The sequence below is a fragment of the Nerophis ophidion genome, linkage group LG02, assembly GCF_033978795.1.
Source record: "Nerophis ophidion isolate RoL-2023_Sa linkage group LG02, RoL_Noph_v1.0, whole genome shotgun sequence".
NCBI lineage: Eukaryota > Metazoa > Chordata > Actinopteri > Syngnathiformes > Syngnathidae > Nerophis > Nerophis ophidion.
The window spans coordinates 63,488,878-63,633,056 of record NC_084612.1 but is presented as its reverse complement, the minus strand read 5'-3'; the positions used below and the strand labels follow the sequence as shown (position 1 = coordinate 63,633,056).

General features: G+C 39.9%; 5 protein-coding genes and 1 long non-coding RNA gene across 10 annotated transcripts in view; 2 read left to right on the top strand and 4 right to left on the bottom strand.

Moving 5' to 3' along the window:
• The window catches only part of akr7a3 (aldo-keto reductase family 7, member A3 (aflatoxin aldehyde reductase)), a 9,235-nt gene extending 2,056 nt beyond the window's left edge, over positions 1-7,179 (top strand). Inside the window, exons 2-7 of the mRNA XM_061888326.1 lie at positions 2,181-2,368; positions 2,434-2,538; positions 4,022-4,118; positions 4,851-4,953; positions 6,664-6,793; positions 6,866-7,179. Coding sequence (XP_061744310.1) covers positions 2,181-2,368; positions 2,434-2,538; positions 4,022-4,118; positions 4,851-4,953; positions 6,664-6,793; positions 6,866-7,027 — 785 coding nt within the window. The 3' untranslated portion in view covers positions 7,028-7,179. The remainder of the gene's footprint in view (positions 1-2,180; positions 2,369-2,433; positions 2,539-4,021; positions 4,119-4,850; positions 4,954-6,663; positions 6,794-6,865) is intronic.
• Positions 7,180-7,556: 377 nt separating this feature from the next.
• mrto4 (MRT4 homolog, ribosome maturation factor) lies at positions 7,557-21,042 on the bottom strand. The gene is made up of 8 exons (XM_061888334.1): positions 20,941-21,042; positions 20,698-20,756; positions 16,908-17,011; positions 14,722-14,803; positions 12,038-12,105; positions 11,187-11,338; positions 11,024-11,100; positions 7,557-8,158 (listed from the first exon to the last, which is right to left on the bottom strand). The coding sequence occupies exons 1-8, from the start codon at positions 20,966-20,968 to the stop codon at positions 8,009-8,011; spliced, it is 720 nt and encodes a 239-aa protein (XP_061744318.1). The 5' UTR covers positions 20,969-21,042; the 3' UTR covers positions 7,557-8,008.
• Positions 21,043-25,760: 4,718 nt separating this feature from the next.
• iffo2b (intermediate filament family orphan 2b) lies at positions 25,761-93,870 on the top strand. Of its 2 annotated transcripts, none has more exons than XM_061888309.1 (8): positions 25,761-26,558; positions 72,956-73,016; positions 79,636-79,731; positions 83,054-83,224; positions 83,384-83,532; positions 86,691-86,856; positions 86,939-87,037; positions 91,450-93,870. In XM_061888309.1, exons 1-8 carry the CDS (start codon positions 26,080-26,082, stop codon positions 91,681-91,683), a joined length of 1,455 nt encoding a protein of 484 aa, XP_061744293.1. In that variant the 5' UTR covers positions 25,761-26,079; the 3' UTR covers positions 91,684-93,870. The 2 variants fall into 2 exon arrangements, with proteins under 2 accessions (XP_061744293.1, XP_061744291.1); XM_061888307.1 differs by having other exon boundaries at positions 86,661-86,856.
• Positions 43,539-83,507, bottom strand: LOC133543634 (uncharacterized). Its single transcript, XR_009804432.1, has 4 exons — positions 83,372-83,507; positions 83,066-83,261; positions 72,928-73,007; positions 43,539-43,627 (listed from the first exon to the last, which is right to left on the bottom strand). It is a non-coding gene; the product is annotated as an uncharacterized LOC133543634 (long non-coding RNA).
• Positions 93,152-110,429, bottom strand: terf2ip (telomeric repeat binding factor 2, interacting protein). The gene is made up of 9 exons (XM_061888294.1): positions 110,343-110,429; positions 106,104-106,325; positions 103,829-103,977; positions 103,286-103,500; positions 103,042-103,152; positions 99,098-99,644; positions 98,929-99,014; positions 96,362-96,709; positions 93,152-94,419 (listed from the first exon to the last, which is right to left on the bottom strand). The coding sequence occupies exons 2-9, from the start codon at positions 106,313-106,315 to the stop codon at positions 94,198-94,200; spliced, it is 1,890 nt and encodes a 629-aa protein (XP_061744278.1). The 5' UTR covers positions 106,316-106,325; positions 110,343-110,429; the 3' UTR covers positions 93,152-94,197.
• A 21,672-nt stretch (positions 110,430-132,101) lies between these two features.
• LOC133543668 (peroxisome proliferator-activated receptor gamma-like) overlaps positions 132,102-144,179 on the bottom strand; it is a 99,525-nt gene continuing 87,447 nt past the window's right edge. For all 4 annotated transcript variants that reach the window (XM_061888363.1, XM_061888354.1, XM_061888379.1 and 1 more), the window contains 4 exons: positions 141,006-141,123; positions 140,775-140,935; positions 140,467-140,710; positions 132,102-137,291 (listed from right to left, as the gene is read on the bottom strand). In XM_061888363.1, coding sequence (XP_061744347.1) covers positions 137,044-137,291; positions 140,467-140,710; positions 140,775-140,935; positions 141,006-141,123 — 771 coding nt within the window. In that variant the 3' untranslated portion in view covers positions 132,102-137,043. The remainder of the gene's footprint in view (positions 137,292-140,466; positions 140,711-140,774; positions 140,936-141,005; positions 141,124-144,179) is intronic.

Sequence of the window (144,179 nt, the reverse complement as noted above, 5' to 3'; positions counted from 1 at the left end):
CTGCAAATGAGGTGTTGTTGTTGAGTGTCGTGCTGTCTAGAGCTCTTCCATATCAGTAGGTGGCAGCCGGTAGCTAATTGCTTTGTAGATGTCGGAAACAGCGGGAGGCAGCATGCAGGTAAAAAGGTTTCTAATGATCAAACCAAAAATAAACAAAAGGTGGGTGCCCCTAAGAAAAGGCATTGAAGCTTAGGGAAGGCTATGCAGAGCCAAACTAAAACTAAACGGGCTACAAAAGTAAACAAATACAGGATGCTGGACGACAGCAAAGACTTACTGTGGAGCAAAGACGGCGTCAACAATGTACATCCGAACATGACATGACAATCAACAATGTCCCCACAAAGAAGGATGAAAAAAACTGAAATATTCTTGATTGCTAAAACAAAGTAAATGCGGGAAATATCGCTTAAAGGAAGACATGAAACTGCTACAGTGAAATACCAAAAAAGAAAGAGAAAAAGCCACCAAAATAAGAGTGCAAGACAAGAAGTAAAACACTACACGCAGGAAAACAGCAAAAAAGTGAAAACAAGTAATGATGTGATGTGTCAGGTGGTGACAGTACACCTACTTTGAGACAAGAGCTATAGGGATGCATCCTTGCTTATGCTTCAAGGTCATATCCAACAATTGCGACAACCACATTTTACTGTTAAATGAGTTTCAATTTTAAATCATTTCTGTTGGTGGTGTGCCTCCGCATTTTTTCAACGCAAAAAATTTGCCTCGGTTCAAAAAAGGTTGAAAAACAATTAAATTGCTATTTAAAAAAAAAAACATTAGCTAAGGATCCTCAAGTGTTTAAAGACCTGCTACTGGTCAAAGATCCTTGATTTGACAGGAGCGCATTGCTGTTTTTAAAGATCTACTGCAAAAACACTATAGTCAAAGATACTTGTTTTTAAAAGATTCACCATAAAAGTAATTTGCTATTAAAAAAACACAAGTTAAAGATTCTTATGTTTTTAAAGATCTATTATTGGTAGAATATCCTCGATTTGACAGGAGCGCATTGCTGTTTTTAAAGATCTACTGCAAAAACACCAGTTAAAGATTCTTATTTTTAAAAGATCAACCCAGAAATGTATTTGCCATTAAAATTTTTTTTTTTAAAGATTTGTATGTTTTTAAAGACCAGCTGTTACTGGTCAAAGATCCTCATTTTGACAGGAGCGCTTTTCTGTTTTTAAAGATCTACAGGGGCGGCATAGCTCGGTTGGTAGAGTGGCCGTGCCAGCAACTTGAGGGTTGCAGGTTCGATTCCCGCTTGTGCCATCCTAGTCACTGCTGTTGTGTCCTTGGCCAAGACACTTTACCCACCTGCTCCCAGTGCCACCCATACTGGTTTAAATGTAACTTAGATATTGGGTGTCACTATGTAAAGCGCTTTGAGTCACTTGAGAAAAGCGCTATATAAATATAATTCACTTCACACAGCAAAAACACTAGTCAAAAACCTTCGATATGACAGGAGTTCTCTACTGTTTTGAGGATACACTGCAAAAACACTTTTCAAAGATCGACTATAAAATTGATTTGCCATTAAAAAAAAAAATCAGTTGAAGATCATGTTTTTAAAGACCTACTACTGGTCAAAGATCCTCAATTTGACAAGAGCGCAATGCTGTTTTTAAAGACCTACTGCAAAAACATTAGTCAAAGGTCCTTATTTTTAAAGATCCACTATATAATTGACCGGCTATTTTTTTTTAACGCCTATTAAAGATCCTATTTTTTCAAAGACCTACTACTGCTCAAAGATTCTGAATTTGACAGGAGTGATCTGTTGTTTTAAAGACCTGCTGCAAAAACACAAATGAAAGATCCTCGATAGGATACATCAAGTACATTTCAATTTTTTTAAATGACAGTTAAATGTCCTGATGTAGATCTACTATTGGTCAAAGATCTTTAATTTGACAAGGGTGCTCTGTTGTTTTTAGGACCTACTGCAAAAACACTAGTCAGAGAATTTTGTTTTAAATATCCACTATAAAAGTGAGAAAGCTATTAAAAAAAAAAAGCCAGTTAAAGATCTCCATGTTTTTAAAGACCAAAAATCACTGGTCAAAGAGCCTGTAGCCTATTTAACAGGAGTGTGCTGCTGTTTTTAGACATCTACTACTGGTTCCAACCCCTAGTCAAAGATCCTCTATATGGCGTATTTGTGCTTGCAGTCAGCATCGCCACCAAAGCAAACCCGTGGGACGGCAAGACGTTAAAACCAGAGAGTGTGCGTTCTCAGCTGGAGACGTCCCTTCAGAGGCTGCAGACCGACTCTGTGGACCTTTTCTACCTGCACGCCCCTGATCACCAGAATCCAATTGTGGATACTCTGCGGGCTTGCCATGAACTCCATAAAGAGGTAAAACGGTAGCAGCTGCCATCTTTTCTCAAGTATTGAACGTACCAATGAAATGTTCCTCTCAGGGTAAATTTAAGGAGTTTGGATTGTCTAACTACTCTTCCTGGGAAGTGGCAGAAATAGTGACCCTCTGCAGACAGCATCACTGGATCACTCCAACTGTATATCAGGTAAAGGACACCTCAATTTGCACCTGTCACAATGTTTAAAGTCATTATTTTTATAACAAAACCCAAACCAAGTGAAGTTGGCATGTTCTGTAAATTGTAAAAAAAAAAACGAAATGCAATGATTTGCAAATACTTTTTAACCTATATTCAATTGAATGGACTGCAAAGACAAGATATGTAATGTTCCAACTGGTAAAATTTGTTATTGTTTGCAAATATTAGCTCAATTGGAATTTGATGCCTGCAACATGTTTAAAAAAAACTGGCGCAAGTGGCAAAAAACACTGAGAAAGTTGAAGAATGCTTATCAAACAATTATTTGGAAGATCCCACTGCTGATTAGGCTAATTGGAAACAGGTGGGTGCCATGATTAGGTATAAAAGTGGCTTCCATGAAATGCTCAGTCATTTACAAAAAAGGATGGGGAGAGGGTCACCACTTTGTGAACAAATGCGTGAGCAAATTGTCCAACAGTTTAAAAACATTTCTCAACGAGCTATTGGAAAGAATTGAGGGATTTCACCATCTACGGTCCGTAATATCATCAAAAGGTTCGGAGAATCTGGAAAAATCACTGCACGTAAGCAATGATATTACGGACCTTTGATCCCTCAGGCGGTACTGTATCAAAAAGCGGCATCAGGAAAGGATCATCACCACACAAGCTCAGGAACACTTCCGAAAAACACGATCAGCAACTACATTTCATGGCTACATCTGTAAGTGCAAGTTAAAACTCTACAATGCAAAGCGAAAGCCGTTTATCAACAACACCCAGAAACGCCGCTGGCTTCGCTGGGCCCGAGCTTATCTAAGATGGACTGATACAAAGTGGAAAAGTGTTCTGTGGTCTTATGAGTCCACATTTCAAATTGTTTTTTGGAAACTGTGGATGTCGTGTCCTCTGGACAAAAGAGGAAAAGAACCATCCGGATTGTTAAAGGTGCAAAGTTCGAAATTCAGCATCTGTGATGGTATGGGGGTGTATTAGTGCCCAAGGCATGGGTAACTTGCACATCTGTGAAGGCAAAATTAATGCCAAAAGGTACATACAGGTTTTGGAACAACAAATGTAATCTTTTCATGGACGCTACAGCTTATTTTAGCAAGACAATGCCAAGTAACAGTGGTAAAAATGCCCCTGTGCCAACTTTTTAGCAATGTGTTGCTGCCATTAAATTTTAAGATAATGATTTGCAAAAAAAAAATTTAGTTGTCCAGGGTGTACACCACCTTCCGCCTGAATGCAGCTGAGATAGGTTACAGCACATCTCGCGACCCTGAACGGGACAAGCGTTAGAAAATGGATGTAGTTCGAACATTAAATATCTTGTCTTTGCAGTCTATTTAATTGAATATAAGTTTAAAAATATTTTTAAACTGATTGTATTGCGTGTTTTATTTACAATTTACACAACATGCCAACGTCACTGGTTTTGGGTTTTGTAAAAATTACTTTTATAAATCACTACTACATGACAGGGGATGTACAACGCCACCACCAGACAAGTCGAGACAGAGTTGCTGCCGTGTCTGAGATACTTTGGGATGAAGTTCTATGCATACAATCCTCTCGCAGGTACCACTTATTACACCAGTTTTTGTCTGCAATACTTATGGATGACATTTTCAAGAGGCAGATTTTGTCCCCTGAAAACTCTTAATTGTCCAAAAATAATGTGATACTTTTAAATGGAGACAAGTCAAACATTTGTGCCAGACGGAAAGCCGCCTCTCAGACTGAAGTTTGTCCCTTGAGACAGCTCACAAGCTCATTGGTTGGCTTTCTGGCGCTATTTTCTTGACAACGTGACACTGATTGACAGCACGCAGTGAAAGAAGTGATTAAAAAAATGTTTGCTCTTAAACTGGAGGTTGAGATCATAAACTTTTTCAAGCTCTACTTTTGTAATATAATTGATGTAGTTTACAGTGCATTATATCAGACCAGGGAGACAGCAGATCATAGGGGTGGACTGGCCTTTTTTTACTTTGCGTGCCCTGCCAGACACACCGGTTATGAATATATTAATGACATTCTGTGTTAAGAGTACGTGATCATTAAGTGCACAGGAGGATATCACGGCTTTAATCCCCGTTGATGCCGGAAAAACCTTAGTTTTGGATAGCCCACAATCGTTTCCTTTGTCAGTGTTTTGCATTAAAAATAATTTCACATATTCTTCATTGTATATCAGGTTTGTGTCAAATAGTATCCACTCTGTTTCACACAAAAAGAGTTTAAAAAAAAAAAAAAGGCATTAAATGGCAATACTGTTCCAGGCGCTAATGTTCAGACTCACTTTGCCAGGTGGCCTTCTGACTGGGAAGTATCACTACGCCGATAAGGATGCTGCGTCGCAGCCTGCAGGGCGCTTCTTTGGCAACAACTGGGCTGCAACGTACAGGGACAGGTGACATTTTTAACTGTTGTACTTTCTTCCTCAAACAATGGCCTCAGCTGTAATGGACGCCACACTCCGGATCATGGTTGTAACTACCATTGACACCAAAGTCATGTCCTCTGTATTTTATTTAGGTGACAAAAGGATGGTGATATGACTGAATATAAATTGTACTTTGTGTAGGACATCATATGCGCTGTACATCACCATGCCTAGGTCATCCTCTCGCAATATGCAGTCTTTGGTCATGCACAGCCCGCTATAATTCCAACAACGTAACGCAAAGCTCACTTTTACTTTAAACAATATCCGATCCGAAATGTGCTGTCAATATAACGTTAACATTAAATCATACTGATGTAACTAATGTTGCTTTCACCAGAATGAGATCGATGTGAAACGTCATGTAAGTCAGGTGCCGCCTCGTCCTAAATGCAGAACACGCGCTCTGCATAGGGCTTCACGATCAGTTCAGTGGCTCCGTGGCGGACGTCGTTAATACTTGAAGTGCGAAGCAAAAGATCTTGGTTTCGAACCCTGGTCATGGTTGAAAGTTTGGCATGTTTTCATTATGTTATAGACTTCAGGATATTAATAAAAAAGTGGACTGTTACAAAATCACACCATAAATCAAATATCTTAGACAAGTGATAGACAGTTATAGCTCAATTAAAGCTTTTGTTATTCTGGAAATTCATTGTTTCTCAAGGTAATATAATTTATATGATACCCATGATTTCAGCTTTTTAAGGTTCCTCTTGGACCACCAATTTTTGACTTCGGTATTCGTCAAATCCTAGTTACGGCCCTGCTCCAGATAGCTGTCAATTGTCATCCACTGGCGTTAATGAAGTTTGTTACGACTACTAACAACATGAGTTGTTGACAAATGTTGCCTGAAACATGTTCATCGTCCCTTGGTTATCGCAGATAATTGGTTACCGACATGACCACGAATAATGAATTTCCCTTAAGTAGGAATCATTAATTATGAATCTAATGAGTGTGAATGTTGTCTGTGTTGGCCCTGCAATGAGGTGGCGACTTGTCCAGGGTGTACCCCGCCTTCCGCCCGATTGTAGCTGAGATAGGCGCCAGCGCCCCCCGCGACCCCAAAAAAGGGAATAAGCGGTAGAAATGGATGGATGGATGTTTTTGTGGCTTGAGCAAAAACAGATTACAATCTACTAAACAGGTTTTTCAACATCATGAGCCATCAAGACAAATAACACTCTTTAGTCACCTTTACATTCTTTTAATCCAGTATAGTAACGGTATCCTAGGCTGAGCCAATCATTGGCCACAATACTGTACAGCATGCTCTGATTGGTTTGGTCTCATCTAGTGGCCATTGCTACTGGGCTATTGATATTTTTAATTTATTTAGCCATGTCTATGCTTGAAAATGCGTCATTTAGTACAAAAAAAAAATAAAAGTATGAATATGCTTTAAAACAAATATTGGCCACGTGGTGAAGCTGCAATGTGGTGACCGACGACTATATGTAAAGCTGACATTTGTAGTTGGGTTTAAAGAAAAAAGTGAGAATTCAGTTCAAAAAGCTGCTTATTAAAATGTTGACCTGAAAATAATTAAATAGGAAAACCAAAGCGCTTGGTATTCTCTGCAGTTGAGTACACTCCTGGCCACTATATGAGGAAATATAGAAGTATTGTTGGTGAGATGCTTATTTTAACAGTATTGTATTTGGTGCTCAGATATTGGAAGGAGAGTCATTTCCATGCTATAGAAGTGGTCCTAAAGGCCTTGGAGGCGGCGTATGGCTCAAACCCACCCACCCTGTTGTCTGCTGCCATACGCTGGATGTACCACCACTCCCAGCTCAAGGTCACGAACACACACATCAAGCTAAGGGTCTGTCAAAATGGTGGATTGTGTCATGACGTCATACCTTTACAGGGTGAGCTTGGCGACGGCGTCATCATCGGCATGTCCGGCGTGGAACAACTGAAACAGAATCTTGCCGCCTGTCAGGAAGGTCCTTTGGATAAGAGGGTGGTGGAGGCCTTCCAAGAAGCCTGGAACCTGGTTGCTCACGAGTGTCCAAATTACTTCCGCTGAACACTCCTTTCCCCAAGCTAAAGATGATGACCTTTACAGAGTTTACTTTTCTTAAATGTATAAAGAATATTAAAAGGCACTTAATTTTTCAACTGAGATTTTTAAGGAAAATTATATAAATTTTTCTCGACATTAAAAAGATCATAGTTCTATTTTTCCACTTCCTTGTGGTCTACATAACATGTAATGGTGTTTTTTGATTTTTTAATAACATTTTTACATGATTGTTCAACAGACAATCTCTTAATACTTACCGGTTTGTGAGCAGTCTTTTACATGCCTCCACTTTGACTGAGTATTCTCCCCGCCAGCCATGATGTAGTTTTTAGTCAGTCTACTGACAGATATGTTAGAACTATCCGCTACTTTAGGTTGGATTATGCATGTACAAGCCAGTTTTTCCCACAACACGAAAGAGGAGAAAAAAGGAAGTTACTGTCTAGAGTGTCAGATTACAATGTCACATGTTTGAAAACATGGAGACACATTTCAAATGGCTTGTTTAGAGCAAGTTTGGAAGAAGGCAAGATTGTTCATAAATATCTCTACTATTCCTCCACGGTTTGGGTTCACATCAAGGTATGGGTAAGAAACGTTTTTTCATAAAAAGTTATCTCTTTAAAACAAAATTTCACATCACAAAACAGATTACAGATTGGTGCATGTAATACTAAGACCTTCCACGTGGTGGTGACATTTCTCAAAAGTAACAAGTATTTCAATTTCCTTTTTTCCTCATCACTCTGCTCTACATACAGCACATGTGAGTGTGTCATCACTTAAAAAGGAGATATTACAGGAACTTTCTTGATTTATGGATTATTTGTGGTCATTGTTAGGCCAGGCGGTTATTAAAACCACCAAAACTTATAGTTTGATAGTCAGTATTTTAGTACAGTGAGGTCACTGTGAAGGACAGAAGTTCATGGTCTGGATTTGGTAAAAAAAAAAAAAATAATACAAATTCCACAAGCCTGGGTTTCACTCTGCATCCCCCTCATCATCCTTGTCGTCTTCATCGTCCTGCATGGGCGCTTCGTTGCCTGCCAAGTTTTCAAACTCGCATGTTTCGGAGCTCCACATGCACTTGATCTGCACCTTGAACTCTGCCATCGCGATGCCAAACAGTTTCTGTCAGCGAGACACAATAGTTATTTCCTGTTTTTGGCAATTAGTCAAACCCCGGTTTTCATCAGTAATTCATTCCAAAAGGACGAAAAACTGATGCAATTTTTTCACAGAAATAATGTAAAATGATTTAATCTGTTCCAGACACCCATGATTTACAACATTTTATAAATTGTTTTACATGGAGAAAATAACAGGGAAGGAGTTTCCCTACATGTAACTGCAAAATAAAAACCTGCACACCTGAAAAAATTGGGTTTGAACTTGAAAACAAATATACATATAAAGTAATAGTGTATGAATAAATTTTATACAGCCTATTTACGCAGTACTGACTAATGATGCACCAAACATTTTTCTGCCAATATCTGATCACTGAAACAGGATGTTGCAATGACATAAGCAAGATGGACGTGATTGTCTTGAGCTGAGGCAGCATGCCCGCGATGTGGACGTACTTTAATATATAAGAATCGTTTTTATTGCCAAGTATATTTACACATACAAGGAATTTGTCTTGGAGTATTGGTGTAAAAACAACTAACATAAGAAATAAGGCCAAGATAGCGTATCTGAGATATTCCTGTAAACAACGATCTACAAAATCCTCAATGAGCAAATATTAAGAGGACAGTGGCGCTCTTTCAAGAAGAGAAAGTGCCACTGGAATGGCAACGCCAAGCAAGTGTGACATCACTGAGTGTTTCGGGGAAGTAGATGCTCCCTGCAGCTCTTGCTGTTCGTCTATCACATCGAGCGACAGAAGTAAATAATATATAAACACGAGAACAGTCTCCAATAACACCAGGAGAAGATGCTAGATTTGTTGATAATAGTTTTCAATTTTAACAAAAGCCGCTAAAAGTATCAGATAACTTTCTACAACTCCTGGAAAAATTATGGAATCACATCACTTGGATGATGTCCAGTTGTTTATTTTGTAAAAATACACACCTGACCAAAATAAATTGTGGTAGTAACAGTTTAATTTTAGATCAAGTTGAGTGTAAAAAAAAAATGGAATCTCCCAATCCATTTGAAATAAATGTGTTCTGTGTTATGTTTTTTTCAACAAAATTTAACAACTGTATGTCCAGAGTGTACATCGCCTTCTGCCCGAATACAGCTGATCGGCAGTTGAAAATGGATGGATGGAAGAACATTCCATAATTTTTTTCCCGGTGACATAGAAAGTTGAAAAGTTTTCTACATAGTGCAGCAACATTTTAAATAAAAATTAAAGCAAAACATTATGTTAATACTAATTACACAAATGTGTTACTAATGTATGTATAACATTTTTCTTAGCCTTTTTAAAGAAAATAAATGCATCACTACTGGTTATACAAATGATATGACTAAATATTGGCACCGTGAAAAAACCCTGCGCGATACATTAAATGATGAAAAAAAAATGGATAAACAAACATTTAACTTTACTCATACATTCGTTAAAGATTCTTGTTGGCAAAGACGGAAAGTAGAGAAGAGGAAGAAAGAGAGACGGATGCCATCTTTGTATTGTGCTTCAAGTCCTTTCTTGAAATGAATAGTGTTTTTCAACTACTTCATCAAAGTGGACACACAACTTTCTTTGGTCCCACGGTGGATTATTTTGCGGTCGTAATTGAGATTAAGGTTTGTGTAGTCTATTGCACATGATGATACGCAGGCAAGCGGACCAGCTTTTTACATGCAGCATTATGCGTTATGATAACTGAGACAATTTGTTTAAATAGTCGACAGATATTTGGAGTTGTCAAAGCCTTACCTGAATAAAATTTAAATGCGCGGTTTATTTTACATCAGAGACATTGTGCAAGAGTAAGAAAGATGGTTGGTGATTACGGAGCAAGAAACGAATAACTGAAAATATAATTACACCCAAACACTCTATAAAAATTTCAATGAAAATAAGCGAGGAATGTCAGTGGCGTGTAAACTTTGCAAAGCCAAATGTATGCCTCATAGCAGCTGGACAGCTATGCACAACACGTTACTATTTTTAAAACGAATACTAGCGGCCAAAGAGGTGATAATTACTTTTGTGTGTAAAATACCAGTCTTTAATTTCACAGATTTTACCAATTTAATTAACATTTCTATACTTTGCAGTAGACAGCAAAGAAAAAAAGTAAAGGATGCAAACGTTTCTACTTTGATAAGGAAAATTTATGATTCCAGTATTAATCCATTTAGAAAATAACATCTAAATAAATGGGTTGTACTTGTATAGCGCTTTTCTACCTTCAAGGTACTCAAAGCGATTTGACACTTATTCCACATTCACCCATTCACACACACTGTCACACAATGATGGAGGGAGCTGCCATGCAAGGCGCTAACCAGCACCCATCAGGAGCAAGGGTGAAGAGTCTTGCTCAGGACACAACGGACGTGACGAGGTTGGTACTAGGTGGTGATTGAACCAGTGACCCTCGGGTTGCGCCCGGCCACTCTACCAGTGCGCCACGCCGTCCCCAATAAAATAATCCCAACCGTACTGAATAAAAATAGATTTCAATAAGATTTTTTGCACTCAAGTCAGTTTTAGGGATATCTTGAACTGCAACTCTGTACTTGTTTTTCCCCTGCAGTTATTTATAAAGTAAAACCATTAGTTCTGAATTTATTAGTTTTTTGTTACAAATTAATATAATAGCTTTAGAAAATGAGTTCAAATTAAGTAAAAATCGAACGTGTACAGCAGATTTTATAAGCAACAATTGTTTGACTAGTCAACAAATAAAAAAAAATAATCACTATTTGAATATTAAAATATTAAATTAATTGCATCACTAACCAACATAATATAAAAAATGTCTAAAACCGAGGTTTGACTGTACGTCCATAAACTGGAGAACTTACTAGAATGCGAGCCTGCTCCGGGGTGAGGACCTCTTCATATTTGCAGACGGTGTGTTCTTTCAGCAGCGTCACCACACCTTGCATACACACAAGACAATCGTTTGTGAAAATAATGTAATAAATCAAAACTGATTGCCAAAAGTCAAACGTATTAGATTCCAACCCTTCTTGAGAGCAGTGGGGAGGCCCAGTTGCCTCAACTGAGGCTCCATCGAGTGAGGAAAGTGCTCCAAGGGGCCCTCTTCGAAGGTTACCTCCATCTGAGCCGGGTTTCCTGCACGTGCATAGTCTGAATCTTTGAAATGATTGAAATACCTATAAAAGGAAAACATTAAAATCAACAACAAATACCTTTTTTCTATTACTACTAAAATTTTGGCATTAAATATCGTAAACATACGAGACAACTTCTCTTTTAACAGTATGTTAGCAAACAAAGGTTCCTGATTTGGCTGCGGAAGTATGCAGTAACATTTTGTCATTTTCCATTATGTCAAAATTATGAGGGACAAGCAGTAGAAAATGGATTATTAATCTACTTGTTCATTAACTGTTGAATCTGGTTACCTTCAGATTTGACATGTTCTATCTATCCATCCATTTTCTACCGCGTGTACCTTTCGGAGTCACGGAAAGGGACAATTCATTAGTAGCTGTATGCCGTACAACCAGACTATGCTGACACACCAGCAGTTGTTATATTATCCTTTCCTGGACTATATTTAATTTACCTACTAATTTCTTAATTACCTAGATGAATTCACACTTACAAAAAGCTCAGGAAATATTTTTATTGTATTAACACTCGTAAGACATGAACTTAAAGTTCTGTTGTTAAAGAAAATGTAAAAAATATGAGCTAATGTTGCACTTTCCTTATGACAACCCAAAAAGCTTGGTGTATACGTCCACCCTAAAAAAAACCCTGCTCTACATCAGGGCCAATTATGCACATTTGACAAAGTCATGTAGCGTTGCCAGTGCAGCCTGGGAGAAACACAAACGCTTACTTACTCTTGCACCTCTGTCTTGGTTTTATTTGTGAATAATACTCCCACTTCTCCTCGAAGATATTTGCTGACCTACATGTGGACAGAGGCAAGGAGCAAAAAAACTATTAAAAATGGAACCATAAACAACTTGTGTGTTGTACATTAAATATTATTCTATTATTGGCTTGGACCTTAATAACTATGACTGCAGGGAACACAATGCGTAGATTATCATGCAAAAACGGTTGCAATCTGGACAAATTTTGTAGTTTAGGATACAATATAGGGGTGCACAGGACGTTTTATTTAGCACGATAAATTTAACCCCAAGAGGCGAATGGGGTTTTTTTGTCCACCCTCACTGGCATTTGAGTGACATATGTTCGCCGATCGAAATTGTTGAGCCTCACGTTTCTTCATCTCTCACGCTCTGCACCGGAGCACGTTTAACATTAGAATTAGGTGAACGCAGTGAACCCTTTTTTAAGTTATTCACAATCTTTTTCTTGGTCGACGGAGAACAGGACCGCTAGCTTTTAATACACACAGGAAGCACGGACAGAGAGCCTCACAATTCGTTAGTGAGGAGTTTGCAAAGTGACAAAAAGGAGGAGAAAAAAATACGGTAACAAAGCCAAATGTCCCATTGTGGGAATATTTCAGCTTCAAACAATATGAGCCCATCATCACGAACGAACAAAGAATAGAATAGAATATATCTTTATTGTCATTGTACATTGTACAATGAAATTGTATGCTAACAAATTTAGTGCAAAAATCATACATAAAAACATAAGAACATAGATAAATAAATAAAAACAAAACAAACAAAAATGCCGAGCTGGGCGATATGGCCTTTTATTAGTATCTCAATATTTTTAGGCCATGTCACGATACATGATATATATCTCGATATTTAGCCTTAGGCCTTGAATGAAGACTTGATGCATATAATCACAGCAGTTTGATGATTCTATGTGTCTACATTATAACATTCTTGTTCATACTCATTAATAAATGCTAATTTTAAACTTTCATGCAGAGAGGGAAATCACAACTAAGTCAATTTATCAAAAATGTATTTATCAAACAGTTATTAAGCAGTGGCACACATTCATGTAATTTCAAAACAGAAAGTGCAAGATTGTCAGAGATATTTTAACACAATGTATTAGTGCACTTTTGTACATGATGTCACTAAGATGACATATCAAAACAACACTAAATTCAAGTGCACTTTTTGTACATAGTGCCACTACAATATTTTAAAACAAATAAAGTGCACTTTTGTGCATGATGTCACAAGGGATATTTAAAAAACTGTAAAATAAAAATTAGCTGCATAATAGGACATGCACCTGGGGATAGGTTGATTGGCAACACTAAATTGGCTGTCGTGTGTGAATGTGAGTGTTAATGTTGTCTGTGTTGGCCCTATGATGAGGTGGTAACTTGTCCAGGGTGTACCCCGCTTACCGCCCAAATGCAGCAGAGGTAGGCTCCAGCACACCCCGCGACCCCGAAAGGGACAAGCGGTAGAAAATGGACGGATGGATAGGAAATCAAACAGTGTATGTCCTTCGCTATGTGGTAGGTTACTGGGGACGTTATCTCTTTCAGTTGACTCTTTTTTGTTGATGTGGAAATGGAAGATGCCAGGCACAATTGGGTTGCTCGTTGCTTCGGCATTTTGTTGGGTGTTTACATGCAGAGTTTCAAGCACTCTTTGCTCTCTAGCGGGTAACTTTTCAATTTATGCTACAAATTAGTAGTGCTGCTACTTTTTGTAGCAACGCTTTTGCCGCATACTTGACATATCACGGTTGTCTGTTCAACACATTCCCGCTTAAAGCCAAACCCCTGCCAGACGATGGACCGTGTGCTGTTTTTCTTGGTAATTATTTCTTCTTCTTCCATTTTTTTTTACCAGATTCACATCTTTCGCTCTCTTGTATTACCACTCGCACGACTCCGCTTGTACCACCTACCACAGCTAACGTTACTCATGCTGCTACCGCTCTGCTCCGCGAGGATGTATGACGTTGCACGCGCGACAGTATGTGAAGTATGCAAGAAATTGCGCTTTTTTTAAGGATCTGTGAGAAGGAGACAAAAAAAGAGTGAGAAAAGCCTGAAGTTTAATGCCGGCAGCTAAAAGCAACTGCGTGAGAACATATACATGAATACTCACGATATGGTCATTTTCTATATTGCACAGAGAAAAACCCGCGATAAATCGAGTATATTCGATATACCACTCAGCCCTACTTTACACTCACCATAGTACCCTGAAGTCTTTCTTTTGACAACGCCTCGCGGTAAAATTGTCCAAGTGCAAACTGAGGTAGTATTTGTGAATGATAAAACTTTCAGCGGACCCAAATTTACGACCAATAAAAACGCGATAAACAGGGACAGAAATTTGACACGGCAAATATAAACAAAACAAACACTGACGAAAAACTATAATCGATCTAAAAATAACAAAAAAAACGAACTGGGCAGTAAAAAAAAATAAAAACATTTGGACTTCTGGAATTGCGCTTTCTTTCTGATTTTAATGCGTAAAAAGACACAAAAATTGTGTTAACGCCAACACCGATATGTACAAAATATAATCGCAATCACATGGTTGGACGCAAGAATCGCGATTAGTTTTTTTTCTCAAACATGTACAGCCCTAATAGCAAGAGCCATAATTCTTACCTTGCACAAATTGTCCTTGTATTCGTCTGTTTCTCCTTTACCAATGGCTACCATCATGACTTTATTTTTGCCAAAGAAAAACCTGTGGGAAAGGGAAAATTATATCACCCGTACAGACATATCACCCTAGATCAGTGGTCCCCAACCCCCGGGCCACGGCCTGGTACCGGTCCGTGGTTCGATTGGTACCGGGCGGAACAAGAAAAAATTATTTTTTTCCGTTTTATTTATTATCTGAGCTCGACCTATCTTTTATTTTGAAAAGTCTTTTATTTTGAATAATGACCGGATTCATCTTGGTCACTTGAGCGCCAAAATTTAACCCAGCTAGCAAAGCGAGAAAAAAACAGACGTCTTTGGAAAGTTTCTTTGTGAAGGAGAAAAGGCACAGTGAAGAGAGAGAAGAACAACCTACGACTTCCAACAAAAGGAAAGCTTTAAACAGACAATTTTAATTTTCCTGAAGGTATCAAAGTACTATCTATCTAATACCAGGAGTCCTACTTGAAATATGGATTTATTGCAACAGGTGATTCGCACACATGAAGTCCGATCTGCATAATATGCGGCGACCTCAAACATTACGGAGGATTTTGTGTGAGACTGAGCCTGCGCCTTCATTTACCAAGCTGGTACACGATCACCTCTCTGTGCTTTTAAAAGTTTGAGCGCTACTTCCCAACTTCAAAGGACCCACGAATGGCCAAGGAATGGATCCGCGACCCATTTGTCAACAAACTGGGTGAATCCAGCCTGTCTGTGCAAGAAGAAGATCAACAGCTGGAGATCACAAATGATGGCAGCCTTAAAAAAGTGGGTTTGAGACAAAAACTCTAACGATGTTCAGGATTAAAGTCATGGCAGAATATCCCGAGATCGCCAACAGAGCACTGAAAACCCTGTTGCCATTTCTGACATCCTATCTGTGTTAAGCGGGATTTTCTGCAGTGACAGCCACCAAAACAAAACGACGACAGAATCTCCTCTCTGGTCAACAAGAGCACCATGAAGATTCTAGCGGGAGCTTTCATTCAACCCTTTTCCGAATGCGCATGCACCTCCTGGTACCCCAGCACCTCCAATACCCTCAAATCTAGACTCCAAACATCCCAGAACAATCTAGTCAGGTTACTTCTAGACCTCCACCCCAAAATCACACCTCACTCCTACCCACTTTTCCAAAGTGGTCTGGCTCAAGGTGGATGACAGAGTAAAACAACTTGCACTGAGCCTAGTCTATAAAATTCGCTACACCTCCCTGATACCGAAGTACATGTCAAACTACTTCCATAACGTAAATGACCGCCATAATCACACCAGGATAGCTCCACAAACCACGTTAAACCCAGATTCTGATCTAACAAAGGTCCTAAGTCATTCTCCTTCTATGCCACATCAATGTGGAATGCACTACCAACAGGTGTAGAACAAAGTGCATCTCTATCCTCCTTCAAAACCGCACTAAAAGAACACCTCCAGTCAACTACAACCCTAGCCTAACCCCATGCCCCCACCACATCCCACCTCCCCGGATTGTTAATAATCAAATGTATGTACTTGTTCTTATGCTTTCTGAGCTCACTATTGTTCACTGCTCGCTGTACATGTCCTACGAAGTCAAACCTACACTATTTCAATGTCCATTGCTCAGATGATATAATTGTTGATGACTGAAGTGCTGATAGCAACCAAACCTAACCCCCCCTACATCTCACCCCCCGATTGTAAATAATTCAATGTGTATACTCTGATGATTTACTTGTGTGATGACTGTATTATGCTGATAGTATATATTTGTACCATGAATTGATTAATGTGGAGCCCGACTTAAAAAAGTTGAAAAACGCATTCGGGTGTTACCATTTAGTGGTCAATTGTACGGAATATGTACTGTACTGTGCAATCTACTAATAAAAAATTCAATCAATCAATCGAAGCAGACTGTACATAAGCAACACACTTTGCGTGTCTTTGTCTCCCATTATCCCAGTTGGGACCGTCTCGTTGCAGAGAAAAAAGCTCAGGGCTCCCATTGATTTAGCGTTGCTGTGAGTTATAATTCTCAAGCACTTTATATTCGCTTTTAATGTAACCTTGTCAAACGTTGGCCGGTACGCAGTTACAAAAAGATCGGGGACCACTGCCCTCGATGATTACCCTTTTTAAAAAGGGAGCCTGCGTGGTACCTGCTGTGTTTCCATGCCGCCCTGAGGTCTTTCAGCTTGTTATTCCTCATGTTGGCCACAGAGAAGATAAACAAGTATTTGTAGGTGTCCACACATTTCCGTAACTAGAAAACAATCAAAAAAGATCAGTTAGAATAATACATAATGTTGGATATAGAAAACATACAAACCCTTGTTTATTGAATCAAAGATACTGAAATCCCACGACATAGTGAATTTGCAAACAGCTAAAATTATACACACAAAGCAAACTATAACCTGCTACTCAAGAGTATATAACAACTGTAGATGAGATAGGCTCCAGCGACCCCCACCACCCCGAAGGGAATAAGCGTTAGAAAATGAATGGATGGATATTCTCAAAATAACAGGAGAAATATTAGAGGAAAATGTAATTGGCCCGAGTGAGTGAATGTGAGTGTGAATGTTGTCTGTCTCGCTGTGTTGGCCCTGCGATGAGGTGGCGACTTGTCCCGGTTGTACCCCGCTTTCCGCCCGAGTGCAGCTGAGATAGGCTCCAGCAACCCCCCGTAACCCCAAAAGAGGGACAAGCGGTAGAAAATGGATGGATGGATGGATGGTAATTTAGAACATTTGTATGCACTTACAACACTTAAGACCTTCGGTAGGGATGTCCGAAAATATCGGACTGCTGATATCATCGGCCGGTAAATGCTTTAAAATGTAATATTGGAAATTGTCAGTATCGGTTTCAAAAAGTAAAATTTATGACTTTTTAAGACACCGCTGAGTACACGGACGTAGTTGGAGAAGTACAGAGCGCCAATAAACCTTAAAGGCACTTCCTTTGCGTGCCATCCCAGTTCCATATTATCTACGGCTATTCACACACACAAGTGAATGCATTGCATACTTGGTCAACAGGCATACAGCTCACACAGAGTGGCCGTATAAACAACTATAACACTGTTACAAATATGCACCACACTGTGAACCCACACACAAAAAAAAGACAAACACATTTTGGGAGAACATCCACACCGTAACACAAAAGAACAAATACCCAGAAACCCTTGCAGCACTAACTCTTCCGGGATGTTACGATATACACCCACACTACCCCCGCCCACCTCAACCTCCTCATGCGCTCTCAGGGAGAGCATGTCCCAAATTCCAAGCTGCCGTTTTGAGGCATGTTAAAAAAAACAATGCCCTTTGTGACTTAAATAATGAATATGGCAGTGCCATCTTGGCATTTTTGTCCATAACTTGAGTTGATTTATTTTGGAAAACCTTGTTACATTGTTTAATGCAGGGGTCTCAAACTCAATTTACCTGGGGGCCACTGGGTGCAGAAACAGGGTGAGGCTGGGCTGCAAGAAAATATTTCCTAAAAAATCTAACATGCACCTTTTAATCAATTCACCTTCTTTGAATGGCTTTCTCGCCCTAGCAACATACTTGCCAACCCTCTCGATTTTTCCGGGAGACTCCCACATTTCAGTGCACGTCCCGACAATCTCCCGGGGCAACCATTCTCCCGAATTTGTCCCGATTTTCGCCCGGCCAACAATATTTAGGGCGTGCCGTGATAGCACTGCCTTTCAATGTCCTCTACAACATGTCATCGCGTCCACCTGTACGTCATACAAACAGCGTGACGGGCGAGCCACATGTTGTATGAGGCTTCTGCAGACACACGTGTGTCTGCAGAATGTGTTTGTCATTCTTGTTTGGTGTGGGTTCACAGTGTGGCGCATATTTGTAACAGTGTTAAAGTTGTTAATAAGGCCACCCTCACGGTGACCTGCATGGCTGTTGACCTAGTATGCCTTGCAGTCACATACGTGTATGTTCAAAAGTCAGATACAACATATGACCTGGCTGGCACGCTGTTTGCACAGGTTGTAGAGGGCGCTAAAGGCAGCCCCATTACGGCACCCTCTGAACGTTGGTGTTTGGCTAAGAGATCAACATACTTGCCAACCTTGAGACCTCCGATTTCGGGAGGTGGGGGGCGTGGTTTGGGGGCGTGGTTAAGAGGAGAGTATATTTACAGCCAATATTTTTATATTGGCTGTAATTATTATATATGTATATATGAAATACTTAACTTTCCGTGAATTCTAGCTATATATATTTATTTTATTATATATAAATAAACAAAAGAAATAGTTGAATTTCAGACGGCACCTATCAAATACACAGTAATAAAAACACTTGTTCTGCCGTTTCTTTTCTTTTCCTCCTACATCCCACTCTACCTTGTGGAGGGGGTCCGGTCCGATCCGGTGGCCATGTACTGCTTGCCTGTGTATCAGCTGGGGACATCTGTGCGCTGCTGATCCGCCTCCGCTTGGGATGGTTTCCTGCTGGCTCCGCTGTGAACGGGACTCTCGCTGCTGTGTTGGATCCGCTTTGGACTGGACTCTCGAGACTGTGTTGGATCCATTATGGATTGAACTTTCACAGTATCATGTTAGACCCGCTCGATATCCATTGCTTTCCTCCTCTCCAAGGTTCTCATAGTCATCATTGTTACCGACGTCCCACTGGGTGTGAGTTTTCCTTGCCCTTATGTGGGCCTACCGAGGATGTCGTAGTGGTTTGTGCAGCCCTTTGAGACACTAGTGATTTAGGGCTATACAAGTAAACATTGATTGATTGATTGATTGAACTGTACTGTGCTTGCTGGGTACAAAAAAAAAACAACACTTACCTTTCACTATTTGAGTAACGTCACTTCCGAGTTTCCAGAAGATGGTGCCAGTATGTGCTTTGCCCTGCCATCTCTCGCTGTCAGCTCTGTTCGTTTTTGTGTTGTTTGCTTCTATTGCCGACGTCCCAGTCAGCTTTTTCACCTGGCCGGATTCCTGCCTTCCTTTCCCGCCTCGTGGCTCCTCTCCCCCGCCACCTGCGGGCTGTGTGTCGGGCCCGACCTGGATTAGCTGCGCCCTTGGATGTGCTGGCCCCCGCCAGGTTCGGTCTTGTGAACGCAAGATCTTTGACAAACAAAAAGTTTATCCTGAAGGATTTCTTCACTTCCCGCGGGCGGTGGACTTGACTTCCTCTGTGTGACGGAAACATGGCTGAGAGCCGGTGAGTCCACCCCTCTTAATGAACTTCTGCCTCTGGAGTGTTCCTACTTTAATTCTCCGCGGTCGTCCGGTCGAAAAGGAGGATTGGCAGTCGTTTTTAAAAATGACTTTAAATGCCGTCAGAGCCGCCTGCAATCCTACTTTTCAAGCTTCGTACTGTGCATGTTTGAGCTGGAGGGGGCGTGGTCTCCAGCTCCAGCTGAATTTCGGGAGGAAATTTCTTCCGGGAGGTTTTTGGGAGAGGCGCTGAATTTCGGGAGTCGAGGGTTGGCAAGTATGGAGATCAACAGAAATTTGAGAGAAAGGATGCCCTGAAAATCGGGAGTCTCCCGGAAAAATCGTGAGGGTTGCCAAGCATGCCGCTGTCAAGCGCAATTAATATAAAACTTGCGGGCCGCACTAACATTAAATTTTCACATCAAGGTGCGGGCCGCAAAATAACATCTCGCGGGCCGCATGTCTGAGACCCTGGTTTAATGCATCCAGCAGGCCATCACAACAACATTAGGCATAATAATGTGTTAATTCCATCATTGTATATATCGGTATCGGTTGCTATCGGAATCGGTAATTAAGAGTTGGACAATATCGGATATCGGCAAAAAAATGCCATTATCGGACATCTCTAGTATGCATACATGTTCGAAATAAACTCAAACCCAAACAGAGAGTAGTTCAAATGCAACATGAAGTAATAGAAGACGACAGTAAATACTTTCCATCTCACTCACCTCTTCTATTAGTTTCTGTTTAGACCCAAGTCCCTTCTTGGCTGTTTTTGTTAAAGAAACTGTAAGAAGGAATTCAGGTTAGTGATTAGCAGACTAGCATGTTAAGAGTCCTTTATGTTCACATTTAGGCTTCAACTACTTCGCTGCCCAAAAAAAATGAACGACGTAACTCACTTAGCTGTAAAGTAAAAGACAGGCCCACGTACTCAAACTATTAACAATAATAAATGTCCATTTGCTTACTTTTCTTGTCTCTCTTTGACTTCGGCATGGTGAACTCACGACGGCAGGCACGTGAAAGTAAAAGGACCCCGAATGTTTCGGTCAAAGTAGAGTCACCATGCGGCGCCTGACTAAAATATATATATTTTTTGTCAATTTTAAGCTATTTGTAATGTATTATTTTTTTATAATTCGTTATTTTTTTTAAATATGTATACATGCTATGTGTTGTAGTGTTATCAAGTTAATTCGAGATTGCTTGTAAGGTTATCAATCAGTTCACGTTACAGTGATTGGACTTTGTTTTTAACGGATACTATTTCGCTTATTTGTCTCGTAATTATTGAAAAGAATATTTTACTATCCCTCCCAAACATGATATATATTCACGTATAAGTGTTAAGGCGACAGGGTGGTGGCGTCATTTGCCTGAGCTGAAAGGATATAAATAGCTGCACTAACTCGACTAACCGCTAGGAGGTAGTCAAATACACATACTGTAAAGCGTTATTATACTGTAATGTGCTTCAAACACAAGAATGTACACTTCATGACGGTACGCAATTATTAACATGTTTTAAATAAACATCTCTTTTTTTAATTTTAAAGCAAAATTATACTGTAATCGTACTGTATTAAAAATGCTGGATACACACCGAAAGAAACCAAATTAGCCGAATGGAAACAATATCCATCCATTTTCTACCGCTTATTCCCTTTTGGGGTCGCTGGCGCCTATCTCAGCTACAATCGGGCACCCTGGACAAGTCGCCACCTCATCGCAGGGCCAACACAGTTAGACAGACAACATTCACACTCACATTCACACACTAGGGCCAATTTAGTGTTGCCAATCAACCTATCCCCAGGTGCATGTCTTTGGAAGTGGGAGGAAGCCGGAGTACCCAGAGGGAACCCACGCATTCATGGGGAAAACATGCAAACTCCACACAGAAAGATCCCAAGCCTGGGACTGAACCCAGGACTGCAGGACCTTCGTATTGTGAGGCAGACGCACCGTGAAGCCCATGTAAACAATAATACATTATAAAATGGGTTGTACTTGTATAGCGCTTTTCTACCTTCAAGGTACTCAAAGCGCTTTGACACTACTTCCACATTTACCCGTTCACACACACATTCACACACTGATGGAGGGAGCTGCCATGCAAGGCCCTAACCAGCACCCATCAGGAGCAAGGGTGGAGTGTCTTGCTCAAAGACACAACGGACGTGACGAAGTTGGTACTAGGTGGGGATTGAACCAGGGACCTTCGGGTTGCGCACGGCCACTCTTCCACTGAGCCACGCCATTAACGATTAAATGACTACCATGAATTTTGTATCCGTATATATTTAGAGAAATATATTTGCAATTAAATTTTTTCTGGGAAGGCTGTCCACAAGGTTGTGGAGTGTGTTTATTAGAATGTTCCACTATTCTCCCAAAAGCGCATTGGTGAGGTCACACTGATGTTGGTCCTGGAGCATTCGAAGTTCCTTTCACTGGAACTAAGGTACCAAGCCCAACCCGGGAAAAACAACCCTGCACCATAATTCCTCCTCCACCAAATTTCACACTCGGCACAATGCAGTCCAAAAATGTAGCGTTCTCCTGGCAACCTCCAAACCCAGAGTCGTCCATCTGATTGCCAGATGGAAAAGTGTGATGCATCACTCCAGAGAACTCGTCTCCACTGCTCTAGAGTCCAGTGGCGACATGCTTTACACCACTATAGGGCTTAGATGCAGCTGCTTGGTCATGGAAACCCAAGTCCATGAAGCTTTCTGCGTACTGTAGGTGGGCTAATTAGAAGGTCACATGAAGTTTGGAGCTCCGTAGCAACGGACTGTGCAGAAAATCGACGACCCCTTTACACTATGCGCTTCAGCATCCGCTGACCCCTCTCTGTTAGTTTATGTGGCCTACCACTTGGTGGCTGAGTTGCTGTTGTTCCCAAACTCTTCCATTTTCTTATAATAAAGCCGAAAGTTGACTTTGGAATATTTAGGAGCGAGGGAAATTTCACGACTGGATTTGTTGCACATGTGGCATCCTATGACAGTTCCACGCTGGAAATCACTGAGCTCCTGAGAGCCGCCCATTTGTAAACAAAAATGTTTGTAGAAACCGTCTCCATGCCTAAGTGCTTGATTTTATACACCTGATTCTCATCATTTGGAAAGGTGGCCAAATACTTTTGGCAATATAGTGTAAATACCGCGTATCACAACTGTGAATCTGTGTCCAAACTTTTTCCACTGAGGGCCACACACAGAAAAATTACAACATGCGGGGGCCGTTTTGATATTTTTCATTTTCCAACCATAAGAAAATATATGGATTCTTTTTTTTTAACCTTTAGGACTCCCAGGGACCGTAGAGGGTCTCCGTCATTAACATGTCAAAAATAAGTCAAATTATTATTTTCATTTTTTAAGTAACGTTTACAGTAAATCTCTATATCAACTTCAGGTTGATAAAAAGTAAAAAAAAAAGGTTTTATGCCTTTTCAGTCAAAGACAACTTAGTTTTTTATATTAAAACTGAAATACCGGTATGCAGTATTTCCCCCATTGCCCAAAACATTCAGAAAGCAATGTTTGATCTGAAGTAATTGGAGCCCTAAAAAGATCAATAACGCAGGACACCATTGATTTAAATGTATTATTATTTCTGAGTAATCACAGTGAAAAAATAAATAAAATCTCACTAAATATCTTTGGGATCCAAAAGGTCCCCCACTCATAAAGTGATACATTGTTATTATTATTTGTTTTACTTGCAACACTTAAGTTACGAGATCAGCTTCAGATATATCTGTCGATTTTACGTTTGAACTATTATTTTGTTGGTTTTATGCTCTTTTTTCCAAGAAAACACTTTTTATATGGCAACCACACAGTATATGCACGTAATATTTTCCACATAAAACATTATAAAGTGAAATATTTGAAGTAATTGGAGCCTTAAAGGCCTACTGAAACCCACTACTACCCACCACACAGTCTGATAGTTTATATATCAATGATGAAATATTAACACTGCAACACATGCCAGTACGGCCTTTTTAGTTTACTAAATTGCAATTTTAAATTTCCTTGGAGTTTTTTCTTGAAAACGTCTCGAAATGACGTGTACGCGTGACTTCACGGGCTGTTAGGAAATATGAGCGCTGCACACACACAGCTAAAAGTTGTCTGCTTTAACCGCATAATTACACAGTATTTTGGACATCTGTGTTGCTGAATCTTTTGCAATTTGTTCAATTAATATTGGAGAAGTCAAAGTACAAAGATGGTGTTGGGAAGCTTTAGCCTTTAGCCACACAAACACACGGTGATTCCTTGTTTAAAGTTCCTGGAGGGGAAACTTTACTATGGATCAGAGCGGTCAAGCGAACATGGATCCCGACCGAATGTCAACCAGCAGGTTTCGGTGAGAAAATTGTGGTAAAAAGTTGCTTCTTACCGGAGATCAGCTGAGCTTGCGCCGTCCATAAAGCTGCCGTCGACTTCCCTGAGACATTGGCGTCAACACACCCGTGGACACTCACCTCCGACTATCAGGTACTGTTAAACTCACTAAAACCCTAGCAACACAATAGAAAGATAAGGGATTTCCCAGAATTATCCTAGTAAATGTGTCTAAAAACCTCTGAATCGATCCCAATGCAATCACGTTTTTTTTTCTTTTCTAGTCCGTCGCTATCAATATCCTCAAACACGAATCTTTCATCCTCCCTCAAATTAATGGGGAAATTGACGTTTTCTCGGTCCGAATAGCTGTTTTTGTTGGAGGCTCCCATTAAAAACAATGTGAATATGTGAGGAGCCATCAACATGTGACGTCATCGTCTGCGACTTCCAGTAAAGGCAGGGCTTTTCTGTTAGCGACCGAAAGTTGCAAATTTTATCGTGGATGTTCTCTACTAAATCCTTTCAGCAAAAATATGGCAATATCGCGAAATGATCAAGTATGACACATAGAATGGACCTGCTATCCCCATTTAAATAAGAAAATCTTATTTCAGTAGGCCTTTAAATAGGTCAATAATCCATCCATCCATCCATTTTTTACCGCTTTTTCCCTTTTTGGGGTCGCTGGCGCCTATCTCAGCTACAATCGGGCGGAAGGCGGGGTACACCCTGGACAAGTCGCCACCGTATTGCAGGGCCAACACAGATAGACAGACAACATTCACACTCACATTCACACATTAGGGCCAATTTAGTTTTTCCAATCAACATATCCCCAGGTGCATGTCTTTGGAAGTGGGAGGAAGCACCCGTAGGGAACCCACGCAGTCACGGGGAGAACATGCAAACTCCACATGGAAAGATCCCAGGACTGCAGGACCTTCGTATTGTGAGGCAGACGCACTAACCCCTCTTCCACCGTGAAGCCCAGGTCAATAATTCATTATTTAAAAAAAAGTAATCTTCTGACTTAATGACCCCTTGGAGTCATTAAGTAAAAAAAAAACAAAAAACTTTTTTTTTTATTTTTAGCATTGGCAATAAGAGCAACATAAAGAAAAACAAAAGAAAAACAAACAGCCTGCATGGCAGCTTTGTGTCAACATTGCAACTTTTCCCCGTTAGATTTCACCTCATTCTACATTTTTTTTAGTGTTTTTTATTTTTGCAAAAGCATTTCCAGAATGTGTGGCGGGCCACTAAACAATTAGCTGCGGGCCGCAAATGGCCCCCGGGCCTCACTTTGGTCTCCCCTGACTTAAAAGATCCTTTCAAAACACTCGATTCGTTTGTGAACGTCACATCGATAGTGGGCGGGGCGTGAATATGGGCGGGGCTACATTGGGTGTCTCTACTTTGAATATTTTTTTTTTTACATGAACCTTGGACACCAGAGGACCAACCGGCGTCTTCGGTCCCGCAGTGGCCGATTTTAGTGTCCGGTACTCGGCTTTGAAGGAGGAGAGGACGGGCTGGGTGGTGTTTGGACGCATCGAGGAAGAGGTGGAGGACATGCGGGCGGCAGGAAGTGCAGCGTGTCTGCGTCAAATATCTTGAATGATGGTGCCTCTTTATTTTTATAAACACAAGCAGAAATGTGAGAGATAAAAGCCACAAAAAAAGAGAGTTTGTGTCGCATTGAGCCCGAGTGAGACCATCCTTTGATTGTGATTCACCGACATGAGCTCGCTCTTTTTCCCCGATGCTCCTCCGCCTCCAGCCCCGACCGGCGGCGGCCAAGCCCCGGCGGGGACCAGCGCCCTGCGGAACGACCTGGGCTCCAACATCCACGTCCTCAAGACCCTCAACCTGCGCTTCCGCTGCTTCCTGGCCAAAGTCCACGAGCTGGAGCGACGGAACCGGCTGCTGGAGAGCCAGCTGCAGCAAGCCCTGCAGAGGCCGCAGTACCGCGGGCTCTACGGCCGGGAGGTGGCCGTGCAGACGGACGGGGGTCAGGAGTCCCGGCTGCCGGGGACCATGTGGACCTTCACCCACGTGCGGCGGCAGGGGGAGCGCCTGGAGACCCTGCGCGGGCCCGGGGTGACGTGGACGCACCCGGACGGGGTGGGGGTCCAGATAGACACCATCACGCCGGAGCTGAGGGCTTTGTACAACGTGCTGGGCAAAGTGAAGCGGGAGAGGGCCGAATATAAGAGAAGGTGAGTGCAGCACTGGGCAATTTATTAGGGACACCTGTCAATCAAAAGCATGTCTGCCTTTAAAAACATATATAATGACTGTGTCTCTAATATTGTGTGTCTCAATTTTAAACCAAACTAGTAAATACGACTGTGGATATTATACTGGGTTAATATACAAAAATTCCCTTTTAAAAAAAGTTTTCACAAGAGAGTGTCATAAAATATCAAATACAGTGCAATAACATAATAAAGTGAAGTAAAATAGTATAATAATAGCACTGTATTACTCCCTACTTTTAAAAGGACATTGCGTGTCTATTTTGTGCGTGCTTGTATGGAAGATGATATATTTAGTCAAATTTAAAAAGTCCATAAAAATCCATAGTTTCAAGCCAAACGAACAGAAAATTTAAAAGCCTACTGAAATGAGATTTTCTTATTGAAACGGGAATAGCAGGTCCATTCTATGTGTCATACTTGATCATTTCGCGATATTGCCATATTTTTGCTGAAAGGATTTAGTAGAGAACATCGACGATAAAGTTCGCAACTTTTGGTCGCTCATAAAAAAGCTTACCCTGTACCGGAAGTAGCAGACGATGTGCGCGTGACGTCACGGGTTGTGGAGCTCCTCACATCTGAACATAGTTTACAATCATGGCCACCAGCAGCGAGAGCGATTCGGACCGAGAAAGCGACAATTTTCCCATTAATTTGAGCGAGGATGAAAGATTCGTGGACGAGGAAAGTGAGAGTGAAGGACTAGGAAAAAAAACAAAAAACTAAACGGCAGAGCGATTCATATGTTATTAGACACATTTACTAGGAAAACTCTGGAAAATCCCTTATCTGCTTATTGTCCACTCCCTGATATCTGCGGCATTTCCCTACTAGTGGAGGCACGGCCATATAGAAATCTGCTTAAAGGGGAACTGCACTTTTTTGGAATTTGGAATATCATTCACAATCCTTAATGTCAGACAGAAACATGTATGTTTTTCTTGTTTTAATGCATTCTAACTCGTAAATGCGTGAGTCAGCTAACAATGGAGATGGGAATCGCTCTGTTAAACCTCTAAAGCGCTCTATAATACATCCCAAAACCTCCATCATTTTGTATAAACGCTATATGTATGTATATATGTATAGCAATAGACACATTCATATTAACATGTAAGATTTGCATATTTTGCTCATTTTTGCACCCTTGTGTGGTGTTCGGGTCTGTGGGACCAGTTTTTTCATTCTTTATTAAAAGAAAAATGATACAATTAATTAATTTTTCAAACCAAGACTCACTGACTTTGGCTCATTTTATGTGAAGAACATATATCAGAATACATATTTAATGACCACACACCCTACACATTTCTATTACATATAAGGTGTCCGGATCCACTGGACCCGGCCGGGGCTAATAGAAGTGTGGAAATTGATGTTCTAAACCCCCCCCCCCCCCCCCCCCCCCCCAAAGACACACACACACACAGCAAATTATCTCCCTGTATTTACGGCGCCTCTAAAAGTAGTTTCTTAACGTTCGCATTTACAATTTTGTTTAGGGCCCCAGAATTTGGTGTTAGGCCCCTGAAGACAAATACTCACAAAACACTTGTCTGGCAGGGACAATTGCTTTTAATACAAAATAACGGGATAAGTGAGCTTTTTGGGTGTTAAAGTTCACTGCTCTGTCCCCATGAATTGATTTACGTGGACCCCGACTTAAAGGGGAACATTATCACAATTTCTGAAGGGTTAAAACCAATAAAAATCAGTTCCCAGTGGCTTATTTTATTTTTCGAAGTTTTTCTCAAAATTTTACCCATCACGCAATATCCCGAAAAACGAATTCAAAGTGCCTGATTTTCACCATCAGTATATCCACCCGTCCATTATCCTGTGACGTCACAGCGTGAAACCACCAGAAACAAATATGGCGGATAGCACAGAATGGTATAGCGATAGTAGCTCGGATTCAGACTCGGATTTCAGCGGCCTAAGCGATTCAACAGATTACTCATGTATTGAAACGGATGGTTGGGGTGTGGAGGCAGGTAGCGAAAATGAAATTGAAGAAGAAACTGAGGCTATTGAGCCATATACCGTATACAAGCGAACCGACAAAAACGACACGACAGACAGCGACACGGGAGGAAGCGAGGACGAATTCGGCAATCGCCTTCTAACCAACGATTGGTATGTGTTTGTTTGGCCTTAAAGGAAACAAACTAACTACTATGAACTAAGTTTACATTCTTTGTAATTTGTTTGCTTCGGTTTTCTGCGCATTTTTGTGGAATGATTTGGTGTTGAAAACTGGGCTCTGGGTGATATCCGCAATGTACGATTATCGGGTTGACTTTATTTTCCATTGTCTCTTATCAAATTCACAGGAGTTCTATATTTTCAATGCGATTCTGATTTACACCACCACATTTTCGGGGGTTATCATTTAGTGGTCAATTGTACGGAATATGTACTGTACTGTGCAATCTACTAATAAAAGTTTCAATCAATCAATCAATCAAACCACATTGGGGAACACCCTCACACATTGTGCCACGTGGTCGACCCCTGACACTAAATTGCCAGATTGCTGTGCGGGATTTACTTATAACGAACCAAAACAATGTTTTTGGACTGAATTGTTAGCTTCCAACTTTGTGGCAACAGTTTGGGGAAGGACGTTTTCTGTCCGTAGCGCACAAAGCGAGTTCTGTAAAGGATTGCTGGGATAGTGTGGAAGCTGCAATAGGAGGTGTCTTTAATTTGTGTAACGGTCAGCTGTCCTAATACTTTAGTCCATGTATTGTAATGTATACAGAGACTTTGCCAGTCTGCATCGGCCAGCAATACGTCTTCTCTGCCGTTACGTCACGGCTTGTTTTGTCCCGTCGCCTAAATCCTCTTTACTGCCAACACGTTTCGGCCTCCGTTCCCAAACGAGCCCCCCCTCCCCCTCTCTGTCTTTGTGCACAGCCATTCCTTCGTCCTTCACTCCCCCCGCCCTCTCGCAGTCCCTCGCCATGCCTTACCCCCATTTATCCCTCGTCATGCAGACTGCTTTGTAAAACACCCTCAATCCCATTCCGGCCCCCACAATCTTCACATGCCCAGCCCTGTGATTTATTAAAGTTTTACTATAGAGGACACCTACATGCACACACACAGGATGATGAATGGCCGACATGCACCATCCCAGACTTGCATTCATGTCGTGAAGTATGAGGTTGTTTACGTTCCGGGCTTTCTGAATGTGAGCTACAGTAGGGGCGGGGTGTGTGAAAAGGTGAGGGACAACAGCCGACAACGTCATTAAGGACACCTGCACAAAACAAAGGGTGACTTCGATTTTTTAAAAATTCAAAATTCAAGAAATGTAATAAGAAACCTTTTTAAAAGACCCGTATTTTCCCGATTACAGGGCGCACCGGATTATAAAGCGCACTGCCGATGGTCTATTTTTGATCTCTTTTCATATGTAAGGCGCATTAGAGGAGTCATATTTTTTTTCTTCTTGATGTAAAACACTTCCTTGTGGTTTACATAACATGTAATGGTGGTTCTTTGGTCAAAATGTTGCATCGATGTTTTACATATCATCTTCAAGCCGCTTTCTGACAGTCGCTTCCGGAATGCGCTGTTTGGTGGGCGGTCTTATTTACGTGGCTCACCTTCTGCATCGTCTTTTCATCGTCATCTTTGTTGTAGCGGTGTAGCGTGCAAGGACGCGAGTGGAAGAAGTGTCAAAAGATGGAGCTAACTGTTTTAGTGACATTCAGACATTACTTCAATCAATATCGGAGCAGCATGTCCTCATCTGCCGGAAATGTGTACTGTGAAAAACCGTCCGACTGAAAATGTCTAATAACTAAAATTCCTTGGGTGAATAATATACACTCACTACACCGGTATGTTTTAGCGCTTTCATGGCGAGTTTACTGACAGATATAAGTAAGAACTTTACACTACTTCGTACTAGAAATGGCAACAGCGGAGGATGAACGTTCCATAACAAGAAGATAGAGAAAAATAAGTCAAAACCGACTACAAAAGTGGACGGGCACAATTTTTCAGGATTTATGCAGTTCCCAAATACAGATCAGCAGGTACCAGAAGGTAAGAAAAGTTGCTTTTGCATAATATTGCGAAAGAAAACACCAAATAATGTCTTACTTAATACACACACCATAATAATACTTGTATTTTGAAGCACAGTAAAATCCATCAAGCGGTGCTGCTTCATAGCTTACCAAAGTCGTACTAAAACATTTTGATGGATTTTTGAGCCCCGTGTGTAATGTTCCATATTTTCAATGGAACATATACAATGTTGGTGTTGTTTACTTGAGTCAGATTGTCATCATAGTGCAGTCTACACTTATCTCTTATGTTTGACTGCCATCGGCCAACATACGGCAATTGAAATGCGGGAATTCTGGAAAAAAACTTGACATTTTGGAAGCGGGAAAATTGTTGGTTGTAATGTTCAGGATGAGAAAAAAATGTCCTAATGAAGAAAATGTCCAAGAAAATGTGGAATTCTGGAAAAATGGGAATTTTGTTAAGAGTAGGAAATGTTAGTGAACGTGTCCTTTGACATATACCATATTTATTTTTCGGAGTATAAATCGCTCCGGAGTATAAATCGCACCTGCCGAAAATGCATAATAAAGAAGGAAAAAACATATATAAGTCGCACTGGAGTATAAGTCGCATTTTGGGGGGAAATTTATTTGATAAAACCCAACACCAAGAATAGACATTTAAAGGCAATTTAAAATAAATAAAGAATAGTGAAGAACAGGCTGAATAAGTGTACATTATATGACGCATAAATAACCAACTGAGAAGGTGCCTAGTATGTTAACGTAACATATTATGGTAAGAGTCATTCAAATAAGTATAACATATAGAACATGCTATACGTTTACCAAACAATCTGTCACTCCTAATCGCTAAATCCCATGAAATCTTGTACGTCTCGTCTCTTACGTGAATGAGCTAAATAATATTATTTGATATTTTACGGTAAAGTGTTAATAATTTCACACATAAGTCGCTCCTGAGTATAAGTCGCACCCCTGGCCAAACTATGAAAAAAACTGTGACGTATAATCCGAAAAATATGGTAATTAAATGTACTTTTCTTAAGTATGTCTGATTCTGATTCTGATTACTGAACTGAACAGCCTCGACTGAGTCGTGCTCTCTGCCATCCCCACTATACTTCTGTGGTGGCATAATAAAATATGGCAAATAAAAAAACAATTCCCTATTAAATGCAAAATCAACTTTTCCTGAGAATAGGCGCCCAAGGTGCAAACCTGCTTAACTTAAGTTGCCATCGACTTTGAAGGTTCTGCTTAAATCGCCGATGTGTTCTTTCGCAGTGGCTGGAGAATTCCGATCCACATGATTGTTCGAGGCTTGACAAGAAAGACAGTGATTTACAGCTGTCATATGCAGTAGTAATGTACACAAACACATTCCAGCTAAAATCATTACGTAATTTCAACTGTCCAAGGATGGGCGTCATAAATCACGCACCTCAGCATTCATTTAATGACGGGCGGGGGGCTGAGGCAGCACCTGCTGAGGGCGTTATATGCCTTCCTCTCGCCGTGACAAACGGAAAGAAGGAGAGCAAGGTTGATGTCAGCTGTGCCTCGGACGATAGCGCTCCGTGCCAGCATCGAGCAATATTGTGAAATGTCGCACTTTGGGTTCAATGAGTTTGTGCCAGTAAGTCGGTGGCAGCAGCACGTGCGCGTGTTTGAAATGCCTAAAGGAGAGAGGATCTGACATCTGAGCATCTCTGTGACATTCAGCAACAACATTGTTTATCAAGTCGACAGTGGCGCCTATAGGGATGGTAATCGAACTTGGTACTCTTATAGGTACCAAGCAAAGGCTGTAGTACCGGTACCAAAATGTATTTCCATACTTTTCTAAATAAAGGAGACCACAAAAAATTGTATATTGGCTTTATATTAACAAAAAATCTTATGGTACATTAAACATATGTTTCTTAGTGCAATTTTGTCCTTAAATAAAATAGTAAACATACTAGACAACTTGTTTCTTAGTTGTAAGTAAACAAAAAAAAGACTCCTAATTTATCTGCTGACATCATTTAGGACTGGGCGATATATCGATATACTCAATATATAGCGGGTTTGTCTCTGTGCGATTTAGAAAATGGCTATATCGTGATATTCACGTTAGGGCTGGGCGATATTACGATATACGCGATATGTCGCGTGTTTGTCTACGTGCGATGTAGGAAATGACTATATCGTAATATTCGAGTATACGTTCTCACACAGTTGTTTTTAGCTGCGGGCATTACACTTCAGGCTCTTCCCACTCCTTTTTGTGTCTCCTTCTCACGGCGTGTAAGCACAGGTTCTTACATACGTCACAAACTGTCATGTCATACGTCACATACGTATACGCCCTCGCCCAGCACCGTGGCTAACGTTAGCCGTGATGCTAGCGGAGTGTTGCGAAGGTGCTAAAGAAGGTGCAAATCTGGTACATGAAGGAAGGAAAAACAGCACGGGTTCCATCGTCTGGCGGTGGTTCGGCTTCAAGTGAGAATATGTCGAATAGACAACTTTAATGCTACATATTAGCATTACTGCTAATATGTAGCATCATTTGAAAAGTCACATGCTAATAACTTTAATAAATACAGTTTTGGTAAATTGACTTAGTTGTGATTTCCTTCTCTGTATGAAAGTTTCAAATGATCATATTTTAATACAGTATGAACAAGAATGTTTTGATGTAGACACATAGAATCATCATCCTGCTGTGATTATATGTATCAAGTGTTCATTCAAGGCTAAGGCAAAATACCGAGATATATATCGTATATCGCGATATTTTTAGGCCATATCGCCCAGCCCTAATTCGAGTATACGTTCTCACGCAGTTGCTTTTAGCTGCGGGCATTACACTGCATGCGTTTCCTACTCTTTCTTGTCTCTCCTTCTCACAGAAACGTAACACAAGCGCACCTTCTTACGTACATCACGTGTGCAACGTCACAGGCTCCCGCGGAGCAGAGAGGTAGCGACATTGACATGGTAACATTAGCTGTGATGCTAACAGTGCGGTGCGGGTGGTAATACGAGAGAGAGAGAAGGTGCGAATCTGGTAACAAATGAAGGAAGAATTAATTCCCAGGAAAAACAGCACGGGGTCCATCGTCTGGCGGTGGTTTGGCTTCAAGCGGGAATATGTTAAACAATTATGAGGCAAAAGAGTTGCTACAAACAGTAGCACCACTGCTAATGTTGCATCATTTGAAAAGTCACCCGCTAGAGAATGAAGATTGCTTGAAACTCCGCATGTCAACATCTCCGTTCGGTGCCACACCAACAAAATGCCGAAGCAACAATTTCCAGATCAACACCGTATGAAAAAAATAGTCAACAACAGAAGGAGATAACGTCCGCAGGAAGTTACCACATAGCGAAGGACATACACTATTTGATTTCCTATTATGCAGCTCATTTTTATTTGACAGTTATTGAAATATCTTGTGTGACATCATGCACAAAAGTGCACTTTATTTTTTTTTTAAACTATTGTATTGGCGTTCTGTACAAAAAGTGCACTTTAATTTAGTGTTGTTTTTATATGTCATCTTCGTGACATCATGCAGAAAAGTGCACTCATAGCTTGTTTTTAAATGTCTCTGACAATCTTGCACTTTCTTGTTTTGGAAATGCTGTGAATGTTTGTGCCACTGCTTAATAAATACAGTTTTCGCAAAATTTACTTAGTTGGGATTTCCCTCTCTGCATGAAAGTTTAAAATGAGCATACATTAATGCAGTATGCACAATAATGTTTTTATGTAGAAACTTAGAATCATCATACTGCTGTGATTATATGCATCAAGTGTTCATTCAAGGCTAAATATTGCGATATATATCGTGACATGGCCCAAAAATATCGAGATATTAAAAAAAAAGGCCATATCGCCCAGCCCAAGCTGTTATTGTTGGAACATAATTAAAAGTCAATTTTTTCAATAGTGGACATTTTAATGACAGCTGACTACAAGCTTGTTTTTGAACAATAAAACTTCCGAAAGCAGGAATCCTATGAGGGTTTAGCTTATTGTACACATGTATAAAACAAAGGAAATAATGTCTAGTGAATCAGAGGCTGTTGGTCGTTAACCTCTTGGGTATTTTCTTCCTGCATGAATAATTAAACAAGTCTGATTTTAGCTGTGTCTGTGAATCAATGGGAGCGGACAATTGAGCGACTTTGATCTCACTTCCTGTGCTCACTTACAAAAGGAGCCATCTTATTTGAAAGAAGACATGGTTACATGGTGAGGTGAAGGCTATTTCCTCATCAAGCTGTACTTCAAGCTCGCCCGTCCCTGATGCCGACCTGCCCCAACCACTAATCCAGAACGCCTTCTATTCAGGAAAGGATTTTTTTTTTAAGCCGTCACCTCGCCACGAGGTTGATACCTCGTTCCCGGGCGGCCTGGAGCAATTCCGGCTTGGCACAAAGCACAAAGCTCAGGCCTCAGCACCCTACATAACTATTGTTCAACCTTCGTTTTCTCTAGCAAGCCGCAGCCTTGCAGTAATTACTGGATTTGAAGACAAAGTGTTTGATAGTTTTGGAGACGTCTGTCCGGCAACACACTTGCAAGTGTCAAAAGGTTAAACCCCCGAAATGAGCTTATCTGTCTAGGCCGCTGACCTGCACTGGACATTACTTTATTAATGCACTGAACTTGGTTTGTGTTCAAACAATTAACCGACGGTGCACAAGTGGAATATATTGCACCTTTCTTCACACTCTTCTTGGACAAGTCACCAATTCATCACAGTTCTTAAAAAAAAAATATGTAAAAACACTTTGAGTGGAATGTCCAAAGCAGTGCAAGAGCGGACTCTTTTTAACTGCCTCAAGGTATTGTTACCATTTTCCATGCCAACAAAGAATGCAAAAAAAGGTTATTATGTCTGATAGAAAAATCACTCAAAAGTATAGAAAGGCTCCACTTTTAAAATGCCTTAGCTTGATGCTAGTTTACATTGGTTTTGCCATAGACATGCTACTTAACATAAGCAATTTTACATGGCAATTTCAACAACTCCAAATTTGGTAATGAAAACTTCTACAAAGACGTACGTTACAATCAAACAGCTGGTGTGTATTGAGTGTAATACTTAAAGTACAAAACCCAAAACCAGTGAAGTTGGCATGTTGTGTAAATCGTGAATAAAAACAAAATACAATGATTTGCAGATCAGCCTATATTCAATTGAATAGACTGCGAAGACAAGATATCTAACATTCGAACTGGTAAACTTAATTTTTTTGCAAATATTAGCTCATTTAGAATTTGATGCTTGCAACATGTTTCAAAAAAAGCTGACACGTGTGAAAAAAGATTAAGAAAGTTGAGGAATGCTCATCAAACGCTTATCTGGAGCATCTCTCAGGTGCACAGGCTAATTGGTAACAGGTGGGTGCCATGATTGGGTATAAAAGCAGCTTCCATGAAATGCTCAGTCATTCACAAACAAGGATGGGGCGAGGGTCACCACTTTGTGAACAAATGCGTGAGCAAAAGTGTCGAACAGTTTAAGAACAACATTTCTCAACGAGCTATTGCAAGGAATTTAGTGATTTCACCATCTACGGTCTGTAATATCATCAAAACGTTCAGATACTCTGGAGAAATCACTGAACGTAAGCAATGATATTACGGACCATCGATCCCTCAGGCGAAACTGCATCAAAAACCGACATCAGTGTGTAAAGGATATCACCACACAGGCTCAGGAACACTTTAGAAAACCACTGTCAGTAACTACATTTGGTCGCTACATCTGTAAGTGGAAGTTAAAACTCTTCTATGCAAAGCGAAAGCAATTTCTCAACAACACCCAGAAACACTACCGGCTTCGCTGGGCCCGAGCTCATCCAAGGTGGACTGATGCAAAGTGGAAAAGTGTTCAGTGGTCTGACGAGTCCACATTTCAAATAGTTTTTTGGAACTGTGGACGTCGCGTTCTCCGGGCAAAAGAGGAAAAGAACCATCAGGATTATTATAGGCACAAAGTTCAAAAGCTAGCGTCTGTGATGGTATGGAGGTGTATTTGTGCCCAAGGCATGGGTAACTTTGTGAAGGCACCATTAATGCCGAAAGGTACATACAGGTTTTGGAGCAACATATGTTGCCATCCAAGCAACGTTATCATGGACGCCCCTGCTTGTTTCAGCAAGACAATGCCAAGGCACGTGTTACATCAGTGTGGCTTCATAGTAAAAGTGTGCGGGTGCTAGACTGGCCTGCCTGTAGTCCAAACTTGTCTCCCATTGAAAATGTGTGGCGCATTATGAAGCCTAAAATACAACAACAGAGACCCCGGACTGTTGAACAACTTAAGCTGTGCATCAAGCAAGAATGGGAAAGAATTCCACCTGAAAAGCTTCAAAAATTGGTCTCCTCAGTTCCCAAACGAGTGTTGTTAAAAGGAAAGGCCTTGTAACACAGTAGTAAAAATCCCCCTGTGACTTTTTTGCAATGTGTTGCTGCCATTAAATTCCAAGTTGATGATTATTTGCAAAAACAAATGAAGTTTTTCAGTTGGAACATTAAATATCTTGTCTTTGCAGTCTTTTCAATTGATTATAAGTTGAAAATGATTTGCAAATCATTGTATTGTTTTTATTTACGATGTACACAACGTGCTATTTTCACTGGTTTTGGGTTTTGTACTACCACTTCCCTGAAATCGTTCTGTAGTTGCATTACAAAAAAGGCTTAAATACGCTGCTGTGACTTTGAGGCATATTTTTTCCAGGTTTTTGTAAACATTCCATGAAAGTAGAAAACAAGGCAGGGAATATTCTGATGACAAAAATGATGCATAATGTAGCAGAATTCAGTTTTGACTTAAAAAAACAATTAGGGAAGATTTGTGTCCATTTTCAGAGTTAATCAAATAGGGAGGACAATGTGGTTTATGGTTTCCTTTCTTTATTTCTGCTGCTGCTGTACTTGATTATTCATGAATATCGATAAAGCTGCGAGGCGGCGCCCTAGGAATGCCCATGTATCATGTCGCTTCCTTTTTTCGTAGCTAAAACAAAACCACTGTTAGCTCCAAACAGCAACCGTTTGTCCCTGAATTCCTCTAAATCCTACGTCCATAATCATTAGACTTAATACTTGGTCATGCCTAACACAGGTTAGCTCTGTCAGGACCTGTTCAGGTGTGAAAGCTGTTGATCCTCTGAGAGGCTGCATGTCTTCATAACTGTTTTATTAGAAAGGCGTGTTATTCTGCAAGTGATGCTGTTTTGCAAGGCGTGAACGTAATTGTGCTTGGCAAGTGTATAATGTGAAAGCAGGGTGGCTTAAGGCTTTCAATGCAATTTTGTAACCAGAGCAGATATTTTTTTCCCCAGAGAACCTTCATGCAGCCAGAGAGATGAAGTGTGTTAACCCTTTTTGTGTTCTAAACAAATTCTCTTAAAAGAAGGAGAAAAAAAGGAGCTGCATGCCACAAACGGCTCCTGGGCTGCACTTTCAACAAGTGTTTCCTCTACATTGATTGTTTTATTTTGTGAATTGTCACAAGATTTGGCACTACTTGTCCCACCTTCGCTCATGAATACGTAACTTACAATTCGAGAATATGACAAAGCTGGAGGCTTCTGTGTTTTAAACTTGGCTATCTATCATTGTCCAATTTGTATGGTGATTGTAATATGTATGTATATATATATATCTATATATATATATCTATATATATATATATATATATATAGATATATATATATAGATATATATATATATAGATGGATAGATACATACATATATACATACATACCGTACATTTATATAGTTTTATATATATACATACATATATACGTATATATAAATATATATATATTTATATACATATATACATTTATTTATTTATTTATTCATATGTTTGTGTATGTATATGTATATACAGTCGCGATCAAAATTTTACACACACTTGTAAAGAACATAATGTCCAATCATTTCTAAAACTCTTATTTTTTTGTGATAGAGTGATTGGCGCACATACTTGTTGGTCACAAAAAACATTCATGAAGTTGGGTTCTTTTATGAATTTATTATGGGTCTACTGAAAATGTGCTGGGTCAAAAGTATACATACAGCAATGTTAATATTCATCCCGGAGGTTGAGTCATGGGCACAGTCGGATGTTCCAACAGGACAATGACCCCAAACACACGTCAATTGTGGTAAAGGAATGGCTAAATCAGGCTAGAATTAAGGTTTTAGAATGGCCTTCCCAAAGTCCTGACTTAAACGTGTGAACAAGGCTAAAGAAACAAGTTAATGTCAGAAAAACAACAATATTAGCTGAACTCCACCAATTTTGTCTAGAACAGTGGTGAAAAATTTGCCAGAAGCTTGTGGATGGCTACCAAAAGCGCTTTATTGCAGTGAAACTTGCCAAAGGACATGTAACCAAATATTAACATTGCTGTATGTATACTTTTGACCCAGCAGATTTGGTCACATTTTCAGTAGACCCATAATAAATTCATAAAAGAACCAAACTTCATGAATGTTTTTTGTGATAAACAAGTATGTGCTCCAATCCCTCTATCACGAACAAATAGGAGTTGTAGAAATGTAGAAATTATTGGAAACTCAAGACAGCCATGACATTATGTTCTTTACAAGTGTATGTAAACGTTTGACCATGACTGTGTGTGTGTGTGTGTGTGTGTGTGTGTGTGTGTGTGTGTGTGTGTGTGTGTGTGTGGGTGTATATATATATATATATATATATATATATATATATATATATATATATATATATATACACACACACATATATATATATATATAAATATTTTTCCTTGCGCACTAATTGATTGAAAATGGATTAGAAAGGACAGATTTTAAAAAATAATAATTACACAAAAAAAAGTTTACATTTTTTTTAACTAGGTACTTCCGGCGGGCCGGATTTTGGACGATGGTGGGCCGTATCCGGGGGAACCCTCTGTTATACATTTATTGTTAATTTTTGTTAGTTATTACATATATTACACTATATATATATATACATACCGTATTTTTTGGTCTATAAGTCGCAGTTTTTTCATAGTTTGGCCGGGGGTGCGACTTTTACTCAGGAGCGACTTATGTGTGAAATTATTAACACATTACCGTAAAATATCAAATAATATTATTTAGCTCATTCACGTAAGAGACTAGACGTATAAGAGTTCATGGGATTTAGCGATTAGGAGTGACAGATTGTTTGCATGTTCTATATGTTATAGTTATTTGAATGACTCTTACCATAATATGTTACGTTAACATACCAGGCACCTTCTCAGTTGGTTATTTATGTGTCATATAACGTACACTTATTCAGCCTGTTGTTCACTATTCTTTATTTATTTTAAATTGCCTTTCAAATGTTTATTCTTGGTGTTGAGTTTTATCAAATACATTTCCCCAAAAAATGCGACTTATACTCCAGTGTGACTTATATAGGTTTTTTTCCTACTTTATTATGCGTTTTCCGCAGGTGCGACTCATACTCCGGAGCGACTAATACTCCGAAAAATACGGTGTGTGTGTGTGTATATGTATATATATATATATATATATATATATATATATATATATATATATATATACTGCATATGACAGTCAAAACTATGAGTTACTGTATGTGATTAATGTTTTTAGTGTATATGTAGTAAGAACACCCTGTACCTCATTCATTGACATAGCTGTGGTCACGAGAAACAAATAGTTCTTGAATGTAGTCGCTGTTTCCATCTGACTTCATCCACAGGTGTGTTTTGTGTGTATGGGTCTCCGCCATGACAAAAGATGTTTGTGTAGTTGGCGGTGTCTCACAACTATGTTATGTCTCACGTTATCTGCCCTGCCCACACCCTTTACTCGGAGGATTTGTGCCGGATGAGAACATCTTCTTTTCTTTTGCGCGACGGGACGCTCCCCGGTGTGGCCCGGGCACGCAAGCCTTCCTGTTTGCACTCTACTGTATTTTAAAAAGGGCCTCGTAAATCCCTGTCATTAACGTGTTGTTAAGAAATCTGCTTCACTCTCGGGTGCGAAAGTGACATTTATGTTGAAGCTTGTGAGCACAGCTAAAGTCTACTGTTTGTTTTATGCACTTGTGACCTTCCTGTGCATTAAGCAAGCGCACATTAAGATGAATTATAGCTTATGTTTAGTGTAAAGAAATCATCATGGTGCATGGGTATGTGCATGTCCCTGCAGAGATGATTCTGGTAACTGTGTGAAGGGTGTGTCATTGACTATGATGTCAACAGATAATTACCTGGACATGTTTTTACAAACTCTTTACTGATTTGACGCAAACTCTCTCTCTTACCGCATCAACCCTCAAGCCAAAAAGAGGTCAGACTTAAGGAGTCCAGCCCACGCACAACGAAAAGAGTTGCTGCTGTTTTTCATCAGGATAGGATACGACTTCATTTATACCGCAATGGGGAAATGATGTGGTTGCAGCGCGGATATTAATCCACAAAATGAAGACCATTACTCACTGTAATGTTTTTTTTTTTTTTTAAATAGGAATGTCACATTTTGTGTCCAGATTAAAGGATGTAATAGTGAAGGTGCATACTGTACAACAAGGGCTAAAGCATTGGTCGGCAACCCAAAATGTTGAAAGAGCCATATTGGACCAAAAATATAAAACAAAAACCTGCCTGGGGCCGCATAAAATTTAAAGTTTTACATAAGTGTTATAATGAAGGCAATGCATGATGTAAGTCTCTATATTAGCTATATTAGCCTACTATCAAAATGACTTTAAAAGTCTTATATAAGTGTTATAATGAAGACAACACATGATGTAAGTGTTTATATTAGCTACATTAGCCTACTATCAAAGACTGACGCAAATCTTTGTTGACAGAAATGTTGTATTTTAATTTATATTCTACACATTTTTGCAACATTGGAAATCATTAGTAAAATGGAGGCTTCTCACAGGATGAGAAGTTCTGGAAATTACTGGCTCAGCATGGCCATTAGTATATATGTGTGTCCAAGTTAGAGGAAACAGCAGGCTGGTTCTAATGGATTTATTACAATCTTTGCGAGTTGAGTAATGTTTGCTGTGGTCTGGAACAACATGGCACACATACAACTATGAGAAATGCAGCCAATATTATCTACAGATAATGTGTCTTGAGTAGAGATATCCAATAAATGCTTTAAAATGTAATATCGGATATTATCGGTATCTGTTTCAAAAAGTGAGGTGGCGACTTGTCCAGGGTGTACCCTGCCTTCCGCCCGATTGTAGCTGAGATAGGCGCCAGCGCCCCCCGCGACCCCGAAAGGGAATAAGCGGTAGAAAATGGATGGATGGATGGATGGATGTTTCAAAAAGTAAAATTCATGACTTTTTAAAATGCCACTGTACGGAGCGGTACATATCCGGTAAAACACAGACGTAGGACATACTTGCCAACCCTCCCGATTTTCCCGAGAGACTCCCGAATTTCAGTGACCCTCTTGAAAATCTCCCGGGGTAACCATTCTCCCGAATTTCTCCCGATTTTCACCTGGACATTAGTATTGGGGGGGTGCCTTAAAGGCACTACCTTTAGCATCTTTTACAACCTGTCGTCACGTCTGCTTTTCCTCCATACAAACAGCGTGCCGGACCAGTCACATAATATATGCGGCTTTTACACCCACATAAGTGAATGCCAGGCATACAGGTCACACTGAGGGTGGCCGTATAAACAACTTTAACACTGTTCCAAATATGTTGTCCGGGTGGAAATTGTGAGAATGGTTGCCCCGGGAGATTTTTCGGGAGGGGCACTGAAATTCGGGAGTCTCCCGGGAAAATCGGGAGGGTTGGCAAGTATGATCAAGAGGGAGCCCCGAATCCGATTGGAATCTGATCCTTTAAAATGGAATTTCTGTCTACAGGCAATGTGACCCAAATATGACTTTTTCGTCATTTTTGGGCGCTGTTGGGGGAAATTGATATTTTATCACAACATCCGGTTTCGGTGAGCAAAGTCTATTTAACCTCTTAAAGCCCAAGCTGTTTTTTACATGCTTTTCATAAGACCCCAATTCACTAATGTACACAATTTTGGAAATAGGAGCTAAAAGGTGCTGTCCACGCATGTGGCCACTAAGCCGTTAGAGGTTTTAAGACGACCACATTTTCAGTATTTTACTTGTCAACAGTGTGCAAATAATAGACTATTGTATGTATGTCCACTATGGCCGGGACTCCCGCTACTGGGTTGGATCCACTGTGGACTGGACTCTCACGGTTGTGTTGGATCCACTATGGATTGAACTTTCACAGTATCATGTTAGAATCGCTTGACATCCATTGCTTTCGGTCCCCTAGGGAGGGGGGGTTGCCCACATATGCGGTCCTCTCCAAGGTTTCTCATAGTCACTGTCACCGATGTCCCACTGGGTGTGAGTTTTCCTTGCCCTTATGTGGGCTCTACCGAGGATGTCGTTGTGGTTTGTGCAGCCCTCTGAGACACTAGTGATTTAGGGCTATACAAATAAACATTGATTGATTGATTGATTGATGTATTGTCACTGACATAGTAGGCCTAGTTGGGCAGTGTCACTTCAAAAAAAAGAGTTGCGTCATTCTCTGCGCCCACTGGTTCGATTGTGACAAAACATAGTGACTCCTACTCGTGATGATCTCAGGGTGTCCGAGATAATGCCGCGTAATCCAGTCTGATCCAACAAAACTTCACGTCATACATTCCTACCAGTTCATGTCTAAAGCCTCGTTCCAAATTCATACGCAGAATCAGGTCATTCTTTATGCATCTGCCGTTCACAAGTCGTAAAAGAAAATCATCTAACTTCTCCATCAAAAAAACACAATGATGGCACAAGTTTGGTTGATGACTAATAATGAATGTCGGTACTCACTGTTTACACATGAGGTGCATTCTACTTTCTACTTTCATACTTTGTGAGTAGGAGGTCTGCTTCTTCACCAAACAGTATTCCTGGAAAAAAGGATGTGGGTGACATTAAATGACACTTCTATTCAAAATGTGTGAATGCTTCCAACCATTCACACATATGGTTTTGTACACCAAAATTAATATATTAAAGTTCTTCAACTTCTTCTCCAGATTTTGGCGCACTCTACCTTCCACATTTTTCACCCGATTCAAAACGTTCCAACTTCAAACTGTTCAACCTACTCGGGAATTGCGGGCTTTCCCTTGACAAAAATCTAAATATTCCCAGATTTCCAGGTTTTCTGGGACATTTTTCCCATTCAAAATGAATTGTCCATTTTTCAAACTTCCACCATTTCCACATTTTTCAACCGAGTCAAACCATTCCAACTTCAACCCATTCAACTATTTTGGAAATTTAAACTACCCTTTTTCCAAGTTGAAAAAAATTCCAGGATTTTCCAGAATTCCTGGTTTTCCAAAACCCTATTTTCAACCTTTTTTTCTGGCGAATATACCTCCCACATTTTTCAACCCACTTCATCTGTTCCACCGTCAAAACCATCCATCCATCCATCATCTTCCACTTATCCGAGGTCGGGTCGCGGGGGCAGCAGCCTAAGCAGGGAAGCCCAGACTTCCCTATCTCCAGCCACTTCGTCTAGCTCTTCCCGGGGGATCCCGAGGCGTTCCCAGGCCAGCCGGGAGACATAGTCTTCCGAACGTGTCCTGGGTCTTCCCCGTGGCCTCCTACCAGCTGGACATGCCCTAAACACATCCCTAGGGAGGCGTTCGGGTGGCATCCTGACCAGATGCCCGAACCACCTCATCTGGCTCCTCTCGATGTGGAGGAGCAGCGTCAAAACATTCCTCTTAATTAGGACAAAAAACAAATCTGTTTTTTTTAACTGGAATAATTCCCTGTTTTAACAAAATTCCGTAACACCATTTCTCAATTCAACATGTTACCACTTCAACATTTCTTGACTGATTTGAAAAATTCCAACACCAACCATTTCAACTAATTCAGACCATTGAAGTTTTTTTTTTTTTACCATTTGGTAAAAATTCCCGCTTTTCCCGAAATTGTCAAATTTGGGGAAAATTCCCATTGAAATCAATGGGACATACTTGAAAAATCCACAACTCCCACATTTTTCATTTGATTCTAATTGTCCCAACTTCAAAATATTCAGCCTGTTTGTGAATTGTGTGCTCTCTACTTCAACAATTCTAAAAATATTTCAGGATTTCAGTTCAACTTCAGCATTGGAGCATTCACACACAATTCCTTCAAGAATTGCCTCCTCAAGTTCCATCCATCCATCCATCCATCATCTTCCGCTTATCCGAGGTCGGGTCGCGGGGGCAGCAGCCTAAGCAGGGAAGCCCAGACTTCCCTATCTCCAGCCACTTCGTCTAGCTCTTCCCGGGGGATCCCGAGGCGTTCCCAGGCCAGCCGGGAGACATAGTCTTCCCAACTCCTCAAGTTTATTATTATTATTAAGTTTAAAAAAATAAAAAAAATACAACCCTGGTAAAACTAACTGTACATTTTGAGCAGATTCAACAATACTGTGATAATGATAACCATAATAATTTTGGTCACAATAACCATTTAGCCATTGTATTTATTGTTTTGGTTGTGTATATTTGAGGGTCCACCACCAACTCCTTATATCAGAGACATAACCTATTTGAGTGCTTTTGGTTGTGATGATTATTCATGTTCAAAATGTTATATATTTGATCTAACTTGAAGATTTAAAAAGTTACATTCCAATTACAATGTTGAAATATCCATGAAACACAAGTTGATTCCATTTGAATACTTGCATTATTATTATGTGTTGTTATTACTTCATCCATCCATCTTCTTCCACTTATCCGGGGTCGGGTCGCGGGGGCAGCAGCTTAAGCAGGGAAGCCCAGACTTTCCTCTCCCCAGCCACTTTGTCCAGCTCTTCCCGGGGGATCTTGAGGGGTTCCCAGGCCAGCCGGGAGACATCATCTTCCCAACGTGTCCTGGGTCTTCCCCGTGGTCTCCTACCGGTAGGACGTGCCCTAAACACCTCCCTAGGCCAGATGCCCGAACCACATCATCTGGCTCCTCTCGATGAGGAGGAGCAGCGGCTTTACTTTGCGCTCCCCCCGGATGGCAGAGCTTCTCACCCTATCTCTAAGGGAGAGCCCCGCTACTCAGCGGAGGAAACTCATTTCGGCCGCTTGTACCCGTGATCTTGTCCTTTCGGTCATAACCCAAAGCTCATGACCATAGGTGAGGATGGGAGCATAGATTGACTGGTAAATTGAGAGCTTTGCCTTCCGGCTCAGCTCCTTATTATTTCATCAGTGGTTAATTTGGTCTCAAAATAATGTTGACAATAATATCGTTTATAGGCAATAATTTGTAGGTCAATATATTGTCATGCAATATACGGTAGAAGCGGTATAGAGCGGTTGGTAGAGTGGCCGTGCCAGCAACTTGAGGGTTCCAGCTTCTGCTATCCTAGTCACTGCCGTTGTGTCCTTGGGCAAGACACTTTACCACCCTGCTCCTAGGGCCACCCACATTGGTTTAAATGTAACTTAGATATTGGGTTTCACTATGTAAAGCGCTTTGAGTCACTAGAGAAAAGCGCAATATAAGAATAATTCACTTCACTAGTCACGGAAAATAGCATTTACCGAATGTCGACCTGCTCATTGTCAGGCTTTTATTGTTCCTGTTACTGTGCTGTTGCAACAGGAAATGTTTTAAGGCGTTTTTAAAATACTGCATCCCGGTGGGGCCCTATAGTTGTTTTATTTGAATACAATACTCCATAAATATCAAGTTGTGTAGTGGGTAAATCTGCATTCCTCTCCTCTTCTGATTTATTTCCAACTACGCCTACTTTGTTATGATTGCTCACACCCGCCGCTCAAAGATGCAGGAGACAAGCCCCCTAAAAGGTTACATGCTAATAGATAGCAACTTTCCAATCCACTAGGGAAGATTTTGGAATATCTCTGAGAGATTGTTTTGGTTCATTTGGAAGGTTAAAGGCAGTGGCGGGCCATGCGTTTCCCAACTAGGCCTTCAGTGACGTCCGACTTCAATGATTACCACTCAAAATACCATAATTGATGTCACCACATGACCATTGCTGGAGAAATACTGTACAGGAACACATTTACGCCCTACTGGGCATTGAATCACCACCAACAGTGTACAAAACGGGTTATTTTCTGGCGCATTTAAAAATCAATAAACCCGTACCAGCAATGAAATTATATCTTATGCGGTACTGTCAAAATTAAAATTGCAAAAAATATATTAAATAGGGATGTCCGATAATATCGGCCGATAAATGCTTTAAAATGTAATATCCGAAATTATCGGTATCGGTTTCAAGAAGTAACATTTATGACTTTTTAAAACGCCATTGTGTACACGGACGTAGGGAGAAGTACAGAGCGCCAATAAACCTTAAAGGCAGTGCCTAATCACATAATATCTATGGCTTTTCACGCACACAAGTGAATGCAAAGCATACTTGGTCAACAGCCATACAGGTCACACTGAGGGTGGCCGTATAAACAATATTAACACTGTTACAAATATGCGCCACACTGTGAACCCACACCAAACAAGAATGACAAACACATTTCGGGAGAATATCCGCACCGTAATACAACCTAAACACAACAGAACACATAACCAGAATCCCTTGCAGCACTGACTCTTCCGGGAAGCTACAATATACACCCCCCGCTACCCCTACAACAACCCCGCGCCTCCAACCCCGCCCACTTCAACCTCCTCAAGCTCTCTCAGGGAGAGCATGTACCAAATTCCAAGCTGCTGTTTTAAAGCATGTTAAAAAAAATTATGCACTTTGTGACTTCAATAATAAATATGGCAGTGCCATTTTGGCATTTTTTTTCCATAACTGGAGTTGATATATTTTGGAAAACCTTGTTACATTGTTTAATGCACCACAACAAAATTAGGCATAGTAATGGGTTAATTCCACGACTGTATATAAATGTATCGGCTGAGATTAAATCGGTAATTAAGAGTTGGACAATATCGGAATATCGGCAAAAAAGCCAGTATCGGACATCTCTGATATTAACTGTATAAAAATTAAGAAATATTTGAACTCACAATTTGTAGCACCCATTCAACGCTGTTATAGCTCCTCGTAGTCAGTTGATTCGAGTGGAAATGGCGGGCATTTCCCTATTTTATAGCTGACATCGTCTCACAAGATGTAGTTTCTCTTTAAATATCCTTCTTAAAATTGGCCTTGCAAATATATATCTGCCACCTAATCAACGTTTTTTTCTCCTTTTTTTTGGGTCAACACTTCTTGCTTCTTGCCAAATTGCAACTTGTGAGTGGATACTCACTTTGGAATGACAAGTGAGTATCCAATCACAATCTCGTTAACATCAGGCTACCTAGAGAGGCTGCTGTTAACAACTTGTGATCTTATTGGCTATCGCAACTGTATCAACTGTATGTGTTCTCAAATTCATTCGCTAACTGTCCCGGTGAGTATCCAATCACAGGACGCGTAAATGTCACCTTCAACGTGAGGCCAGGTAGAAGGCCTTAGTGACAACAACTCGTGATCTGATTGGATCGCAATTATCTATCAACTGTATGTGTCCGTTCGCATACAATGCGCGCACCACCGCAATGTTGATTCTGAAGGCCCGAGCAGATTTCACACAGCATGGCAACATAGGCTAGCTGAATTCTAATTGGATAAAAACTCTTAACCTAAAAACAACAGCACAGGAAGGAGCATAAAATGACATGAAGAGAATATGAATACCTTTATTACATATTTCGGGAACGTAAATACAAAATTACTTTTATCTTTAATTGTGTGAATGCTCTGAAGCATTTTCCTATAGTTTTCTACACCAAAAAAATCCATCTACACCAAAATTAATCTATTTATTAAACTACTTCTTCTTCTCCAGATTTTGCCACGCTCTACCTTTCACATTTTTCATCCGATTTTAATCCGTTCCAACTTCAAAACTGTTCAGCCTATTCGAGAATCGCGGGCTTTCCAAATTCCAAAAATTCCCAGATTTCCGGGACATTTTTCCCATTTAAAAATGAATTGGCTATTTTGCAAACTTTCACCATTTCCACATTTTTCAACCTATTCATACCATTCCACCTTCAACACATTCCACCATCATGGACATTCATATTACCCTATTTCCAAGTTTAAACTCCAGGATTTTCCAATATTCCTGGTTTTTCACCCTTTTTTCTGGCGACTACTCCTCCCATATTTTTCAACCCACTTCAATCCTTCCACCGTCCAAACATTCCTCTTAATAAGGACAAAAAACAAAGTTGTTTTTTGAACTGGAAAAAATTCTGTTTTTCCCGAAATTCCAGGAATTCCGTCATACCATTTCTTAATTCAACATTTCTCGACCGTTTAGAAAAATTCCAACACCAGACATTTCAACTCATTCATACCATTCAATTTTTTTTTTTTACCATTTTCAAATAAATTACGGTGCATAGACGCCTGAATTGTTGATTCTGAAGGCCCTCTGGCAGATTCCGTACAGCATAGCAGCATAAGCCAGCTGAATTCTGATTGGATATAAACTCTAACCCAGGGATAGGGAACCTATGGCTCTAGAGCCAGATGTGGCTCTTTTGATGACTGCATCTGGCTCTCAGATAAATCTTAGCTGACATTGCTTAACACGATAAGTAATGAATAATTCTCACAGTGTTAAAAACAACGTTCAAAATATAAAACATTCCCATGCATTTTAATCCATCCATCCATTTCTACTGCACCTGTTCAAGAAGTCGCATTATTGGTAAGAAGTATTTTATTTATTATTGGTTAGCTGCAGAATAACTATGTTTTTTAAAATAATAAGAGACTTAATGTACTCTAAAAATGTTGTTATTAATTAAAATTGCATGCATTTAGTTGTATTCAGTCTTAAAAAATATTATATGGCTCTCACAGAAATATATTTTAATATATTTGGCTTTCATGGCTCTCTCAGCCAAAAAGGTTCCCGACCCCTGCTCTAACCTAAAAACAACAGCACTAGAAAGAGAATATTATGAAGAGAATATGAATACTTTTAGATATTTTAGGAAAAGTAAATTAAAAATTACTATTTTCTTTAATTATGATCATGAGTTCTGGCTATGTTAGGCCAGCAAAGAAAGCCTTGCTGGCCCTGACGGCCCACCACTGGTTAAAGGTCATGCCGGAATAGAAAACGGTATTCCCCAAACTGCCTCTACCAATTTTACAATTATCTAAGAATACCAAGAATCAACATTGTGCCAAACTCTCTGCGTTCACGTAGCTCCTCCCCCTCGCTCGGTGTAGTTGCGTGTCTAGACTACATTCAAGGCAGCTCCCACTGGGGGTGAAGATAAAGCAGAGTAACGAGATGTGTGCCATGACAGTTTACGGACCTTCCCCTGCACTGTTTATGTGATCGACTGAACGTGGAATGAATGTACATACACATTGGATGCAGGCCAGTGGTCTCCATGGACACCAGACGACCTCACAAGATGTGGACCAATGAGATGGGAGCGAATTGCCACTTTAAGGTCCGTTAAGTAGAAACCCCACCACCGTGCAGCCAGACGTCCAGATGTACTCCAATCCAATTCCCATCGCGGCATGATTAGCACACGTTTTGACGTTAAATCAATGACCCACTTTAGTCGCCCTTCCTGCCCTGGTTTTCTCCCAAGAAAAGGCATGCTGGCGTCATGGAAGACCGAATTTCCACACAAAGGACGAGGAATTCTCCAAAGGAAAGAAACATGAATGAATATGATTGATTATGGCGACTAAATGTTTCAGCGCTATAATGTTTGTCCTGCATGAGGTCAGATGTATTGATCCATGCATGTGGTGTCATATAACAATGCCTGCCCGCCCCATGAGATAATTACCTTGCGACGCCGCCATTAAAATCACTTCATAGAAACACACAGCCTTTCCCAAACTGGAGTCTGTATGTGTTTGACTAAAAACCTGTAAGATATTTGATGCATTTTCTTGGCAAATGGCACAATATTCAATATAACAATGTATAGGTCTCTTTCACGATAAAATATGCAAGCATCAAATATTGATACAGCCCCTATCCACTGAAAATCAAGAATGTCCACTTGTGCACTTTTAATTTAAGTATATAAAAACGATCAATAAAAAAAAAAAAGTTTTATGCACCAACATTTATTTGTTTGTACTAAAATTTCTGTTTATAAAATTCTTAGCTGAGAAACTGTTATGAACATACTAAGATTGTTAAAGTTAATGCATCGGATTAAAGACAAACAATAATCACATTAATTATGTGTATATTTGTATATATATATATATATATATATATATATATATATATATATATATATGTATGTATGTATGTATGTATGTATGTATGTGTATATATATACATACATATGTCAGTACGTATAGATATGTATATACATATTTGTATATATATATACACATACATAGATGTATACATACATGTGTGTATAAATACATATACACATAATAGATGTGTATAGACATCTGTATATATGTATATAGGTATGTGTGTATATACATACATATACACATATAGAAATATGTGTATATATATATACATATATACATGTATATGTATGTGTATATACATACATAGATGTATATATAAATACATATACATGTGTGTATATACTGTACATATAAGTGTATATGTATCTATATATGTATATATGTATGTATATACGTATATATATGTATGTTTACATGTGTATGTATGCATATGTATATAATATTATAATATTAATTTTAATAATATTATATGTCTATCTGTGTTGGCCCAGCAATGGGGTGGCGGCTTGTCCAGGGTGTACCCTGTCTTCCGCCCGAATGCAGCTGATATAGGCTTCAGCCACCCCCGCGATCCAGAGAGGGACAAGCGGTAGAGGATGGATGGATGGATGAATATGCACAAAGATGTAATGTGTGTTTGTGTATAATAATCACTATTCTTGGAAAATGCCCTTTAAGGTAAACTGACAAGTTTCAAGTAGAACTAAAAGAGAAAATCAGGTTTTTATTATGACAATTTGCATGTGAGAGAGAGTGTTTTGACACATATTGTCTGATAAAAACATTCCAACAATAACCAATGTCTCTCAGGACGCGAATAGCGATACTCCCTTCAGTGAGATCTTAAATATTTTTGGATTATGTATTATCATATGTACTGTCAGTAAATATCGTCTGAGGTGCTCACATACATGATGAACTTTTCTAATGAGTTTGCAGTCATTTATCGCATGTTTTTGCTGTTTAAACTGGGAGTTGTCTGTCCAAAAGAGCAATTCCCAACCACACCTACGTGCTCACAATAGCTGGATAACATCAGGATGTTAGATAACAGTTCATTATTTGACCACTAAAGCTATCACCCTGTGAACCGCTCTCCAAGATGTAAACATCCCCCAGGTATTATGGCTAAACTCATGATTGCTATTACAGCAGTGTCAGTAAAAAGCGATGCCGCTAAAAACATCCCGTGTGGTTTTCTGCCCTGTGTATCCTCGGGTGGGAAAACGATTCAGTGCAAACGTTACTCCCAGACATACCACGCATACACACATGGCAGGAGGAGTTTTAGCAGATGGAATGTTGGCCAAATCAAATGTGTCTTTTTCTTGTGAAACACACTTCTTTTTTTAAATTCCTGAAAAATCCAGTGCAGTCTGACATTCATGTTTAATGCTGTTCAGTGTGGTTAATCCTGTCACTCAGTAAAATAATATTGCGGTATACTTTTAACAGATAATTATTTAATTATCCTTTTTTTTTTTACAGTCATAACATAAAGAAATCTACAGTACAGTATATGAACTACTGTTGTCCCGATACCAATATTTTGGTACCATCCATCCATCCATTTTCTACCGCTTATTCCCTTTCGGGGTCGCGGGGGGCGCTGGCGCCTATCTCAGCTACAATCGGGCGGAAGGCAGGGTACACCCTGGACAAGTCGCCACCTCATCGCAGGGCCAACACAGATAGACAGACAACATTCACACTCACATTCACACACTAGGGCCAATTTAGTGTTGCCAATCAACCTATCCCCAGGTGCATGTCTTTGGAAGTGGGAGGAAGCCGGAGTACCCGGAGGGAACCCACGCATTCACGGGGAGAACATGCAAACTCCACACAGAAAGATCCCGAGCCTGGATTTGAACCCAGGACTGCAGGAACTTCGTATTGTGAGGCAGACGCACTAACCCCTCTGCCACCGTGAAGCCCATATTTTTTTTTTAGTACTTTGATACTTTTATTTATAAAGGGGACAACAAAAAATGGCATTATTGGCTTTATTTGAACACCTACGGTACATTTAACATACCGGTATGTTTATTTTTCATATGTTTTCTTTTTTATAAAATAGTGAACATACAAGACAACTTATCTTTTAGAAGTAAATAATCAAACAAAGGCTCCTTATTTGTCGACTGACTTATGCAGTAACATATCGTGTCATTTATCATTCTATTATTTTGTCAAAGTTATAAAGGACAAGTGGTAGAAAATTATTTATTAAATATTATTCATTTACTGCTTACTTTGTCTTTTAACATGTTCTATCTACACTTTTGTTAAAATGTAATAATCAGTTATACTTCCGTTGTTTGATACTTTACATTAGTTTTGGATAATACCACAAATTTGGGTATCAATCCGATACCAAGTTGTTACAGTATCATACATTGGTCATATTCAAAGTCCTCATGTGTCCATGGACATATTTCCTGAGTTTATAAACATAATATGAATCTTAAAAAAAGGAAAGATTTTGTGATGCTAAAAAATATAAATAAACACTAAATACGCTCCTGTACTTGGTATCATTACAGTGGATGTTAGGTGTAGATCCACCCATGGCATTTGTTTACATTGCGTTGACACCGGTGAGCTACGGTGTGTAGTGAAGCATGTTTAGCTATTCCTCGTCCTGCAGAGATGATACTTGTAAGAAACGTACTTTATTTGTCGCCATGAATGCGAGGATTGGTGATTTGTGCGCTACCGGTACTTTTTAGCGGCGGTATTGTACCGAATATGATTCATCAGTATCACAGTACTACACTAATACCGATATACTTTACAATCCTAATATGATCGAAGGGAAATTCACTTGTAAAAACACAATAACATAATAGTGTTATAAAAAATATATATATTTTACATTTTGTTAATGAAAATTATTTTTTAAATTATATCCAATTAAAGTTGAACTAAAATTTAAAGTAATATTTTTAAAGACACAGTGCCACCTCATGTTAAGCGTTAGCACAGCTAAAATATCGGCATAACTTTGTTTTTTCAAATATGTTAAGGAAGAAAGCAGAGTGTGAAGGACAGGACTGAGAGGAAGTGGATGCTATTCATTGATATAAAGAAAGAAAGAAATAATAAAAAAAAAAATGTCTAAGCGTGTCGCCAACTTGGCGAAGCAATTCAAGCGTATCATTGCGAGTCTGCACCATACTGAATGAGTCGCCAATGGTTAAAATAATATCTAAACGGCGTACATTTGTTTAAATGCTTTAAAATGTTATATCGGAAATTATCGGTATCGGTTTCAAAAAGTAAAATTTATGACTTTTTAAAACGCCGCTGTACGGAGTGGTACACAGACGTAGGGAGAGGTACAGAGCGTCAATAAACCTTAAATGAACCGCCTTTGCGTGCCGGCCAAATCACATAATATCCACGACTTTTCACACACACAAGTGAATGCAAGGCCTACTTGGTCAACTGCCATACAGGTCACACTGACGGTGGCCGTATAAACAACATTAACACTGTTACAAATATGTGCCACACCGTGAACCCACACCAAGCAAGAATGACAAACACATTTTCGGGAGAACATCTGCACCGTAACAAAACACAAACACAACACAAAAAATACTCAGAACCCCTTGTGGCACTAACTCTTTCGGGTCGCTACAATATACACCCCCCGCTACCTCCCCACCTCCACCCCGCCGCCCTAACCCCGCCCACCTCAACCTCCTCATGCTCTCTCAGGGAGAGCATGTCCCAAATTCCAAGCTGCTGTTTTGAGGCATGTTAAAAAAAATAATGCACTTTGTGACTTCAATAACAAATATGGCAATGCCCTGTTGGCATTTTTTTTCCATAACTGGAGTTGATTTATTTTGGAAAACCTTGTTACATTGTTTAATGCATCCAGCAGGGCACCACAACAAAATTAGGCATAATAATGTGTTAATTCCACCACTGTATATATCTGTATCAGTTGATATCGGAATCGGTAATTAAGAGTTGGACATTATCGGAATATCGGATATCGGCAAAAAAGCCATTATCGGATATTTTTAATTAGAATATGGACAAGTTGCTGATGGTGTGTTTGACAGAGACACCGTCTGAAGTAGATACGGTAGAAGTCTGCTCCTCTAGGTAAATGCTGCACATTATCATTACATGACTTCATAAAACTACTGTAATTGTTTGCAATACATTATACTGTATTGTTTTTCAACAATAGTTCATATTAAAAGACAGTGCCTGGTAAAATTGATTTTTCAAATATTTTCGCCGGAAGACGTTTTGAGATACACATGTCTGAGGATGATTTCATTCATCCAAGTCATTGTCTTCTTAGGGAATAGGTGTCAAACTCAGGCCCGCGGGCCAAATTTGGCCCGCCGTGTAATTTCACTTGGCCCTTGAGGCAATATCAAATTAACATTAGAGCTGGCCCACCTCTGTAACACCGCATTCACCGCTAACACTCTTACTTGCCAACCCTCTTACTTGCCAACCCTCTCGATTTTCCCGGGAGACTCCCGAAGTTCAGTGCCCCTTCCGAATTTCATCCCGGACAACAATATTTGGGGTGGGCTTTAAAGGGACTGCCTTTGGCGTTCTCTACAACCTGTCTCCACGTCCGCTTTTCCTCTATACAAACAGCGTGCCGGCCCAGTCACATAATATATGCGGATTATACCCACACACACAAGTGAATGCAAGGCATACTTGGTCAACAGCCATACAGGTCAGACTGAGGGTGGCTGTATAAATAACTTCAACACTGTTACAAATATGCGCCACACTGTGAACCCACACCCAACAAGAATGACACATTTCGGGAGAACATCCGCACCGTAACACAACATAAACACAACAGAACAAATACCCAGAACGCCTTGCAGCACTAACTCTTCCGGGACGCTACAATATACACCCCCCGCTATCACCAAACCCTGTCCACCTCAACCCCACCGCCGAAAAGAGGCATTCAATTATTATTTAAATTTTATTTGATATGCCAATAATATTTTTTAATTATTATTATTATTTGAAACTCGATTTTGCATGTCACTATAAAGTTATATAAGCCTTGCTTGTTCAATATTCAATGCAAAATTTGTTTGGGTCCCTATTAAAAGGTTAATTTGTTCAACCTTGGCCCGCGGCTTTGTTCGGTTTTAGATTTTGGCCCACTCTGTATTTGAGTTTGACACCCCTGTCTTAGTGCATCGATCGCTCGCAACTGGACTGTTCAGTTTGCCTTAGAACAGTGGTCCCCAACCACCGGGCCGCGGCTCGATTGGTACCGGGCCGCAGAATAATTTTTTATAAATTTTTAATTTTTTTAATTGAATTTTTTTTAATGTTTTATTAAATCAACAAAAAAAACACAAGATACACTTACAATTAGTGCACCAACCCAAAAAACCTCCCTTTTTCATGAATAAAAAAAATAAAAAAATAAAAATCCGACTCCCCCGCCTTCCCCCCGCCGGGCCGCGGCACAAATGATCAAGCGTTGACCGGTCCGCAGCTAAAAAAAGGTTGGGGACCACTGCCTTAGAAGACGTTTCGCCTCGGCTTCATCAGTTCATGCTCATAGACTTAGATTGGTCAAATCTAGTCTAGCAGCTGGTTGCAAAACCACAATCATTTATATTCCAACACAAGCAGGGTGTGCCTGGGCAAGGATGGTAGTTAAAAAAAAAAAACTGTTCAGATGCAAAAGGGCAACCCTTCTGTCAATGCCAGCAACAGTCCTTAAAGTGGACTTTTCCCTCGCTATCGCTTTGATTTATTTTGTGGCAAAACAATCGCAGTGGAACGACTACTCAGCCCAAAATCAGTCGGAATTACCCACGTTAGCATTCCATTCAGTCGGCACAAAAGGAGCATCTGTGAAGGAAACATTTGTAACTCCTGTTATTTGTTGGAAGCTAAATTGCAGAGTCTTTTAGGAATGGTTGAAAGCACAGTGTTGTATGTGGGAGATAGATGATTTCGCAGACGCCCTATGTTCTTGGATGGTTTTTCCAACCTTGATGTAGATGGCTGCCCTCACTCCTCTATCGAACATTCCGTCCTCCCTGTCCATAGTCTGTACATTTTTGTCCTGAAAGGATTGCTGTTTCTTCTTGAGGTGCAGGTACTGTATACAGCGGAGTTTTGACCGAAAGAGTTTGCCTGTAGATGCTGTGCCATACGTCGGCCTTGTGGGGTTTTTTTCTCCCCCAAATATACACTATATTGCCAAAAGTATTTGACAATATATAAAGCATTCCTAACGAATAGGTTTCAATATAATGTCGGTCCACCTTTTGCAGCTATTACAGCTTCAACTCTTCTGGGAAGGCTGTCCACAAGGTTGCGGAGTGTGTTTATAGGAATTTTTCACCATTCTTCCAAAAGCGCATTGGTGAGGTTGGTTGAGAAGGCCTGGCTCTCAGTCTCCGTTTCAATTCAACCCAAAGGTGTTCTATCGGGTTCAGGTCAGGACTCTGTGCAGGCCAGTCATGTTCATCCACACCGGACTCTGTCATCCATGTCTTTATGGTCCTTGCTCCGTGCAATGGTGCACAGTCATGCTGGAAGAGGAAGTGGCCCGCTCTAAACTGTACCCACTAGGTTGGAAGCATGGAATTGTCCAAAATTTTTTGGTATCCTGGAGCATTCAAAATTTATTTCCCTGGAACTAAGGGGCCAAGCCCAACTCCTGAAAAAAAATCCATACACCATAATTCCTTATCCACCAAATTTCACACTCGGCACAATGCAGTCCGAAATGCACCGTTCTCCTGGCAATCTCCAAACCCAGACTCGTCCATCAGATTGCCAGATGGAAAAGCATGATTTATCACTCCAGAGAACGCATCTCCACTGCTCTAGAGTCCAGTGGCGACGTGCTCTACACCACCGCATCCGACGCTTTGCATTGGACTTGGTGACGTATGCCTTAGATGCAGCTGCTCAGCCATGGAAACCCATCCCATGAAGCTCTCTGCGTACTGTACGTGGGCTAATTGGAAGGTCACATTGAGTTTGGAGCTCTGTAGCAACTGACTGTGCAGAAAGTCGGCGACATCTTTGCACTATGGGCAACCGCGGACCCCTTTCTGTCAGTTTACGTGGCCTACCACTTTGTGGCTGAGTTGCTGTTGTTCCCAAAATCTTCAATTTCTTATAATAAAGCAGACAGTTGACTTTGGAATATTTAGGAGTGAGGAAATTTCACGACTGGATTTGTTGCACAGGTGGCATCCTATGACAGTTCCACACTGGAAATCACTGAGGTCCTGAGAGCGATCCATTATTTCAAAAATGTTTGTAGAAAGTCTCCATGCTTAAGTCCTGGATTTTATACACCTGTGGCCGGGCCAAGTGATTAGGACACCTGATTCTGATCATTTGGATGGGTGGCGAAATACTTTGGCAATATAGTGTAAATGAATCAGTGCATAGATGCATAGGTTTTGAGTTAGGAGCGCAGTCAGAGAAGCAGTTAAGATTGTAAGTTGAGGGATACCGTATAAAATTCACGAGCCAGTTTTGCCACAAGCAAGTCGCTTCATTTGGTCGTTGTAGATTTAATGTTATGCCAGCGAATTAGAAGGCATTGCAATTGATGTGTGGCTTTTATTTTTGACCTGCTCAGCGGAATAGGGGTTAGAGTGTCCGCCCTAAGATCGGTAGGTCGTGAGTTCATACCAAAGACTATAAAAATGGGACCCATTACCTTCCTGCTTGGCATTTAGCATCAAGGGTTGGAATTGGGGGGTAAATCACCAAAAATGATTCCCGGGCGCAGCCCACTGCTCCCCTCACCTCCAAGGGGATGATCAAGGGTGATGGGTCAAATGCAAAGAATAATTTCGCCACACCAAGTGGGTGTGTGACAATCATAGGTACTTTAACTTTAACTTTATTTCTGTGGCTTTAGTAGCTGGGCAGGATAAAGAAGATTAGCACACAGTTGTTGATTTACTGCAAGGCAGAATATGACCTGCGATGGCTCCAAGCAGCCTCCTGTTCTTTGTCCTTGTAAGGAGACTCCAGTAACGCCATCACTGGTGATGTCAGAGGATTAACCATATGTGGTAGAAATGGGTAATCAATCCATCAATCAATGATTATTTATATAGCCCTAAATCACTAGTGTCTCAAAGGGCTGCACAAACCACAACACAAAACCACAACGACATCCACGGTAGGGCCCACATAAGGGGGACCGTATATGTGGGCGGGCACCCCCCCCCCTCTAGGGGACCGAAAGCAATGGATGTCGAGCGGGTCTAACATGATACTGTGAAAGTTCAATCCATAGCGGATCCAACACAACTGTGAGAGTCCAGTCCAAAGTGGATCCAACATAGTAGCGAGAGTCCCGTGCATAGTGGAGCCAACAGGAAACTATCCCAAGCGGAGGCGGATCAGCAGCGCAGAGATGTCCCCAGCCGATATAAGACCGCCTACAAAACAGGGACAGCTCTGTAGCATCGAATCGTCTCCGAGAGTCCATCTTTGCTGAGCCTATCACTGGGCTGAGTGTATCTTTCTGTGGCCAATAACATAACCCGGTCCAAAGGCAAAACCTAGTAACTCACTTCTAGCTGATTTTGAGAAAACAAAGGAAAACCAATCTATCTTGATGCTGTCTTACAAAGATGTACAAAGTCATCAAACGTATAGATGTTTTCTTGAGCTTTCATTTTCTTGCCGATTGAGCCATGGATTGAATTTGCTCTCATGAACGTGTGCCCTTTCTCCAGATATTTTATCACAATCTCGGGTGTACAGCGTCCAGTTTTTATTTTGACCTCCACAGTTATCTGCCCAAAAGAGTATGCAAGGGGAAGAATCCAGAACAATACATTAAATGAAGGTGCTTGCAACGTCCTGGGCCAATTTTCCAAATATCCCCTCGTGCCATAACATCACATAATCAGGTTGACCGTCGGCCCCCATTCGTGCAAATGTCTCATTAAAGACAATAAGGCGACTGACAAAGAAGCTCCGATTGGTCCCTTGAGATACTAGGTTTTTCTGTTGTATCGACGCGGTTATGTGGTAGTTGCTAGGTCCTGCCATGCGCGTAACAGCTTACTTACGGAACAAATTACAATATCGCATACACTAATGTAAAGCATATCACCTAGGAACTCCAAAATTATTATCAGCTCAGTTTTGACCAAAATTGACTTACTGGGTTTTGCCTTTGGACGGGAGATAACCAGGTCCATTTTTCCAAACGGCTATCAAAATCCAAGCTGTATCTTTTGGCCGCCCAATCACAGTGCAATTTTGAACCTATTTTTTTTCCAAACTTATCACTAACCCCCGCGCCAATGCAAGCTTTTTTGGCCCGCCCTTCCAGAGCGATCATTCGTAAATTGAGCTGTTTGCAATTCTCGTCGCGGAAATGCGGGTGCACTTTGTAACCCATAGGCTTACCGTACTTTGCGGACTATAAGGCGCACTTAAAATCTGTTTTTATTTCTCAAAATTGTGGTTTTGCTGACTGACCTCGAAGCAATTTTATTTGGTACATGGTGTAATGATAAGTGTGACCAGTAGATGTCAGTCAAACAAAAGAGATACGTGTAGACCAGAGGTAGGGAACCTATGGCTCTAAAGCCAGATGTGGCTCTTTTGATGACTGCACCTGGCTCTCAGATAAATCTTAGCTGACATTGCTAAACACGGTAAGTAATGAATAATTCCGCCGGTAATCACAGTGTCAAAAATAATGTTAAAAATATAAAAGATTCTCATGCATTTTAATCCATCCATCCGGTTTCTACCGCACCTGTTCAAGAAGTCGCATTAATGGTAAGAAGTATTTTATTTATTGGTGGTTAGCTTCAGAATAACAATGTTATTAAAAAGAATAAGAGACTTATTATACTCTAAAAATGTTGGACTTACTTAAAAATGCATGCATCATCATCATTTATTTGTATTCCTTTCATGAAAATGCATATATAAAAGCCACGTACAATTGACACTTTCATTGTTTTTTTTGTTTCTTATACATTTCTATGATCAGAAAGGAGCAGATGGAAGAATAATATTCTTATATTTATCTGCCCCCTTTTTAACACAAATTATTTATAACTGTTCCCTCCAACAACACCCGAACTCCAACATACTTTCCAATTTTCCTTTAAGCATTTTCACAATGACGCGTCCAATCTAAATCAAAATTCCGTTTGATATAATTCCAGTTTTCTCTTTTTATAACTCTTTTTAAAAACATGGATATTCTTACAGCTTTTTAAGTCTTTGTTTAGAGAATTCCATGCTTTCACACCAACAACAGACAAGCACATTTGTTTCAAATTTGTTGGCACTCTTGGATGTTCGAAGTCATACAGCCTTCTGTGCTTCTCATCTTCAGATGTGAACACAAATAACTTTTGTATGTCCTTCGGAAAAATTTTATTTCTCGCTTTGAACATCATTAATAGAGTATTCAATTCTACAATGTCTTTTAGTTTTAGTAATCCTGGCCTAATGAACAGTGGTTTTGTGTAGTCTCTAAATCGTACTTTAAAAATGATACGAATTGCTCTTTTCTGTGAAAGAAATAAAGGCATTATGTTGCTATGATATGTATTTCCCAATATTTCTGCACAATAATTGAAATAAGGTAGAATAATAGTTGTATTCAGTCTTAAAAAAAATATAATATGTCTCTCACGGAAATACTTTTCAAAATACTTGGCTTGTATGGCTCTCTCAGCTAAAAAGGTTCCCGACCCCTGGTGTAGACTGTAATATGATGGCAATATGACTCAAGTAAACAGCACCAACATGTTATATGTTCCATTGAAAATATAGAACATTACACACGGCGCTCAAATATCTATCAAAATGTTTAAGTTCGACTTTGGTAAGCTATGAAGCCGCACCGCTTGATGGATTGTCGGCGCATTAAACATACAAGTATTAATATGGTGTGTGTGTATAAGGTAAGACATTATCTGCCGTTTTGTTTTCGCAATATTTACTTTTCTTACCTTGTAGTACATGCTGATCAGTATTTGGGATCTGCATAAGTCCTAAAGATTTGCGCGCGTCCGCTTTTGTAATGCGTGCCGACCCCGTAGTCGATAAGCTTCTTCTTTTTCTCTATCTTTTTATTAGGGGACATTCATCCTCCGCTGTTGCCATTTGTAATACAAAGTACTGTAAAGTTCTTACTTATATCTGTCTGTATGGTCTGGAAAATACGGTAATCTTAATTTCACTATTAATAAGTTCTTATTTAGTTATTATGTTCAACACAATATTGCCCATGCATAGTTGTCTGTTTTCATTAATTATGCATATGCATTTTGGATGTATTGTCTGGTTTTAACAAGCATGTGAGCACCCTTTGAGGCCAAAAAAGAGGAACATTTCTACCAACACAAAGTGCTGCCATGCAATCCCCAAAAGAAAAATCGAGTCAACATTTCTTGCAATTGGGTGCATTTCTACACTATATTTTACCTTTTTAGTTATTTTCATCTTTTGGCTGGCTTTTTTTTCCATGTATTGTACCACATAATTTTTTGTTTTTTTAGTAGAGAATTCACTAACATTATTATCATTGAAAATGTAATGTGAAAATTCTATAATATAAATGCTAAGAATCATAATAATACATGACCTCTGTTTACATCTGGTCAAAAATATACTCTTTCTCAGAGGCTACTAATAAAAACTCTAAAACTACAACTGGTTGAGAATTAACGGTGTTCAGATTGTAAATCATCCAAATATGATAAGCAGCAAAGTAGACAGTCGTCAACGTTTTGGCCCGTAGAGCGAACGCAGGCAACAACAAGTAAGCTAACTATGCTAACTCGCGAGCTTGTTTCGAAGGCACCTGATCCTCTCCCCGTCCTGCAATGTTAGGCAAGAGGAACAGCGAGTACATGCGGTTACCGAGTTTATAAGATATATCGATATATTTTTAAACAAGATATGAAGTAAGAAAATATCGTAATATCGATATAATTTCTACTAAACCCCTCCCCTTCCTCCCTCCAAGACATCCATCATTGATTGGTTGATTACTACGATGAGTCACGATTGGTTGAGATTACATCAAAACACAAAGGACAGGCCAATTAGAGACAAGATAGGGCGGGTCATGGAACCAGGAAGGGAAATCACAACAGACATCCCAAATGACGACTAAAAAATTACGATTAAAAAAACTGGTGGAAGATGGCAGAGGGATTCTCTTCTTTAGATTTTTCTTTTAGCGATGTTGACCATGTCCAGGAAACCCACATTTGATCAAATTTGGACAAAAGTATGTGTCTGGATAAAACATTCATTTGAGTTGTTTACCATGTAAGCCCAAATCAAAACTGTTCTCCAGTTGCCAAGCCGGGCATATTTCGCACGAGAAATGCTGCCAAAAATGTATGTCCAATTGAGGAAGATCATAGCCCCACAATTAAGTTGGGTCAAATGTACAAATGAATGGGTAAATGTGGAAGTAGTGTCAAAGCGCTTTGAGTACCTTGAAGGTAGAAAAGCACTATACAAGTACAACCCATTATTTATATTATTCAGGAGAAGACTTGAAGGAAGTGTTGAGGATAATAGAGGTTGAGTTGATTTAGCTAAAAAAAAATGGTTAGATTAATAAGTTATCATTAAATGATAAGAAATCTAAATTTATGGTGTTTAGTGGTGCAAGGACAAATTGTGAAGCAAAATTACATTTAAATCAAGTGGAAATTGATAGAGTATATGAAACTAAATTCTTGGGAATAATAATTGATCTTAAATTATGTTGGAAACTGCATATTGAATATAAAAAGGGAAAAATATCCAAATCCATTGATATTGTTTATAAAGTAAGACACATGCTGAATAAGAAAGGCCTGCATATGTTATATTATTCTTTTATTTTTCCATATTTAACATATTGTGTTGAAGTTTGGGGAAATGTTTATAAAACAAACATAGACCCAATAATTAAACTTAAAAAAAAGGGTCATTAGAACAATACACAAATCGTGCTACTATGAACCTACCAATCCATTATTTATAAGTTCTAATGTGTTAAAATGTTCAGATATTGTGTTTTTAAAAGCAATGGAAATTATGTTTCGAGTAAAGAACAGCGGCCTTCTAGCTTGTATTCTTAGGTTATTTTAAATTAAGAGGAGAAAACTATAATTACGGGGGGTATTGATTTTTGAAATGGGTAAAGCAAGAGTGAATATAAAATACAAATGTATTTTAGTTTTATGAGTTAAATGGTGGAACAAGCTCAGTGAGGAGTTGAAGACATGTAGTTCTTTGTTAAGGTTTAAGAAAACCTTGAAAGGTGAAATAATTGAAAATTATGAAATATACCGTATTTTTCGGATTATAAATCGCTCCGGAGTATACATCGCACCGGCCGAAAATGCATAATAAAGAAGGGAAAAAACATATATACGTCGCACTGGAGTATAGGTCGCATTTTTGGGGGAAATTATTTGATAAAATCCAACACCAAGAATAGACATTTGAAAGGCAATTTAAAATAAATAAAGAATAGTGAACAGGCTGAATAAGTGTACGTTATATGACGCATAAATAACCAACTGAGAAAGTGCCTGGTATGTTAACGTAACATATTATGGTAAGAATCATTCAAATAACTATAACATATAGAACATGCTATACGTTTACCAAACAATCTGTCACTCCTAATCGATAAATCCGATGAAATCTTCTTCCTCGATGTCGCTTCTAAACAACTCTGCCAACTCCAAAGGTATGCGCCGTTTCCTCTTGTCGTTTTCTGCTGCATATTTCACTACATCCAGCTTGTAATCTGCAGTACATGATTTCCTTTTCGGTGCCATTTTTGTTCAGCCCTTCTCAGTTTTTAGTTTTTAAAGTTACCGCCAACGACGAAATGATCCATTTTAATAGCTACTGCAGTAGCATATAGCATATAGCAGTTAGCACTCCATGATCCACAATGCACTTCTGCCATGACCCTCCCCCGCCAAATTCTTATTGGTTGATGTGTGTGTGACGATAGCTGACATTTTCTGCGTCTCTTCCGCGAATAAGATAAATAATATTATTTGATATTTTACGGTAATGTGTTAATAATTTCACACATAAGTCGCTCCGGAGTATATGTATATGAAAAAAACTGCGACTTATAGTCCGAAAAATACGGTTGTAACAATTACTTTCATCCCATTGATTTTTTTGAACGTTGATGTTCCAGGCAATCTTAATTTTCAGTGAAAGTACAGGATAGGCAAATATAAGCTTTGGCCTCACCCTGTTCCTTATTTGGTCATTCTTTTTTTTTTCTTTTCATTTGTGTGTGTATGTGTACAATTGTTAATATGTATAATCTGTACTGTTAAACTGATCACACAAAATGGTTGATGGTTGACTATATGACCGAAATAAACTTATTTCATTCATTCAAGTCACTTACTTTGCGCTGACCAGATCCGTACGGGTTTAAGAGTCCATTACATCGTCGACTGGGAATTAAAAACGGCCAGCAAATTAATTTTTTATCTGAGTTTGATTTATTTTGTATTATTTGCACAGCTATGTTATTTATTTTAAGTAGAAAGAATATTTTTCTACAGTTTCTTTTCTGTGCTGTTAATACCCATCTTGTCTAACTGGGTTTATAAAAGTGCCACTGGCTATTTACAGTACAGTTGTCATTCACTTCCATTTCAGTGACTCTCGCTCAAAAATAAATATCTTTATGTGTATACTTTCCCCGGAAAATATATCGAGATATATATCGAATATCGAGTTTAAGTTAAAATAGATTGAGATACAGTGTACTTTTTCGTCCATATTGCCCAGCCCTACCTGTGGTTGAGGTGAGCGTTTCACAAATTTTGATTACATCCTTTTTTATTTTTTATATATTTAATTTAAAAAAGCGGTAGTGATATTTTGACGCGAAAATTAATGTTTAAAAGGCAGAATTCCTCATTTATTTTGCAGACATTTCACATGCCTGTTATTAGCAGGCACATGAGCCATGTTTGTTTTTGTATCTGTCACCTTTGCACCTTCTGCCATATTCGCTTGTGTTTGGCTTAACTATTTTGTTAAATATACTTTAGTCAAATTACATTTTAATTACTTTAGTTTGTATATGCTGAGAACTGAAGACATGAAAGTCTGTTATTTTCTTAGCCCACCCACAAATCGGTCAAGTTCCTCCTCAGCCCATGGAGAGAAAAAAATCCTGTCCCTGACACTGATGTTTGTCGCCCTGTGGTGTTTTGGTGAACTCCTTTGACCTTAGTCCAGGGACAGACATACAGTTGAGGGGGAGTATCATTAAAGCAGCACTGCCTGCAGTTTTAGTAACAAGGCATCAGTGGGAGATGGCGCACTACGCCAAAGAAATACTTGTTTAATGAGACACCAAACATTCATAATGGGAACAAGGCTGAGTTTTGTTTAGAGAGTGAAAATCCACTGACGCTTCTTGTGAGGCCATAGTGACTTCCTGGCGTGTTGTTGTCGTCTCTCCGTGGTAAAAGCAACGGGACTGTGCCAGAATGTAATGGTGGTCTTCACACGTCAGCTCTGCCTGATTGTTAACATGTCCCTTTTAACTCGAACACCACGGAAGCTATAAGCAGCTTTCACACACCACGTAAAAGACTCCATTTTTACCAGTCGGCTGTGGCAGACCAACTCAACCCAGCATTTTCCAACTTTGAAAGTGGTATCTGAAGCACTCTTGATATAGACTTTCCCTACATATCGACACATAACGATGGGAACAAAAATTGTCCGCAAAAAGAGATGCGCTAGAGTACAAACCAGTGAAGTTGGCACATTGTGTAAATTGTAAAAAAAAAAACAGAATACAATGATTTGCAAAACCTTTTCAACATATATTCAATTGAATAGACTGCAAAAAACTGGCATAACTGGCAAAAAAGACTGAGAAAGTTCAGGAATGCTCATCAAACACTTATTTGGAACATCCCACAGGTGAACAGGCTAATTGGGAACGGTTGGTGCCATGATTGGGTATAAAAGCAGCTTCCATGAATTGCTCAGTCATTCACAAACAAGGATGGGGCGAGGGTCTCCTCTTTGTGACCAAATGCATGAGCAAATTGTTTAAGAACATTAATCAACCAGCTATTGCAAGGAATTTAGGGATTTCACCATCTACGGTCCGTAATATCATCAAAAGGTTCAGAGGATCTGGAGATATCACTGCACTTAAGCGGCAATGCCCGTGACCTTCGATTCCTCAGGCGGTTTTGCATCACAAAGCGATATCAGTTTGTAAAGGATATCCCCACATAGGCAAAGGAACACTTCAGAAAACCACTGTCAGTAACTGCAGGTGGTCACTACATGTGTAAGTGCAAGTTAAAACTCTACTATGCAAAGCCAAAGCCATTTATCAACAACACCCAGAAACGCTTCGCTGGGCCTGAGCTCATCTATAATGGACGATGCAAAGTGTAAAAGTGTTCTGTGGTTTGACGAGTCCACATTTCAAATTGTTTTTGGAAACTGTGGACGTTGTGTCCTCCGGACCAAAGAGGAAAATAACCACCCGGGTTGTTATAGGCGCAAAATTGAACAGCCAACATCTGTGATGGTATGGAGGTATATTAGTGCCCAAGGCATGGGTAACTTACACATCTGTGAAGGCACCATTAATGCTGAAAGGTCCATACAGGTTTTGGAGCAACATATTTTGCCATCCAAGCATTGTTATCATGGACGCCCCTGCTTATTTCAGCAAGACAATGCCAAGCCACGTGTTACAACAAGCCTCTTGTATACAACGTACAAAACGGCATTATTCCCCGTGTCGTCGTTTAGGATAAACGCCACAATCATGGGACTAGGAAGGCATCAAAGTCAACCAAGGGACGGCGTGGCGCAGTGGAAGAGTGGCCGTGCGCAACCCAAGGGTCCTTGGTTCAATTCCCACCTAGTACCAACCTCGTCACGTCCGTTGTGTCCTGAGCAAGACACTTCACCCTTGCTCCTGATGGGTGCTGGTTAGCGCCTTGCATGGCAGCTCCCCCATCAGTGTGTGAATGTGTGTGTGAATGGGTAAATGTGGAAGTAGTGTCAAAGCGCTTTGAGAACCATGAAGGTAGAAAAGCGCTATACAAGTACAAAAACCCAACCCAAAAATTGTTCATACCAAAATGGATACATGGATGATACAGCAGAGGATTGGGAGAATGTCATGTGGTCAGATGAAACCAAAATAGAACTTTTTGGTATAAACTCAACTCGTCGTGTTTGGAGGAAGAAAAATACTGAGTTGCTTACCAAGAACACCATACCTACTGTGAATCATGTGGGTGGAAATATCATGCTTTGGGGCTGTTTTTCTGCTAAGGGGACAGGACGATTGATCCGTGTTAAGGAAAGAATGAATGGGGCCATGTATCGTGAGATTTTCAGCCAAAACCTCCTTCCATCAGTGAGAGCTTTGAATGGTTGACCAAATACTTATTTTCCACCATAATTTACAAATAAATTCTTTAAAATTCCTACAAAGTGAATTCCTGGATTTTTTTTTACATTCTGTCTCTCACAGTTGAAGTGTACCTATGATGAAAATTACAGACCTCTGTCATCATTTTAAGTGGGAGAACTTGCACAATTGGTGGCTGACTAAATACTTTTTTGCCCAACTGTATATAAACTCTGATTACCTGTTGTTGCGCTCATTTCCGCCATGTTTGATAAGTTAATATGCCAACCGCTGATAATTGACCTAAAATGTATCACGTTTATCCATCAAGATTGTATAAATGCAAAGCTCTGATTCATTTGGAAAGAGAAAAACCTCATTTGCTGAGTTCTGTGCAAAAGGCACAGGACAGTTATATTGTGGCATCTGCTTCGGTCTTCAGTTGTAACAAGCAAAATACTGCAAGGCTGAGTTGCCGTGTCATGATAAAATTTCACGAGTGATATAAAATGTTAGCTGGATGCAGCACCTTGTTGCTAAGCAGAGTTTGTTCAATCATAACTGCTTCATAAACAATGAGATGATTTGATTGCAATGTTTGAGCGACAAACTGTAGTGCTGAGTCATGCTACTATTTACACACATTGGTTTGACGGTGGACGCCATATTGACATGCTGTATCACTCTTGGTCCTTTTTCCACTTCTCGAGTCTCCGTGTGTGACTTAGCCTACCGGCTCATATCCCCTGCTGTGTAACATGATGCAGCAGTCCATCGCCTAAAGTGATACGTGGGTAGCGGGTTATGGTCGGTGCAGCTGCACAGATGATGAGTGATGGGAGGTGTCAATGTGTGCTGCCAATTTTAGCTTTCAGTCAACGTGAGGTCTGGAACTTTATTTTTAGCCGCAGTATGTAAGCAGCAAGGCCTCTGCCCACAATTGTTGGTCAGGTTCTCAGACAGTACATAACGAGGAATATACTTCATCACCTACACTGCAAAAAGTCAGTGTTCAAAAACAAGAAAAAAAAAAAAAAAAAAATTAGGGGGCATTTTATTTGAACTAAGCAAAATTATCTGCCAATAGAACAAGAACATTTGTCTTGTCAAGGCTTTCCAAAACAAGCAAGATTAGCTAACCTCAATGAACCCAAAATATCTTTAAGGCCTACTGAAACCCACTACTACCGACCACGCAGTCTGATAGTTTATATATCAATGATGAAATAATAACATTGCAACACATGCCAATTTGGCCTTTTTAGTTTAGTAAATTGTAATTTTAAATTTCCCGCGAAGTGTCGTGTTGAAAACGTCGCGGAATGATGACGCGTATGATGACGCGTGCGTTTGACGTCTCAGGATGTAGCAGACATTATTTTCCAGCCCGATCCAAGCTATAAGTAGTCTGTTTAATCGCATAATTACACAGTATTCTGGACATCTGTGTTGCGGAATCTTTTGCAATTTGTTCAATTAATAATGGAAAAGTCAAAGTAGAAAGATGGAGGTGGGAGGCTTTAAGCCTTTAGCCACACAAACACATGGTGTTTCCTTGTTTAAAATTCCCGGAGGTGAAGCTTTACTATGGATTAGAGCGGTCAAGGAAAAATGGATCCCGACTACATGTCAACCGGCAGTTTTCGGTGAGAAAATTGTGGTAATAAGTCGGCTCTTACCGGAGATCAGCGGAGCTTCTGTTCTGCTGCAGCTTCGTGACTTCCCTCAGAGACTCTGCCGTCAACACACTCGTGGCCACACCCCTCTGACTTTCAGGTACTATTTAACTCACTAAAACACGAGCAACACAATAGGCAGATAAGGGATTTCCCAGAATTATCCTTGTAAATGTGTCTAAAAACATCTGAATCTTTTTTTTTCTTCTAGTCCTTCACTCTAAATTTCCTCATCCACGAATCTTTCATCCTCGCTCAAATTAATGGGGAAATTGTCGCTTTCTCGGTCCGAATAGCTCTAGCTGCTGCTGGCTATGATTATAAACAATGTGAGGATGTGAGGAGCTCCACAACCCGTGACGTCACGCGCACATCGTCTGGTACTTCCGGTAAAGGCAAGGCTTTTTTATTAGCGACCAAAAGTTACGAACTTTATCGTCGATGTTCTCTACTAAATCCTTTCAGCAAAAATATGGCAATATCGCGAAATGATCAAGTATGACACATAGAATGGACCTGCTATCCCCGTTTAAATTAGAAAATCTCATTTCAGTAGGCCTTTAAAATAAGTATATTCTCACTAATAACAACTGTACTTTTCTTTTGTAGAAATTCAAAAATAGACCTTTTTGCTCAATATGCTGAAAAATATTCTTAAATTAAGTAAATGCTAGTGCCATTATGTTGACATAATGATATGCGCTCGGCATTACATTTCTTGAAACCAGCAAACTTATACTAAAACTAATTTATTGTTCTTAATAGAAAGGCAACCAGGCAAACGCTTTTTACTCTCGGGGTTTTTTTAGCCGCTCAGGCAAATCAATCATATGGTCTAACAATGCAATTTTCCATCGATAACATGACATCATCGCGCCAAGTGTGTGCTCTTTCAGTCAATTAGTGTGCATATATAGACCCCGGCCCCCGGCCCAATTTTTTTTATTGTAATTTTGAAGAATTTATCTGAATGTGCAAGAACTATTTCTGTTTAAAATAGTTTGAAATGTCACATATTGATGTTTAAATATTAACTGTCCGTTTACTGCACTGTGCCAAATGTACGACTATATGAGTACGTATTTTCTCTTGTTTAATTGAAAATAAAACAGCAACGTCCATTCTGCTGTCATCTGTTTTAATTATGAGACATAATTGTGTCAAAGTCATGATTTTTTTTTCATGCTTGAAATAAGAAATTATTACTTTAAAAAAGTAGTTTTATACTTGTGAGTGTTGAGGACGCAGCTTTGCAACACTTGATATTCTAGTTTCAAGCATGTTTTACTCAATATAGGTCATCAAATCTCAGCAACAAGCTGTAATATCTTACAGAGATCATTTAGGACCAAAACACTTAAAACAAGTAAAACACTAACATAAAATCTGCTTATTGAGAAGAATTATCTTATCAGACAGAAAATAAGCAACTATCACCCTTATTTGAACTATTTAAAGGCCTACTGAAACCCACTACTACCAACCACGCAGTCTGATAGTTTCTATATCAATTATGAAATAATAACATTGCAACACATGTCAATTTGGCCTTTTTAGTTTAGTAAATTGCAATTTTAAATTTCCCGCAAAGTGTCGTGTTGAAAACGTCGCGGTATGATGACGCGTATGATGAAGCGTGCATTTGACGTCTCGGGTTGTAGCGGACATTATTTTCCAGCCCGATCCAAGCTATAAGTAGTCTGCTTAATCGCATAATTACACAGTATTCTGGACATCTGTGTTGCTGAATCTTTTGAAATTTGTTCAATTAATAATGGAGAAGTCAAAGTAGAAAAATGGAGGTGGGAGGCTTTTAGCCTTTAGCCACACAAACACATGGTGTTTCCTTGTTTAAAATTTCCGGAGGTGAAGCTTTACTATGGATCAGAGCGGTCAAGCGAACATGGATCCTGACTACATGTCAACCGGCAGTTTTCGGTGAGAAAATTGTGGTAATAAGTCTGCTCTTACCGGAGACTTCAGCGGAGCCAGCGTCCTCCTGCAGCTGCGTGACATCCCTCAGAGACACTTGCGGTCAACACACTCGTGGCCACACCTCTCCGACTTTCAGGTACTATTTAATCCCACTAAAACACTAGCAACACAATAGAAAGATAAGGGATTTTCCAGAATTATCCCTAGTAAATGTGTCCAATAACATCTGAATCGCTCCCACTGCAATCGCCTTTTTTTTTTCTAGTCCTTCACTCTAAATTTCCTCATCCACAAATCTTTCATCCTCGCTCAAATTAATGGGGAAATTGTCGCTTTCTCTGTCCAAATAGCTCTTGCTGCTGGTGGTTATGATTATAAACAATGTGAGGATGTGAGGAGCCCTACAACCCGTGACGTCACGCGCACATTGTCTGCTACTTCCGGTAAAGGCAAGGCTTTTTTATTAGTGACCAAAAGTTGCGAACTTTATCGTCGATGTTCTCTACTAAATCCTTTCAGCAAAAATATGGCAATATCGCGAAATGATCAAGTATGACACAGAATGGGCCTGCTATTCCCGTTTAAATAAGAAAATCTTATTTCAGTTGGCTTTTAATCTTATTTAGATTTCAGGTTTTGCAGGGTAATGTCTAATCCTGGCTTTCATGTAAGCCACTTAGCCAACATTATAAAAATTGGGTGTGTAACAGCTCAAATGTCCTTGAGTAGACACGCACATGTTCTGTGTTACATTCGCTGGAAATACATCTGAGGCAGTAGCAGGTGTATAGACCCACCCAGCCTGCCAAAGGCATTGTGTGACACGATATTGGAATGGTAACCAGACAAAAAGTAGCATTAGCTCATGTCTTCCGGACCGCATAATGGTAGTAAGAGACCCACCTTTGTGTTTTGTTGTGTTGTGTTGCAGATGGGAGGAGGAGCTGTCCAAACGCGAGCAGCTGGAGTCTGCGGTGGAAAACCTGCACCAGGTTAGGAAAACAAACATTTAGTCCACTAGCAGACCAACACATGATGTTACAAATTTGGCGGAAATCACTACAGAAAGTGTGATTAATTCACTAAAAATAAAATTTTGGTAGAAATTGCGGATGAATTAGGGCTGGGTGATATATCGATATACGCGATAAACCGTGGGTTTGTCTCTGTGCAATATACAAAATGGCTATATCGGGATTTTCGAGTATACGTTCTCCCGCACTTGCTTTTAACTGCTGGCATTAAACTACAGGCTCTTCCCACTCTTTCTTGTGTCTCCTTCTCACAGACAGTAAGCGCAGCTTCTTACATACGTCACATACTGTCACGTCATACGTCACATATGTGTATGCTCTCGCGGAGCAGAGAGGTAGCAGCATGGGTAACATTAGCTGTGATGCTAGCGAAGCCGTGCGGGAGGTAATACGAGAAAAATAAGGTGCGGATCTGGTAACAAATAAAGGAAGAATTAATTCCCAAGAAAAACAGCAGGGAATTAATGTTTTGGCTTCAAACGGGAAGATGTCAAATGGACAACTTTAATTTGTCAAGTGTGGGGCAAAAGCGTTGCTACCAAATGTAGCATTACTGCTAATATGTAGCATCATTTGAAGAGTCACCTGCTAATAACTGTTTAATAAATACAGTTTTGGTCAATTGACTTAGTTGTGATTTCCTTCTGTGCATGAAAGTTTAAAAGTAGCATATATGAATGCAGTATGAACAAGAATGTTTTAATGTAGACACATAGAATCATCATACTGCTGTGATTATATGTACCAAGTGTTCATTCAAGGCTAAGGCAAAATATCGACATATGTATCGTGTATCACAATATGGCCTAAAAATATCGAGATATTAAAAAAAGGCCATATCGCCCAGCCCTAGTATGAATGCTGAAAGGGTAAAGCCGAGGTGAAATGCTAACAGCTAGCACACTGGCCAGATAACAAAAATGACGACTCTTTAGGCACCTACTTGCAAAATTAGAAAACAAATGGTAGCATGCTGACTAGAGGTGTCCGATAATGGCTTTTTTGCCGATATCCGATATTCCGATATTGTCCAACTCTTAATTACTGATTCCGATATCAACCGATACCGATATATACAGTGGTGGAATTAACACATTACTATGCCTAATTTTGTTGTGATGCCCATCTGAATAAATTAAACAATGTAACAAAGTTTTCCAAAATAAATCAACTCAAGTTATGGAAAAAAATGCCAACATGGCACTGCCATATTTGTTATGGAAGTCACAAAGTGCATTATTTTTTTAACATGCCTCTAAACAGCAGCTTGGAATTTGGGACATGCTCTCCCTGAGAGAGCATGAGGAGGTTGAGGTGGGCGGGGTTAGGGTGGGGGGTAGCGGGGGGTGTATATTGTAGCGTCCCGGATGAGTTAGTGCTGCAAGGGTGTCTGGGTATTTGTGTTTGTCATTTTTGTTTGGTGTGCGTTCACAGTCTGGTGCATATTTGTAACAGTGTTAAAGTTGTTTATACGGCCACCCTCAGTGTGACCTGTATGGCTGTTGACCAAGTATGGCTTGCATTCACTTGTGTGTGTGAAAAGCCGTAGATATGTGATAGGGCCGGCACGCAAATGCAGTGCCTTTAAGGTTCATTGGCGCTCTGTACTTCTCCCTACGTCAGTGTACCACTGCATACAGCAGCGTTTTAAAAAGTCTTAAATTTTACTTTTTGAAACCGATACCGATAATTTCCGATATTAAATTTTAAAGCATTTATCGGCCAATAAAATCGGCAGTCCGATATTATTGGACATCTCTAATGCTAACATTAACATGCATCAAGTACAAAAATGTATGGCTCTGTGGTTTACACCTGTAAAATTAGCTAAAAAAAAAAAAAGACAGCATGCTAACGTTAGTTGTGATTTGCAGCCTTTGAAAGCTTAATTTCTAATTGTGACAACTATAGACATGAAGTTTCTCCCATAATTTCACTGAATGCCAACATCACGGCCGCCACACATTAAAAATGAGGAGTTTTGACGTGAAAACAAATTGAACTAGATGAGGCAATTCCTGAAGGAATTGCGTGTGAATGCTCCAATGCTGAAGTTGAACTGAAATGCTGACAAAATGTAGTATGAATGTTAGAATAGCTCGAATGTTGAAGAGTTTGAATTTCCAGGAAAAGGATTGGCTTATTTGTGTTTGACTACATGTGTCATAATGGGGGTCGTTCTCCCAGGAAAGCAGACGGACTACAAATTAAACTAGATGAGGCAATTCCTGAAGGAATTGCGTGTGAATGCTCCAATGCTGAAGTTGAACTGAAATGCTGACAAAATGTAGTATGAATGTAAGAATAGCTCGAATGTTGAAGAGTTTGAATTCCCAAGAAAAGGATTGGCTTATTTGTGTTTGACTACATGTGTCATAATGGTGGTCGTTCTCCCAGGAAAGCAGACGGACTACAAATTAAACTAGATGAGGCAATTCCTGGAGGAATCGCTTGTGAATGCTCCAATGCTGAAGTTGAACTGAAATGCTGACAAAACGTAGTATGAATGTAAGAATAGCTCGAATGTTGAAGAGTTTGAATTTCCAGGAAAAGGATTGGCTTATTTGTGTTTGACTACATGTGTCATAATGGGGGTCGTTCTCCCAGGAAAGCAGACGGACTACTTTGGAAGTGGCGTTTAGGTAAAAACATGATTTAATTTGAACTAAAAATGGTACAAACAAAAAGCGCTCACAACGGAGGCACAACTTGGCTAAGGAATAAAAGTAACACATAAACAGACTACGAACATTAAACAAACAACACTTACTATGGCTTGACAAGAGCAGCATGGACTTTGGCATGAAAAAACCAGCATGGACAGAGAATGAAAAGAACACGACACCAGCCCGACTGACCGGCAATGGCAGGCTTAAAAAATGCCTCTAATTAGTGCTCGAGTATCAGAGACAGGTGGACATCATTTGCAACCATGGCAACAAAACAAGGGAGTAAAAAAAAAAAGGAACTTATTTGTACAAAGGTCAACAGAACATAGCCAAACAAGACATGGTCAAAAGACATGACAAAATAAACTAGGCAGTCAACTTTTCCAAGTACAGTAGTACCTGAATTCAGGAGAGTTTAGAGATAAGAACATCCCCCCCAGTTAATTTTTAAGCTTTACGTTGCAAGCAAAAAATGTCACAAGCATCTCCGCCATCAGTTGGCGTAACAAATGTCACAATCAAGCCCATAAAAATCCCCCCAAAACATCTTGTCTTACTCGCTAGCATTAGCTTATAGCTACGGATCAACATACAGTAACTTTAATGATCAACAAAGTTAAGGAAAAAAATGAGTGTTGAGGACAGTACTGAGAAAAAGAAGTGGATGTAATGAATTGACTTTTAAAGAAAGATATCATCAAAAACATGACAGAGTGGGTGGTCGACTTGGTTAAGCAGTTGGAGCGTATCACTGCGAGTCTCCACCATACTGAAGCGGAATGAGTTTTTAACAACAACCAAGAATGTTAAAATAATATCTAAATGGCACACATTTATCCATGAAAATATGGGGAATCTGTTGAAGTGTGTATGACTGAAAAGCAACTTGATGGAGATACTGTAAAAGTCCACTCTCCGTGGTAAATGCTGTGCATTATTATTACATTACTTCATAAAACCACTGTAGTTGTTAGTAATACATTACAAACATACATACAATAGTATTGTTTTTGAACAATATTTCTTATAAAAAAAATATTTTTTCTTTTTAAAGGAAAGTCATCTGTTAAAATGTAGCCGTTTTGGGGGGCCAAACACCATTAGAGTGATTTTAATTAATCTAAATCGGCAACGTAGATTTTAGATACAAGTGTTTTGAGTTAAGTGCTCCCTCACAGAACCAATTAAGCTTGAAGGTGAAGGTACTACTGCAGGGGTTGGTAACTCAAAACGTTGAAATAGCCATATTGGACCAAAAATACAAAAAACAAATCTGTCTGGAGCCCCAAAAAATTAAAAGCAGTATATAAGTGTTATAATGAAAGCAACACATGATGTAAGTGTCTATATTAGCTATAATAGCCTACTATCAAAATGACTGTGTCGCAGGCTGAAGCACATCTTTGTCGACAGAAATGTTGTAATATTTATTCTACACATTTTTACAACTTAAGAAACCATTAGTAAATCAGAGGCTACTCAGAAGATGAGATAACACCTGGAATTTACTGGCTTTTAATGCATGGATGTGTGTGTCCAAGTTAAGGCTGTCTTCTTTTAATATATTTATTACAATCTTTGGCAAACTAGGTAGTGTTTGCTGTGGTCTGGAACAACATGGCACACAAACAACTATCTGAAATGCAGTCAATATTACATAAAGATAATGGGTCATTAGACATGCAAAACTAAATTATATACAAAGAGGATGCAAGTAAAGCAGTGATCCCCAACCACTGGGCCGCAGAAGAATTTTCTATAAAAAAAATAAATAAATAAATAAATATATATATATATATTTATATGTATATATATATTTTATTTTTTATTTTTTATTAAATCAACATAAAAAACATAATATACACTTATAAATAGTGCACCAACCACAAAAAACTCCCTTTTTCATGACAAAAACGTCCCTTTTTCATGACAAAGAAGAAAGAAAAAAAAAAAGGAAAAAAAAAGGACCCCCCCCCCCAGCTTGCAAACCCTTGTACTACTGTATATGCTTCTATCACGACACAAATAGAGCCCCGACAGTTGTGTAACAAAAGTATTTTTGTTGGGATGGCTGTGTGTTGTGTTTGCTGGCAGGGTACTTCCTGATGATAGGATTAGATGTACTGGAGTCCAGCATTTATAATCTGGGGAAGGGGTAGGCTCTCAAATGCAAAACGTTAAAACAATCATGGAGCGACATTTATTTGTTAGTGTGTCAGTATCTTAGTTAGCAGCCTACTTCCTGTTTTTGCGGAAAATGACATAAATGTTAGGATTAGGCAGACTAGAATATACCATTTGAATTCTAAAACAGGGGTCTTAGTTCCCTGTCTGTGGAAAATCATGTAAAATGTCAAAGGGTAAGACAACCAGGACTGTATTGGCACTCAAAATATTACCTTGGGCTATTTCTCGCTTGGTCAAGAGGCTATAATGGAATTACAAAACCGTCTGCACGAGTCCATATGTGAGCAAAACAGAATCCTAATCAGTTTATAGCGACACACCTTGAGGCAAACAGTCAGTCGGCATCCTGACCTCTTTCTGCGTTCGCTCACATCGATTGTGCAGATTTGCATTGGAGGTCAGCAAAAAAAAAAAAACACCACGTAGGGGTGGAGCAGCGTCCCCTGGGGGCTTTAACCTTTTAGCGCACACAAAGATGTTGCTTTGTGGGAGAGACGCAAGCTGTTTTGGAAAAGTACTGTGTATTCAATAGCAATCAGTTAAGTGCAGACTTCACTAAGGCCAAATGGTCCTCATTTGCATATGGACCAGATTGGACCTGCATGGGCTTGTTTGATACCCACATGCTGAATGAAAATCATACCAAAAAAGTTGTGCAACAAAACAATGCAACTGTTAAATTTCATTGTGTTAAGATTGTGTCGACACCAAAAAAATCATAAACGCTATATTGCCAAAATCGCCACCTGCCTTGACTCACATATGAACTTGAAGTTCCATCCCATTCCTAACCCACAGGGTTTAATATGATATTGGTGCACTTTTTGCAGCTATTACAGCTTCACATCTTCTGGGAAGATGAGGGGTCAGCGGATGCTGAAGTGCATAGTGCAAAGACTTTCTGCACAGTCGGTTGCTACAGACCTCCAAACTTCATGTGACCTTCCAAATAGCCCACGTACAGTACGCAGAGAGCTACATGGAATGGGTTTCCATGGACGAGCAGCTGCATCTAAGCCCTACATCACCAAGTCCAATGCAAAGCGTCGGGTGCAGTGGTGTAAAGCACGTTGCCACTGGACTCTAGAGCAGTGGAGACGCCTTCTCTGGACTGATGAGTCACGCTTTTCCATCTGGCAATCTGATGGACGAGTCTGGGTTTGGAGGTTGCCAGGAGAACGCTACATTTCGGACGGCTTTGTGTCGAGTGTGAAATTTGGTGGAGGAGGAATTATAGTGTGGGGTTGGTTTTCGGGAGTTGGGCTTTGCTCCTTAGTTCCAGTGAAAGGAACATTGAATGCTCCAGGATACCAAAACATTTTGGACAATTCATGGGATGGCACTTCAAGTTCATATGTGAGTAAAAGCAGATGGCCAAATACTTTTGGCAATATAGTGTATGTTTGTGATTGGATGAAAAGGGTTGGATATGCCTCTCCTTGGGAACATGTGGCAATAATCAATCAATGCATCTTGAGTTTGAGCCCAGTATGGTTCAGGCGACAAATAAAAGCCCCTGAACCGACTTTTCAGCTGCTCAGCCAATACTGCATTCCACATATTCAATACTTAGAACAGTTCTTGCCGTGACCAATTTCATGAACTTAGGGACTCAACCCTGCGACGACACGCTTGCAAATGTGTTAACCGCTGTATCAGGCGAAACAAAGACAGTATCACTCCCTAATAAAGTTGTATATTGTGTTCTGATTTCCACTCAGCGGGCAAGAGAGTCATCTGAGCTTCATGACGAAATGAACGAAAAGGTGGAGCGCTTGAAGGCGGAACTGGTGGTCTTCAAAAGCCTGATGAGCGATGTAAGTACTTATTCTGAACTAAGTTTATTGTTCCTGTGCAGCACTAAACCCGGAAACCACTTCCGTCTTTTTATTTGGGTAAAAGAATACAGAGGCAGAAATCCATTGATGTTAGATCTGAAAGCTTGTTCCTATTGGAAGCGGGGGCGTATTGTTCTTTGCCAGTGATGGACTGATTTCCACAAGAATGATATTAGCCCAATGTTGGGCTAATTCTTCCCAACATTGGCTTGCTCAGGGATAAATGCACCTAAAAGTGTGTGGTTGTTTATCCTGCATAAAAATGAGGCTTTTGTTCCTTATTTCAAGTGTGTAAAACATGTATTTTCTGTGTTTTACCTCATCCCACATGTGAAAATACAGACACAGGTAAGTGGAATGGAAGACTTGGATCTTAGGAAGTAATGACTATATGAAATACAACTTCACTAATTATTTATTTCTACTGTTACTGTTTATAGTGTAAATTGTGAATAAATTGAGAACAGGAACTGAACAAAAGTTTTAGCAATTGCTATGTAATGGAAAAGGATTGAATAAGTTTTGCTTCTTTCTACGACATTTCTAACATGTAGAAAAGAGAAACTAGAAATTGTGACGCATCATGTTGTAATTGTATGCATATTCAAAATAAACTCAAAACCAAACCAATGTTCAAAAGTACTATTAATTATTTAATCATGTATTTACTCATTTCAATATTCAATTAATTATTTAATCATTTAAAAAATCATTTAATTGCTATTTCATTATTTCACGATTTATTCAATTATTTCATACACCTGTGTGTCAGAGCTTTATTGATTTATTTTATCTGTCAAACTCAGCCGTCAAAGTCAGCGGGCGGATCCTAACACCTGATTGGTTACGCAGCACTTCCACTTGTCTGTGGAACTTTGACCAGAGACGCGAAGCAGTACTGGTGGATAACTTGGTCGGAAAGTGCGGAAATATCTCCGACAACTCTAATAAATTCCTCTACTTTAACTGCTGCATGTTGTAGGTAAGCAGGTCTTGCTTCCACATGCTCCGCAAGGTTTTAAATGTCTACAACCAACTACCCAAAAAGTATGAGTCAGCCGCCATGTTGTAAGGTTACAGGCTTCAGACTAAAGCAATCATGTGTACTAGCCCAGCAAACTGACATTGATGGGTCAGTTTGACAGATAAAAATACATCCACGAAAGTCATGAAATCTTTTAATAAATTGTAATTAATTACAATTTATTAATTCAATCATGAAAAAAGGAAATGAATTAGACGATTATTAAATGACAATTAAACTATAAAATATTTAGTTATTGAAATAAAAAAATGATAATTACACAATTAAATGTAATAACACATTAAGTAAATTATTAATAATTAACTAAATATGTTTATTTTATTTTATTTTTTTCCCATTTGACCTTCCACAGTTTCCCCACATGATTTATGAATGCATTGTTTTCTTTGGATCCTAATAGAACATGTAAGTGACTACTTTCTGTCAACCAATTAGTGCAGAGTAACGTATCTGATTCCCTTCTTTACAAGTAAACTTTCCAACTGAAACTTCCAACAAAAACTTGCTTAAAGTGGACACTTGAGTTTGGAATAATAATTTAACTCAAGTGATTAATCACAATAATCATGACCACACTTGGATTAATGATGCAATTTATTTTACCAGTGCACACTCTTTTATGTTAACGGTCAGCGATCAGATCAATGCATACGTCAGTAAAAAAATGTGCAAGGAGACTATGACTGGTGTGCTCGTTTGCAAATTTCACTCCAAAATACAGCTTGAAAGAGCTTTGGATAAAACTGTTACCACGTTTTGTGCAAGTAAAATTTTTTAAAAATGTTCCTGGATAACATTCCGACTAAAAATTAGCCTTTGTGCACAAATGTTGGGGTCTTTTACTAAGCAAATTTTAATTGTGCAAGCGAGCAATCACCTGTGATTAACAAATTCTAAAATGTGATTACCGTAATGGATTTTAAAAAATTATTGATTTGACATCCCTAGTTTGGATATTACGGCACTCTAGTTTTCACAATAGAAAACAAAAAATGCATATGGTAATAAACCAAACTGTACTGCATGGTGGAATTTAAAAAATAATAATTATTGACCAAAATATTGGACTGTATATATATATATATATATATATATATATATATATATATATATATATATATATATATATATATATATATATATTATATATATACCGTATTTTTCGGACTATAAGTCGCGTTTTTTTTTTGTAGTTTGGCCGGGGGTGAGACTTGGTCAAACTATAAAAAAAAATTAAAAAAAATATTATTATTATTATTATTTTTTTGGTTTGGCGGGGTCTCATTCCCCACTGGACTGTGGAGAAGACTGCGACTTATAGTCCGAAAATACGGTATATATATACACACACACAGACATATATCCACATATATATACCTATATATATATATAAGTATATATACCTATATATATAAGTATATATACCAATATATACATGTACATATGTATGTGTGGGAAAAATCACGAGGTTCCCTCAATCGTCAGGAGGGGTTCCCTCAATCGCCTCCTGACGATTGAGGGAACCCCTCATGAAACAGTTCTGTAGAGATGAAGTAGTCCTGTGATTTTTCCCGCACATACATATTGCGCTCTACCGCAGTAACGAGCACTATTCTCTGGATAATCCAATTAAGACATACATGTACATATATATATACATGTACATATATACATATATATATATATATATATATATATATATATATGTATACATACACACACTATATATATACATTTGTTTCACATATGTATATATATATATATATATATATATATATATATATAGATCACAAAATAAACTTGTAAACTCATATCACAATATTAATGTTATGTGTTTTAGCATCATGACACAGCGATTGTGATATATGGGCTGTATTGAGGAAAAAGAGTTGATGATGAATTTAAATATCTACAGTATTTACTGGAATTGATTATATTTATATCTACAATCATTCAAAAAGGCTGGTGTAGCAACACCGTATCATACAGGATACATTGTGACATGTTTTACTACCCTTAAATAAACGTAATTATAAATTATGGTTTAAATTAGCAATGTGCATAATTAACCTACAAATTGCAATCTGCTGCCCCTATTGTTTTGGAGTTTATTAGGTCTAAAGAATCAGATTCTTGCTTTTTGCTTTTTAGATTGTGTTGTACAAATGTACTAACACTTAGTCAAATATTTACTCACTTGAAATTAACTTGGTGTTTTCTGCATTGAATCACACCCAGTGTTTGGTCTCTGTGTAGCAAATGTCTGACCTGGACTCCAAGATTCAGGAGAAAGCCAGACGGGTGGACATGGACATCTGCAGACGCATCGACATCACGGCCAAACTGTGCGATGTGGCGCAGCAACGCAACTCTGAAGACATGTCCAAGATGTTCAACGTCAGCCCGGCCAGATCGCTGCCAGAGAGGGTGGGATTCTTTTTATGGTATCCAAGTTGCTCACCCTCTGCAAATACAAATCAGAGCTTAGTTTGCACCTGGGACACTTTTCACAATTATTGTCTTTTGAGGGACTTTGAATGGAAGAGAAAAGCATGTGGTAACTTGAGCGTGTACCGTGTATTTTAGTCCCAGGGGGCCATGGCGTGCTGCAAGACGAAAGAGCGCAAAGTGGCGCCCGACGAGGAGGTCACAGAGATGGACGCCGAGCCGAGCCCTTCAGAGGAGGAGGAGACACTCAACATCACGGACGAGATGAAGCGCATGCTAAACCAGCTGTAAGTTTTGCACATTACAACCATGTTGCTAGTCTGCAGTTTCCCTGCACCAGGATGGGAGGATTTGTTCAGTATAGTCCGTCGCCTTCCTCTAGTGTTTGTATTGGAGCATTGCAGCTAAATGGCTAGTATATAATACATTGGCTGACTGAATGACCAAATCTACATTGAAATATAGTTATTGAATTGCGTTCTCTATATGTTGCCATATGCTAGAATTTATGTTTGCATGTTATCCATCAAAATCCTTTTGATATGCAATAGCGCTTTCTGATAGATAGCAAGTGTTAGCAGCCGATACTCCTGTGAAATTATATCTTGCAACACGTGAAAATCTTACTAATCTGCAATTCTGCTTCCTGTCTGCAAGGTGCTATCTTGCTTCATGTTAGCACACTAATTGATAGCAAGTTACCATTTCATCAATTATCCAGTAGTATTTTAAAATAGTTTCTGGCTGGAGGACATGACGAATAATTGTTTTAAATCCGCCTTGGTGCGATGGTATTTTAATGTACGATCTTGCTATATTTGGGATGTTAGCGTTGTATCCAGTTTCAGTAACCTTTAAAATAGGATAAAACCAATGTGTATAATTTGTATGGGTTTCTTAACTCAAATTGCTATTTTGTTGTACGTTAGCATACTGTTAGCATGTTATACTGTTTTAGTAACTTTCTGAAATAAGACCAAACCAAGTTGTACATTTCAATATGGGTTTCTGTACTCAAGTTGCTCTCCTGTTGTATCCAGTTGAAGTAAACTTTTGAAAATGGACCAAACCAAGATGTATTTCTGTATGCGTTTCTGTACTCAAGTTGCTATCTTGTTGAATAGCATACTGTTAACATTTATCCAGTGTCATTTGAAATAGTCTCTGGCTCCAGGGTATCTAATTGCTACCATCCTATATTTGGGAAATTAGCATTTTATCCAGTTGTAAAAACCTTTTGAAATAAGACCAAATCAAAGATATATATGTATGATATCTATATTCAAGTTGCTATCTTGTTGTTTGTTAGCATACTGTTAGTCTTTAGCACTTACCCAGCGTGGGTCCATGCATGTTGTTAGCATTCCAGCTGCTATCATGTTCTACCTACTGTTTATATCGTTAGTTTTTAGTACACTTTTCTGGTCTAGGTCCATATACGTTGTTAGCATGTTCTACCTACTGTTTATATCATTGGTCTTTAGTACACTTACCTGGTTTGGGTCCATATACGTTGTTAGCATGTTCTACCTACTGTTTATATCATTGGTCTTGAGTACGCTTACCTGGTTTGGGTCCATATATGTTGTTAGCATGTTCTATATACTGTTTATATCATTAGACTTTAGTAAACTTACCTGGTTTGGGGCCACATACATTCTTAGCATGTTCTACCTTCTGTTTATATTGTTAGTCTTTAGTAAACTTACCTGGTCTGGGTCAATATACGTTGTTAGCATGTTCTACCTACTGTTTATAACGTTAGTCTTTAGTACACTTACCTGGTTTGGGTCCAAATACGTTGTTAGCATGTTCTACCTACTGTTAATATCGTCAGTCTTTAGTACATTTACCTGGTTTGGGGCCAAATACATTATTAGGATGTTCTACCAACTGTGTATATCGTTAGTCTTTAGTAAACTTACCTGGTCTGGGTCAATATACGTCGTTAGCATGTTCTACCTACTGTTTATAACGTTAGTCTTTAGTACACTTACCTGGTTTGGGTCCATATACGTTGTTAGCATGTTCTACCTACTGTTAATATCGTCAGTCTTTAGTACATTTACCTGGTTTGGGTCCATATACATTCTTAGCATGTTCTACCTTTTGTTTATATCGTTAGTCTTTAGTAAACTTACCTGGTCTGGGTCCATATATGTTGTCAGCATGTTCTACCTACTGTTTATAGTGTTAGTCTTTAGTACGCTTACCTGGTTTGGGTCCATATACGTTATTAGGATGTTCTACTTACTGTTTATATCGTTAGTCTTTAGTATGCATATCTGGTTTGGGTCCATATACGTTATTAGGATGTTCTATCTACTGTTTATATCGTTAGTCTTTAGTACGCTTACCTGTTTTGCGCCAATATACGTTGTTAGCATGTTTTACCTACTTTTTATATCGTTATCTTTAGTACATTTACCTGGTTTGGGTCCATATACGTTGTTAGGATATTCTACCTACTGTTTATATCCTTAGTTTTTGGTACGCTTCTCTGGTTTGGAGCCATATACGTTGTTAGCATGTTCTACCTAATGTTTATATTGTTAGTCTTTAGTACGCTTACCTGGTTTGGGTCCATATACGTTGTTAGCATGTTCTACCTACTTTTTATATCGTTATCTTTAGTACATTTACCTGGTTTGGGTCCATATACGTTGTTAGGATATTCTACCTACTGTTTATATCGTTAGTCTTTGGTACGCTTATCTGGTTTGTATCCATATACGTTGTTAGCATGTTCTACCTAATGTTTATATTGTTAGTCTTTAGTACGCTTACCTGGTTTGGGCCCATATACGTTATTAGGATATTCTACATACTGTTTATATCATTAGTCTTTGGTACGCTTACCTGGTTTGGGTCCATTTCCATTATTAGGATATTCTACCAACTGTTTATATCATTAGTTTTTAGTACACTTATCCGGTTTGGGGCTGTATACGTTGTTAGCATGTTCTACCTACTGTTTGTATCAATAATCTTTAGAACGCTTACCAGGATTTGATCCATAGATGTTGTTAGCATGCTAGCTGTTAGCGTGTGCTGTTTATAACAGTAGGGTTCAGCATTCTAGGCCAACACATGTTGTTAGCATGTCCTACTTACTGTTTTTATCATTAGTCTTTCGCACTTACCCATTATGGGTCAACACATTTTGCAATGCTAGCTGTTAGCATTGTGCTAAAATAGTTTGAGAACTACTTTCACTTTCTATGATGAATTAATGATTGTTCAATGCTAAACATGGAAAGTTTTTACTGTCTTTTTTAACATGATTAGAGCCTTTACTAATCTGTGTGGGTTTACTTCTTTCTTTGCATGCAACCTTTGCTTCATCAACCAGGTGCCTGCATTATTATTTCTTTCTGTCTTTTCTTCCTCTCCGTTTGTCCCGTGTCCCACGCAGACACCCTTCAGATAACCCCTCTGTTGCTAGGCGCGAGACCTTTGAGCTGGACGACGACTGTGACAGTCTAACATGGGAGGAGAACGAAGAGACGCTGTTGCTATGGGAGGACTTTGCCAACTACAACGTGCCGTGTGGCCTTGCCGCGCCGCCCAACACCAACGCCTTACCGGGAGACGGCGTCGGCACCGAAGCGGTGAGACCTACCTCTTTAAAAAACGATAATGAAGTGGATGATTGGTAACCTGAACCCAGACCCATGTGCTGTTCTCTCTAAGGAACCCAATGATAAAAGTTTGGGCAGCCTCATCGACGAGACCGAGTCGCTCTTCAAGAACAGAGAGAAGGAATACCAGGAAACCATTGGACAGATTGAGGTAGCTTTTTACTGTCAAACATTATCGTGAAAAGTTTAACTACCGTATTTTTCGGACCATAGGCACTGCAGATGAGTGGGTCTATTCAGGTCTGTTTCATACAAAAGGTGCACCAATCAATCAATGTTTATTTATATAGCCCTGAATCACAATTGTCTCAAAGGGCTGCACAAGCCACGACGACATCCGCGGTACAGAGCCCACATAAGGGCAAGGAAAATCTCACCCCAGTGGGACATCGATGTGAATGACTATGAAAAAACTTTGGAGAGGACCCCATAGTGAATCCAACATAATAGTGAGAGCTCAGTCCATAGTGGGGCCAGCAGGAGACCATCCCAAGCGGAGACGGTTCAGCAGCGCAGAGATGTCCCCAACCGATGCACAGGCGAGCAGTCCATCCTGGGTCCCGACTCTGGACTTCATCCATGGCCACCGGACCTGTGTCCCCCTCCCCTCCACTCCACAAGGGAGAGGGGGACAGAGGAGAGAAAAAAAGAAACGGCAGATCATCTGGTTTAAAAAGGGGGGTCTATTTAAAGGCTAGAGTATACAAATGAGATTTGAGATGGGACTTAAATGATTCTACAGAGGTAGCATCTCTAACTGTTACCGGGAGGGCATTCCAGAGAACTGGAGCGCGAATAGAAAACCCTCTATATAGCCTGCAGACTTTTTTTGGGCTCTGGGAATCACTAATAAGCCGAAGTCCTTTGAACGCAGATTTCTTGCCGGGACATATGGTACAATACAATCGGCAAGATAGGCTGGCGCTAGACCATGTAGTATTTTATACGTAAGTAGTAAAACCCTAAAGTCACATCTTAAGTGCGCAGGAAGCCAGTGCAGGTGAGCCAGTACAGGCGTAATATGATCAACTTACTTGTCCCTGTCAAAAGTCTAGCAGCCGCATTTTGTACCAACTGTAATCTTTTAATGTTAGACATAGGGAGACCTGAACAGTAATCGAGACGAAACGCAACAAATACATGAAAAATGATCTTAGCGTCGCAAGTGGACCAAATTGAACGGATTTTAGTGATATTACGGAGATGAAAGAAGGCCGTTTTGGTAACACTATTAATGTGTGACTCAAAGGAGAGAGTTGGGTGGAAGATAACACCCAGATTCTTTACCGAGTCGCCTTGTGAATTGTTTGGTTGTCAAATGTTAAGGTGGTGTTATTAAATAGGTGTCGGTGTCTAGCAGGACCGATAATCAGCATTTCCGTTTTCTTGGCGTTGAGTTGGAAAAAGTTAGCAGACATCTATTGTTTAATTTCATTAAGACAGGCCTCCAGCTGACTCCATTCTGGCGTGTTGGTCAGATAATAGGGCGCATTAAAGGGGTCATATTATGATTTTTTTCCAAATGAAAAACACTATATTGTGGTCTACATAACATGTAATGGTGATTTTTTGGTGAAAGTGTTGCATAGATTATGTTTTACAGACCATTTTCAAGTAGCTTTCTGAGCGTCTCTTTAGGATGCACCGTTTTGTGGGCGGTCTTACCTACGTGGCTCACCTTGGACAGAGTCTTCTCCCGGTCATCTTTGTTGTAGCGGTGTAGCGTGCAAGGACGGGAGTGGAAGAAGTGTCAAAAGATGGAGCTAACTGTTTTAATGACATTCAGACTTCACTAAAGCAATAACAGAGCAGCATCTCCTCATCCGTGGCTCAATAATGCAACATCAACGCTGAAAATGTGTCCCTTGAAAAACCATCCGACCGGAACGCTCTAATAACTACAGTTCTGTGTGTGAATTATGTAAACCCTCTACAGTTTTTAGCGCTTTGATAGCTAGTCTACTGACAGATATAAGTAAGAACTTTACGCTACTTTATATTAGAAATGGCAACAGCGGAGGATGAATGTCCCATAACAAGAAGTTAGAGAAAAGGAAGAATCTTATCAACAACGGAATCAACACAGACTACAATGGCTGACGCATGCAAGTTTTCAGGGTTTATGCAGATCCCAAATACAGATCAGCAGGTACTAAGAGGTGATAAAAGTTGATTTTGCATAATATTGCGAAACAAAACACCAGATAATGTCTGCTAATAGGTGACATTTTGCGGTCCTTATACACAGACTATAATACTCATGTTTAATGCGGCAACAATCCATCAAGCGGTGAGGCTTCATAGCTTACCGAAGTTGTATTAAAAACATTTTGACAGATTTTTGAGCGCCGTGTATGTGTTCTATATTCTCAATGGAACATTTAAATTTTGGTGTTGTTCACTGGCGTATCTCTTATGCGTGACTGCCATCTACTGGTCACAGTTATCATTACACCATGTATCAAATAAAATTGCTTCGACGTCGGTAAACACAACCAGAATTATGTCCATTAGGCACACCGGGTTGTAAGACGCACTGTCCATTTTTGAGAAAATTAAAGGCTTTTAAGTGCCCCTTATAGTCTGAAAAATACGGTAATTGTTCCTGACGTCTCAAATCGCTTATCTGATGGGTCCACGTCTTTCACTGCAACTATTTACCGTCCGTCTACCAGATTTGCACATTTACTTTTACTGTATTTCAATAACAAAGTAGTACAGAACCGTGCATATGAACCAAACATATCAAGAATACAGTCTTTCAGAACAGTAGCAATGTGAGCATAATAGTTACCCCATGCCTACTGTTATTGTTCAGACAACAAAACATTGTTATCTCAGTCAAGTTAGAGGAGAAGCATTTAAAAACAGCACTTTTAAGAACTGGTCAAAAATTCCCTCATGATGTTTTATGTGTTTAAGTTGAATTGTTTTCTTCGCTCACAATTGGATAATGTCAGTGAAAATGTTAAACCATGTAGTGTATATATGTGCTACTCACCAGCATATTGCGGCAACATTAGAATGTAGTTCTGCGAGAACAAAAGGTGGCTGTAAAGAAGAGAAGGGACACTGCCCATTTAGCAGGGGTGTGAATCTTTGGACACTTAACGATTCGATACGAATCTCGATTCCTGGGGTGATGATTCAATTCAGAGTCGATTATCACAATGTATTATTTAGCATAATAATTATAATGAAACTTACTCAATTTAGGTTAGAAAAGTTAGAAAAGCATGAAAATGGATTATCTGAATTTCTTTTTTATATATCTATATATGTATAATATAACATACGCGTTAGGTCAGGGAAAAAAACAGAGGCTATTTCATCCCTAGAAGCCTGTTTTGCAAGTTTCTCTGCTCTTTTCTTGTTTTCTCCTGCAAAACAGGCTTGTAGAGATGAAATAGCTTATGTGTTTTTTCCTGACCTATCGTATATTCCGCTCTACCCCGGTATCGAGCAATGTATAACGGATAAACCACAGAAACCTCGACTATATAATTTAATATTAAACCGAATCGATTTAAAATAGGAATGAAAAATAATCTTGATTCAGATGTGAATCGATATTTTGGGCACTCTTCCCAGTTAGTGTAGAAAAAGCCCCATTGCATGATCGGGAGCAAATGTGAATGCAAATTGCACCACCCTGCCAGGTGTGTGTACACTTGAACTGCTTGACAAATCCACGCAGAAGTCACTTAGGTGACCTCACAAACGATGAGAAATCACAATAATCCAAAACTTTAACAACCATATTGCTACAATATCCAACAATATAAAAAGTAAAATCCACCTACATTAACATAGGGAAAGGAGGAGCTGGTGCGAAAAAAGCAGAAGGTAGGGATCAGGGGGAGGGGCTATGTGTGTACACTTGAAAAGTGCCGCTGAACAAGAGGTAGCTTCTCCTTTTTGGTTTCATCACAAATAAAACTTGCTGTGGTACGAAGCCTGCTTCGTCAATTATTCCATACTTATAAGCACTATTAATATACTCCTCTTTAAACTTAACTCCATGCTTTTTAGGACTCATATTGAATCATCAAACTTGTCAAAAGGGGAAAAAACTGGGAAAAAAGGAACACACGTTAAAATTCTGGGTAGTGACTAGTAGTGACGTGGAAGGCTCCGCCTCCACAATAGTGCTGCACCCCAATTTTTGCCTGCAGGTGGAACAAAATGAATGACTGAATGAAGCGTTTGTACACAGAGACCTGGTTTGCACACGGACGCATATTTGGCTCGATCTATAAGCTAGTAAATTGAAAAGTTTGCAAATAGAGATGTTTGTAAATCAAGGTTCCTCTGAATAATTATTATGACGATTAATTAAAAACCCGAAACAAGCCATCAATAAATTGACTTATCGTGTTGCCGAGCTGATTCATACTTAAGGCTTAAAAAAATTGGGATAAGGCATGAAGTAAATTGGCATAAACTAATTGATTCCTTGCTAATGTGAATGTTGAGGCTAATATTCCAAATACAAAACCTTAACAAAAATAAGCGGACTAATGACAAGTTGTGATGTTAAATGTCCGTCTTTGCTCCCATCAGGAGGAGTTGGCCACGGCGAAGAGCGACATGAACCGACACCTGCACGAGTACATGGAGATGTGCAGCATGAAGAGGGGCCTGGACGTGCAGATGGAGACGTGCCGGCGCATGATCAAAGGCGGCAGGACCTCGCCGTCATTCAGCTCGGTGGCCAGCAGCGACTCAGGGAACACCGACGAGATCCAGGACGAGATTTCGGACAAAGACGGAGACGCCGAAGTCCCTGTTAGTTGATGACGGCTCTGTCGGGAAGTTCTGAGTGGGTCTGCTCACAGATTTGGTGCTTTTCTAACAATTTGGTTTCAACGCAGATGATGGGGGTTCATGTAAAAAAAAAAAAGGGGTGCTCTTTTGCTTTCTGGAAGTGGAATTGAAAACTCACAATTCCTTGTGGCTCAGCGCTCATATTTTTCAGGTCGCTGTTTTGTGGAAACGGCAAAGACATGGATATTGGGAGGTGTAGCATCAGAGACGTAAAAGGCAGGAGTCAGGGGTCTGAAGTGTCTCACGTCCTCCGCCCAGTTGTGTTGGAAGCAGTTGTTGCTGGCCGGTAATATTTTATACGCCACAGCAAGCTGTCGTCATGTAAATGTTGGTTCTTTTCTTAGGACCTGATTATGCAGGATTGCTGTCTAGAGCAGGGGTGTTCAAACTTCTCCACATTGGGCCGCATACCGATAAAATAAATGGGATACTTTTTCATTTTGTAAAAAAAAGGCTTAAGAAAATTGAATGTGCTAAAAAGTATAATACTGTATTTTAAAAGAAAAACAACCTGCATGTGAGCTTTGTGTTAAGATTTCAACTTTTCATTTTTTCATTGAGCATTTATGCTCTTTTCTCCCTTATATTTTTGCTGATGCTTTTAAGCACAGTATACATTTTTTTTACGCACATGCTGCACTTTGGACACCCCTGACGTATAAGGAGAGGATGAGAATATTTTCACTTTCTGCAGTTACAGTCAGCTTGCATTGGGGCCAAATGGTGCAGTGACCAACCACATCCAGCAGATGGCGCTGCACCTGCATTGATATGCGCTATATTGATTGCTACTAATAAGTTTGCCTGTTTTTGAGTTGAAGCGTGGGAGGGTGGAAAGGGTCAAAGACAAATGTTCCGAGGAAACGCACCAAAGAGGAACATTTTGTCTGAATGAGTCAGTGGACTACTGAACTTCTATGCAATGTAGCTGGTCTTGCGTATATAGACCAGCCTGTTTTATTTTGTTGTTTTCTCCTAAAAACCTTTACAGTTAGCCTTTTAACCAAAGCAGGTGTTTTTTCTACAGACCATTTTTTTTTGCTTCTCCCGTTCTTTCTCCCCTATTCATGAGAATTTGCCTTATTCCACAAGCAAACAGGAAGGGCATCATTTGCCTCTTGAGCCTTGTGCAGCACAGATACATGTAAACACGTTCAACAAATGCAGAATATGATCAAAGCCAACACCAGTAAAAACCAAAGGACATTATAAGGTCCGCCGTCCAAATTGCCTTGGTGTTTGTAATTTTTAATGCATATTACGCAATGACATTCTGCTTCATATGTACATTGAGGGCTGAAAACATGTGGTTGCACACCCTAGATGCCTTTTTGTTGATAGATGTCATGTTTTGTTTTTCCAGTGCTTAATGCTGCTAGCTTAGTGTCAGAACCGATAGGACACAAGGGGGCAGGTTTGTCTTCTCAAGTATGTATGGACTACTTTCCATTAAGTAGAATGTTCATTTCAGCTTAATTGTATAGGCCAAAAAAAAAGTTGTTTTTTTTTTCCAGAAAAAATGCTGTTTTCATTGATGCTGATCACAGATTTGCAACAAAATATTACATTTTGTGTTATGTTGCCATAATTTGACACATTTTGATCTTGATTACTGTGGGTTATGTTGGACAAGAGTGAGCGCCACTCGCAGTACATATACGTCACAAACATATCGTATGCATGTACAAGTACATGTATGCATTTTATTTTGATGCTAAATTAAAAACCTTTTTGTTCACATAAAAGCTGTGCTATTTGAAATGCAGGGATAAAAACTGTACAGTATGTGGTGACTAAACCGCTTCTGCTACTTCTGTAAGGGTGTGTGAATGTTTCATACTAAAAAATTTTTTTTTTTATACTAAAGAGTTTTTCAAATGAGTGCAGAAACTGAGAGTTGTTGTCTATACGCGGTGTAGCTCTTAACCTCATTAATGAGGGGCTAAAAAAAACATTAATGGCCTTGTGTAGGCCTAGCTGTGTTCTTTTTACATAACAGGTCCATCCATTTTTTTTAACTTTCTGCTTTTACTTTGGCTTATTTGTTTTCGTCAAATGTATTGACGCAACATATCCATGTTGGTATGGGGAAAAAAGTTATGAATGTATTCAATCAAAGTCGGGGTAACCTGAAATAAACAGTGAATTAAAAAAAAACATCCTTTCTCTCAGTCTTGTTTGATTGTATGAACGCTAAAAATTGAAAAAGGCTTCTGTAGGTTAGTTTTTCTGCCTTAAAAAGGCACGGACAAAAAAAAGCAGCGATGTCATAGCATTATTACACCGTAGCTAAGGATTGCTGTGACGCTATGCATCAACCAGTGTTTGTCTTCAGATTATGTATTTTTATTTGTCATCTCTCAGCATTCATATAGATAAAACATTTTAAAAGGTTCCTAGGCAGAACAACGCTAAAGTTTTAAATGAAAACACTATTCAATATAAAAGAGCAACAATGACGAACAAACAGGTTAGTAAACAGTCTCACCGCCGTAACTCGAGAAACAACATTCGTTTGGCCAAGCCCATGTCACTGTACTTTTTTTGCAGCTGCTGATGGGCGGCGGGGTCCTCTGAGAGCAGGAGGCTGTCGTCACGGGGATCCCAAAAAGGTCCGGCGATGGATGAGGGGTCCAAAAGCAGGCGGGAGGCCGCCGAGAAGTCGCCACTTGTCTTTAGCAAAGCTAAGGTGACAGCCATCAAGTCCTAGAAAGTAAAAGAAGAGGTTATTTTTACCAGCACATTTACAGGAAGATCAAAAATAATCATCTAAAGCAGAGTTGTGCAAAGTGCGGTCATTTGCGACCCACGGCACAATTGTTAGCACCCTAACGTTAGCATGCTAGCTTTTTTTGCAAAGTTTGCACTTATTGCTTGTATTCCATGACGTGACTTCTTCATGGAGGTGAAAAATTGTGGTGGTCAATCAAGCCAAGATGGCTGTTGTGCAACAAGCAGTGTGTAAACTGAGTACACTGCAAAAAGCAGATACAAACAAAAAAACAACTATGCAATAGAGTAGATCCTTATACTTTACAAGTGATATCCAGACATGCCGAACTATCTTTCGCCCCAGACATTTTACAAGACAAAACAAATTAAAACTTGGAAAAAAATGGAGGTCTACAACTTTTTTGTGTGGTATCAAGACTTTCTCGGATAAATGTATAGAGTTTGCATTTCATGATTTAACTTCTTGTCTATCACAATGTTTGTTTACGAGTACGCATGTTTTTCCCCGTCTAAATATAACTATAGATGTCAACATTGTGTATGTGCCGAAAACTTATTTTATGATTGCTGCTTTTTGTAAAAGCTTAAAGGTGAAGTGCACTTTTTTATTTATTTTGCCTATCGTCCACAAACATTGTAAAAGACATGATGACCGATGGATTTTTTTAAATAATGCATTCTAACTTGTAGATAAAAGTTCACTTACAGCGGAGCCAATGGAAGGCTCCACCCATAAAACCCAATAAATAACCATCCAAAACCCAGCAACAATACTCCATTTACATTTTCTGATTTTTATATAATCAAGTATTAGTGATATTGTTTTTATAAGCGCTAACGCAGACAAACTATTTATGGCGGCGCCATGATCCCCTCCGTGTGTGCCTATGTTTACATCACCGAGTGGTCTGCTGCTTCGTTGCTTCTCTGCTCCTAGTTTATTGCAGATCATAAATCATGCATCTCACCTGCACAGAAGAAGGCTGAAGATGTATTCTGAAAGGTTGGTACACTTTGACATCCAATTTAGACCCAAGAATGGCGAGAACGACACGAAAAGACCCCCACAGTAAGTGATGTTTTAGTATGTTTGTTGGCTCTCGTGAAGTCTCCAGTCTGATTACTACTCACTGCAGACTTCATGAGAGCCAACAAACATATTAAGACAACACTTACTGTACAAGGTCTGCTGTCTGCTAGGATGTTCGTATATTCTCATGTAGATGAACTCATAATCCTCGCAAAGGGAATTGAAACCAATTGTCTTTTTGTGCCATTCTCACAATTTCCGGGTCTAAATTGGCTGTCAAAGTGTACCAAATTGTCGGAATATGTTCTCCTTTTACTATCCAGGTGAGAGGCTTGATTTATTATCTACATTAAAGTTTAAAGAGCAAATAAATGAAGAAGCAGCTCATCAGTCGATCATGTCAACATAATAGATAGATAGTACTTTATTTATTCCGTCAGGAGAGTTCCTTCAGGAAAATTAAAATTTTCAGCACAATCTTGTAATCATAGCGCTGCTATAAATAATTTGTCTGCGTAAGCGCTTATAATAACAATATCACTAATACTTGGTTAATATTCAAGTCCCAAAATGTAAATATTTGGCGGTGTTTGGACTATTTGTTGGGTTTTATGTGCGGAATAAAAGACCTTCAATTGGCTGCGCTGTAAGCGGCCATTTATTTACGAGTTAGAATGCATTAAATAAAATACATCCGTCGTCATGTCTTTCATAACGATTGTGAATGATAAGCAAAATTCTAAAAAAGTGCAGTTCCCCTTTTAGGGTCGACATATTTGGCAATTATATGAGTGTCTATGAGAGTTAAAGCTACCATTTGAGGAAATACGGTTTCAACTTTCAAGCACCCGATGCATACCTTCAAGCGGTGGAGGACAAACTCACCTTGTTTGTGAGATTCATCAGCTCTGTGATTCGCTGCTTGTCCTCCTCTAAGTGGGCCTGACTGAGGGACTCTGCCTCTTCCTCTATCGGGTCGGGCCGAGCCGCGTCTTCTTGGTGAGACACACCTTCAAGAATGAAGGGGTGAGCTTTGGACGCCACGGTAGCGGCTTTGACACAGCTCGGCTCAAGAGCTGGCTCAGCCTCTCGTGAAGTCTCCTGAGCGCTTGGACCTTGCACGAGAAGGTCGGGGTCAAACTGGTCGGCAACAGCGCCTGCAGCTATGCTCGCAGCAATGGCGGTCAGCACGTAAGGCTGTTCGGTGGGCGTGTGGAAATGTTCTTCAGTAGACTAAAAGACAGAAAGAGAAATTGTGAATTATTTTGTGTGCTGACACTGTGAACCACTCTGATCGTGCTGATTAGACAAGATCACAATGACATTACTCCATTTTAAGGTTTGTTTAAAAATTAATGGAGTCATTTTATGCAAACCAACTCCTCATTTTTGTGTAATTGGGATCTGTAATCAGTAAAAAAAAAAAGACCACCCACAAAACGTATCTAGGAGAGAAAGTTAGAAAGCGGCTTGAAGATGGTCTGTAACACAAAATCTATGCAATTTTTTTTTTCCAAAACACCATTATTACATGTTATTTACTATGTAGACCACAAGGAAGTGCAAGGTTTCCCCAGCTTGCCAATATATCTGTGGGGGCAGGGGCGTGGTCTATATCAGTGGTCCCCAACCACCGGGTGATTGGTACCGGGCCGCAGAATAATTTTTTATTCATTTTTATTTAAAAAAAATTAAATATTTTTATTTTTTTATTAAATCAACATAAAAAACCCAATGTACACTTACAATTAGTGCACCAACACCAAAAACCTCCCTTTTTCATGACAATAACCTCCCTTTTTCATGACAAAGAAGAAAAAGGGCCGCGGGACAAACTATTAAGCGTTGACCGGACCGCGGATACAAAAAGGTTGGGGACTACTGGTCTATATGACGTCATCATATAATAGGTAACGATGCATATGTTTTCTTTAAAAAGGCTAAAAAAAAAAATGTTGAGCATACATTTAAAAAATGGGAAACTCATTTTCAGCTACTCTCTGAACACGTGTACGGTTTACAATGCCTGATAAAAGATATAAAGATGCAAGATTTTACAAGGAAAACGCCACCTACTGGATTGTAAAACTCTCCATATCAACTGGGAACAACGGAACAAAACTTGAAAAATGCACCTGCGGTGGTTTATAATTCAAGACCGCTGATTCGCTCTTTTTGGTGTCAACGAAAAAGGTATTCAGCCTTAGACAGTTAATCCAATCATAATGCGAGAGTCTGGCGCCTGAGACAAAGCAGAGAATTTATCGAATGATTGTCCAGTTTCACTGCAGTGGAACAAGCCACTCTATGCTCTGAATGAATGAGAAGTAAGTCACGTTGGCTGTATCATAAGTAATTGGTTATGAACAAAAGTAAAGATATTCTAGCGCATATTTATTAATATATCCATCTTCTTCCGCTTATCTGAGGTCGGGTCACGGAGGCAGCAGCATAAGCAGAGAAGCCTGGACTTCCCTCTTGCCATCCACTTCGTCCTGCTCCTCCCGGGGGATCCCAAGGTGTTCCCAGGCCAGCCGGGAGACATAGTCTTCCCAACGTGTCCTGGGTCTTCGCCATGGCCTCCTACCGGTCAGACATGCCCTACCCTTTCGTCTACCGGGTTGAACTCCAACCTGCAGGCTTTGAGCCGAGGAGCAACAAAAAAATGGAGAGTCCAGTCCTCTCTCTCTAGAGAGAGGACTGGTTCCATAGCCCTTGTTGTGCGTCAAAGTTAGTCCAATTATATCCAGCCGGAACTTCTCCACCTCGCGCAACAGCTCAGGCTCCTTTCCCTCCAGTGAGGTGACATTCCACGTCCCAAGAGCTAGCTTATGCACCCGAGGATCGGACTGGCAAGTGCCCTGCCTTCGGCTTCCGCCCAGCTTAAACTGCACCCTACATCTAGACCCCCTCCTATAAGTGGTGATCCCATTGGAGGGGGGGACCCATGTTGCCTCTTCGGGCTGTGCCCAGCCGGACCTCATGGGGACAGGCCCAGCCGGACCTCATGGGGACAGGCCCGGCCACCAGGCGCTCACCATTGAGCCCTATATCCGGGCCGGGCTCCAGAAGGGGGGCCCCAATGAACCGCGTCCAGGCAAGGGAAATCTGAGTACTCATTTTTTCCTCTTCATAAAGGTCTTTGAGCTGCTCTTTGTCTGATCCCTCACCTAGGACCTGTTGGTCTTGGGAGACACTATCAGGGGATATAGAATCCCCCGGACAATATAGCTCCTAGGATCACTGGGACATGCGCCGCACCGCGCATGACATATAGAGGAAACCCTGAAGATTTTTTAAGGTAGAAATTAAAAATTATAATATGACTCCTTTTAAACGTCAACAAACTTAAACAAAATAGTAAGAGTAAACTGTTGATTTCAAGTCACTAAAAAGATGAACAACGTGGCTTCAATTGTACTTTTCTTGGTCCTATTATGAAAATCATCTACCTCACTGTCACTGGATTCAAACTCTCTTGCTGCCATAGCAAGAATCCCCAGAACTTTCTCTTTCTTCTTTTTTTGCACGGATTCACCTGCAATAAAAGGAAAAAAAAAATAATAAGCAAAATTAAATCTTAGTTCTGGTTAAACTTCTTTATAGCTAATGGCATCCTACACTCCTCGTGGATAAGATGATCTTCCTCCTCTTTTTGACTTTCTGCTGCTTCTGCAATCTCTTTCGTTTTTTTAGAAGGAGGCTCCTCTCCCGTGTCTTTCTGAGAAGCGGATGTGGCTGACCTGGTCCGACGGGGTGACGGGGTGAGAGGAGAGGGTGCCGATGACTGTGCAGCTGCTGCGGATGATGATGATGATGATTGGAGCTTTTGATTGTAGGGTTCAGCCTCCAGCTCTAACCTTCTGCAGCGTGATCTGCGTATAGGCAAGTGCAGTTTTCCATTTTCTTCGTCCGTATCTGTCAAATTAGCTGAAAAGAGGGTGTCGCTTTCAGGCTCGGACTGGCTTGGTCCTCTGTCGTCCGAATAATTTTCAGCTTGCAAAAATTCTTGTGACTGATCATCTTCTCGATCAATAATTTCCTCGGTCTGCGAGGAGTCTCGCTTTTCTTGTTCTGCAGTAGTTGCTTGCACGCATTTCTCTGCTGGTGGTTTCCCCTTTTCTTGCTGGGGAGATTCTTCAGCACTGAGTTGTCTGAGGTCTTCAATCTGTGGACACAACAGTCCCAAGACAAAGTAAGTAACACTTACACACATGGTAAAACCTGTTTTAAGTAACCTTAAAGTACAATGCTAAAAACTCCTGCAAGGGTGATAGCTGCATTCAGGCCAGATAGTCAGTGCAAATGGTTAAATAAAATGTTGAAAAAATGCTTACTATGAATGTTTTTTTTTTTTAAAAAGGCAAACAGCCTTTATGGGTCATCAAGCATAATTTCTAAATGTTTTCATTTATTTATTTTGACATACTTCCCTATTTTGATACAATATTACATTCAACTATTTTAACTAAACGTTTAGTGTTTTATTGTCTATTATTAATGTTTCCCATAGATTAATGTATTTGTAGCGGCTGTCAACTGAAAAATTTGCACCGCTTTGCCGCTATCTTATTTTTGAATCTGACGCTATCACCTTGCCCTCGCCCACAAACACATTATTATAGACATTATCGTCAAGATTTTGTAGGCTTTTCTTGTTGAGGACTAAAGTTCCGGATTTCAATGGAAAGTGCAGGTCTCTGGGGGAGTTGTATGCAGAAGAAAGTTAAAAGTAACAATACATTTGATTCACCTTCTGTAATTAGAATAGGAAATTCTGCTTTGGTTAAACAGTTGCATTGCGTTTATGTGCTGCTGGGACAAATCGCTGGAGATCCACCAATTACAATGTTTTGTGTAAGATAAATACACGACAACTTCTGCATTTTGTTCATGAGAAAACACACAGAAGCTAATACAAATAAAAACATAAGAAATTAACAAATTAAAGAGATAGTTTTACAAGAATAGACTATCTTTGAATCTTACTAAAACTAAAAGAATTTTATTTAGTAACAGATTTGAACAGGGGTCGGGAACCTTTTTGACTGAGAGAGCCATGAAAGCCAAATATTTCAAAATGTATTTCCGTGAGAGCCATATCATATTTTTTAACATTGAATACAACTAAATGCATGCATTTTTAAGTAAGACCAACATTTTTAGAGTATAATAAGTCTCTTATTTGTTTTAATAACATTGTTATTCTGAAGCTAACCAATAATAAATAAAATGTCATGTCTGTTGATCATGTTTTTGTCTGGCCATGTGCTGTTTGTCCTTTGGACTCTTTAAGTTCCTGTTTTTTTCCACTCCCCTGTCTGGTTTCCTTGGTTACTCATTTTGTCCACCTTTCTCTGGTGGACAAAACGCCCGCTCACCTGCTTCCCGAGCACTAATCAGAGGCAGTATTTAAGCTCGTCTTTGCCAGTCAGTCGCCCTGGGCTGACTTGTTTCATGCCTTGCCATAGTTTCGTGCTTCATGCCATGCCAAGTAAGTTTTGTTTGATTTATGTTCTCAGTCTGTTTATGTGTTAGCTTTGTTCTTTAGCCCTAGTTGTGCCTCCACTGTGAGCGATTTTTGTTGGTATATTTTTTTAGTTAAAATTAAATCATGTTTTTACCTAAATGCCATGTCCCGAGTAGTCCGTCTGCCTTCCTGGGAGAACGACTCCGCAGCAAGCTGCAACCCCCCCCATCGTGACATAAAATACTTCTTACCATTAATGCGACTTCTTGAACAGGTGCGGTATAAAACGGATGGATGGATATAAATGCATGAGAATGTTTTATATTTTGCACGTTTTTTTTAGCACTGTGATTACCAGCAAAATTATTCATAATTATAGCGTTAAGCAATGTCAGCTAAGATTTATCTGAGAGCCAGATGCAGTCGTCAAAAGATCCACATCTGGCTCTAGAGCCATAGGTTCCCTACCCCTGGATTAGAAGGACGAACACAATACAGATAGACGGATACTAAAAGAGTAAACGAAACCACATTTTGTGTGTAACAATGGATGAAAAAATTAAATGTAAATCTCGTAAAACTATCCAACATAAAGTGACAAGAAATACGTCAATAATGATCAAAGAAAACAAAATATGTTCTGGACCAAAAATCACTCCATATTCTCGACAGCTCGCCAGTCTTACCATATCGGAGTTATTGTGAAGAAATAGGGAAAATATGTACACTTTGTCAGAATAATTGTATCTAAGTTATCACAAAACTTTGTGTTTCAATGAGTTCCCAGCGAGCAGACAAAAGCTGTCTTTGATCTTATTAAAAAAAGGCTTGTAAAACTCAACTGTGTAGGATGGGAAGCAACATCTAGGTGTCGGTTTCTTTGATATATTGTAATCCACGGGAATATTTTTTCTTGACCCGAGATCTACAAAGCGGAGAGGAAGCAGGACCTAACCCCCTTCAGGCACCTTTTCTTTGAACTGTTTTGTAACCAAAGGCGACGGCTGTTTACCACCCCGCTTCCTTTAGAAACAGATGTTGCCCTGTAATCAGGGAAAGTCCAAATAAAAGAGGAGGCGTACAATCTTTCGTCAGAGCGTGGTGGAAGACTGTACAAAGAGTACAGCCCAGACTTTTCACCTCAATGAGCTAAATTTAATTCTGTCTCTGTTTAATTCCTTGCTTTTTGTCTGTTTAATAGATGTCATCAGTGTTCGAACCTGACACACTTCATTCACTTAGTATGTTACAAAAAAAAGATCTGTTATAACAATACATAATGAGTGATACATGAAGTGATTATAAATACATTGGAGGCAGCCACCACAGTTGACATACTTCACACAAAAGTCACAATTTATCTGTGATTGTTGGTCCAAAACGAATGAAGATTTTGGCAAAGTGAGGGTAATAACTTATTTTTTGGTTGTTCTGTGTATTTATTTTTTTACATTTATTGAGCCGTTGGGTGCGTGTTAGAGTGCCTGCTAGTCACGAAACACTGTAGCAGCAAATTGCTTCAAATAGGGCCGCAAAATTATACTTTCATGATATAAAAACAAGTTTTTTGTAAGTTTATGAGCTAGAATATGTTTAAAACTATACATACACATTTTTTTGTCAGAAAATGTTACGTCAAAACGACAAAAACGTCCTTGGTAGCAGTCATGGCGCCTGTTGTTTGATTGGCCATACTCTACTCATGACTCTGCATAGTCGGAGGCACATCAGCTTTCATAAAATGTGCTCTTCAACTTGCAATCAATAACGAGCAACCAACCAGTTTGTTGTCGGATGGTCAACAAACAGAACAGATCTTACTCACGCATGAAAGAGCAAAAATAAACAACACAACAGGTACGGTAATACACAACAACAATGAATTACCATATTGGTGGGTAGCAACGACTTAGCGCTATCAAGATACAGGTAATTTTAACTGTTATTTAAAAAGTGCCTGCAAAGCATGCTAAGTACTCTGGCAGCAACTCCCTTAAACACTACAATACGAAGCAATTTTAGATGTACAAAGAGGTATTATCTTTAAAATCATAGGCCCCTCTATGCAGCCATCATGATTGTTATTGGCCAATACCTGAGTTAGATCATCACTGGAGAGAAGCTCGCGGGTGTGCATTTGAGGAAGTGGGGGGTCGTCATCTACTTCACCGGGAGAATTTCCTGCCCCTTCGGCTTCGCCATCGCCCTGCATCCAGGAAGATAGGAAACACAGTCATACATGACATCGCTATTATCAGGCTCAAGTCTGTGAACGTATTGCTGCCATCTCCTAGTGTTGATATAAGAGAAAGAAAGTAAGTCTCTTTGAAGTGAATCACCTTGGTGACCTCTCCAGGTGTTTCCACCTCCTCAGCTTCTGATTGCTTACTACTTAATTTCTGATGGTAACGGGATTTCATCGACTGCCAAGTGTGAATGGTCACTTCCTCATTTTCCATCTGCTTCCAAAGGCTGTTTCCTTTAACTTCAGACTTTCGCTGGCTCACGTAGCTCAGAATGGCGGCGTCCTCGTCCGCGGAATACGCCAGCTTGCCTGATGAGATAAAAAAAAAGACCCCGGACTGTTAGAATTGCGCAGGGACCATAAATCTAGTGATGCTATACAAATACTGTATGCTGGCTGCTAGGGATCATTATGGAGATGACGTCATTATTACACACTTGACATGATTTGATTAATACATCATTGCTTCCCCACATTGCCTTTGATCCTTTGGGAGAAGATTTCTTATAAACATAAACAATAAAGAGGTCAAGAAAAGCAAGTCATGCTTGAATATTTTGCTCCATTAAAGGATTTAGCATTGGCTCCATAATGTGCACAAGTTAGTGTTGGTTTTAAGATGAACTTTTTTTCACACCTCCTGAAGCTGCGGGAGACCTTCTGTTGGTTTCATTGGATTTGGAAGCAGAGCCTTGCGAGACATTTTCAGGATTCATTCTGTAGTCTTCGATGTTCAGCTGCTGGCCTTTCTTCATACAATCGTGGACGTACTTGATGGACACATACCTAATGAGGAAAATACTATAAACTTAAAAAAAAAGGTGATATCCCTAGCAGTCGGGTGGCACGAGACCTTTGGCAGACAATAGAGCTTTTAATACTATCGTTATACCGTGATAAGGCTTGTTGATGACATATCCTAGCTGTGTCCTGCAAACTTGACAAGCGAATGAACGCGTCCTCAATGCACTGAAGCATTTTCGCTAGTGGCCAATGTCCATCCACAGTGCAAAGCCACTTTTTAACTTTTTAACACTGTGTTGGATCCACTATGGATTGAACTTTCACAGTATCATGTTAGACCCGCCTGACATCCATTGCTTTCGTCCTCTCCAAGGTTCTCATAGTCATCATTGTTACCGAAGTCCCACTGGGTCATCATTGTCACCGACGTCCCACTGGGTGTGAGTTTTCCTTGCCCTTATGTGGGCCTACCGAGGATGTCGTAGTGGTTTGTGTTGTGGTTTGTGCAGTCCTTTGAGACACTAGTGATTTAGGGCTATATAAGTAAACATTGATTGATTGATTGATGATTTTAAGTCAGCAATCCTCGCCTCCATGGTGGCAAATAAACTATGTTTAATATATTTACTGGTGGACAAGGGATAGCAAAACATGCTAGACTACAGACTGTAGGAAGATATGCTACTCGTATGTTAAAGCTCTTGAATTTAGACAAGGGTAGGTGGCTGGATCGATTCAAATATTGACAGTAACGATACCAAGTCTGGTATCATTATATTGTCGATACTACAATGGTTACATAGATACGCTTTATTATAAAAAACTCTTTTGTCGTTTTTGTCAGTATTTAAAAACATGTCTGTGTAAAAATAAAAAACTTATTTTTGTGTTTTTCTAAAAATCGAAGTTGAATATCAAAGTGGTTTACGGCCACAACCGTGATTTATGTTTGAGAATTGACTTCCACCATCTCAGAGGCGATGCAGCTGCAGCAGCAGCTCACTATGTCAATATAGCAGCATGAGCCAGTTAGCTCTCGTGATCCTGATGTCACTGAAAATAGGTTCTTAATGTTAGCGCTTATAATAACAATATCGCTAATACTTGGTTAACATTCAGGTCATGGGGTGTAAATTGATCATTGTTGGTGGTTTTGGGATGTGTGGAATAGAGCCTTTCCGAAATCTGCAGTGTTAACTAACTCATGCTTGCCGTATTTTATGAATTAGAAGGCATAAATAAAAGATAAACATCTGTGTTCTTGTCTTACATGAGGACTGTGGTTGTGAATGATAGGCAAAATTCCAAAAGGTGTAGTTCCCCTTTAAACATATACATACATACATATATATATATATATATATATATATATATATATATATATATATATATATATATATATATATATATATCGTATTTCCTTGAATTGCCGCTGGGGCGCTAGTTAATTTAAAACCTCTTCTCACTCCTGCGCTTACCAAAGGCATGCGGTAAAAGTAAGCATGCGCTAATTATTTTAAAACCACTTCTCACTCCGGCACTTACCAAAGGTATGCAGTAAAAATTTGAGTGTGATGTAAGCTTGGACCTTAAATCCTACTGAATAGCTCTTAATCTTCTTCCCTTTATGCGATTTCAAATTACCGGTATTGAAATCAGCCTCCTCCATTTTGAAAATGATGACAGGGGAAGTGTCACTCATGACGTCACGAGTTTTACCAGGCGGTAATACTAAGCATGCGCTAATTATTTTGGGAAGCGAGTTTGACCCGGCAGTAATTCAAGGCAGGCGCGTCCTATATGCCCTGCGGCAATTCAAGGAAATTCGGTATATATATACGTACATACACGCACACCCAGTATATTCAAATTACATTTATTAACACATGAACACACCCAAAAGTACCGAAAATTTAGTAGTATTGATTCGCAGAAAATTGGTACCAGTGTTTTTTCAAATTTGAAAGGTAATTATTCATAAATAACTATAATACTAAACATTTCATTAGTGATTTGGTTAAAATTGTACAGTGTATTATTTATTCTGTGGAATTCCACACGGCTTTATCCCAAAACTATTTTCAAGTATAAAAAGGCCATTTAGAACAAGAGTAAATTCATATTACAGTGGCAAAAATGTAATCCAATGAGTCTATTTTGATACTTACCGGTGGACTACACGCGGACTAATGGTGCCTTGTTCCTTGGGGTCAATCAATAAAATGGATCCTGGCACCAGGATGTTGCATGCTATTCCTCCCCCAGCTTTGATGAGGGGCTGGAGCTCCTTCTTGGTGGTGCCTGGTCGCAAATAAAAACTCATAGGGTTGCCCTCCATATCCACGAAGAGAACCGGTGAGATGTTGGACACCATCTTCATGGAACGTCACCTGGAAGAAATGCAGTAAGAGGAGTTTGAGTATTGGCCTGCATCATTTTCAAGCATGGCGCATCTCAATTAACTGGAACATTTGGAAAACTTAGCAATTTAGCAATTCTATTAAAAAATTAAAACTTTTATATTTTATAGTCATTCAAGAGACAGTGAATAGTTTATTGGACTACAGTTTACAGCAAAAAAAAATTATGTATCTCTCATTAAATGTGAAAAAATGTTGGACATTCTAGTACTCAACTGGTTCACTTTCTTAATGAAAAAAGGAACTGCATAACCTATAAGCCTTTTATTTGTCTCTTCCTGAAATCAAAGACATTTTGCTAGACATTCTGATTTATTGAACTTCACCTGTACTTTAATAATAAACACTATCAACCTAAGTTTTCAGCTCACCTCATTTATAGCAATTAATAAGTACTTCCAAACATTTTACTGGTACTTTTGACTGTTACTGGACATCCTTTGCTGTCCTGTTTTGTAAACCCAGCTACTTTAAGGTCCACAAATGCTATACTGTATGTGGACAGTGACAGTTTTTGTGCTTTTGCCTTTACAACAGGGGTGTCCAAACTTTTCCTTGTGAGGGCCGCGTTCAATAAAATCGAAGGATGCAGGGGCCGTCTTCATGCTAAAAGCAAACCATCCATCCATCCATTTTCTACTGTTTGTCCCTTTTGGGGTCAGTGTACATCAATATATCCTAAGGTAGCTATAGGTAGTTATAGTTAACAAAAAAATTATCCATCCTTCCATTTGTGTAATCTAATAAACTGATGCAATTAATCACAAAAAATATTGCATTAATCACATATATACACACAGGTTAATCAATTTTGCTCCTTTACCTTTTAGCAATTCCAGCATTAACATTTAATTTGTGGTTGACATTTTTAAGTTGAAATCATGCAAGCAAGTTTAAACTAAAAGTGATACTTGTAATTAATCATGATTAATCCACATTGACAAGTGTGATTAATGTGACTTTCAAAATAGTCATTAGACAGCATTACTAATAAGATCCTAATAATAGTAAATTAATCAATTTCTTACTTTAAATTAACTATTTTTTGCCAAAGGCCAATTAAAAATGACTTGCGGGTCGGAAATTGGGCCCCGGGACGCACTTTGGACGCCCCTGCTTTGCATGAGTATACCATTCACACTGCATTAAAAAAAGTATTTAATATATAAATTAGCAGGCAGCACAGTGGACAAGGGATTAGTGCCTCTGCCTCACAATACGAAGGTCCTAGGTTTGATCCTGCGCTCGGGATCTTTCTGTGTGGAGTTTGCATGTTCTCCCCGTGACTGCGTGGGTTCCCTCCGGGTACTCCGGCTTCCTCCCACCTCCAAAGACATGCACCTGGGGATAGGTTGTAAGCAACACTGAATTGGCCCTAGTGTGTGAATATGAGTGTGAATGTTGTCTGTCTATCTGTGTTGGCCCAGCGATGAGTTGGCGACTTGTCCAGGGTGTACCCCGCCTTTTGCCCGAATGCAGCTGAGATAGGCTCTAGCGACCCCGAAAGGGACAAGCGGCAGAAAATGGATGGATGGATATAAATTAGCATAAGTTTGAAGTGAAGATTTCAACTTTAATTTTAGAGCTGTGACAAAAAAAAATCAATATCCATTTCAGAACTAAACGATTGATTGATTGAAACTTTTATTAGTAGATTGCACAGTTCAGTACATATTCCGTACAATTGACCACTAAATGGTAACACCCGAATAAGTTTTTCAACTTGTTTAAGTCTGGGTCCACGTTAATCAATTCATGGTAAAGGTATAGAATAGCAGTGAATGTGCCTAAACACACAAAAAATATAATCCTCACTTTATGTGACTATAATTAGCAGTAAATGAAGACCATGGACATACTTAAATGATGTGTACCAATCAAGATTACTATATTTCCAACAATGCAAGTTGAATCACTGAAAATGAACCAAATTTTATCTACATATTGTACCTATAATTAATAAAACTGTAAAAAACATTAACTTTAATTTAAGTAGGTACTCAACACATTAATCCTATCTTGATGTGTTTATTGATTTGAAATCCTTTGTGGTTGTGTAAAAATGTGCATACTCACTGTAAGGACAATGTGATTAATCAAAACTGTCACTGTCCTAACTAATATTACTAGACCTTACAGTATGTACTGTAAGTTTATGACAAAAACGCTGATAGTTTCCTTCTGGATCCACTTTGGAGTGGACTCTCACGGTTATGTTAGCTCCACTATGGATTGGACTTTCACAATATCATGTTAGACCCGCTCGACATCCATTGCTTTCGGTCTCCCTAGGGCAGTGTTTTTCCAGCCAACCAATTAGATCAATCTGGGAGATGATCTAATTTCACCTATTTGGGTTAAAACATTTTTTGCGAAGCAGTAATTATAGTCTGCAAATGATGTGTTGTTGTTGAGTGTCTGTACTGTCTAGAGCTCGGCATATCAGTAGGTAGCTAATTGCTTTGTAGATGTCAGAACATGGTTCGTCCTGTTCCCAATATGCAGATGGCAGTGGGAGGCAGCGCGCAGGTAAAAAAGGTATCTAATGCTAAAACCAAAAATAAACACAAGGTGAGTGCCCCTAAGAAAAGGCATTGCAGCTTAGGGAACAAGACTAACACTGAACTGGCTACAAAGTAAACAAAAACAGAATGCTGGACAACAGCAAAGACTTACAGTGTGTAGGGCAAAGATGGCGTCCACAATGTACATAAAAACATTAAAGTTAAAGTACCAATGATTGTCACACACACATTAAGTGTGGTGAAATGTGTCCTCTGCATTCGACCCATCCCCTTAATCACCCCCTGGGAAGTGAGGGAAGCAGTGGGCAGCAGCGGTGCCCCGCCCGGGAATCATTTATGGTGATTTAACCCCCAATTCCAACCTTTGATGCTGAGTGCCAAGCAGGCAGGCAATGGGTTCCATTTTTTTATAGTCTTTGGTATGACTCGGCCGGGGTTTGAACCCACAACCTACCGATCTCAGGGCGGAAACTTTAACCACTAGGCCACTAAGTACGTGACATGACAATCAACAATGTCCCCACAAAGAAGGAAAAAAACAACTGAAATATTCTTGATTGCTAAACCAAAGTAGATTTGGGGAATATCGCTCAAAGGAAGCCCTGAAACTACTACAGGAAAATACCAACAAAAGAGCAAAAGCCACCAAAATAGAACTAAAACACTACACACAGGAAAACAGCAAACAGGCGAAAATAAGTCAGGGCGTGATGTGACAGGTGGTGACAGTACACCTACTTTGAGACAAGAGCTATAGTCATGCATGCTTGCTTATGCTTTAAAGTCATATCCAACAATTGCCAAAACAACTTTTTACTGTCAACTGAGTTTAGTTTTTATTGATTTCTGCTGGTGGTGTGCCTTTGCATTTTTTGTAAGCAAAAAATGTGCCTTGGCTCCAAAAAGGTTGAAAAACACTGCCCTCGGGAGGGTTGCCCACATATGCGGTCCTCTCCAAGGTTTCTCATAGTCATCATTGTCACTGTCACCGACGTCCCACTGGGGTGAGTTTTTCCTTGCCCTTATGTGGGCTCTAACCGAGGATGTTGTTGTGGTTTGTGCAGCCCTTTGAGACACTGGTAATTTAGGGCTATATAAATAAACATTGATTGATGATAGTACAGTTCTAGTTAAAGTTATAGTTTGTAATATCTACTTACGTGTTTTGCACATACTTACGAATTAGGTGGTCTAAAACTGTTGAACAGTAGAATACATGGCAATCTATGAGTATACGAAATTTTAAATATACACAATTACACCGCGACCCCAAAGGGAATAAGCGGTATATAATGGATGGCTGGACAATTACGTTTGTGAAGCATCTGGGCTAACATTAGCTCCATTTCGTTGGAACGTATAGAAGTAATTATAATGGTTACTATCGACTAAATGAATGTGTTTAATGTTAACCAATTCTAAAACGAGATTTTTGCTCAAAGTTACGATTCGGTTTGTTGACCTTTTTTTTCCCGCTGGCTGGATCCAAGGTAGAAATCACACTTCCTGGCCGGCAGTCTTCTTCTTTTGTGTATTCTAGTGAAAAATTGTATGATGTTAAACTATCATCAGTGCCCCCTGCTGGTAATATAACTGGAACTACAAAAATAACAGCCTATACGCAAAAAAATAACAAAAACACACATTTATAAAGTGAGAATAACACATATATGAGATTGGTGTGAGTAAAATAGTATTTCCTAGGCAACTAAAATAGTTTAAAAAAGTAGAAATAAAGTAAATAACACTATTGGAAGGGATTAAGCAAATAAATCAAACAATGTACTAATATGATCCACTTCAAGAAACTCCTCAAACTTAAAGTAGTGGATCCAACAAATAGTGAGAGTCCAGTCCATAGTGGATCTAACAATATAGTGTAAGAGTCCAGTCCATAGTGGATCTAACAATATAGTGTAAGAGTCCAGTCCATAGTGGATCTAACATAATAGTGTGAGAGTTCTGTCCATAGTGGATCTAACATAATAGTGTGAGAGTTCAGTCCATAGTAGGTCTAACATAATAGTGTAAGAGTCCAGTCCATAGTGGATCTAACATAATAGTGTGAGAGTCCAGTCCATAGTTGATAAAAACATAACAGTGTGAAAGTCCAGTCCCTAGTGGATCTAACATAATAGTGTGAGAGTCCAGTCCATAGTTGATCTAACATAATAGTGTGGGAGTCCAGTCCATAGTGGATATAACATAGTAGTGTGAGAGTCCTGTCCATAGTGGATCTAACATAATAGTGTAAGAGTCCAATCCATAGTGGATCTAACATAATAGTGTGAGAGTCCAGTCCATAGTTGATAAAACATAACAGTGTGAAAGTCCAGTCCCTAGTGGATCTAACAACATAGTGTAAGAGTCCAGTCCATAGTGGATCTAACATAATAGTGTGAGACTTCAGTCCATAGTAGGTCTAACATAATAGTGTAAGAGTCCAGTCCATAGTGGATCTAACATAATAGTGTGAGAGTCCAGTCTATAGTTGATAAAACATAACAGTGTGAAAGTCCCGTCCCTAGTAGATCTAACAACATAGTGTAAGAGTCCAGTCCATAGTGGATCTAACATAATAGTGCGAGAGTCCAGTCCATAGTGGATCTAACATAATAGTGTGGGAATCCAGTCCATAGTGGATATAACATAGTAGTGTGAGAGTCCTGTCCATAGTGGATCTAAAATAATAGTGTGAGAGTCCAGTCCATAGTGGATCTAACATAATAGTGTGAGAGTCCAGTACAAAATGGATCTGACAAATAGTGAGAGTCCAGTCCATAGTGGATCTAACATAATAGTATTAGAGTCCAGTCCATAGTGGATCTAACATGATAGTGAGAGTCCAGTCCATAGTTGATAAAACATAACAGTGTGAAAGTCCAGTCCACAGTGGATCTAACAACATAGTGTAAGAGTCCAGTCCATAGTGGATCTAAAATAATAGTGTGAGAGTCCAGTCCATAGTGGATCTAACATTGTAGTGTGAGAGTCCTGTCCATAGTGGATCTAACATAATAGTGTGAGAATCCAGTCCACAGTGGAACTAACATGATAGTGTGAGTCCAGTCCATAGTGGATCTTACATAATAGTATTAGAGTCCAGTCCATAGTGGATCTAACATGATAGTGAGAGTCCAGTCCATAGTGGATCCAACATAATAGTGTGAGTCCAGTCCGCTGTGGATCCAACGAATAGTGAGAGTCCAGTCCATAGTGGATCTAAAATAATAGTGTGAGAGTCCAGTCTATAGTGGATCTAACATAATAGTGTGAGAGTCCAGTCCATAGTGAATGTAAAATACTTGTGTGAGAGTCCAGTCCATAGAGGATCCAACAAATAGTGAGAGTCCAGTCCATAGTGGATCTAAAATAATAGTGTGAGTCCAGTCTATAGTGGATCTAACATAATAGTGAGAGTCCAATCCATAGTGGATGTGAAATAATTGTGTGAGAGTCCAGTCCACAGTGGATCCAACAAATAGTGAGAGTCCAGTCCATAGTGGATCCAAAATAATAGTGTGAGAGTCCAGTCCATAGTGGATCTAACATAATAGTGTGAGAGTCCAGTCCATAGTGGATCCAATATAATAGTTTGAGGTTCCAGTTCATAGTGGATCTAACATAATTGTGTGAGAGTCCAGTCCATAGTGGATCTAACAATATAGTGTAAGAGTCCAGTCCATAGTGGATCTAACAATATAGTGTAAGAGTCCAGTCCATAGTGGATCTAACATAATAGTGTGAGAGTTCTGTCCATAGTGGATCTAACATAATAGTGTGAGAGTTCAGTCCATAGTAGGTCTAACATAATAGTGTAAGAGTCCAGTCCATAGTGGATCTAACATAATAGTGTGAGAGTCCAGTCCATAGTTGATAAAACATAACAGTGTGAAAGTCCAGTCCCTAGTGGATCTAACATAATAGTGTGAGAGTCCAGTCCATAGTTGATCTAACATAATAGTGTGGGAGTCCAGTCCATAGTGGATATAACATAGTAGTGTGAGAGTCCTGTCCATAGTGGATCTAACATAATAGTGTAAGAGTCCAATCCATAGTGGATCTAACATAATAGTGTGAGAGTCCAGTCCATAGTTGATAAAACATAACAGTGTGAAAGTCCAGTCCCTAGTGGATCTAACAACATAGTGTAAGAGTCCAGTCCATAGTGGATCTAACATAATAGTGTGAGACTTCAGTCCATAGTAGGTCTAACATAATAGTGTAAGAGTCCAGTCCATAGTGGATCTAACATAATAGTGTGAGAGTCCAGTCTATAGTTGATAAAACATAACAGTGTGAAAGTCCCGTCCCTAGTAGATCTAACAACATAGTGTAAGAGTCCAGTCCATAGTGGATCTAACATAATAGTGCGAGAGTCCAGTCCATAGTGGATCTAACATAATAGTGTGGGAATCCAGTCCATAGTGGATATAACATAGTAGTGTGAGAGTCCTGTCCATAGTGGATCTAAAATAATAGTGTGAGAGTCCAGTCCATAGTGGATCTAACATAATAGTGTGAGAGTCCAGTACAAAATGGATCTGACAAATAGTGAGAGTCCAGTCCATAGTGGATCTAACATAATAGTATTAGAGTCCAGTCCATAGTGGATCTAACATGATAGTGAGAGTCCAGTCCATAGTTGATAAAACATAACAGTGTGAAAGTCCAGTCCACAGTGGATCTAACAACATAGTGTAAGAGTCCAGTCCATAGTGGATCTAAAATAATAGTGTGAGAGTCCAGTCCATAGTGGATCTAACATTGTAGTGTGAGAGTCCTGTCCATAGTGGATCTAACATAATAGTGTGAGAATCCAGTCCACAGTGGAACTAACATGATAGTGTGAGTCCAGTCCATAGTGGATCTTACATAATAGTATTAAAGTCCAGTCCATAGTGGATCTAACATGATAGTGAGAGTCCGGTCCATAGTGGATCCAACATAATAGTGTGAGTCCAGTCCGCTGTGGATCCAACGAATAGTGAGAGTCCAGTCCATAGTGGATCTAAAATAATAGTGTGAGAGTCCAGTCTATAGTGGATCTAACATAATAGTGTGAGAGTCCAGTCCATAGTGAATGTAAAATACTTGTGTGAGAGTCCAGTCCATAGAGGATCCAACAAATAGTGAGAGTCCAGTCCATAGTGGATCTAAAATAATAGTGTGAGTCCAGTCTATAGTGGATCTAACATAATAGTGAGAGTCCAATCCATAGTGGATGTGAAATAATTGTGTGAGAGTCCAGTCCACAGTGGATCCAACAAATAGTGAGAGTCCAGTCCATAGTGGATCCAAAATAATAGTGTGAAAGTCCAGTCCATAGTGGATCTAACATAATAGTGTGAGAGTCCAGTCCATAGTGGATCCAATATAATAGTTTGAGGTTCCAGTTCATAGTGGATCTAACATAATTGTGTGAGAGTCCAGTCAATAGTGGACTTCAAGACAACGTCAGTTTGTTTTGTTTGTTTAAAAATACAACAAGCCCGTTTTGAAAATGTACAAATCATAATGTCGTAGTTGTTTTTTTTACACTTACATGTAGCGGTTAATAATATTCTGTCTTTGTTTGTCGTTATTTACACTTTCTGAATAAATCATGTGATAATGTCCATCAGTCAACTCATTGGCGTAAGTTTTCAATCTATCAAGATAAAAAAAATTATTCCAGTAGCTCCACCCATTCGGCAGATGACTTTATGAAGTTCTTTAATAAGAAAATTGAACTTATTAGAAAGGAGATTAAAGACAATGCGTCCCAGCTACAACTGGGTTATAGTAACAAAGATACGACTCTATATACGGCGGATATTGCAAATATCCAAAATAGTTTCTCTCGTTTTGATGAAATAACATTAGAAGAATTGTTACAACGTGTAAATGGAATAAAACAAACAACATGTTTACTTGACCCACTTCCTGGGAAACTGATCAAGGAGTTCTTTGTATTATTAGGTCCATCAGTGCTAAATATTATAAACTTATCACTTTCCTCGGGCACTGTTCCCCTAGCATTCAAAAAAGCGGTTATTCATCCTCTCCTTAAAAGACCTAACCTCGATCCTGACCTCATGGTAAACTACCGACCGGTGTCTCACCTTCCCTTTATTTCAAAAATCCTCGAAAAAATTGTTGCAGAGCAGCTAAATGAACACTTAGCGTTTAACAATCTATGTGAAACGTTTCAATCCGGTTTCAGGGCAAATCACTCTACGGAGACAGCCCTCGCAAAAATGACTAATGATCTATTGCCAACGATGGATTCTGATGCGTCATCTATGTTGCTGCTCCTCAATCTTAGCGCTGCTTTCGATACCGTCGATCATAATATTTTATTAGAGAGTGTCAAAACACGAATTGGTATGTCAGACTCAGCCCTGTCATGGTTTAACTCTTATCTTACTGACAGGGTGCAGTGCGTCTCCCATAACAGTATGACCTCGGACTATGTTAAGGTAACGTGTGGAGTTCCCCAGGGTTCGGTCCTTGGCCCTGCACTCTTCAGCATCTACATGCTGCCGCTGGGTGACGTCATACGCAAATACGGTATTAGCTTTCACTGCTATGCTGATGACACCCAACTCTACATGCCCCTAAAGCTGACCAAGACGCCGGATTGTAGTCAGTTGGAAGCGTGTCTTAATGAAATTAAACAATGGATGTCCGCTAATTTTTTGCAACTTAACGCCAAAAAAACGGAAATGCTGATTATCGGTCCTGCTAGACACCGACCTCTATTTAATGATACAACTTTAACATTTGACAACCAAATAATAAAACAAGGGGACTCGGTAAAAAATCTGGGTATTATCTTCGACCAAACTCTCTCCTTTGAGTCACACATTAAAAGCGTTACTAAAACGGCCTTCTTTCATCTCCGTAATATCGCTAAAATTCGCTCCATTTTGTCCACTAAAGATGCCGAGATCATTATCCATGCGTTTGTTACGTCTCGCCTCGATTACTGTAACGTATTATTTTCGGGTCTCCCCATGTCTAGCATTAAAAGATTACAGTTGGTACAAAATGTGGCTGCTAGACTTTTGACAAGAACAAGAAAGTTTGATAATATTACGCCTATACTGGCTCACCTGCACTGGCTCCCTGTGCACTTAAGATGTGACTTTAAGGTTTTACTACTTACGTATAAAATACTACACGGTCTAGCTCCATCCTATCTTGCCGATTGTATTGCACCATATGTCCCGGCAAGAAATCTGCGTTCAAAAGACTCCGGCTTATTAGTGATTCCTAGAGCCCAAAAAACGTCTGCGGGCTATAGAGCGTTTTCCGTTCGGGCTCCAGTACTCTGGAATGCCCTCCCGGTAACAGTTCGAGATGCTACCTCAGTAGAAGCATTTAAGTCTCACCTTAAAACTCATCTGTATACTCTAGGCTTTAAATAGACCCCCTTTTTAGACCAGTTGATCTGTCGCATCTTTTCTTTTTCTCCTATGTCCCCCCCTCCCTTGTGGAAGGGGTCCGGTCCGATGACCATGGATGAAGTACTGGCTGTCCAGAGTCGAGACCCAGTATGGACCGCTCGCCTGTGTATCGGTTGGGGACATCTCTACGCTGCTGATCCGCCTCTGCTTGGGATGGTTTCCTGTGGACGGGACTCTCGCTGCTGTCTTGCATCCGCTTTGAACCGAACTCTCGCGGCTGTGTTGGAGCCACTATGGATTGAACTTTCACAGTACCATGTTAGACCCGCTCGACATCCATTGCTTTCGGTCCCCTAGAGGGGTGGGGGTGGGGGGTTGCCCACATCTGAGGTCCTCTCCAAGGTTTCTCATAGTCATCATTGTCACTGGCGTCCCACTGGATGTGAATTCTCTCTGCCCACTGGGTGTGAGTTTTCCTTGCCCTTTTGTGGGTTCTTCCGAGGATGTCGTAGTCGTAATGATTTGTGCAGTCCTTTGAGACATTTGTGATTTGGGGCTATATAAATAAACATTGATTGATTGATATATTGATATCAAAATCAAATTACTATATGATATTTATGTATATTTATACATATGTAGCGTCGTCCACAAAAAACATATTAAAATGAGGGGAAACATTACGAGTTACTTACAACCGATGATTATTCGTTTTTTTGCGGTCGCAGTCTTTTTAAGGCCTTGAGAAGAAAAATGCCGGTGTGTTTTTTACATCACCTCTTATAACCTTGCCTGCCTCACAAGCATGACAACCACGTTATTGCTATTGGCCTCCATTGTCTCTCTCAAGCAGCTGAAACAATAAGACCACCTTCATTGTGCATGATTGTGCTCATTCATTTGCACAAAAGGACGTGTGAAATGTCAAGTGTTGACTTACAAACAACAGGCGTGTACTGTTCATACACTATATTGCCAAAAGTGTTTGGCCAACTGCCTTGACTCACATATGAACTTGAATTGCCATCCCATTCCTAACCCATAGTGTTCAATATGATGTCGCTCCACATTTTGCGGCTATAACAGCTTCGATTATTCTGGGAAGGCTGTCCACGAGGTTACGGAGTGTGTTTATAGGAATTTTTGACCATTCTTCCAAAAACCGCATTAGTGAGGTCACACACTGATGGCCTGGCTCTCAGTTTCCGTTCTAATTCATCCCAAAATTTGTTGTGGAGGGGGGTGTGGCCTGCGGGCCTGCAGCGAAGCGGGGTGTGCCAGGACCGGCCTCGAAGTCAGCGACGGGTGCGTAGATGGCCCACCTGTTACTCTGTAGGAGGAGCAAACCGGGAGGGGAAAGGTTGTTGGAGCCTGAGCAAGAGTGCGAGCGAGAAACCAACAGACTACTGCTGAAAAGCAAGCTGAGAACATGATTAAAAAATAAAACGGGCGCGCCTGGAGATACTTGGTGGTCAAGAGCAGTGGTCCCAGCTCAATTGGTAGCGGCCCGCGGAATTTTTTCTAAATTAATTTTTTGTTAAAATGTTTAAATATTTTATTTTAAATTAATTCAACATAAAAAAACACAAGATACACTTACAATTAGTGCACCAATCCAAAAAAACTACATTTTTCATGACAAAAAAAAAATCCCCCCTCCCCCACCTCCGGGCAGCGGGACAAATTATCAAGCATTGACCGGTCCGCAGCTACAAAAAGGTTGGGGACCACTGGTCAAGAGGACCCACTGGAAGAGAGCTTCCACAGTGTTCTATTGATTTCAGGTCAGGACTCTGTGCAGGCCAGTCAAGTTCATCCACACCAGACTCTGTCATCCATGTCTTTATGGACCTTGCTTTGTGCTTTGGTGCACAGTCATGTTGGAAGAGGAAGGGGCCTGCTCCAAACTGTTCCCACAAGGTTCGGAGCATTAAATCGTCCAAAATGTTTTGTATCCTGGAGCATTCATATTTCCTTACACTGGACCTAAGGGGCCAAACCCAACTCTTGAAAAACAACCCCACACCATAATTCCTCCTCCACTAAATTTCACACTCCCACCATTTTGTAGCTGAGTTGCTGTTGTTCCCAAACTCTTCCATTTTCTTATGATAATGCCGACAGTTGACTTTTGAATATTTATGAGCGGGGAAATTTCACGACTGGATTTGTTGCATAGGTGACAGTTCCACGCCGGAAATCACTAGAAATTCTTTCACAAATGTTTGTAGAAACAGTCTCCGTGCCTAAGTGCTTGATTTCATACACCTGTGGTTAGTGATTAGGACACCTGACTCTGATCATTTGGATGGGTGGCCATATACTTTTGGCAACATAGTTTATAATAAACGTCCGCCCATCCATCATCAGAGAGGACCACAAAGCAGTCAGTTGAGTGGGGCTGAAGCATTGTCCAGCAGAGGGAGACATTACACAGTTTTGCTCGGCAGTATGAAATTGCAGGCCAGCGTAATCACTCCATAAATTAACTGACGAAATAACGCACATAATGTAACATTTTTTATTTATTTATTTTTTGGATAAATTTAATTTATGTTTTTGTAAATTGAGTTGCGATATCTGTTTCTTCTACAAATAAAAATGGAACGGTCCTGTTGGTTTCACCTCTGTGAACCAAGAATTGGTTAAGGAGGGACCAACTAACATAAATGCTTTTCTTCATGGTTCTACCTTGCCATGACAGCTATCTGCTATTAATAAAAATGCATTTTGCCTTCCGTGTAATTAAATTTGGTACAAGTATGAATGGTTTTATGAGTTCAATTTGACTGGGAAAGTTACAATATGACTCTTCCCTACCCTATAATGCCAATGGTACAGTCCTGTATGTATATTCAACCCAGAAGAATCCCGCCAATACATAAAATAACAACAACAAAAAAACATAAATGTTCCTTATTACATTAAAATATTACATGTAAATATTATATTAAAGTATTATATTGAAATATTTATGACACAAGATGGCAGCATGGGTGGAAGACCTAATCAAGTAGATCAAAGCCAATTAAAGAAGCTATAAAAGCAGCATATGGAAAAAGGGAGTAAAAAAGCATAATGTAATGAGGAGAAACTGAAATAGTGGATCTAACATAATAGTGTGAGAGTCCAGTCCATAGTGGATCTAACATAATAGTGTGAGAGTCCAGTCCATAGTGGATCTAACATAATAGTGTGAGAGTCCAGTCCATAGTGGATCTAACATAATAGTGTGAGAGTCCAGTCCATAGTGGATCTAACATAATAGCATGAAAGTCCAGTCCATAGTGGATCAAACAAATAGTGAGAGTCCAGTCCATAGTGGATCTAACATAATAGTGTGAGAGTCCAGTCCATAGTGGATTTAACATAATAGTGTGAGAGTCCAGTCCAAAGTGGATCTAACATAATAGCATGAGAGTCCAGTCCATAGTGGATCTAACATAATAGCATGAGAGTCCAGTCCATAGTGGATCAAACAAATAGTGAGAGTCCAGTCCATAGTGGATCTAACATAATAGTGTGAGTCCTGTCCATAGTGGATCTAACATAATAGTGTGAGAGTCCAGTCCATAGTGGATCTAACATAATAGCATGAGAGTCCAGTCCATAGTGGATCTAACATAATAGTGTCAGAGTCCAGTCCATAGTGGATCTAACATAATAATGTGAGTCCAGTCCAGAGTGGATATAACATAATCGTGTGAGAGTCCAGTCCATAGCGGATCCAACAAATCGTGAGAGTTCAGTCCATAGTGCATCCAACATTATAGTTTGAGAGTCCAGTCCATAGTGGATCTAACATAATAGTGTGGGAGTCCAGTCCATAGTGGATCCAACATAATAGTGTCAGAGTCCAGTCCATAGTGGATCTAACATAATAGTGTGAGAGTCCAGTCCACAGTGGATCTAACATAATAGTGTGAGAGTCCAGTCCATAGTGGATCTAACATAATAGCATGAGAGTCCAGTCCATAGTGGATCTAACATAATAGTGTCAGAGTCCAGTCCATAGTGGATCCAACATAATAGTGTGAGTCCAGTCCAGAGTGGATATAACATAATCGTGTGAGAGTCCAGTCCACAGCGGATCCAACAAATCATGAGAGTTCAGTCCATAGTGGATCCAATATTATGGTTTGAGAGTCCAGTCCATAGTGGATCCATCAAATAGTGAGAGTCCAGTCCATAGTGGATCTAACATAATAGTGTCAAAGTCCAGTCCATAGTGGATCTAACGTAATAGTGTGAGAGTCCAGTCCATAGTGGATCTAACATAATACTGTCAGAGTCCAGTCCATAGTGGATCCAACATAATAGTGTGAGAGTCCAGTCCATAGTTGATCTAATATAATAGTGTGAGAGTCCAGTCCATAGTGGATCTAACATAATAATGTCAGAGACCAGTCCATAGTGAGGCCAGTAGGAGATCACCTTGAGTGGAGACATGTCAACAGTGCAGAGATATCCCCAACTGATGCACAGATGAGTGGTCCACCCCGGGTCCTGGACTTTGAACAGCTAGCGCGTCATCTGTGGTCACTTAATAACTTCTCCACGCAGGAGAGGGGGGCAGAGCAGAAAAGAGACGGCAGATCAACTGGTCTAAAAGGCGGGTCTATTTAAAGACAAATGAGTTTAAGATGGGACTTAAATGCTTCTACTGAGGTAGCATCTCAAACTGTTTCCGGTAGAACATTCCAGAGAACTGGAGCCCGAATAGAAAACGCTCTATAGCCCGCAGACTTTTTTTGGGGCTCTGGGAATCACTAATAAACCAGAGTTTTTAGAAGGCAGATTTCTTGCCCGGGTGTAGCACTGCTTCATGGTAGCATCAGTCATCTTGCATCATCACGGGTGAACCGGGAAGTGGCCGACCGACAAAGAAAATGATTTTGTGGTGGAAATCTAGCCTTCTATCTAGCGTGAGCGTGGTGTTTGCAAGATCAACATGAGTACGCCACGCTGGTGTTTGCTGGACCAACCAGTCTTTCTGGCTCGTTGGCGGCGACTCAAAACTATCTGTTCAATCTCACATGCAGTGCACGGACGGGGCCTCCTCCGGGGCCCTCCATGGGCCCCGCGGGGAGGATCCGGGCCCAGTGCGATCCTCCCTGCGGATGCGCTGGGACTTTGGAGGAACTTGCAAGGCTTCTGTTTTGGTTCAAGGAGTCCCGTTTGCGAGATAGAATTGGCGACGTCACATTTCATGGCGTTCCAAAGGAAATCACAGAGTTATGCTGTGGGTGGCGACTGCGGGTGTTGTTGAACTTCTCAAACTGTTATCTTAACACTAATGAGCTGTGAATTAATTCCCCCTGTTGGCAAAACGAAACAGTTTGGAAAATTGCAATATTTTATTAAAAAAAAGTTAGCATGCAACAGTCAGCATGTGTGGAGTACCAACTTATATAACTTTGTGTATGTGTCAGGCTTGTTTTTGAGTTATTCCTCTGTGTGTGTTTAGTATTTCCTGTCTTTAGTTCCTGTGAGTGCTCTTATTTTGTTAGTTTCCTGTCTTTCTCCCTGAGCGCTGTTTCACCTCAGCTGCACTGATTGGCGCCTGGCCACACCTGGTGTCAATCAGCCCGATCATAATTTTACCTGCTTTGTTCCTCCAGTCAGTGCTGGATTATTGTATTGCATGTCGCACTTGTCATTGCTACCTATCTTGTCGCGTCACTGCAGCGTTGCGGTAAGCTATATTTGATAGCAGTTTTTAGCTCACTGTCTTTTGTTCCCTGCTTCCAGTTTGTTTTTTTATTACAAGTACGACTTCTGTTTTCCTGCTAACTTCCACACTGGGCCTTTTTGTTTGGTACCCGCCCACATACGCGCTTTTTGTTTGTACCCTTTGTTTCTTTTTGTCTTAGTGTTTTAAATTAAATCATGTTTTCTCACTCGATGCCTGCCTCCATTTCTGCATCTTGGGGTTCGTCACCATTTAACTCTGACAGTAGGGCTGCAAAATTAGCTAAGAAAAAAGTGAGCATGCCACAGTAAGCATGTTAGCAGGAGTCAAGTACCAACGTATATGACCCTTAAGTGTATGGCTGCAAAATTAGCTAAAAATAAAAAATCGCATGCTAACAGTTAGCATGCGTCAATTACCAAGTTTTATGAGCCCGGGGTGTACGGTTGCAGAATTAGCTGAAAAAAAGTTAGCATGCGACCAGTTAGCGTTTGTCAAGTACCAAGTTATATGAGCCTGGAGTGTACGGCTGCACAATTGGCTAAAAAAAGTTAGCATGTGTCAAGTATCAACTTATATAACTTTGAAGTGTATGGCTGCAAAATTAGCTAAGAAAAAAAGTTAGCATGCGACAGTAAGCATGTTAGTAGGAGTCAAGTACTTATATGACCCTTAAGTGTGTGGCTGCAAAATTAGCTAAAAAAAAAATAGCATGCTAACAGTTAGCATGTGTCAATTACCAAGTTTTATGAGCCCGGGGTGGACGGTAGCAGAATTAGCTAAAAAAAAAAGTTAGCATGCGACCACTTAGCATTTGTCAAGTACCAAGTTATATTAGCCTGTAGTGTACGGCTGCACAATTGGCTAAAAAAAGTTAGCATGCAACAGTTAGCATGTGTCAAGTATCAACTTATATAACTTTGAAGTGTATGGTTGCAAAATTAGCTAAGAAAAAAAAGTTAGCATGCGACAGTAAGCACGTTAGTAGGAGTCAAGTACTTATATGACCCTTAAGTCTGTGGCTGCAAAATTAACTAAAAAAAAAAATAGCATGCTAACAGTTAGCATGTGTCAATTACCAAGTTTTATGAGCCCGGGGTGGACGGTAGCAGAATTAGCTAAAAAAAAAAGTTAGCATGCGACCAGTTAGCGTTTGTCAAGTACCAAGTTATATTAGCCTGTAGTGTACGGCTGCACAATTGGCTAAAAAAAGTTAGCATGCAACAGTTAGCATGTGTCAAGTATCAACTTATATAACTTTGAAGTGTATGGCTGGAAAATTAGCTAAGAAAAAAAAGTTAGCATGCAACAGTCAGCATGTTAGCAGGAGTCAAGTACTGACTTATACGACCCTTAAGTGTATGTGGCTGCAGAATTAGCCAAAATTTTTTGCATCCCAACAGTTAGCATGTGTCAAGTACCGAATTATATGACCCTTAAGTGTGCAGCCGCAAAATTAGCTAAAAATAAAACGTTAGCATGCGACCAGTTAGCATTTGTCAAGTACCAAGTTATATAACCGTAGAGTGTAGGGCTGTAAAATTAGTTTTAAAAAAAAGTTAATACCCAACAGTTAGCATGAGTCAAGTACCAAATTATGTGAGCCTGGGGTGTACGGCTGCACAATTTGCTAAAAAAAAGTTAGCATGCAACAGTAAGCATGTTAGCAGGGTTCAAGTACCGACTTATATGACCCTTAGGTGTGCGGCCACAAAATTAGCTAAAAAAATTAGCATGCGTCAAGTACCAAGTTATATGAGCCTACTGTGTACGGTTGCACAATTAGCTACAAAAAAAGTTAGCATGCGAAAAGTTAGCATTTTTCAAGTACCAAGTTATATAACCGTGAAGTGTGCGGCCGCAAAATTAGCTAAAAAATTAGCATGCGTCCAGTTAGCATTTGTCAATTACCAAGTTATATAACCGTAGAGTAAAAGTCTGTAAAATTAGTTTAAAAAAAAAGTTAATACCCAATAGTTAGCATGAGCCAAGTACCAAGTTATAAGAGCCTGGGTGTCCGGTTGCGCAATTTGCTAAAAAAAAAAGAAGTTAGCATGCGACCAGTTAGCATTAGTCAAGTATTAAGTTATATAACCGAGAAGTGTAAGGCTGTAAAATTAGTTTAAAAAAAAGTTAATACGCAACAGTTGGCAAGAGTCAAGTACCAAGTTATATGAGCCTGGGCTGCATGGCTGCAAAATTAGCTAAAAACAAACAAGTTAGCGTGCGACCAGTTCGCATTTTTCAAGTACCAAGTTATATGACTGTGGAGTGCATGGTTGTAAAATTATTTTTTTATAAAAAGTTAATACCCAACAGTTAGCATGAGCCAAGTACCAAGCTATATGAGCCTGGGGTGTACGGCTGAAAAATAAGCTAAAAAAAAGTTAGCATGTGACCAGTTAACATGTGTCAAGTACCAAGTTATACAACCTTGAAGTGTAAGGCTGTAAAATTAGGTTAAAAAAAAGTTAATACGCAACAGTTAGCATGAGTCAAGTACCAAGTTACATGAGCCTGGAGTGTACGGCTGCAAAATGAGCTAAAAAAATGTTAGCATGCAACCAGTTAGCATTTTTCAAGTACCAAGTAATATGACTGTGAAAGGGAAGGCTGTAAAATTAGCTAAAAAAAAAAAAAAAGTTAATATGCAACAGTTAGCATGAGTCAAGTACCAAGTTATATGAGCCTGGGGTGTGTGGCTGCAAAATTAGCTAAAAAAAGTTAGCATGCAACCAGTTAGCATTTGTCAAGTGCCAAGTTATATGACTGTGAAGTGCAAGGCTGTAAAATTAGCTAAAAAAAAAAAAGTTAATACGCAACAGTTAGCATGAGTCAAGTACCAAGTTACATGAGCCTGGAGTGTATGGCTGCAAAATGAGCTAAAAAAAAAGATAGCATGCAACCAGTTAGCATTTGTCAAGTACCAAGTTATATGACTGTGAAGTGCAAGGCTGTAAAATTAGCTAAAAAAAAAAAAAAGTTAATACGCAACAGTTAGCATGAGTCAAGTACCAAGCTATATGAGCCTGGGGTGTGTGGCTGCAAAATTCGCTAAAAAAAAGTTAGCATGCGACCAGTTAACATGTGTCAAGTACCAAGTTATACAACCTTGAAGTGTAAGGCTGTAAAATTAGGTTAAAAAAAAGTTAATACGCAACAGTTAGCATGAGTCAAGTACCAAGTTGGATGAGCCTGGAGTGTACGGCTGCAAAATGAGCTAAAAAAAGATAGCATGCAACCAGTTAGCATGTGTCAAGTACCAAGTTATATGAGCCTGGGGTGTATGGCTGCAAAATGAGCTAAAAAAAAGTTAGCATGCAACAGTTAGCATATGCCTCTACCGTTCTCCTTGATAGGTACTTTGGAGGCTTCTGTTTTGGTTCAAGGAGTGATGTTTGCAACATAGATTTCATGGTGTTTGAATGAAATCACAGAACTAAGGTTGTGAGGGTAGACATCGGCCCGGGTGTTGTTGATCTTTTCAAAACTTTTATCTTAAACAACACTAATGAGCTTTGAATGGCCAAACGAAACAGTGGTCAGGTGTGTTATCGCAGAAAGCTCACACATTCCATTCTGACACCAAAACAAAAGGCACGTTTAAAAAAGAACAACCCCAAAAACAAACAAAAAAAATCCCCCCAGCTTGTTTCTGAAGGAACAACAAAAATTTCCCGGGGTAAATCTCACACTCTATCTTTGGATGGTGGAGATGTTTTGGCACGCACGCCTGCAGGAATCTTGGCAGCCGCTCGGTCAGCAGAGACCGAGCGTTAACAAAGTGAGGATATGCTGACTCGGCGTGTTTTTCGAACCAACCGCCATCATCGTTCTACGCCCGAAGAGGACCATCCGGCCCCTGAGCCTGAATCCCCCGCCATCTTCTGCCAATTCCAAAAGGGTTATTTTCCTCTCAGCTGCTTTCTCACGTCGACGTTGGCTCCCATGTGACGCGTTTTCGCCTCTTTGCTCTCCCTCCAAAAAGAAGGAAGATAAAAGCCCCGAAAACTATGCACTGGCAAGCGCAACTTGACACACGTCAACCATCCAGATTTATAACGGGATGAAGATGGAATTCTTCTTCTTCATTCCCATACACTTATTGGTCACGGCATTAGGTACACGATTCAATGAGCTGACTCGAAAATTTTGACCTTTGACTATAGCTAACTAAACGTTAGCATGCCTACTGTTCGAATGCGCCAAGTACCATGTTATATCATTTTGACGTGTTAAAAAGTCTTAAAAAGTGAGTTAAGTACCAAGTTATAGGACTCTGAGGTGTACGGCTGGAAAATTAGCTAAAAAAAAAAGTTAGCATGCGAACAGTTAGCATGTGTCAAGTACCAAAGTATATGACTCAGATGTGTACAACTGCAAAATTAGCTAAAAATGTTAACCTGCGAAGAGTTAGCATTTGTCAAGTACCAACTTATAAGACTCAGATGTGTACAACTGCAAAATTAGCTAAAAAAGTTAGCCTGCGAACAGTTAGCATGTGTCAAGTACCAAAGTATATGACTCAGATGTGTACAACTGCAAAATTAGCTAAAAAAAGTTAGCCTGCGAACAGTTAGCATGCATCAAGTACCAATTTATATGACCCTGAAGTGTACGACTGCAAAATTAGCTTAAAAAGTTAGCATGCGAACAGTTAGCATGTGTCAAGTACCAACTTATATGACCCTGAAGTGTACGACTGCAAAATTAGCTAAAAAAGTTAGCATGCGAACAGTTCGCATGTTTCAAGTACCAACTTATATGACCCCGAAGTGTACCACTGCAAAATTAGCTTAAAAAGTTAGCATGCAAACAGTTAGCATGTGTCAAGTACCAACTTATATGACCCCGAAGTGTACGAATGCCAAATTAGCTAAAACAGTCAGCATGTGTCAAGTACCAACTCATGACCCTGAAGTGTACGGCTGGAAAATTAGCAAAAAAATGTTTTTGCATGCAAACAGTTAGCATGTGTCAAGTACCAACCTATATGACTCTGTAGTGTACGACTGCAAAATTAGCTCAAAAAGTTAGTAAGCGAACAGTTAGCATGTGTCAAGTACCAACTTATATGACCCCGAAGTGTACGACTGCAAAATTAGCTCAAAAAGTTAGCATGCGAAAAGTTAGCATGTGTCAAGTACCAACTAATATGACTCAGACGTGTACTACTTGAAAATTAGCTTAAAAAAAGTTAGAATGTCAACAGTTAGCATGCATCAAGTACCAACTTATATGACCCTGAAGTGTACGACTGCAAAATTAGCTTAAAAAGTTAGCATGCAAACAGTTAGCATGTGTCAAGTACCAACTTAAATGACCCTGAAGTGTACAACTGCAAAATTAGCTAAAAAGATTAGCATGCGAACAGTTAGCATGTGTCAAGTACCAACTTATATGACCCTGAAGTGTACGACTGCAAAGTTAGCTAAAAAAATTAGCATGTGTCAAGTACCAACTTATATGACCCCAAAGTGTATTACTGCAAAATTAGCTAAAACAGTTAGCATGTGTCAAGTACCAACTTATGACCCTGAAGCGTACGGCTGGAAAATTAGCAAAAAAATGTTTTTGCATGCGAACAGTTAGCATGTGTCAAGTACCAACCTATATGACTCTGAAGTGTACGACTGCAAAATCAGCTCAAAAAGTTAGCATGCGAAAAGTTAGCATGTGTCAAGTACCAACCTATATGACTCAGACATGTACTGCTTGAAAATGAGCTTTAAAAAAGTTAGCATGTCAACAGTTAGCGTGCATCAAGTACCAACTTATATGACCCTGAAGTGTACGACTGCAAAATTAGCTTAAAAAGTTAGCATGCGAACAGTTAGCATGTGTCAAGTACCAACTTATATGACCCTGAAGTGTATGACTGCAAAATTAGCTCAAAAAGTTAGCATGTGTCAAGTACCAACTTATATGACCCTGAAATGTACGACTGCAAAGTTAGCTCAAAAAGTTAGCATGTGTCAAGTACCAACTTATATGACCCTGAAGTGTACAACTGCAAAATTAGCTAAAACAGTTAGCATGTGTCAAGTACCAACTTATGACCCTGAAGTGTACGGCTGGAAAATTAGCAAAAAAATGTTTTTGCATGCGAACAGTTAGCATGTGTCAAGTACCAACCTATATGACTCTGAAGTGCACAACTGCAAAATTAGCTCAAAAAGTTAGTAAGCGAACAGTTAGCATGTGTCAAGTACCAACTTATATGACCCCGAAGTGTACGACTGCAAAATTAGCTCAAAAAGTTAGCCTGCGAACAGTTAGCATGTGTCAAGTACCAACTTATATGACTCAGACGTGTACTACTTGAAAATTAGCTTTAAAAAAAGTTAGCATGTCAACAGTTAGCATGCATCAAGTACCAACTTATATGACCCTGAAGTGTACGGCTGCAAAATTAGCTTAAAAAGTTAGCATACGAACAGTTAGCATGCATCAAGTACCAACTTATATGACCCTGAAGTGTACGGCTGCAAAATTAGCTTAAAAAGTTAGCATACGAACAGTTAGCATGTGTCAAGTACCAACTTATATGACCCAGAATCATATAACTTATATGATTCTGAGTTGTATGGCTGCAAAATTTGTTATAGTGAGTCAAGTACCAATTTAAATGAGTTGTACTGCTGCAAAAAAAAATAGCAAAACACATTTTACAGAAAAAATCTGGCAACTAAGCTGCCAATTTTTTTCTGTAAAAACTGGTAAAATCCAGATTTTTTTTGTACCCTACGTAAAATATTTATATTCATAGGCAAATTCATGAAATATTTACTGTTACAAGCCGCCCTCAATGAAAAAAACATTATAGTTTGCCCCTGGAACAAATGAACTCAATTCTAATCCTTTTTTTTTTTAAAGACTAACATCCACCAATGTCAACTTGAATGACCTCGCAGTGTCTTCGCTTTGACTCTGGCGGTTGCGTCATGTGACCCACCCGCCACACTTCTGTCTCACCTCGTCACATGATGAGGTGTGAAGGCCAAGGGGCTTTCCATCCCTAACAATGGGTTCAAGTCAGTGTTGCAAACAGTGTGTGTGTGTTTGGGCGGTTCCGACTTAATGGGGACATCGCTCTGTTTACACAGTCACCTTTAGGGGGACTTCTGACAATGTGGGGACACGACACAAAAACCTTTTTAAATGATGGTCGGATCCATTCTGAAGATGTCGAAGTGATTTTTAAGTGATTTTTTAATGATTATAAAACATTATTACCTTAAAGCAGTGGTTCTCAAATAGGGGTACGCGTACCCCTGGGGGTACTTGAAGGTATGCCAAGGGGTACATGAGATTGTTTTTTAAATATTCTAAAAATAGCAAAAATTCAAAAATCCTTCATAAATATATTTATTGAATAATACTTCAACAAAATATGAATGTAAGTTCATAAACTGTGAAAAAAAATACAACAATGCAATATTCAGTGTTGACAGATTGTCAGGCTTGCCACTGACAGTTTGTCTGTGTTTTAGTTTTTCCTCTGTGTGTTTAGTATTTCCTGTTTTTAGTTCCTGTCAGCGCTCTTATTTTATCTGTTTCCTGTTTTTTTCCCCTGTGTGCTGTTTTCCCTCAGCTAAGGCTGGTTGGCACCTGGCCACACCTGGTGTCAATCAGCCCACTCTTATTTGAACCTGTTTTGTCCTCCAGTCGAGTGCTGGATTATTGTCGTGTCGATGTCGCTCTTGTCGTTGCTACCTGTCGTGTCGTATTTTGTCAATGCAGCGTGGCGGTAAGCTTTATTGGATTGCGGTTTTTAGCTTATTGCCTTTTGTTCCCTGCTTCCAAGTTTGTTTTCACATTTCATGTACGACTTCTGTTTCCTGCTCGAGACCTGCTGGCTTCCACGCTAGGCCTTTTTGTTTTTGCTAGCTTCCATGCTAAGCTCCGTTTATTTTCTAGTTCCCATGCTAGCTCTTTTTGTTTGTTATCCGCCCACGTGCGCGCTTTTTGTTTGTACCCTTTGTTTGTATATCCGTCTTAGTGTTTTAAATTAAATCATGTTTTTCTGCAAAATGCCTCCCTCATTCTCTGCATCTTGGGGTTCGTCACCAATTAACTCTGACACAGCTAGATTTTTTGTGGACATGTTCCATAAATATTGATGTCAGAGGTTTATTTTTTTGTGAAGAAATGTTTAGAATTAAGTTCATGAATCCAGATGGATCTCTATTACAATCCCCAAAGAGGGGACTTTAAGTTGATGATTACTTCTATGTGTAGAAATCTTTATTTATAATTGAATCACTTGTTTATTTTTCAACAAGTTTTTAGTTATTTTTATATCTTTTTTTCCAAATAGTTCAAGAAAGACCACTACAAATGAGCAATATTTTGCACTGTTATACAATTTTCTAAATCAGAAATTGATAACATAGTGCTGTATTTTACTTCTTTATCTCTTTATTTCAACCAAAAAAGCTCTGCTCTGATTAGAAATTTCACAGGGGGTACATCACTGAAAAAAGGTTGGGAACCACTGCCTTAAAGTATGATTCACATTCAGAATTTTCCCTCCTTAGTTGGAGTTGCAGACAACTTCAATACTGCTAAATAGCAGTTTTCAGTAATGTCACAGAAGACGCTGGATTTGCTTTACATTCAAGTGGTGAAACTTCCTATAAGAGGACAGCTGTAGCGCTGTATTCTGAGGATCATGTCCTATTTAATTAGAACTTTTTTTTTCTTTTTTCTAAATGGTCCTCAGTAGTCACGAACAAATGTGTGTGAATTATGCAAAATTATAAAAATTTGGTCCTCATGAACCATATCAACTGCTTTTCCCCAGGGTCCCCAGTAAGAATGATCAGCACATTACTTCATCAATCCAGAGATTTAAAGACGTGTATGAGCTAACTGGGCAGTGGCCATTTTACCTCTTTTTTTTTTTTTATGCCTCCACAACCTGTAGAAAGGGGGGTCCCCACAAGTCATGATCAAAAACTTGGTCCCCATTCCAAATGATAACCAGTATGTGTTTGAGTGTGTGTGTGTGTGTTCTGGCAGTGCTTACTAAATGGGGACATGGCACTGTTTACACACCTTTAGGCGATCTCTGACGGTATGGGGACCAAAAAACAGGTCCCCTAAAGGGAAACCTTTAATTTAATTTCAATCCATTTTCTACCGCTTGTCCCTTTTGGGATGTCGGGGGGTGATGGAGCCTATTTTAGCTGCATATTTAATTTAATTTTAACTTTTATTTGATTATTTTTTAACGGTCCTCAGTAGTCACGAACAAATGTGTGTGAATTATGCAAAATTATAAAAAATGTGGTCCTCATGAACCATATTAACTGCTTTTTCCCCAGAGTCCCCAGTAAGAATTATCAGCACATTACTTCATCAATCCAGAGATTTAAAGACATGTATCAGCTAAGTAGGCAGTGGCCATTTAACCAGCATTTTTTTATGCCTCCACAACCTGTAGAAAGAGAGGTCCCCACAAGTCACGATCAAAAACTTGGCCTCCCTTCCAAATGATAACCAGTATGTGTTTGAGTGTGTGTGTTTTCTGGCAATGCTTACTAAATGGGGACATCGTTGTGTTTACACACCTTTAGGGGATCTCTGACAATATGGGGACCAAAAAACAGGTCCCCTAAAGGGCAACCTTTAATTTCCATCCATTTTCTACCGCTTGTCCCTTTTGGGATGGCGGGGGGTGCAGGAGCCTATTTCAGCTGCATATTTAATTTAATTTGAACTTTTATTTATTTATTTTTTAACGGTCCTCAGTAGTCACGAACAAATGTGTGTGAATTATGCAAAATTATTCAAATTTGGTCCTCATGAACCATATTAACTGCTTTTTCCCCAGAGTCCCCAGTAAGAATTATCAGCACATTACTTCACCAATCCAGAGATTTAAAGACATGTATGAGCTAACTGGGCAGTGGCCATTTAACCAAATTTTTTTTTATGCCTCCACAACCTGTAGAAAGGGGGGTCCCCACAAGTCACGATCAAAAACTTGGTCCCCATTTCAAATGATAACCAGAATGTGTGTGTGTGTGTGTGCGCATGCGCTGATGTCACCGCTTCAAACACTCCATTAAGAAGAGTTTTTTTGGAGGTGATGCAACATGGGCCTGTACACTTTCAATAACAGACACGTGTCTAAAAGCTAGAAAATGTCAGGATTTATTTACAACAATCAATCAATCACAGTCCTTGGTCGAAAAAAAAAGAACACATCAGAAATATTGATTGATAAGGCGCTGATGGATCTTTGCATAGAAACGATGTGAATCGACACAAAAACAAACACTGGAAAAATAGCGTAGAAAAATACTACTGGTGAGTAGATGATGAAGTAGGTACAGTGTGTAGCAATGCGGTGCTCATCTTCATCTTGATTGTTCCCTCGCAGCCCAGCTGGCGTTGAAATATGCTGATTGCTGCCAAGATGGCAGCGTGGATGCAGATACCCACATGCACGTGCTCGGGGACACGTTTTGGACGGAGCCGGTGAGCGTTGCCACTAGGCATTGGATTGTGTAAAGGAGCGTCGGTAGTTACAGTACATCTTCTCAAAGGACAGGACACTTGGATACATGCTTTAGAGCAGGGGGGAGGACAAACTTTTTGACTTGGGGGCCAAATTGGGCAAAAAAAATGTGGCTATACGTATTATATATACATACATATATGTATATACATAGACATACGCACACATACATATATACACATACATACACACATACACATATATATGTATATATATATATATATATATATATATATACACATATACATATATACACTTATATATACACATACATACATACATACATACACGTTAGGTCAGGAAAAAAGCTATTTAATTTCTAAAAGCCTGTTTCGCAGGTTTACCTGCTCTTCAAAGAAAAAACCCATATAATATATATATATTTATATGTACATATATACATATATATATACATATACACACACACACACACACATATATATATATATATATATATGCATATATATATATACACACACAAATGTATGTATATACATACGAACATACACACACACACAGTCAGGAAAAAACACGGACGCTATTTCATCCCGACAAGCCTGTTTTGTAGGAAAAATAGCCTCCGTGTTTTTTCCTGACCTAACGAATATTCCGCTCTACCGCAGTACTGAGCACTTTTTAACGAATAAACCACAGTAGCCTCGGCTATCTATCTATCTATCTATCTATCTATCTATCTATCTATCTATCTATCTATCTATATATATATATATATATATGTATATATATATATATATATATATATATATATATATACATACATATACACACATGTATATATATATTTATATATACACACACATACACATTTATATATATATATACACACACATACATGCATATATACAGATATATATATATATATATATATATATATATATATATATATATATATATATATATACACACACATGTATATATATATACACACAGATATATACACACACACACATAAATATAAATATATATATCTATATATATATATGTACATGTAATATTGATATCATGGATACATAATTTTCACGATGGATATATAAGTAGATATTAAGAGCATGTGAAAGTTTGACTCCTACCTTGTTTACTTCCGTAATAACCTTCTTAAAGTTTTGTAATCAGTCAGAAATATCAAACAGCTAAAATGAGTCAAACATGGGAGAGAAAGTTTTACAATTTTCCCCATCATGCCATCAAGTGGACTTAGATGGGTGTCATTTTTTATGGTGTTTTCATCATATCCGCAATGATCAGTGAGCATATTGCATTAAGTGTGACCATGTGTGTTGATCTTCATGTTAGTTGCATTTTGTTAAATGTTTCCCATGACTAGGGAAGGTTGTTTGGATTGCGTCATATAAGTAAATGCCAACTTTTTTGCAGTGAGTGGCTGCCATTAAATTCTAAGTTAAGGTTTATTTGCGAAACAAATGATTCTCAGTATTTTGTCTTTGCAGTCTATTCAATTGAATATAAGTTGAAAATGATTTGCAAATCATTGTGTTCTGTTTTATTTACCATTCACACAACGTGTAAATTTGTAATAAAAAACAGTACTGTACATTTCCAATGAGCTCTGAGTATTTGTTTTTACTGCCATCTAGTGTCTATGTTCTGTGTGGCATAAAACAAGTAAAACATCAATATTTGTTTTCCAATTTTTGTTGCAATTTAAGCGCTTTTCGAGGTTCAGGTTACGTGATAAGCGGTAGACATTGATGGAGGTTACGAGGAACACTTATGTGACAATCTGTCACTTCATTTCTGTTTGTTTCCTTGTTTTTGTATTTACTTCCCATCAGTGCTCTTATTTTGTTCCATTTGACCACTCACCTGCCGTTGATTGGCAGGCGGTCCACACCTGCTGCCAATCAGCGTGTCCTATTTATGCCTTGTCTCGAACACACCTCAGTGCTCGAAGATCGCTTTAGGTTGTGAAACGTTTGTGTGCAAGGCTGCTTTATTTCTGTTGCTGATAATAAAAATCATCTTACCTTCTCATGGTCTGCTGGTTCCTGCATCTTAGGGGTCTCAAAAACTGCAGCCATGCGAGTTCCTGACATGATCTTCGAGCGCTTTGGCAGCAGGTGTGGACCGCCCGCCAATCAACGGCAGGTGAGTGGTCAAACAGTGCTCAGGGGACAAACAGGAAATGGAACAAAATAAGAGCATTGATGGGAAGTAAATGCAAAAACAAGGGAACAAACAGAAATGAAGTCACAGATCGTCACAACTTAAACATGAATAAAAAAAATGTATAAAAGTTGGTTCCGAGTTATTGAAAAAAATAGCCTTCGAAAAACATTGCAACTTTTGCCACAATAATTACAAAAAAATGCACCTGAAATCCTGCAGCGAAGTGGTGTCACTTGTAATTTTTCATTGTGTACTTGCAGAATTTCCTCAGCGACAAAAACCTGCCATTGAGAAACTGGTAGGAAGTGTGACGACTGCACTTTTGATGCGAAATAGAGCCAACGTTGCGGCTTGTGCAGCCCTTTGAGACACTTGTCATTAAAGGCTATGTAAATAAACTTTGATTGATTGATTGAACTGTGTGGCTGTGCCATATTGTGTACAAACCCCGTTTTCATATTTGTTGGGAAATTGTGTTAGATGTAAATATAAAAGGAATACAATGATTTGCAAATCATTTTCAACCAATATTCAGTTGAATGTGCTACAAAGACAACATATTTGATGTTCAAACTGATAAACATTTTTTTGTTGCAAATAATCAGTAACTTTAGAATTTGATGCCAGCAACACGTGACAAAGAAGTTAGGAAAGGTGGCAATAAATACTGATAAAGTTGAGGAATGCTCATCAAACACTTACTGTATTTGGAACATTCCACAGGTGTGCAGGCTAATTGGGAACAGGTGGGTGCCATGATTGGATATGAAAGCAGCTTCTATGAAATGCTAAGTAATTCACAATCAAGGATGGGGCGAGGGTCACCACTTTGTAAGCAAATTGTCGAACAGTTTTAGAACAACATTTCTCAACGAGCTATTGCAAAGAATTTAGATATTTTACCATCTACGGTCCGTAAAATCTTCAAAAGGTTCAGAGAATCTGGAGAAATCACTGCCCGTAAGCAATGATATTACGGACCAGAGATCCCTCAGGCAGTACTGCATCAAAAACAGACATCAGTGTGTAAAGGATATCACCACATGGGCTCAGGAACACTTCATAAAACCACTGTCAGTAATTACAGTTGGTTGCTACATCTGTAAGTGCAAGTTAAAACTCTACTATGCAAAGCAAAACCCATTTATCAACAACACCAAGGAACGCCGCTGGCTTCGCTGAGCCCGAGCTCATCTAAGATGGACTGATGCAAAGTGGAAAGGTGTTCTGTGGTCTGACAAGTCCACATTTCAATTTATATTTGGAAACTGTGGACGTGGTGTCATCCGGAACAAAGAGGAAAATAACTATCCGGATGCTGTGATGGTATGGGGGTGTATTAGTGCCCAAGGCATGGGTAACTTACACATCTGTGAAGGCACCATTAATGCTGAAAGGTCCATACAGGTTTTGGAGCAACATATGTTGTCGTCCAAGCAACGTTATCATGGACGCCCCTGCTTATTTCAGCAAGACAATGCCAAGCCACGTGTTACAACAGCGTGGTTTCGTAGTAAAAGAGTGCGGCTACTTTCCTGGCCCGCCTGCAGTCCAGACCTGTCTCCCATTGAAAATGTGTGGCGCATTATGAAGCGTAAAATACGACAGCGGAGACCCCGGACTGTTGAACGACTGAAGCTCTACATGAAGCAAGAATGGGAAAGAATTCCACTTTCAAAGCTTCAACAATTAGTTTCCTCAGTTCCCAAACGTTTATTGAGTGTTGTTAAAAGAAAAGGTGATGTGACACAGTGGTGAACATGCCCTTTCCCAACTACTTTGGCACGTGTTGCAGCCATGAAATTCTAAGTTAATTATTATTTGCAAAAAAAATAAAGTTTATGAGTTTGAACATCAAATATCTTGTCTTTGTAGTGCATTTAGCTGAATATGGGTTGAAAGAGATTTACAAATCATTGTATTCCGTTTATATTTACATCTAACACAATTTCCCAACTCATATGGAAACGGGGTTTGTATCACCTATGAGACGACGGACTCCTAAGAAGTGGTATTATCCCTTGAGAAGATGTAATAAAATGACTTTTGATAGGCTATAGTTGTGTGCATGTAAACAAGACCCTAACACGAGGTCATCCCCACACACAAACACACCCTGCTGTGCGGCACGTGGTGTCAAATCTTCACAGTTACATGAACCTCCAAGGCACTCGGTGGAGTCTGCCAATCAAAGCGCAAGGGCCCGCCTTCCCCACGGCACGGCCCCTCGCCCTGATTGGGACAGCAAGCGGTGGTTTTGCAAGCTGTTGCCGTGGCCGTCTAGACGGCTTCCAACACTCCTGACCTCCTTCCTCATCTCTTTCTCAATTTCGGTCACCTCCTCTCGTCGTAAGGCAGAAGGATTCCCTTTCGCAATACACCGTCTCAGTGCTCGCTTCTCCCTCTAGTACAGGTCCTTCATGATCTCCTGCAGCAGCGGGTGCAGGAACATGTCCACCTCGGTCTTCTTCAGGAGCTGGATGAGGTGCACGTGGTCGGTGACGATCTGCCGCAGGTCGGTCATCTTCTGGAGGAGCTTGGCGAAGAGCTGCAGAGAGTCCGGGTGGTTGACTTTAAGCTGCAGCTCCAGCGAGTGCAGCACCGTCTCCTGCAGCTGCTCGATGGGCTTCACGTTCAGGAGGCCCGGGCGGTCTAAGCGTGAAAGAGAGAAAGACAAGTGAGCGAGCGAGTGCACTTTACACTGTAAAAAAAAAAAAGCACAATTTATGGTAAAATGCCGGCAGCTGTGGTGGCCAGGAATTCACCGTAAAAAAAAATGAGGGCCAATTTTGGTGTTGCCATTCAGCCTATACCCAGGTGCATGTCTTAGGAGGTGGGAGTTTGGTTGTACTTTTGGAATAATAATAAAGACCTACCTACTTTTATGTAGAAAAGCAGGGATGCATACTTTTTTTTTTTCTTAAAGATGATAATTAGAGTGTGTGGAGCGGCGGGGCACGCTGGAGCCCTGCCCAAGATGGCGGCACGGAGGCGGAGAATGCGGCTGAGCGGAGAGGCGGGGCGTGCCGGGAGCGACGCCGCAATCTAATTCAGGTGCGTGGATCGCACACCGGCACACGATTAACATTTTTCCTTACGCTGCATAAAAGGGGAGAAGGAGAAGAGATCGGGGCAAAAGGAGGAGAGTCCGCAGCAGCGATCGAAGAGCAACAGAGACGAGGACGACGACGACGGCGGCTGAAAGAACGGACCGTGAGCGAGCCGTGGAAAGGAGCAGCTGAAAAGCGATTCATCCTGAGACAAATCCATCCATTTTCTACCGCTTATTCCCTTTTGGGGTCGCGGGGGGCGCTGGCGCCTATCTCAGCTACAATCGGGCGGAAGGCGGGGTACACCCAGGACAAGTCGCAAGCTCATCGCAGGGCCAACACAGATAGACAGACAACATTCACACACTAGGGCCAATTTAGTGTTGCCAATCAACCTATCCCCAGGTGCATGTCTTTGGAAGTGGGAGGAAGCCATAGTAGCCGGAGGGAACCCACGCATTCACGGGGAGGACATGCAAACTCCACACAGAAAGATCCCGAGCCTGGATTTGAACCCAGGACTGCAGGAACTTCGTATTGTGAGGCAGACGCACTAACCCCTCTGCCACCGTGAAGCCCCCTGAGACAAATCATTTATTGCAAAATAAAGAAGTCAGACCTGCTCAAAAGCCATGTCCTTCCTGGGTGGTCCATGGAACTCGAGCAACAACGGCAATAGTCGGTCAGCGAGTGATAACTTACCTCTTCTTAATGCCCATACCAATAACGTATATACAAAACCCAAAACCAGTGAAGTTGGCACATTGTGTAAATCTTAAGTAAAAACAGAATACAATGATTTGCAAATTCTTTCCAACTTACATTCAATTGAATAGACTGCAAAGACAATACATTTAAAATTCGAACCGGAATTTTTTTTTTTTTAATCTTATTTGAAATTTGATCCTTGCAACATGTTTCAAAAAAGCTGCCACGAGCGGCCCAAAAAATTGAGAAAGTTGAGGAATGCTCATCAAACACTTATTTGGAACATCCCACAGGTGAACAGGCTAAAAGGGTGCCATGATTGGGTATAAAAGCAGCTTCCATGAAATGCTCAGTCATTCACAAAAAAGGGTAGGGTGAGGGTCACCACTTTGTGAACAAATGCGCGCGCAAATTGTCCAACAGTGTAAGAACAACGTTTCTCAACGAGCTATTGCAAGGAATTTAGGGATTTCACCATCTACAGTCTGTAATATCATCAAAAGGTTCAGAGAATCTGGAGAAATCACTGCACGTAAGCAACAAGACTGAAAACCAACATTGAATGCCCGTGACCTTGGAACCCTCAGGCGGTACTGCATCAAAAAAGCGACATCAGTATGAAAAGGATATCAATACATGGGCTCAGGAACACTTCAGAAAACCAGTCAGTAACTACAGTTTGTTGCTACATCTGTAAGTGCAAGTTAACACTCTACAATGCAAAGCGAAAGCCATTTATCAACAACACCCAGAAACGGCGCCGGCTTCGCTGGGTCCGAGCTCATTTAAGATGGACTGATGCAAAGTGGAAAAGTTTTCTGTGATCTGACGAGTCCACATTTCAAATTGTTTTTGGAAACTGTGAACGTTGTGTCTTCTGGAACAAAGAGGAAAAGAACCATCCAGATTGTTCTAGGCGCAATTTTCAAAAGCCAGCATCTGTGATGGTATGGGGGTGTATTAATGCAGTCTGCATCTGTGAAGTCACCGTTAATGCTGAAAGAAGGTACATACAGGTTTTGGAGCAACATATGTTGCCATCCAAGTAACGTTATTCATGGACGCCCCTGCTTATTTCAGCAAGTCAATGCCGAGCAACGTGTTACAACAGCGTGGCTTCATAGGAAAAGAGTGCGGGTACTAGACTGGCCTGCCTGTAGTCCAGATCTGTCTCCCATTGATAATGTGTGGCGCAATATGAAGCATAAAATACCACAACGGAGACTCCGGCATGTTGAACAACTTAAGCTGTACATCAAGCAAGAATTGGAAATAATTCCACCTTTAAAGCTTGAAAAATTGGTCTCCTCAGTTCCCAAACGTTCTCTGAGCGTTGTTAAAAGGAAAGGCCATGTAACACAGTGGTAAAATGCCGCTGTGCCAACTTTTTTGCAACGTGTTGCTGCCATTAAATTCTAAGTTAATAATTATTTGCAAAACAAACTTGTGTTTCAAAGTTCGAACATTAAATATTTTGTCTTTGCAGTCTATTCAATTGAATATAAGTTGAAAAGTATTTGCAAGTCATTGTTGTGGAGGTTGCGCTCCAGTGGGTTCCGCAAACCACCAAACACTGCCATGAGAGCCCGGATCAGGGTTACAGCACTGTCTTGTTTTTTATGACTTTGTGCAGCGCGTTGCTTTGTATCTTTGTATCTCTTTCTCACTCGCTCTCACTCCAGCTACAACAACGTCTCTCCTCCCGGCTGCTGCTAATAAAGGTGACAGGTGATTAGATCACAAGGCCCACCTGGGCCATCTACGCACCTGTCGCTGTCTTCAAGTGTGCCAGAACCACGATTTTATTCTGTTATTTTTTACGAATTACACAATGTGCTAACTTCCCGGGTTTTGGGTTTTGTATATCATATGTATATATATATATTATTTTATTCTATTCAATTTTGACTGAATATTCAAATTTCCTTCTAAGTCTACATGAGAGCCAGTGTCCTCCGGCTTTGTTTTTGGTATTTTTCTTTTAGCAGTGTTACCAATAAAAAAAAAAAAAGCTTTGTTATACGGTACAAAGGGCGGATAGTATGACCTCCTGATTTAAGCCAGCTCACCTCCACTGAGGATAATGACGGCGAGAAAGAGCGCCATGTCGCTATCGTCAAGCTCCAGCATGTTGAACTTGACGGAGAACTCGAACTTGGGCTCCAGCAGTTGGCAAAATGGCTTCCTGAGACTCTTGAGGAACTCCCGCGTCATGAAGATCTGCCCGTAAGAGATGAGCGTCCCGTCTTTGTTCATCAGCGGCGCCATCATGATGATCAGCACCTCGATCACGCCGTACTTGAGCAAAGTCACCTGGGAAGGGTTGAAAGGTTCGAAAAGGAGAGAGCGAAATAAATGTCAGAGAGGAGCATCTCACCTGATCATTGAGATCCAGGTCGATGAATCCCGGGATGCTCTTGGCGAACTCTGTCACTTCTCTCACAGCTTCAGCCGAGCGCGACTGACAGCTGTGGAAGAAACGCAGCTCGAGGGCGCTTGTCATTCCCACAATGCCGTACTCCGACCCCGGAATTGCGCCTGGGAATGAGATGGGCTCGTAAAAATTCATTGGCAGCTGGGAAGGCGGATCGTTTTGGTCGTCACTCACCTCCGTTTGAGGCGGAGAAGACAGAGGTATGTTGCTGGTGTTCCTGGATGGGCATCTGCTTGCAGTTAATGAACTGCTCGCCCTCCATCAGAGACTTCATGTCATGGATGACAAAAGGCTGCAGGATAGAAGAAGCGAGGGAATTGTTAATCGGGCAGTGGTGGGCCATCAGGGGCAGCAAGGTCTTCTCTGCATAAATCATGGTCATAAATTGACTAAGGTTACATTTCTTTATTTTATGTATTTGATTTATTTTTGTTGACTTTAGCTAAAATATTCATCATATTCTCTTCATGTCATATTCTCCAGTGTTGCTGTTTTTACGTTAGAGCGTTTAACCAATCAGAATTCAGCAAGCATGTTTTGCTAGGCTTTATGAAATCTGCCTGAAGCCCCTTCTACACTAATCCAGGGTAAATCTCACCTAACCTTATCCTTGTCCACACACACACGATGGTCGTTTAAGCATATGAGTTGGGAAATCGAGTTAGATGTAAATATAAACGAAATACAATGATTTGCGAATCCTTTTCAACCCATATTCAATTGAATGCACTATAAAGACAAGATATTGAATGTTCAAACTCATAAACTGAATTTTTTTTTTTGCAAAAAATAATTAACTAAGAATTTCATGGCTGCAACATGTGCCGAAGTAGTTGGGAAAGGGCATGTTCACCACTGTGTTACATCAACTTTTCTTTTAACAACACTCAATAAACGTTTGGGAACTGAGGAAACTAATTGTTGAAGCTTTGAAAGTGGAATTCTTTCCCATTCTTGTTTTATGTAGCGCTTCAGTCGTTCAACAGTCCGGGGTCTGCGCTGTCGTACTTTACACTTCACTTTACCATGAATTGATTAACGTGGACCCCGACTTAAACAAGTTGAAAAACTTATTCGGGTGTTACCATTTAGTGGTCAATTGTACGGAATATGTACTGAACTGTGCAATCTACTAATAAAAGTATCAATCAATCAATCAATCATTAATGCGCCACACATTTTCAATGGGAGACAGGTCTGGACTGCAGGCGGGCCAGGGAAACACCCGCACTCTTATTTTACGAAGCCACGCTGTTGTAACACGTGCTGAATGTGGCTTGGCATTGTCTTGCTGAAATAAGCAGTGGCGTCCATGAAAAGGACGGCGCTTGGATGGCAGCTTATGTTGTTCTAAAACCTGTATGTACCTTTCAGCATTAATGGGGCCTTTACAGATGTGTAAGTTACCCATGCCTTGGGCACCAACGCATGGCCATACCATCACAGATGCTGGCTTTTGAGCTTTGCGTCGATAACAGTCTGGATGGTTCGCTTCCCCTTTGGTCCGGATGACACGATGTCGGGAATTTCCAAAAACAATTTGAAATGTGGACTCATCAGACCAGAGAACACTTTTCCACTTTGTATCAGTCCATCTTAAATAAACTCGGGCCCAGAGGAGCCGGCGGCGTTTCTGGATGTTGTTGATAAATGGCTTTCGCTTTGCATGGTAGAGCTTTAACTTGCACTTACAGATGTAGCGACAAACTGTATTTAGTGACAGTGGTTTTCTGAAGTGTTCCTGAGCCCATGTGGTGATATATTTTAGAGATTGATGTCGGTTTTTGATACCTTGCCGTCTGAGGGATCGGAGGTCACGATCATTCAATGTTGGTGGAGTGATTTCTCCAGATTCTCTGAACCTTTTGATGATATCATGGACCGTAGATGTTGAAATGCCTAAATTTCTTGCAATTGCACTTTGTGAAACATTCTTCTTAAACTGTTTGACTACTTGCTCACACAGTCGTGGACAAAGGGGTGTACCTCGCTCCATCCTTTCTTGTGAAAGACCGAGCACTTTTTGGGAAGCTGTTTTTATACCCAATCATGGCACCCACCTGTTCCCAAATTAGCCTGCACACCTGTTTAAAGGCCTACTGAAATGAGATTTTCTTATTCAAACGGGGATAGCAGGTCCATTCTATGTGTCATACTTGATCATTTTGCGATATTGCCATATTTTTGCTGAAATGATTTCGTAGAGAACATCAACGATAAAGTTCGCAACTTTTGGTCGCTAATAAAAAAGCTTGGCCTGTACCGGAAGTAGCAGACGATGTGCGCGTGACGTCACTGGTTGTAGAGCTCCTCACATTCTCACATTGTTTACAATCATGGCCACCAGCAGCTAGAACGATTTGGACTGAGAAAGCGATCATTTCCCCATTAATTTGAGCAAGGATGAAAGATTCGTGGATGAGGATAGTGAGAGTGAAGGACTAGAAAAATAAATAAATAAAGCAAAATAAATAAAAAAGGCGAGGGCAGTGGGAGCGATTTAGATATTATTAGACACATTTACTAGGATAATTCTGGAAAATCCCTTATCTGCTTATTGTGTTACTAGTGTTTTAGTGAAATTATTTGGTACCTGAAAGTCAGAGGGGTGTAGCCATGGGTGTGGTGACCGCCAGTGTCTCTGAGGGAAGCCACGCAGCTGCAGGAGGACGCAAGCTCCGCTCATGTCTACGGTAAGAGCCGACTTATTACCACAATTTCCTCACCGAAACCTGCCGGTTGACATGTGGTCGGGAACCATGTCCGCTTGACCGCTCTGATCCATAGTAAAACTCTCACCTTCGGGAATGTAAACAAGGAAACACCGTCTGTGTTTGTGTGGCTGAAGGCTAAAAGCTTCCCACCTACATCTTTCTTCTTTGACTTCTCCATTATTAATTGAACAAATTGCAAAAGATTCAGCAACACAGATGTTTAGAATACTGTGTAATTATGCGATTAAAGCAGACTACTTATAGCTTGGATCGGGCCGGAAAATAATGTCCGCTACCACCGGTGACGTCAAACGCACGCGTCATCATACCGCGACGTTTTCAACACGACACTTCGCGGGAAATTTAAAATTGCAATTTAGTCAACTAAAAAGGCCATATTGGCATGTGTTGCAATGTTAATATTTCATCATTGATATATAAACTATCAGACTGCGTGGTGGGTAGTAGTGGGTTTCAGTAGGACTTTAAGGTAGCAATTAGACACTTAAGCATGGCTGGAGTATTTTATATCTTAAATTTTTTCACGTTTGATATGTTTCTACAGTTATTGTAATTTTGACAGTACCACATAGAGATATGTTTTAATTGCTGATTTATTGGTTTATAAATGCTC

Excerpts from the sequence above, each read along its gene's own strand:
- mrto4 (XM_061888334.1), bottom strand. The coding sequence starts at position 20,968 with ATGCCGAAGTCAAAGAGAGACAAGAAAA. Across the intron at positions 17,012-20,697 it reads AACAGAAACTAATAGAAGAG|TTACGGAAATGTGTGGACAC; the intron begins GTGAGTGAGATG and ends ATTGTTTTCTAG. Across the intron at positions 11,339-12,037 it reads ACCAAGACAGAGGTGCAAGA|GTATTTCAATCATTTCAAAG; the intron begins GTAAGTAAGCGT and ends TTCCTTTTATAG.
- iffo2b (XM_061888307.1), top strand. The coding sequence starts at position 26,080 with ATGAGCTCGCTCTTTTTCCCCGATGCTCCTCCGCCTCCAGCCCCGACC. Across the intron at positions 26,559-72,955 it reads AGGGCCGAATATAAGAGAAG|ATGGGAGGAGGAGCTGTCCA; the intron begins GTGAGTGCAGCA and ends GTTGTGTTGCAG. Across the intron at positions 73,017-79,635 it reads CGGTGGAAAACCTGCACCAG|CGGGCAAGAGAGTCATCTGA; the intron begins GTTAGGAAAACA and ends ATTTCCACTCAG.
- terf2ip (XM_061888294.1), bottom strand. The coding sequence starts at position 106,315 with ATGAAGATGGTGTCCAACATCTCACCGGTTCTCTTCGTGGATATGGAG. Across the intron at positions 103,501-103,828 it reads GTCTCCCGCAGCTTCAGGAG|GCAAGCTGGCGTATTCCGCG; the intron begins GTGTGAAAAAAA and ends TTATCTCATCAG. Across the intron at positions 103,153-103,285 it reads CACCTGGAGAGGTCACCAAG|GGCGATGGCGAAGCCGAAGG; the intron begins GTGATTCACTTC and ends TCCTGGATGCAG.